This window comes from Saccopteryx leptura, chromosome 4 (assembly GCF_036850995.1).
Source record: "Saccopteryx leptura isolate mSacLep1 chromosome 4, mSacLep1_pri_phased_curated, whole genome shotgun sequence".
In the NCBI taxonomy this organism is placed as follows: domain Eukaryota; kingdom Metazoa; phylum Chordata; class Mammalia; order Chiroptera; family Emballonuridae; genus Saccopteryx; species Saccopteryx leptura.
The window spans coordinates 121,738,036-121,880,099 of NC_089506.1; the positions used below are offsets into that span (position 1 = coordinate 121,738,036).

Consider the following 142,064-nt stretch of genomic DNA (forward strand, 5'->3'; position numbering starts at 1 on the left):
CCCATTCAACAGAGGACAGGTGGCTTCAGAGCTTCCCAGAGGCCTGGGCAGAAACGGCAGGGCCAGGATTAGCAGTACAAAGGCCTCCGGTGGTAGTATACCTAAAGCCCTCCGCTACCCCCGTAAGGGTCAAACAATACTACATGAGTAAAGAGGCCCGAGAAGGCATTAGGCCTCACCTCAAGAGGCTACTAGGACAGGGGATCCTGAGGCCTTGTCAATCAGAATGGAACACCCCCCTGCTACCAGTGAAGAAACCAGGGACAGGGGACTATAGACCAGTCCAGGATTTGAGAGAGGTTAACAGTCGAGTAATGGACATACATCCAACGGTCCCAAACCCTTACAACCTCCTCAGTACCCTCAGTCCTGACAGGAAGTGGTATACAGTACTGGACCTGAAAGATGCCTTCTTCTGCTTGCGCCTGCATGAGGACTGCCAACCCCTGTTTGCTTTCGAATGGACGGACCCTGAGAATGGACTCAGTGGACAGCTCACCTGGACTCGGCTACCCCAGGGCTTCAAGAACTCTCCCACCATCTTTGACGAAGCGCTGCACCAGGATTTGAGTGCTTACCGAGCCTCCACCCCTGAGGTAACTCTGTTGCAGTATGTTGATGATCTATTACTTGCAGCCGCCACCAGAGAGCAGTGCAAACAAGGAACTGAAAAACTGCTTGCCGAACTGGCCAAACTGGGATACTGGGCATCCGCCAAAAAGGCCCAGATCTGCCAACCCGAAGTCACCTTCCTGGGCTACTCTCTCCGAGACGGTAAGAGATGGCTAACTGAGGCGAGGAAAAAGACTGTTACTCAAATCCCGCCTCCGAAAAATCGGAAGGGCCTCAGGGAATTCTTAGGCACAGCAGGTTTTTGCAGACTATGGATACCTGGCTTTGCCGCACAAGCTGCCCCTCTATACCCCTTGTTAAAGGATGGAACTGAATATACCTGGGGAGATGAACAGCAAAAGGCCTTTGACCAAATCAAGAGGGCACTGTTGTCAGCCCCGGCCTTGGCACTCCCCAACATAGAGAAGCCTTTCACTCTCTATGTAGACGAGAAGGAAGGGATAGCTAAAGGAGTATTGACTCAGTCTCTGGGACCCTGGAAACGGCCAGTAGCCTATCTTTCTAAGAGGTTAGATGCAGTCGCAAAAGGGTGGCCAGGGTGCCTACGGGTGATTGCCGCTGTGGCCCTCCTAGTTAAAGACGCTGACAAACTGACTCTGGGCCAGAAATTGACTGTTGTCGCCCCCCATGCCCTGGAAAGCATAATAAGACAACCTCCAGACCGCTGGTTAACTAATGCCCGCATTACTCATTACCAAAGCCTCCTGTTAGATAAAGACAGAATCACCTTTGGCTCTCCAACTGTTTTGAACCCAGCCACCCTGCTACCCAGGGAGGAGGGGGGAACTGTCCATCATCAGTGCAGGGATATCCTAGCCGAGGAGGCTGGGATCCGGAAAGACTTGCGGGACACACCATTGCCACAATCTGACTTAATTTGGTATACTGATGGGAGCAGTTTTCTGTATGAAGGAGAACGCCGAGCTGGGGCTGCAGTGGTAGACAAGGAAAAAGTAATCTGGTCAGAGAGACTTGCCCCAGGAACCTCAGCTCAAAAGGCAGAACTAATAGCTCTAACAAAGGCTTTGGAACTAGCTAGTGGTAAACGGGCCACCGTCTACACGGACAGCAGGTACGCATTTGCTACTGCACATGTGCATGGGGCAATTTACAAAGAAAGGGGCCTGCTTACATCAGCAGGCAAAGACATTAAACACAAACAAGAAATCCTAGCCCTCTTAGATGCTATCATGCTCCCACGGGAGCTAGCCATTGTCCATTGCCCTGGGCACCAGAAAGGGCAAGACCCAGTAGCAAAAGGCAACAGGAGGGCGGATGAAGAGGCTCGAGCGGTAGCCATGAGGGCTGCCTCCAACATCCTCACTATAGAAGCAGAGCCATCCCCCACCCTGACCCACTTAGAGGAACCTGAGGATGTTCGGAAGTTCCTCCAGATGGCCCACCATCTTACCCACCTTGGGACTGACAAACTGGTACAACTGCTTCAAGATGATAAAACATTGACTACCCCCGAGAAGAGGCAAATAGCAAAGGAAATAGTCAAAGCTTGTAAGGCCTGCCAAATGGTGAATGCCTACCCAACAAAAGGAACCAGTGGAACCCGTCTCCGAGGCACCAGACCAGGCCAATATTGGGAAGTAGACTTCACTGAGGTAAAACCTGCCAAATATGGACTAAGGTATCTCTTAGTTTTTGTAGACACCTTTTCAGGATGGGTAGAAGCCTTCCCTACCAAGCATGAGACGGCGGCGGTGGTAATTAAGAAGATTATGGAAGAAATCTTTCCTAGATTTGGCCTTCCAAAGGTAATAGGGTCTGATAACGGACCGGCGTTTGTGGCCCAGGTAAGCCAGGGGGTAGCCAAAATATTGGGGATTGATTGGAAACTACATTGTGCTTATAGACCCCAAAGTTCAGGACAGGTAGAGAGAATGAATAGAACAATTAAAGAGACCTTAACTAAATTAGTCATAGAGACTGGCCATAGAGATTGGGTAATGCTCCTACCATATGCTCTTTTCCGGGCTCGGAATACCCCTTCTGCTAAAACTAACCTAACCCCCTTTGAAATACTTTTTGGAACCCCTCCGCCTATTCGAGATTTATCCCCCTCTGACTTAAATATCCCAAATACCCCTTTGTCCATTAGGTTACAGGCCCTGACCAGAGTACAACATTGCCTATGGAAGCAGTTGTCTGACCTTTACCAGCCGGCAGGAGACGGGGCCCCACATCACTACCAAGTCGGGGACTTTGTCTACGTCCGGAGACACCAACACCGGACCCTCGAACCCCGCTGGAAAGGACCCTACCAAGTCCTCCTCATCACACCCACTGCTGTAAAGGTCGATGGCATCGCTGCTTGGATAAAACTCATGATTATGAGACAACATTATGAGAAATTAGAACAGAACTCAGATCTCTAGGATTAGAGATATGCAACAAAGAAAGGGGGGAATGTAACAGTGGATTCCGTCTGATCTTTTTCGTCTGATTTTTGCTTAACTCATCTTGGTTTGTAAAACAATAACTGGCCCACCCGGCCCCTAGATGTTTGCCCAGGCTCCTTGAAGAAGCCGCAGGCATCCGGTGTTTGATTAAGGGCTTATCGGAAAGGCAAGGCCGCAAGCATCTGAGGCAATCAATTGTTGCATTCGCCGGGTAAAATAGACACTAGAGACGTTTAGAGAGTTTAAACAAAGTTTTATAGAAAAGTGAGCTCAGGTGACGGTCACCAGTCACACCGAGCACCTACAATTTAGGGGTTTTTATAGCGTAGTCAGCAAGAAAAGAAAGTTTTACTAAGAGAATTGTATTTTGACTAAAGGCAATTGCTAGGCTTTCTCAATGAGATGTTCTCATGAGATTTAAAATGTAGGGAAATCCATGGAATGTCTTGTGTTGCTGCTGGGCTATCTTGCAAGTGCACTCTGCATATCTTTGGGTGAAAGCTATTCTTAATGTTATGTTAATTTCTATAGAGACAAGCCTTTTAGAACTAATACTCTAAAAGCTTTTACTGATGTTATCACTATTCAAGTTATTTTGTATTTTGAATAATTTGCTACCTGACTTGTGACTCATAGATGTAAATTAACTGTTATCCCGAAACATGAAAACATAGTGAAACAAAAGTAATAATTAACACCTTCCTTACCTCAAGGACCGGGAATAGATTATATCACATCAATTACCCTGAGAACTGTTACAATTCCTCTCCCTGAAAATAGGTATAAAACTTGCCTGCTGAAGTGGCTCAGGGCTCTTGGCCATTTCCTTGCCTTGGGCCCGCTCGCGAGTGTAATAAACTTTTCTTTGTTTTACTCTGAGTCTAGACTTCTGTTGGTGCGTCCTCAGTCAACACTTTTTACTACCATTACAACATCCTAAGAGATCTTGACAATTTCTGACACTGGACAGGGAAGGCATCAGAGATTCCTTACGTGCAGGTTTTCTTCTCCCTTCGTTCCTGTCCTTAATTTCTGTGCTGCTTGTTCTACATGCAGACCGTTTTTGGCGAAAGAAACCTCACCTAAAACGTTTGCTCCTAATCTTTCCTTCTCCGCGGACTCCCAACTCTCTCTCTCTCTCTCTCCTGCCTGACCACTGGGGGTACCCCTCTATTGGAACCCCTCTTTGGTCCCTCTGCAAATCTTTTCCACTCGAGTATCTCCCCTCCAGAAAGCCCCCTCCCTTTGCAGAAACCTGTTTTCTCATTCATCTGCAAATCCAGTCTCTCTCATCCCCTGCTGGCCAGGGGCCCCTCCCTTCTCCACTATGTTCTTAAACCCCTCCTCCCTCCTTACAGATGGTGGCTCTGTCTCTTTTTCATCCTTCCCCCTCCTCAGAGACTGACTGTGCCTTCCACTACCCCTCGACCCCTCCCCTCTCCTCAGAGCTCTAAATCCTTTTGACTCCTCTGACCATGTGGTGCCACACCAGTACTTTACCCTCCTCCTCCTCCTCCTCCTGCAGATTCTGACCCTCCTTCTTTTCCATCCAGCTGCTCACACTGTTCATCCCTCTGCTTTCTCTCTTCCTCCCCTCTATGCTGACAACTCCCTGCCATATTGAAAAACTTTAAAAAAAAAAACAGAATTGCATATTGAGCTATGTGAGTAAGTAATCTGTCTTGTCTTTTTGTTTGTCAGAATATATCTCTAGTATAATTTGAATTGAAACAAGTAAAGCATGCTCATTTAAATTCCTTAATTCATAATTCGTAAAATCTTTGTTTAATGTGTAACTGTGTCTGTTTCTAAGGCCTTAAACGGGGAGGCAGTCAGACAGACTCCCGCATGCACCCGACCGGGATCCACCAGGCACGCCCACCAGCGGCGATGCTCTGCCCATCTGGGGCATCGCTCTGTTGCAACCAGAGCCATTCTAGCACCTGAGGCAGAGGCCACAGAGCCATCTTCAGCACCCGGGCCAACTTTGCTCCAATGGAGGCTTGGCTGCGGGAGGGGAAGAGAGAGACAGAGAGGAAGGAGAGGGGGAGGGGTGGAGAAGCAGATGGGCGCTTCTCTTGTGTGCCCTGGCCGGGAATTGAACCCGGGACTCCTGCACACCAGGCTGATGCTCTACCACTGAGCCAACCGGCCAGGGCTAATTACCCACCTCTTAAACCAAGCTTACTCATCCCCATGGACTCTCCCTGCAATACCCCCATCTTTCCTGTTTGAAAACCTTCAGGGGCTATCACCTTGTACAAGACTTACACCTAATCAATGAGGCAATAGTTCCCCTCCGTCCAGTAGTCCCTAATCTCTACAAGTTACTGTCAAACATTCCCTCAAACACCACTCACTTTACGGTCCCAGACCTCAAGGATGCCTTCTTTACCATTCCTCTACACCCTGACTCTTACTTTCTGTTTGCATTCACCTGGATTGATCCGGATACTAATGCAGCCCAGCAACTTACATGGACTGTCTTACCCCAAGGGATCAAAAACAGCCCACACCTGTTTGGGCAGGCACTAGCTCAGAATTTAACAGCATGCACTCTCAAAACTAATACTGTCTTACAATATGTAGATAACCTACTCCTCTGCAACCCCTCCCTGCCTGCCTCAAGGAGACATACTGCCACCCTTTTTAACTTCTTCACTATGAAGTGGTATCATGTCTTCTCCGCTAAGGCTCAACTTCGCTCCTAGTCCACAGTCTATCTGGGCATCGCCTTACCCCCACCACCTGAGGTCTCACCCTAGATCAAACTCAGACCCTCCACAGTCTCCAACCACCTACCACTGCAGATCAAATCTTTTCTTTCCTCAGGCTTCTTTAAACACTGGATTCCTAATTTTGCTCTCTTAGTCAAGCCCCTCAGTGAGATCTTATGAGCATGGCTTTTAAGGTCTATAATGGTCAAGGAAGTAACAGAAAAGGTAAATAAGGCCCAAAAGAAGTCAGGAAATACCAGTTTTTGGCATATGCTCTTAAAGGCTCCAGCACCCTAAAGGGCTTCATAGAATTCCATCAGGGCCCTACTCCAGAGTAAAAGAAAAATTATTGCACTGAATGAAGCCTGCCAGGCTTCCCGGCCCCATCAAGGAACACATCATTGCTGTGAAAAAAGGGACACAAGAAGGTAAGCTGCCCCCTTGCTCCATGGAGGGAGGGTTCAGTCTCTTCTAGCCCTGCTCCAGCTACCTGTGACCTGACCTTGCCCAGCATGCTGGGAATTGCCACTGAAGGCCCAAGGACATTATTCACGAGCCTAAGGTACTTCTTCCAAGTAGCAGATAAACTAATCTCATTTCTTGTAAACACAAGGGCCATCTACTATGCCTTGTCTGAATATTTGAGTTTTATTTACCCCTCAAAGATCTCTACTGTGGGTATTGACAGTCTGATTTTGTTGCTTTATTTAATGTATAATATCTCCTTTATTTCTCTTATCTCAATGACTCATGCCTATTGTAGGCTGGGACCTGCTGCTAATTCCAGCTAGAAGCAGTGGTCACTAGGACTTAAACTCTAGCTGCAAAGTGTAGAAATGTTACCACCCTTTCCCTAAGTACTTGCAGGATTTATAGGTTACTCAGAAAACTGTTCAAAGACTGTCCAAGAGACGCTTCCAGCATTATATCACCCAAGGACTGACTTTCATGTGGACAGGTCCACACACCATGATCCTGACAACTCCCACTGCTGCTAAGGGCAACTTTTTCCTCCACCCTGACCATCTGGAGCTCAGAAACAGAGAAACAAAACTGACCCCTGTCCTTCTATTCTCTATTCACCTCTCAACCTGCCTCAACCAATCAGGTGCTCTCTACTCATATGGGACCAACACCTATATGTGTCTCCCTACTAATTAGACAGAAACCTGTACCCTAGTCTATCTCACCCCCAATATCAACCTAATCCCACCCCATAAACCTCTTCCAGTTCCTAATACACTACCCGTCAATCTAAGGACCAAACGAGCTGTACAGGTAATCCTTCTTCTTGTTGCTTTAGGAATCTCTACAAAAGTGGGTCTAGGGACAGGGGGACTGGCCACTTCCCTGTCTTATTCCTACTCTCTCTCTCTCTCTCTTTCTGAAGCCCAGCGAATTTGTAAACATGGAATCAGTGGTTTCACACAAACTAGATGTCTTGACTATTGCCTTTCATTGATCCACACACTCTCCTATTTATTTTTCTAACTTTTAGACCCTACATCTTATGTTTGTTCACTAGTTTCTTATAGAACTGCATGCAGACCTTCGCCAATCAGAAAATTGGAAAAATCTACCTAACCCTACATACTAACCCTAAAACCTGCCCTCACAAAACAAAAAATCTGGAACCCTATAAAAACACTCCTATTCCAACTGCCCCAGGGAGAGGTTCACAAAGGAGGCCCCAATAGGGATAACAGCAGGAAGTAGCTCCAGAAGATGGCTGATCTGAGACAAACCTCCTTCCTGAACCCCATACCTTTCTCTTCCCCTCACCTTTTTTTTCTTTTATCACACCACAGAGTTGAGAAATGATAGATACAAGAATTCACCAGAACTTCCAACTGCCCTTTTGCTGTTCCACTTGTCTATCTGACCCCACCCTTGCTTACTTACTATCGCCCCTGAAGCAGAAAAGTTCTAGGAAGCTGGTCAACCGCCCCAAGAAGTGTTCCAGGAAGCCGAAATCGTAGGACTGCAGAAGGGAGCACACCAGAATTGCTGACTCAACGCACACTTGCCCAAAGCTCTCCCCACCTTAATGAATGTTTGCCTCAGAGTCTGTTCTGGTGCTCTTTTCCCCCGGAGAAGTGCCCGGCAGGGTTCCTTTCTTCCTTTCACTCTGATCTTTCAGACTCCCATGGATTCCAACAATTAGATTCAGGCAGACAGTAAAGAAACAGTGGAGCCAAAGAATGGTGGGCCATTCCTTTATTAAAGTCTTGCACCAACCAACAAGCAAACACACAGGGAAACACTTTCCTTTCACTCTGGACTCACAAAGCCCTGACACATTCTCCAGTTCCACAACCAGGAGGATCTTTTCCAGTTCCTCCTAGAATCAAGGCCCCACCAGTCTCAGTGAAGCTCGCAAAAGCCCCTCACCTCTGGTTCCCCACCTGCACACCTTCTCCCTTCTCTGCCAACATGACTTCTTTTTTTTTTTTTTGTATTTTTCTGAAGCTGGAAAAGGGGAGACAGTCAGACAGACTCCCGCATGCGCCCAACCAGGATCCACCCAGCACGCCCACCAGGGGGCGATGCTCTGCCCCTCCGGGGCGTCACTCTGTCGCGACCAGAGCCACTCTAGCGCCTGGGGCAGAGGCCAAGGAGCCATCCCCAGCGCCCGGGCCATCTTTGCTCCAATGGAGCCTCGCTACGGGAGGGGAAGAGAGACAGAGAGGAAGGAGAGGGGGAGGGGTGGAGAAGCAGATGAGCGCTTCTCCTGTGTGCCCTGGCTGGGAATCAAACCCGGGACATCTGCACGCCAGGCCAACGCTCTACCACTGAGCCAACCGGCCAGGGCCCAACATGACTTCTTCCTCAGCACCCTGCAAACTCTGCTCTCACTCTGCAAACATGGCTTCTCTCTTTCCTTCTTCTGCTCTTTTCAAAACTTTCTGGCCAAAGACCCCTCCTCCAGCAAACATTAGCAAAACAATGGCCCCTCCCAAGCAGGAATGCAACTCACAATTTGCAATCAACTGCCCTGTTCTGAGGGCAAGCACACAAGGCTGCCTAGCACCATTTTCTAACAATAAAAGTGAACAAACTAAAAAAAAATACAAATTTTAAAAACTCATTTGCCTAACACTTCTAAATGGTTACAAGCAACTACAAAACTTGCTCTCAAAGCATTTTTTCTGTCTGTTGAGATTTTGTTTCCTGACGCATCCTCTGTTTGGCTTTAATAAACTCCAGTAAACTCTTATGAAAATTGTCTTCAGGTTTGGACAGCTGTTGGGCAAACAAATGTCTTAGGCTTGCTGCTTGTACTTTGCCTGATTGGTGCGTGAGCACGGGCAGCACCTTGTGTGTGCTGTATAGTCTATGTAGGCTGCAGGTGCTTGCCCTCAGGGCAGCAGATTATAGATTGCGGATTGCTGAGGAGTGCGGAGAGAGAGAAAGGGAATGTTGAGGGGTTTCGGAGCTCTGAGATTTGGGCTGGCCTATTTGCCTGGGGAGTGCTGGTTTGCTTGTGGGGGGCCTGTGAGTCTGGGAGAGACTGGAGAAAGGGAAGTGGTCTTCCCTGCTTGTTTGCTCATCTGCCATTATAAGACTTTAATAGCCTGACCAGGCGGTGGCGCAGTAAATAGAGCATCGGACTGGGATGTGGAGGCCCCAGGTTTGAGACATCGAGGTCACCAGCTTAAGCACAGGCTCATCTGGCTTGAGCAAAAAGTTCACCAGCTTGGACCCAAGGTCGCTGGCTTGAGCAAGGGGTTACTCGGTCTGCCGAAGGCCCGCGGTCAAGGCACATATGAGAAAGTAATCAATGAACAACTAAGATGTCGCAATGGCAACTGTTGGGCAGATAAAATATATTATGCTCACTTTGTTAAAGACGGCGCTGCCCACGTGAGGCCATCGCCCAGGTGATATTAATGTGTGTTGAGAATCCTTGTAGCCTGGGGCTTGGTTTTGGGATTAAGCCTTCCCCACCCTTTTTTGATGTGGGGTGGTACAATCCAATCATGCCTCAGAGAAGTGACTTTGTATTAGAGACTTCCCTATTTTGTATATTGGATTAGAGGTTGTGAAGCTACAATATAAAATGGGGATGGAACGGGAGTTTGCGCTCTTGGTTCCTGGGATAATTAGCATGAGAGAGCAGAGGGAGCAGAGCAAAGAGCAGAAAGAGGCCATGTGGCCAGGAGAAGCAGCCAAGATGGTGGAGTGCTGAGTGAGATGCCAGTTTGTGCAGTTTATGCAGGGAGAAGGAAGGAGATGGGGAACTGAGGAGAATAAGGCTGGTGGGCTAGAAACCTTTGATTCTAGGAAACTCGGATAAGTCAGTGGCTTTGTGAGCACTGAATGTGAGTGGGTTTTGGAGCCCAGTGTATATTTTTACTTGCCCACCGGGTGCAAGCTAGAATGAAAGAAAATGGCCTATCAGTTTTTGGCTCCGTTGTTTCTTTACCGACTGTCCGAATCCAATGCGAACCTGCACGGGCCAGGCGGCTGCTTTGATAGTGGCCCTGGCCGTGGCTTCTGGCTTTACATATGCTCACTTTGTTAAAGATGGTGCTGCCCACGTGAGGCCGTCGCCCAGGTGATATTAATGTGTGTTGGGGATCGTTGTAGCCTGGGGTTTAGTTTTAGGACTAAGCCTTTCCCACCCTTTTTGATGTGGGGTGGTACAATCCAATCATGTCTCTGATAAGTGACTTTGTATTAGAGACTTCCCTATTTTGTATATTGGATTAAAGGTTTTGAATCTACACTATAAAATGGGGGCAGAACGGGAGCTTGCTCTCTTGGTTCCTGGGATGATTAGCATGAGAGAGCAGAGGGAGCAGGGCAGAGAGCAGCGGAAAGAGGCCATGTGGCCAGGAGAAGCAGCCAAGATGGCGGAGTATTGAGTGAGAGGCCAGTTTGTGCAGTTTGACGCTGGAGAAGGAAGGAGATGGGGAACAGAGGTGAATAAGTCTGGTGAGCTAGAAATCTTTGATTCTAGGAAACTCGGATAAATCAGTAGCTTTGTGAGCACTGAATGTGAGTGGGTTTTGGAGCCCAGTGTGTGTTTTTACTTGCCCGCCGGGTGCAAGCTAGAATTAAAGATGATGGCCCACCAGTTTTTGGCTCCGTTGTTTCTTTACCGACTGTCCGAATCCAATGGGAACCTGCATGGGCCAGGCTGCTGTGTTGGCGGCCCTGGCTACTGGCTTTACAGCAACGAAAAATTGATGATTGATGTTTCTCATCTCTTCATTCCTGTCTGTCTGTCCCTATCTATCCCTCTCTCTGACTCTCTCGGTCTCTGTAAAAAAAAAAAAAAAAGACTTTAATAAATGGAGTGGCCCACCATTTTCTGGCTCAACAGTTTCTTTACCATCTGCTCGAATCCCATGAGAACTTGCATGGCCATGGCGGTGGCCACTGGCCTTACACCAGGCATCTGTTTAGAACCTAGACAATTAACAGTTGTGCTCCAGCTGTGTTATAGGTGGCTGTAACAGCAGAATGCCAGGATTGTCACAGCTGAGGCAATATGGAGCCCACTTGTTCTCCCATTACTACGGGGAATGTGGTAGGCAGAATAAGGACCCCTCAAATATGTTCATATCCTAAGCACTGGAACCTGTGAATATATTACATGGTAAAGGAGCATTAAGGTTGCTGATGGAATTAAGGTTGCTAGTCAGCTGACCTTGAGCTGAAGGATTATCCTTGGTTATTTTGTTGGGCCCAATATAATCACAAGCATCCTCATAAGTGAAAGAAAGAGGCAGGGGTCAGGGTCAGGATGAGGGTGATGCAATGGGAGAAAGATTCAATCTGCTGAATAGCATAGAATTACTGTAATAAAAATGACAGACAGTCTGACCAGGCAGTGGTGTAGTGAATAGAGCGTTGGCCTGGGACACAGAGGACCCAGTTTTAAAATCCTGAGGTCGCAGGCTTGAGCCCAGAGGTTGCTGGCTTGAAGCCCAAGGTCACTGGCTTGAGCAAGCAGTCACTGGCTCAGCTGCAGCCCACTGGTCAAGGCACATATAAGAAAACAATCAAACAACTAAGGTGCTGCAATGAAGAATTGATGCTTCTCATCTCTTTCCCTTCCTGTCTGTCTGTCCCTCTCTCACTGTCTCTGTCTCTCTCGCTAAAAAAAAAAGCAACAGACAATAACAAGTATTGAAGAAGAAACTAGAGCCCTCATATATCCCTGTCAGGATTATAAAATGGTACATCCACTTTGGAAAATGGTTTGTCAATCTCCAAAAATGTTAAATGTACATTTACCATATGACCCAGAAATTCTGCTAGAAATTCACTCACACAAAGACATACTAGAATGTTCATAGCAGCATTATTTATAATAGTCAAGAGCTGGAAATAATGAATGTGTAACCAGCAGGTGAACAGATAAACAAACGTGGTCTATATGTATAATGGAATACTACTCAGCCATCAAAAGGGGTCCTTGCTATAGCATGGATGGGCCTTAAAATGGAAAGGAAACAAAACAAAACACAAAAGACTACATAGTTCATGATCCCATTGATGTAAAATGTCATGGAAAGGCAAATTTACAGAGACAGAAAGCAAAATAACGATTGTCTGGGGGTGAGACAAGTGATCAGGGTACAAGGAACATTTTTAGGTGATTAAAATGCTCTAAAAATGGATTCTGGTGAGGGTGTACAGAAAAAAAATTTGCTAAGAAGTCAATGAATTGCACACTTACAACGAGTAACAACTGCCTCTGACAGATTGTTCTAAACAAGTATTGTTCTGGGTTTTGTTGTTAGAATACTTACAGCAAATGGAATTCAGGGCACCTAGAGAAGATGGCTTCCCCACAGTGGGGAGTAAATAAACACTGAATCTGTTGATAGAATTCATGCTGGGCCATTGAGTATTAATCTATATACATGCAGAGATGACTTGTCTTCCCTGTCTCTCCAGCCTCTGGGGAGCTTCACGCTTGTTTTCCTTCTGTTGGCAGGTTAAACCCAGGCCTGTGAACATGCATCCACTCCTGAGACAAACCAAGAATAACTTGAGGAAGACTGGGCGTCAACTCTGACTCATTATGCGAGGATATTGGTAATGAAGGGAGAGGCAGGCTCACACCCATAAGAGGAGGTGATCAGGACTCGGGTTTGGAGGGTAGGATGTGAGGACCTACCTACTCACATTGGCACATGGCTTTAATGTTTGCTAATCACCCGTGCCTCAACCCAACTGCAAGGAGTGGATCTGATTCGTATTATCACGAATAAGGCACAGACACCCAAGTTAGCAACACTGCAGTTACATCTCTGGCAAGTTCAGGTTTGGGCAGACTCCTCTCCCTGAATTCTTGTGGGTCAAGCCACCAGGCTTTTTCTGTTGCCTCTTCTTTGGAGTGAAAAGTATTCTCCTCCCACTGCCTTACGTGTAGAACAAGACCAGAGTTCTGTAACCTGACTTTGCAGAGCTCTTCCAAGCACATTTTTACTCAAGTCTCCCAAGAACTTGGCACATAAGTTAGGAGAGAGGGATGAGCACCCCCTACACCCTACCCCATGTATGGCTTAGAACTGAGTGCAGAGAAATGGAGACTTGGCTGGGAGGGCAGGAAGTGGCTCAGTCAGCTGGGAACAGGCTTGTCTCCACTGCACTGGGGCTGGTTGCCTCTTGCCATGGCCTTGGCCTCGGTGTTCACTGAATTGTTGGATTAGCTAGAATTTTAGAAGTTGAATTCAGAGCACACAGCATCTTTTTTCTTTGATCTAGTCCAGGAGAATTTGGTTCCTGTGCACGTTGGAGAAGCTTGTGGAGACGTTGCCGTGTCAACTCCTGATAGCTCTATCCCCATGGTGAGGTTTCACTGAAGGTCCAGTAGAGATCTTGGGATATTAATTACCAAACGAGGAGCGTGGGGTCAGGCAGTTCCAGGAGCTCACAGGAAGAAGTCAGCTGCTCACAGTCTCCGAGTGCTCCTGGCACGAAAGCTCCTCCTGGCCAGAGTACAGGTCAGGGCAAGTCACCCTTGGGGCCAGCATCTGTTGACTCAGTCTTGTTTGTCTGTCTCTTCAAAATCACGCTCATCGTTGCTGGTTTTCCTTTCTTGCTCGTCTCTCTGCATTATTGGAAACTGCAAGGTGTCCACAGTAAAGCCAATTTAAACCCAGTCAAGCCTGTACATATTATTAACACTCAGGCTTGGAAATGGGAAACATGGCAGATCCTGCTGATGAAAGTTCTCACAGCACTCTTTACCAGTGTTGCTGGAGGCGAGGGGATGAAAAACAACCTCGGGAGAGCTGCAGAGTGAACTTCATTTTATGCAAAGAAAAATGAGATTAAAAGCATTTCAAGGTGGTGAAGTAGCGGCAGGTGCCTGTGCAGGGCAAACAAAGCAGCAGTCACATGCTGGGGAAACAGTAGGGAGGAGCAGGGTCCATGCAATGTGGGGGACATAGGTGTCCGGGTCATTTGTGATGGGAGGTCACACGGAGGTTCAGTGTCTTCTGGGTGAGGAGCTGCCTCTTGGCGTTGCTGGGAGCCACCTGTCCGTGCTATGTCACTGCGGTTTTTAGTCTACTGGGTGACCTCGCAGCACACCTCATTCATACTGCTGAGGACACCAGGACTGCGCCTGCCCTCTTCTGTGGCCCTTCACCATAGGAATTGGCTGTGCAGAAACACTGATTTCATAAATTCATTAAGTTGCACTCAAATATTTTTTTAAGGAGAGCCCCTTTCTTTTTTAAAAAAAAAATATATTTATTGAGTTTTTAGAGACAGAGAGAGGGACAGCTAGGGACAGGCAGACAGGAAGGGAGAGAGATGAGAAGCATCATTTCTTCATTGCGGCTCCTTAGTTGCTCATTGATTGCTTTCTCACATATGCCTTGACTGGAGGGGCTACAGCAGAGCGAGTGACCCCTTGCTTAAGCCAGTGACCTTGGGCTTCAAGCCAGTGACCTTTGGGTTCAAGCCAGCCACCCATGGGGTCATGTCTATGATCCCATGCTCAAGCCAGTGACCCCGCACTCAATCTGGTGAGCCTGCGCTCAAGCTGGTGACCTCGGGGTTTCATACATGGGTCCTTCTGTGTCTCTGTTCAATGCTCTATCCATTGTGCCACCACCTGGTCAGGCTAATTGGTTAATTCTCGTATGTGCCCTGAACAGGGATTGAACTGGCAACCGTAGTGTATCAGACAATGCTCTAACCAACTGAGCTACCCGGCCAGGGCTGAAAAAAACTTTAAATAACACTTATTTATTGGGCCCTGGCTGGTTGGCTCAGCAGTAGAGCATTGGCCCAGTGTGTGAAAGTCCTGAGTTCCATTCCCGGTCAGGGTACACAGGAAGTGACCATCTGTTTCTCTACCCCTCCCCTTCCCCCCTTCTTTCTCTCTCTTCTCCTCCTACAGCCATGGCTCAATGGTTTGAGCAAATTGGGCCTGGGCACTGAGGATGGCTCCATGGCCTTGCCTCAGCCACTGAAATAGTTTAGTTGTGGAGCAACAGAGCAGCAGCCCCAGATGGTCAGAGCATCGCCTGGTAGAGGGCTTGCCGGGTGGACCCCAGTCGGGGCAAATGTGGGAGTTTTGTCTGTCTGCATCCTCACTTTTCACTTAATTAAAAAACAAACCAACAAAACATACTCATTTATTGGGATAAATTCAGCACGTACGTTAGGGAGCAGAAGCTGCCAAGCTCTGGCCTCCGGAACTTCCGGTCTAGCAGGGCGTCATTTAGGGAACTTGGCAGATATTGGATCCAAACGTGCTGTGCTCATCTAGAATTGGCCAAGACTTGCCCAGATAATACAACAGAATCTCTCCTGAGAGGATAGAGCTGGCTTGCAGGTCATACATTAAACAAGGCCCGATCAAGCTCTAGGATGCCAGGCCACTGGGCAGGTATTTTCCCCCAAGGTTTCTTCTTTCCTCCTGGGATTGCTGCTTGCTCTTATGGGTGATGAGGAAGAATGACAGAAGAGAAACCAGGTTCTGGTCCATGCTGGGCTCCTTAGGAGGTCACTGACCCTCTCATCTGAATTTCCTTTTCTGGAAATGAGGGTTTGGACACGATGACTTCTAGGATTTCTACTGGCCAGGAGAGATTCTGATTCTTACCCCAGGTAAAGGCCCTGCCGGACCAGACTCCCTTCTCTCTGTTTCCACATCCCTGCTCCACCAAACACCCCAACACTTGGCTGGTAGCTTCAGATTAATTCTAAATGCCTGTGGGAGAAGTTCCAGCTATGTCTCTCTAGCCCTCCAAGCCTGTATTGCTCTCAAGCATAACAAATTCAAAGTTCCTTTCCAGCCACAGGGAGTTTAAGAATTACCCTGCTGGTTTTGGCATCTTGCGTGAAAGAATCCTAGGAATGCAGAAACCGGGCTTCTGTCCCTCAGCGCCCTGCAGAGGGCGTCCTGCTCTTGCAGTTGGTTTGTGGGTACCTGGAGGCAGTTCTTCCTCTTTGCGTAGAACCAAGCGGGAGTGGAACAGGAAGAGAGAGAGCCAAGCGGGAGTGGAACAGGAAGAAGAGGGACACAGTGAATTAAAATGCAACTTAAACTTCAACTCTGCCCTTCCATGGTGTGGAGGTATCCACCACTGTTGGTGGCCTGTGGCCTAAATTCTGATGCTCCTATCAAAACTCCCGAGTTCATAAATTGTCCTTATCTTTCTTGAGAGACAATGAGAACTCAATCTGCAGAAAAATAAAAACCTTTCCAGATCACATTCTTTAAAAGTAGTTTTTGCCTAAAAGCATAACGTGCAACTTGTGGCGCCCTTAACCCAAGAATACCACACCGGCAGGAAAGCTGGTCAATGGCAGCTGAAACCAGCATATCAATTCATACTTAACCAAGAGTCTATTTTTCCCCCAGCATTAGAATTCCTAGCAAGTACGGTAGACTAGGAACGCATGTATTTTTGTCTCAGAACCATTTAATGCCGCTGTGGCCAAAGGGTTGAACATGGGGCACAAAGCAGGGGCCCCAATCTGTTGTCACTGGGCCAACTTGACCACTGCGCAGTTACAGCTGAAGGAGGAGCTTGGTGAGGTTTCCCTTGGTCCTCTGTGCTCTTGGGGGCATTTGTCCTTCCCGGCATCCAGGGAGGGTCCTCCTGCCTTGACCCCTGGGAGAGCATCCCTCACCACTTGCCATCAGAAAGAAACATCTGCCATCCAACTTGCGCTACCCTTACTGGGACTTAAATTTTTTTTGTTTTCAGAGTAAGTCGGTTATCCTTCTGCGATGAGTTGAATAATGTCCTGCAAAAGATATATCTGTGTCCTAATCCCTGGGCCTTGTGAATGTGACCTTATTTGGAAACAGGATCTTTGCAGATGTGGTTGAGATGAGGTTTTCAGAATGAGATCACCCGAGATTTAGCGTGGGCCTTGAATATGATGGCTGGTGTCTTTGCAAGAAGGAGAGAGAGATTGGAGACACAGACACAGGGGAGAAAGCCACTAGAGACAGAGCAGTGACTGGAGTGATGCATTGACCTGCCACGGGTCACCAAGGATGGCCGCAGCCACCAGAAGCGGAAAAGCAACCTGAGCTGGATCCTCCCTTGGAGCCTCGCGAAGGAACCAGCCCTGCCCACACCTTGGCTTCAGACTTCAGACCTAAACTAGGAGAGAATCAACTCCCGTTGTTTTAAGTCATGCTGTTTGTGGTCCTTTGTAACAATGGCCCCAGGAAATAAAATCACCTTCTCCCCAAGTCTTTAAAATGTTGACAAGGGCATGTGACAGCTGTCTCTTGTTCTTGGTTCAGTTAAACAAGCCCATGTTTTTTTTTTTTTAATTTATTTTATTTTATTTATTTATTCATTTTTAGAGAGGAGAGAGAGAGACAGAGAGGGAGAGAGAGGAGAGAGAGACAGAGAGAGAGAAGGGGGGAGGAGCTGGAAGCATCAACTCCCATATGTGCCTTGACCAGGCAAGCCCAGGGTTTCGAACCGGCGACCTCAGCATTTCCAGGTCGACGCTTTATCCACTGCACCACCACAGGTCAGGCCAAGCCCATGTTTTTGAGCAGGTTATTCTCTCCCAGAGATCCACAATCAAGGTGTCAGCAGAGCTGTGCTCTCTGAAGTCTCTCCAGGAGAACCCTGCCAGCTCCTTCCAGCCTCTGGTGGGTAACTCCAGCTGTTCCTTGGCTCGTGGTGCCATCCCTCCAATGTCTGCCTCTGCCTTCACATGACCTCCTCCTCCCTCCCAAATCTCCCTTTGCCTTTCTCTTATAAGGACACTTGACATTGGATTGAAACCCAACCAGATAGTCCAGGATGATATCTTGAGATCATTAATGACATTTGTAGAGAATTTTTCTCAAACCCTTACTTGGACTGTGCGTTGAGGTGTGACCGCAGAGCTGTGTTCCTGAGCTGTCACCCCCTCCCAGGACTCTCTGAAAAGTGGCCTGTCCTACTGCCCAAGATCTTCGCTCTTGCATCTGCAGGCTCCTCACCTGCTCACCTACCCTGCCTCACTGCCCCCGTAGCACCTTTTCCTTATCTTATAAGCCCCTCCCGAACTTGAACACAAAGACCATTTTTCTCAAGATCACTCCCCCTTGAACTTCATTCACCCCATTTTCCTCAGCTCCCAGATGGCCCAGACAAACAGTTCATATTCCTGGTCTCCCCGTCTTCCTGGGCCTCCTGCTGGACCCTGTGCCACCTTAGCCTGCTTCCACTACTGTGGCTACCGGACAGAGCCTCTCCTTACCCTCCCTCTCTTTACCATGTTTCCTGGGCTGAGGCCTTCCCCACTTCTGCCTTGTAACAGCTCCCCACTGGAAACATGGGGGCCAACAGGGTGAACAGACTTGAGTGGTCTTAGCTCTCCCTTACCAGCCTAATGGTGCTAAGGAAGGTGTCTTCTCCAGGCCCTGGAGGGCTTAGCTGCACCTCTGTCACAGACATAGGAGTCGAACGGGACAGAATATGGGCAGGTGCTGTGACTCTTCCATGGGTGGGTGACCCCTCCAGGTGAAGGTGAACAGGACTTTCCTTGTCTCCCTCCTCTGCTTGGAGGGTGAGACAATGGGGTGGGAAGCAAGACCCAGCGTTTTTGAAGCCCCAGGACCCCTTGCTCAGCCTCATCCTTGCAGGGAGGTTGAAGGTTTTTTCCTGCGACATCTTCACACTAAGTATCCAGGTTCCATTTGCACCCCCTATTTCCTGGCAGGGTAAGTCTGTCAATAATTTTTTTTTTTTTTTAGAGAGAAAGAGGGACATACAGACAGGAAGGGAGAGAGATGAGAAGCATCAACTCATAGTTGCAGCACCTTAGTTGTTCATTGATTGCTTTCTCATATGTGCCTTGACCAGAAGGCTCTAGGCAAGCCAGTCACCCCTTGCTAAAGTCAGCAACCTTGGGCTCAAGCCAGTGACCTTTGGGCTCAAGCCTAAAACCATGGGGTCATGTCTGTGACCCCATGCTCAAGTTAGTGAGCCCGTGTTCAAGCTGGTGACCTTGGGGTTTCGAACCTGGGTCCTCAGCATCCCAGATTGACGCTCTATACACTGCCACTGCCTGGTCAGGCTGCCAGTGAAATTCTATATGGATTAATTAAGAGGGGGGAATATTTCTCCTGAGTTATTTACAGTTTTCAGGTGAGCAAGCAATCATTGTGATAGCTTGTTATGGACGCACCAGAGCCTCTTTTTTGGGGGGGCATGCTCTAAGCCTGGTGGCTGGGGGGCAGAAGGAGAAGCCTACTCCCTTTGATGGCTTTGAGTGGCTCCATTTCAGGGAGCCTCAAGGATGCTAATTTGTGTCACAGAGGTAGGGAGTGAATGCTTCAAGCCAGAAGGGAAATGCCCTTCATGGGGATGGGCGGTCAGCAGGGGACTCGTTAGAGAGTCCCTCCCATGGAGAAGAGGAACCTCTATTCCTTTCTTTTTCTCCCAGAGACAAAGGCCCCTCTTTACAGGGCAGTTTCCCCTAGAGAGAGCCAGAAAGGAGCAGACAAGACAAGCCACAGATATTTTTGTCACCTAATCATGGAAGTGACAGCTTATCACTTCTGTGTATTCTGTTTGCTGGAAGCGAACTACAGGTCTAGCCCACACTCCAGCAAAGGAGATTCCCCACAGGATCCACAGTGAGGATTGTGGGGGCATCTTGGAGGCTGTATACAGCAATGTCCGTGTGCTGGGATGTAATTTTGGTTTTGCAGGAGCTATTCACATCTGCAGATTTATAGATCTGGAATGTTCTTTTTCTGGCTATCTGGAAGGGATAGGCCTGCTTGGTGGTACATTAATGTATTTTATTTGACTTTATCAAATTGTTCACTTTGCAAACAACTTGCTTCTGCCTGCGATAGCAGATCCAGTTAAAATTACAGATGTGTGTAACAGTGGGTAGCAGCACAGATATGAAAATGCCAGATATAGACTGTCAGCATGAAAAGATGTTTGTCAACGGTTCCAATTTGCAGCCAGGGGCTCTGCTGACAGGGGCAGGGTGAGCCGTCAGCATCCAGGATAGCAAGGCCAGGTCGGTTGGTGCATACACGCCTCTTACCCTGGAGAAATCAAGGGTTTTTTTTTGTTTTGTTTTTGTTTGTTTGTTTTTTTTTAAACAGAGGCAGAGATAGACAGGGACAGACAGACAGGAATGGAGAGAGATGAGAAGCATCAATCATCAGTTTCTCGTTGCGTGTTGTGACTTCTTAGTTGTTCATTGATTGCTTTCTCACATGTGCCTTGACCGCGGGCCTTCAGCAGACCGAGCAACCCCTCGCTGGAGCCAGCAACCTTGGGTCCAAGCTGGTGAGCTCTTTGCTTAAGCCAGATGAGCCCGTGCTCAAGCCGGCGACCTCAGGGTCTCGAACCTGGGTCCTTCTGCATCCCAGTCCGACGCTCTGTCCACTGCGCCACCACCTGGTCAGGCTCAAGGTCCTTAGATGAAGAGTTCTCTCCATTTCCACTGCAAGCCTCAGGTTAGGACAGACACTTTGAGATCCTGGCCTCATGGCCTCTGAGCTGTGAGACCTCGGTTTCCCCATCTGTGAAATGAGGATGATAATACCTCCAAACAGAGAGCCTTCCAAGCTGCCTCTCTGGAAGCTTCTGTCTTGCCCGGTGTCAGCTGCTATTCTGTGTAGTTACAGGCTGTCCCTTTCTGTTGGACGTGGGGACCCAGAGCCCTTGGATGAACAAGAAGCACCCATCTTAGGAAGAGGGGTCATAGTGCCTGACATTTGGTGGTCTCTCATGATTGAGAGGAAGGCACAGGGTCAATTTTGAGCCAGGACAAGGTGACATGTCTTTGGGCAGTCACTGGATTGTGTTCTTCTAATGGCCAGCTGCAAGTTTGGTTCTTGCAGAGTTCCTGAGGGCCTCTTGGAGGCTCAGTCAGGAGGATAGACACCCATCTCTGCCCCAAGAAGGGTGCTCCGCAACCTGGGGGTGAACCTTGCCACTGCTCCCTGTGGCTTTGGCAAGAGCCACCAGAGAGTGGTCTCTCTGTCCAGTTGGTTGCCTTTAGGCACATCCATACCACGGAGCAGAGTTGGGACCCTCTCTCCCAGCCCAGCCCTGTCATTGCAGGGCCTTGAGGGATTCAGGGGGACATTGGTCCCCACCCCAGAGCTGCATAAGTTTTGCACCCCCCTAAAAGTTGGCCCCTTAATTGCTAAACTGACTTTTGTCTTATGTGCACTGAATGATGCCTATTTTCATCCATTGCTTGTCTCTGACCCGGAGTGGAGAAGGGAACATAAATGGGAAACTGATTTGCTCTCATTGTGTTTAGAAAACACACGTTTTCTTTGTGCAATTGAAATATCTGGAGTCTGGGTTTTGCAAGCTTGTCTTAAAAAAACCTCAGTGTCTGATATGAATCCTGGCTTGGTACTTTGCACTTGGCTTATCACAAATTTGAAATGGGTGGGGTTCTGGGAAGGGCACTTGCCTAACTGATGGATTTTTTTCTAGCAAATCAAAGTTTGCTCTTTTGGGTCGAATCTGTCTACTCTCATTACTACCTTCCAACCTGTTGCTTCCAATCTTGTCACTTCCCATTGTGTCTGGGACCTTGTACAAGCCATCCCTGTGCTGCCGAATTAGCAACAAGGCCAGCATAATCTCAACAGTGTCCCTGGAGGACCCAACCCAGGGGCACTGTCCAGCCCTGTCCATGGGGCAAAGATGCACATTTACTGAGAGCCTGTTTGTGCTGGAGACAGTGCCTGGGACTTCCTGTAAGTTAGCAGTGCTCCAAGTAGGGTCCTGTGAGGCTCCAGGGGCTTCTCTTTATACACTTCAGTGAAAACTGACCAACTACAGAAACAGACATGAGACTCTAGCTCAGGGGTCTCAAAATTGCGGCCCGCCGAACAATTTTGTGCGGCCCGCAGACTAATCCACGAAGTTCAAAATATTTTGGATAAAATTAAGTAAGCCTAGGGGCCTACTTGTATTTCTCATTTCTCTAGCATCCTAGCTAGATATTAGCTTAGTTAACAGCAGTTGTGATGCGAACTACAGTTTCTGGTTGTTTTGTGACACTGAGTAAACTGCATGTATGATTGTGCTTGTTGTACTGATTTTTTTTTGTTTTCAACTGCAGTGAGAAAAGTGTTGCGTAACAGTTGCCTTTTGTAGACCTAGTGTGGCCTGCCGAACGGCTGTGATCTTGCTCTGCGGCCCACATGCTGAGTTGAGTTTGAGACCCGTGCTCTAGCTGGTGTCACGTCAGCTAGACAGTAAAGAGACATGCACGGGTATAAAACAGTATCTTCCTTCTCATGGACACTGAGTCTGTCTGTGTAGGAGGCTCTTTTCATCTCTACTGTTGGTTCTGCTCTCATTGCCCCCAACACGCCCCTTTTCTTCTCCTGGCTCCCATCTTTTGGGTGAAGGGTCAGAGAAAGGTGGAAACCAGAATTCCTGAGCAAGAGAAACTGGCATCCCATCCTGGGGTGCCAAGCTGCAGTCGGGATTGGGTGCTCATGCTGAGGCAGAGGGTCTCCTCTGTGCTCCCTGACCTGGCCTGGCCCCACCCCCACCAGAGGCATCCTCAGTAATATTTCCTGTAGGACCCAGTGGGTCCAGGGTACCTGGATGGTCCTTGGTGCCTTTGGGTTCCAAACACCTGCTCTTGGAGCTTAGGGAGCAACTTAGGCTGTTCCTAAGGAGAGGGACCGACTGCACTCACCAGGTTGGGGGCTGGCGGCCCATGCTCCATGGTTACAGGGTGGAGGGGGGACTTGGGGCTGTGCTTTGACAGAGGGCCATCAGGGGCTTCAGAATAGTCCCACCTTGACCCAGGTGTGTCCTGAGCCAGATGTGAGGACGTTGGCTGGAGTCTGCTGACTTCCTCTGTCCCTTCTCCTTATCATTGAACAGCAGCAGCAGCAAAGCCAAGCTTCCCCGCGGGCAGAGTGCAGCCCACCCTAATCACCAGGCAAGAGAGCGCTGCTTGCTCCCGTAGCTCTGGCTTTAATTTCTCTAATTATAGCTGAGGCTCCAAGCAGTCCTTCTTTAATTTGCTTAGTGTAGACACACACTACCCCCCCCCCCCCACACACACACATACCCTGCCTGCTACATTAACTCCATTGCTGCTGGAGGGGGGGGGGTGTCAATTTTCTGAGTGGTCACCTGTTATGGGGTGAATTGTGACCTCTCCCCACATTCACACATTGAAGCCTTAACCCCAGGACCTCAGGATGTGATTATTTGGAGATAGGTCTTTAAAGAGGTAATGAAGTTAAAATGAGGTCATCAGGGTGGTCTCTGATCAAATAGCACTAGTGTCCTTATAAGAAGAAGGAATTAGGACACAGGCAGACACAGAGAGATGACAATGGGAAGGTCCCACAAGCCACAGGGCTAGGGGTCAGAAGAAATCAACCCAGTTCACACCTTGATCTCAGACTTCTAGCCTCCAGAACTGTGAGAAAACAGATTTCTGTTGTTTAAGCCACCCAGGTGACAATACTTTGCTATGGCAGCCCTGGGAGACTGACCCAGCACCCTTGGAATGGCACAGCCTTGCACCATTGCCTGACAAGCAGAATGAGCAACCCAGCCATCCCAGGAAGCCCACTGGGAGGAGGGGAGGGCGGGCTCCAGAGCCCACCTGTGGCCAATCAGTCAAGTGCAGCTGGGCCTTCTCTGGCCTCAAAATATGGAAACATTAGGTGACATCCTGGGGGCTGGTCTGGCACGCAGGCATGTGCCATTAGTGTGTGTAGGCGTGTGTAAAGCCAGAAGCCAGGGCCACCATCACAGCTGCCCGGCCCATGCAGGTTCGCATTGGATTCGGACAGTTGGTAAAGAAACAACGGAGCCAAGAACTGGTGAGCCATTAGCTTTAATCCTAGCTTGCACCCGGCGGGCAAGTAAAAACACACACTGGGCTCCAAAACCCACTCACATTCAGCGTTCACAAAGCTACTGACTTGTCCGAGTTTTCTAGAATCAAAGGTTTCTAGCTCACCAGACTTATTCACCTCTGTTCCCCATCTCCTTTCTTCTCCCTGCACAAACTGCACAAACTAGCTTCTCACTCACTACTCTGCCATCTTGGCTGCTTCTCCTGGCCACATGGCCTCTTTCTGCTCTCCTCTCTGCTCTCTCCTCTAATGATAATCTCAGGAACCAAGAGAGCAAGCTCCCGTTCTGCCCCTATTTTATAGTGTAGAAATCCAAACCTTTAATCCAATATACAAAATAGGGAAGTCTCTACTACAAAGTCACCTTCTGAGGCATGATAGGATTGTACCACTCCACATCAAAAAGCGTGGGAAAGGCTTAATTAATCCCAAAACCAAGCCCCAGGCTACAAGGATTCTGCCTGCCCACAGCCCGCCCCCAACACACATTAATATCACCTGGGTGACTGCCTCCATGTGGGCAGTGTCATCTTTAACAAAGTGAGCATAATATATTTTATCCGCCCAACAGTGTGTCACGTTAATGTATGTCAGACTGATCAGGCTTAGCATTGAGGCTGAATTCTCCTCCACCCCATGGAGCATGCAGCATGCCCTTCCTTTCCTTAAAAACATCAACTTTATTGACGTATAGCTTTCAGAATTAAATGTACATGTTTTACGTGTGTCAACCAATATGTTCACACTGTCACTAACATCATAGTAAATATGTAAAGTATTCTTTTCTAGCCCTATTGAGGTATAATTGACAATTAAATTGTAATTAAATTTTTAAAAAATGTATTGATTTGAGAGAAAGAGAAACATCAATTTGTTGTTTCACTCATTCATGCTGTCATTGGTTGATTCTTGCATTTGCCTTGACCAGGGATTGAACCCACATCGTTGGTGTTTCAGGGTGATGCTTTAACCAACTGAGCAACCCAACCAGGATCTAAAATTGTAATATTTTTAAAGTGTACATGTTGCTCAAATAAGTTTGTAAATATGATATATATGTTTGCTCGCTTATAATTTGCATTGGGTGTGGGAGACAGGCTGTAAGCCAGCAAAATCATTATAGTCTAAGGCTTAGTTTTTTGTTTTTGTTTTTTGTATTTTTCTGAAGCTGGAAACGGGGAGGGAAGTCAGACAGACTCCCGCATGCGCCCGACCGGGATCCACCCGGCACGCCCACCAGGGGCAACGCTCTGCCCACCAGGGGGCGATGCTCTGCCCCTCCGGGGCGTCGCTCTGCCGGGACCAGAGCCACTCTAGCACCTGGGGCAGAGGCCAAGGAGCCATCCCCAGTGCCCGGGCCATCTTTGCTCCAATGGAGCCTTGGCTGCGGGAGGGGAAGAGAGAGACAGGGAGGAAGGAGGGGGGGTGGAGAAGCAAATGGGTGCTTCTCCTATGTGCCCTGGCCGGGAATCGAACCCAGGTCCCCCACACGCCAGGCCGACGCTCTACCGCTGAGCCAACCGGCCAGGGCCTAAGGCTTAGTTTTAAGACTAAGCCTTTCGCCTGACCAGGAGGTGGCACAGTAGATAGAGCGTCAGACTGGGATGCGGAAGACCCAGGTTCGAGACCCCGAGGTCACCAGCTTGAGCGTGGGCTCATTTGGTTTGAACAAAAATTCACCAGCTTGGACCCAAGGTCACTGGCTCAAGCAAGGGGTTACTCGGTCTGCTGAAGGCCCACGGTCAAGGCACATATGAGAAAGCAATCAATGAACAACTAAGGTGTCGCAATGCACAACGAAAAACTAATGATTGATGCTTCTCATCTCTCTCTGTTCCTGTCTGTCTGTCCCTGTCTTTCCCTCACTTTGACTCTCTCTCTGTCTCTATAAAAAAAAAAAAAAAAGACTAAGCCTTTCTCACTCTTTTAATACTAAGATCTTTTCAAAACTAAGCTTTTCCCCACACCCTTGACTGTTGCATGATGTGCGTTGGTGCACTCTTATGAGGAATCCCATTTATGCCTCAGATAAATGACTTTGTATCAGATACTTCCTTGTTTGTATATTGGTTTAAAGGTTTTGACTTCTACACTATAAAATGAGACAGACCAAGGGCTTTCTCTCTTGGTTCCTGAAATTAGCATTGCAGAGGAGAAGTAGTCAAGATGGTGGAGTGCTGAAGAAGAAGCCAGTTTGTGCAGAGTTTGTGCAGAGAGGAGGAAGGAAATGGGGAACAGAAGTGAATAAGGCTGGTGAGGTAGAAACTTTGATTCTAGGAAACTCGGATAAGTCAGTGGCTTTGGGAGCCCTGAATGGAAAGGGCAGTGTTTTCCCACTGTGTGCATTTCTTGCCCACCAGGTGCAAGCTAGGATTAAAGCTAATGGCCCATCAGTTCTTGGCTCCGTTGTTTCATTACCGTCTGTCCGAATCAAATGCGAACCTGCATGGGCCAGGTGCCTGTGATGGTGCCCAGGACTACTGGCTTTACAGTATATCATGGTGATTTGATATATGAACACATTGTGAAAGGCCTCCCATCATTGTAAGTGACATATCTATTACCTCACAGTTGCCTTTGTTTTGTGAGAACACTGAACTCCTACTCTCAGGAAGTTTCAACCATGCAATGTAGTTACCAACCGTAGTCACCATGAATGACCTTATTTATTGTATAACTGGAAGTTTGTACCCTTTTATCAACTTCTCCCTATTTTCCCCACCCACCTGATGCCTGACAATCACATTTCTACTCTCTGCTTCTGAGAGTTTGACTCTTTTTTAGATTGTGCACAAAAGCAATATCATGTAGTATCTGTCTTTTTCTGTCTGGCTTATTTCACTTGGCGTAATGTCTTCCAGTTTCATCCATGTTGTTGTAAATGGCAGGGTTTTCTTCATTTTAAAGGCTGAATGATATTTCACAGTGGATATATATATATATGTATATGTATATATATATGTGTGTGTGTGTGTGTGTGTGTGTGTGTGTGTTTCTTTTCTTTATCCATTCATTCATTGGCAGATACCTAGATTGTTTCCATACATTGGCTATTGTGATTTATGTTGGAATGAACATGGCAGTGCAGCTATCTCTTTGAGATAGTTGTAAGGTATTTTCCCTGCTGAGGAAGAAAGAACAGCATAGCCACGAAGTGTGGAATAGCAAAAGCTTTATTTAGTAGAGCGCATCCTGGACGAGGTTCTCTGCTCCGCAAGATGGGGGCCAGAGAAATTGGACAAATTCTTCCGGGGTGGGGGTAATTTATAGCATTGGTAGGGTGGTCGGGTTGATATGACGTGGCAAAATTTCATTGGCTGACAGACAGTCGTTCTCTTTCAAAGGGTTCCTGGGAAGTTTCTTTTGGCAGGCATGGGTGTGGGCAGTTCCTGCCAAAGTTCCCAGGCCTAGTTCTGCTCGTGACCCTCCCCCATTGCCAACCGACCTCACATTCTGACCTTTTATGTTAGATAGGGGTGCCGCTATTTGTCTGGCTACTTCCTGCTGGTTAGGGGTATCATGGGGAGGGGAGGTCGGAAGGTGGTGGCTCTGAGGGGAGTCGCATATATGGGTGTATGAGCACCTGTTTGTGATTCAAGAAACTTTGCGGATGCAGTTCTGTAAGGATTTTTTAAAGAGAGGAGCCAATATGAGTAATATGCTGATAATTAGAAGAGGACCTAGGATAGGGGCAGCCCAGGTGAGGATGGGTGGCTGCCACCAGGAGTTAAGTGGGTTGTAGGAAGAAAGGTCCTTATGCTGTTTCTCTTGCAGACATTGGAGGTCCCCGTCTTCCATTGGGCCAGTCTCATTGAACAGCATTGCTTCTTACTTTAACTCACTCTGGTGGCAGGTTCCTAGTGGGAGGGACAGGAGCAACAGGAGGATCTTCAGGGCCCAACCTTTTGGTGAGCTAAAAACGGGTGGACCTAGTGGTTCCGACTGCCAGCAGTCCTGCATGGGGCAAGCTTGAGGCGAGAGACATGATACCAAGGTGTTTGCCCTAGGAGCTTGGCTGCAGTAGGAGTAGTCAACAGTACCGTATTGGGTCCCATCCACCTGGGCTGTAGGGAGCTGAGCTGGAGCTCCCTCAGAAGAACCCTGTCTCCTGGCTGGAGAGGGACCGTTAAGTGTGCTTCATCTGGACCCCCTGTGGGAGGAAGGGTCCGGTCTGCGTGTTCCCTGAGAAGATGGCAGAGTAAAGACAGAAAGGGGAGGTAGGTGGCAAGAGGAGGTTTAGCTAAGAGAGAAAATTGGGAATGCAGTGTCGAAAGAAGCCTATTAGATCAAGGAAAGAAAGAATCTGAAGGAGTGCGAGAAGGGGATTCTGTCCAAACTGCATGTCAGGAGTGGTGTGCGAAGGGGAAAAGAAGGGGTCCCATCCACTCCCATAACCAAGACCTGTGAGGGAACTAGAGGTCCAGAGTGTGATGGAAAACAGAGAAGATAGTCCCCGTGTCCACAAGAAATGAGATGGACTTACCTACTACCTGTAGCATTACCCTGGGCTTGGCAAGGGTGATGGGGGTCTCTGAGTCTGGGCTGCGTCAGTCGTCCATGAGGCCAAGGAGTTCAAGCAGTGGGCCCACCTGGCTGGCTTGGCCTCCCATTTGGGTGGCTTATCCTCCGTGTGGAGGTGCTGAGGAAGAGCCTGTTGCCCAAAAGGGGCAATCGCTCCGCCAGTGACCAGGCTACTTGTAGTCAGGGCAGGGCTTAGTGGGTGACCTCGGGCAGGGGCACTGCCGGGTCCAGTGACCCTCCCTGCAGTCCGGGCTTGTGTCAGGCACCTCCTATGCCTTGCCCCTGTTGCTCTGCTGGCCTCAGAGCTACCACAAGAGCCTGGGTTTGGAGCTTTACCTTCTGCTGCATACAGGTCTGGTGAGCAGCCTCGGCCTTTTTCCACTAGCCGCGACCATTAAAATTTTAAATGCCATGTTCACAGGTCTCAGATAAGGGTTTGGGGGTTGAGAATAAGAGGAGGGGGCTCCTGGGGAGCCCGGCACCCAGATCCAACCGGAAATGCCAGAGCCAGAGGCGGGACAGGGTCAGGCCTTCCTGCAAGAAGACCGAGGTTGAGCTGTGGGGTCAGGAGCCCTGCAAACCCGAGTGAGGGCCAATGGCCCACGGAGGAGGGCCTGACAGGGGAGGGGCTTAAGAACACAGCGGAGAAGGGAGGGGCTCCTGGCCGGCAGGGGAGGGGTCTTCCTGGAGGGAAGAGACCCAAGTGGAAGAGGGACCAGAGAGGGGTCTTGAGAGAGGGGCAACCCCTGGGGGTCAGGCAGGAGGGGGTGAGAGTTGGGATTCGGAAAGGAGGAAAAATCAGGAGTGGAGGGTTTAGCTGAGGTTTCTCTGGCCAAAAAGGGCCTGAGCCATAGAACAAGTGGCACAGAGATTAGGATGGGAGCAAAAATACTAGAAGCCCTAGATGTAAGGGATCTCCAACCCTTGTCCAGTTTTTTTGGCGATAGTTAAATTGGTGAGGATGTTAAAATAGAAAGTCCCTTCAGGAGGCCACCTGGTTCAATTATCCAGTGGGTTCTGTGGCCCGGTCACATTGGAGAAGATCGGTTTCTTCTTCTTTAGGGAGAGAGAGATTTCAGATAAGGTACGCCAGGAGTGTTTTTGAGTCAGGTTTAGATTCCTGTGCCTCCCATGGCCGCCCTCAGTCCTTGGGGTGATCAGAGATGAGAATTGGCATCCCGCAACTTAAGCTCTGGCCCCTGGATGGTCAGGTAGAGTGGATGTGTCCGGGATGTCTTCACGGGCACAGACGCACTTGGAACGGATAAGAGGTCCCTGACACAGCTGCTATTATGGACAGGGAGTCTCAGCGGAAAGAACTAAGGGGAAGATGGCAGCAGGGGACTTACCGCATCACGTGCCGAAGTAGGCGGGAGGTTGGAGGTCCTGTTGGTCCTGTTCTTCCTCAGAAGGGAAGGGGAGAGGAGCGGCCCCAGTGGGCTTCAAGCTCCTTCCAGGTTTTGGCACCAAATGTAAGGTATTTTCCCCGCCAAGGAAGAAGAAAGGGCATAGCCACGACCTGTGGAATAACAAAAGCTTTATTTAGTAGAGTGCTTCCCGGACGAGGTTCTCTCGTTCCCGAGACAGGGGCCAGAGAAGTCGCATGGGTTTTCCCACCTGGGGGGTAATTTATAGCGTCGGTAGGGTAGTCGGGTTGATATGACGTGGCAAAATTTCATTGGCTAAAAAAAAAAAATTTCATTGGCTGACAGACAGTTGTTCTCTTTCAAAGGGCTCCTGGGAAGTTTCTTTTGGCGTGCATGGGTGTGGGAGGTTCCAGCCAAAGTTCCCAGGCCTGGTTCCTCACGTGACCCTCCCCCATTGACAACCGACCTCACAATAGTGATTTTGTTTCTTTCGGATGTGTGCCCAGAAATGGGATTGCTACATCCCATGAACTTCTATTTTTATTTTTCTGAGAAGTCTTCACACTATGTTAACCATAGTGATTATAGCAATTTGCATTCCCAGCAAGAGTGAATCAGAGAGTTTCCTTTTCTCCACATCCTCATCAACACACTTACCTCTTATCTCTCTGTTGCAATTTATTTATTGATTTGAGAGAGAGAGGAAGGGGGCAGAGAGAAAGAGAGAGAGAGACATCAACATCAATCTCTTTCTGTATGTGCCCTGACTAGGGATCGAACTGGCAATCTTTGTGCATTGGGATGATGCTCCAACCAACCAAACTATCAAGCCAGGGCTTTTATCTTTTATCTTTTTTTTTTTTTTTTTTTTTTTTTTTTTACAGAGACAGAGAGTCAGAGAGAGGCATAGATAGGGACAGAGAGACAGGAACGGAGAGAGATGAGAAGCATCAATCATCAGTTTTTTGTTGTGACACCTTAGTTGTTCATTGATTGCTCTCTCATATGTGCCTTGACCGTGGGCCTTCAGCAGACCAAGCAACCCCTTGCTCGAGCCAGCGACCTTGGGTCCAAGCTGGTGAGCTTTGCTCAAACCAGATGAGCCCGCGCTCAAGTTGGCAACCTCGGGGTCTCGAACTTGGGTCCTCCGCATCCCAGTTCGACGCTCTATCCACTGTGCCACCGCCTGCTCAGGTGGCTCTTATCTTTTTGATAATAGACAACCTAAGATGTAAGGTGACATCTTATTGTGGTTTTGATTTGCATTTCCCTGGTAATTAGTGATGCTGAATACCTTTTACACACCTGTTAGCCATTTGCATGTCTTCTCAGGAAAATTATCTATTCAGGTCTTTTGCCCAATTTTTATTTTTTTATTTTTAAAAAATTTTTTATTTATTCATTTTAGAGAGGAGAGAGAAAGGGAGAGAGAGAGACAGAGAGGGAGAGAGAGAGGAGAGAGAGACAGAGAGAAAAGGTGGGGAGGAGCTGGAAGCATCAACTCCCATATGTGCCTTGACCAGGCAAGCCCAGGGTTTCAAACCGGTGACCTCAGCATTTCCAGGTCGACGCTTTATCCACTGTGCCACCACAGGTCCTTTTAGCCCAATTTTTAATTGGGTTATTTGTGTGGGTTGTGTTGTTATCGAGTTGTATGAATTCCTTTTTTATTTTGGAAGTTAATTCCTTCTCTGATACGCGGTTTGCAAATGCTTTCTCCCATCTATTGGCTGCCTTTTCACTTTGTTGACAGTACTCTTTGCCATGCAGAAGCTTTCAGAGCACCATGGTCCCCTTGTTTACTCCTGCCTCCATTGCCTTTGCTCTCACAGTGTGCCATTCCTGTGAAGATGTCAGAAAATCAATTGGCATCTGGTCAGGGCAGGAGCCCCTGAGCTCAGCTTGTGTTCCCTTGAGTGTTACTGTCCCAGGTAATTCATCTTGTGATGAAAGAAACAGGGGCAGAGCCTGTATGGAGCTGAGGATGACTCCCAGCACCCAGCAGGCCACCATGCTCTCTGGGACTCTGAGTCACTCTGTTGCCACCATGCCCTGTGGTCACCATTGTGCCTGCTGGGTGCTTTCATTGTTGGAGACCTTTTGAGGGTCACTGCCACAGTGTGATGCCCTGAATGTATTGTGGGTCAAGGTGAGCCTTCCCCTGGACAAGAGGAAGCACGGGAGAAAGACTGTATTCTGTGGAGGAGAGGAGGGGTAGGATGCGGAGACAAAGGACCGACTGACTGGGAGACCTCCCTGGGGCCAGCCTAGGAACTACTGACCTGGAACACAGTGGGGATGTGAGCAGGAAAGGCCTGCCGAGGGGAGTATGGTCAGCCCACGCGGCCTGGAGCTGCCCGCAGTTACTGTGGGTTAGTGCGGAGTTCTGCCCTGCGATGCTCTTTTCCTAACAGTGGAAAACCGCCGGTGGCCCACTCCCAGCAGACCGTATACCCCATGCCTGACTCATAACTGGGGTGCTGGGCAGTTCTGTGAGGCTTGACTCCCTACAATAGTTCCCTGGGACCCCACCGTGCCTTCTGACATTGCAGACCTTCCCACGTTCCAAACCCTTGCCCATCTCCATGCCCACTCTGCAAGGGGAATCCAAGTTTTCAGACTGTTGTAACCAAGGAAACCCATAAATACAGATAGGCTGATTCTGTTTTGGATGGAGACAGTTTTTATTAGGTTTCCACTTGGCATCATATTTCTCCTGGGTCCCCCTCTTTCTCTTTGGTTCCCCTGGGCTTCAGGGTCCCTGAGACTGCCCTCACATTTGGTGAGTCTCACTAGAGAGACTCACAGGACTCAGCATGTAATTGTTCCTGTTGCTAAGATTTACTCCAGTGAAAGGACACAAAATAGTATCAACAAGAAGAAGACACAGCAGAGTCTGGAAATCCATGCACAGGCTTCTGCCGCTGCCTTGATCCTGAGAAGGATGAAAAATGCAGGACACCTGTGTGATGTGCCTGCCCAGGGCTGCCCATCAGAGACCAGCTTCCAAGGTTTTCCCTGCGGGCTGGTCATGTACCTGAGCAACTCTCCCAATTCCAGACTCCTTTAAGCAAAGCAGGTGTTCGTTGCCAACTGCACTGTACAGACAGTGCAGGCACAGTGAAGGGGAGGGAGAGGATGTGCCACATGCCCAGACACCTACACCGGGTCCCAGCCAGGCTTTCTCAGAGAGCTGGTCTCTCCTGTCCTAACCTTGTTTCTCCTAAACCACAAAATCACGATGGGGTCTTAAACTTCAGAGGCTTGGAGTTGTCCTTGTGGAGGCTTACAGTCTGTGAGGGATCTAAAGGCTCAGACAACTCAGGCCGAGCAGTTTGGGGCCAGCGCCCATGTGTCCAAGTGGTCCCTCCCTCTGTAGACTGCACTCTTTCATCAAGAGCAACCTCGAAGGACAAACTCAGAAAATTCCACCACCAAGTTCATTGAGCTCCCTTTATGGTCAAGGCTAAGGTTGGTCTGGCCACAGTCGTGAGACAGCAGTCATGGGTGGGGCTGAACTCAGCCCAGGAGCAGGGCTGGGATTCTGAGACTTCCCAACATGGTCCTGGAAAGTTACACAAAATGCTTCCTACTCCATTAAGTGGGGGAAGAGGAGGGGGTGCAGTTCTGGAGCCCCCCCAGGAGGTGGGAGAGAAACAGGCAGAGGGTGGAGTCAGGGGGACAGGTGGGTGCCGGGCCTCACAGGGGAAGGATGGGTACCCTGGGGTCCTGGAAGAGAGTTTATGCAAAGGTGACAAGGTCCCTGTCAGTTTCTCCTTTTCCTCAATGTCACCTCGCCGAGCTGCCTCTTATGCTGACATTCCTGAACAAGACCCAATTCATTATCATCCTAAAAATTGATTAAAAAAAAAAAAAAAGAGCCTCAGCTCAAGAACTGCTGAGATCTGGGGTGACAGACAGCTTTATTAGCATGCTTCCAATTTTATATTTATCAAATTAAAACAGCAGCCAAAGGGCACTTAATTAAGATTCTTTCTTGTCAGTCGGAGGAGAGAAGATAGGGAGAGAAGGGCTGGTGACCGGGTTCCAAGGGGAAAGTTTTAAATGCTTGAAATAATGTGCCAGAGGCCCTCTTGGGGGCTTGGTGGATTCCAGGCTGGAACAAGGCTTGTCTCATGCTAAAAATCCTGGGACCTGGTCCACATCTTGTGCTCCTTAGGCATTTGCCAGTCAGAAAAGCAACATTTATTCAGTGCCTGGCCCCCAGGGCATCCTTGGTGCTATATGTGCAAAGATGTAAGAGCACAGAGCAACCAAGGAGGCCAAGCTTGGAGACAGAATCTGGGTTCAAATCCTGGCTCTTCTCTTTACTGATTGGGTACTTGTAAGCATGTTTCTTCATTTCTGAGATATAATTCACATTTAATTTCCCCTTTTAGAGTGTACAGTTCAGTGGTTTTTTAGTCTGTTCATAAGAATGTGCACATATCACCATTCTCCAGTCTAGACATTTTCACCAACCCAGAAAGAAACCCCCTACCCATTAGCAGCCACTCCCCATTCCACTCTCCAGCCCCTGGCAACCATAATTCACTCCTGTCTGTGTGGAATTGCATTTCTGAACATTCCTTATAAATGGGATTACACCATGTGTGGTCTTTGTGACTGGTGACATTCACTGAGAATAACATCTTTGAGGTCCATCCATGTTGTGGTGTATAGTGGCATTCCATTTCTTCTTTAAAATGTTTAATTATGGTAAAGTGCACATAATATAAACTTTACCATCATCGCCATTTCTTGAGTGGACAGCTCAGGAGTGTTAAGGACATTTGGATTGTTGTGCAGCCATTGCCATCATCCACTGTCAGAAATCTTTTCATCTGGCAAAATGGAAACTCTCTACCCAATAAACAACTCCGCCTTCCCCTTTCCCTCCTCCAGCCCCTGACAACCTCCCTTTTACCTTCTGTCTCTGAATTTCACTCCTAGGAACCTTGTATAAGTAGAATCATACAGTCTTTGTCCTTTTGTGTGTCTCATGGATTTCATAATATCCATGTCAAGGTTCATTCATGTTATACACATGCTAGGCTTTTCTTCCTTTTTAAAAATTTTTTTCCATTGACTTGAGAGAAAGAGAGAAAGAGAGAAAGAGAGGAAGAAGAGTGAGAGAGAGAGAAGCATCAACTAGTCGTTCACTGAGATGTCTCATTCAGTTGTACGCTCATTGGTTGCATTGAGCTGCACAGTGTCTGACAGTGGTAGCTCTAGAAAGATGATATGTGAGTTTTCTGTTGCTGCTGTGACAAACAGCCACACATTTAGTGGCTTAAAACAGCAGAAATGTATCATTTTATGGTTCTGGAGATCAGAAGTCTAAAAGGTGTCTTACAGGGCTAACATCAAGGTGGCAGGAAGGCTGTGTTCCTTCTGGAGGTTCCATGGGTCGGGGGAGAACCTGTCTTCTTGCCTCTAAGAGTCCACCTGCATTCCTTGGCTTGTGGCCTCTTCCCCCACTTTCAAAGTCGGCAATGGCTGGCTGACTTCTCCTCACACAGCATCATCCTGACGCTCACTTTTCTCCTGCCTCCCTGTCTGTGTCTAAGGACCCTGTGATTACGTTAGGCCCACCCAGATTATCTAGGATGATCCCCCTTTTTAAAGGTCAGCTAGTTAACCACTTAATTTTATCTGCAACCTTAATCTCATTTGCCATGTAATGCAACATGTTCTCAGATTCCGGGGCTCGGGGTGCAGTGATCTCCGGGAGTCCAGGTGTCTACTCCCACTTCCCTGCAGTGTGGCCTGTGATGCAACCAGGGGAACTGTCCAGCAAGGAAGGGGTCACGTTTTTCAAAGTTGCCCCGCTAAAGCAAACTTAAATAAAATAGCAATGTAAACATGGTAACATATTCAGAGTCCCTGGGTCACTCCCTGGCACGTAGGAGATGCTCCATAAACAGAATCTCACGACCTCGTTAAAGGATGAGCTTGCTTGTGCCCCCAGTGCTGGGATGGAATGAAGTCCACTTGGGAGGACCCCCTGTCTGTCCTGTCCCTGGCTTCCCTGCTCATCTCATGAACACACACATGCACACTCACGCAGGAACACAGACCAGAAGCTCACTTCCCTACAGCTCAGAGGAAGTACAGTGGCTGTGCTCCCCGTGCTCGCAAGCTGTGCGGCAGTACAGCCTTCTGGTGTAAATAAAAATAAACCCCAGATGTGGCTTTTCAATCGAGGAATTAGCCTAGATGTTGTAAAACAGAAAAGCATGATATATGCATTGGAGAAACAGCTCTCCCCACCTCCCGGCCTCCCTGCCTGGCTCCAGTGGCTGGCGGCTGCGTGGGGCTGCTTGTTCCTGCCCCACCAGGCTGTTGACGATTTGTGCACAGTGTCAGTAAATGCTGTTATGACATTATTAATGCGCGCACTCCAGCAAAGGACAATGGCCTATTGCCTCTTAATGTGCTGTCTGCTGCTGAAGTTGCAGCACATTAAATGGGGATTTCAAACAACACTGTGAATTGCTTGTTTCTTTCTTGCCTCTTCCTTCCCTCCCCTGCCCCCAGGCCCAGTCTATGAGCTCCAGAAGCAACCTAGATGGCTTGAGAAGGTGGGGGCGTGAGAGGGCAGCCAAGGTTCCCATTCCACTGGGAGGCTAGGGGAGAGGGACAGCAAGGGGCAGGGAGGCCCCCGGGAAGGGACTTCCCCCTGTGGGCAGGGAGGTGTTGTTGCAGTGCAAGGATGAGGGGGGTAGACTTCAGGAAGACTGGATTTGCTGGGTGGGGCTGGCGGGCTCCCTGCTCTGCCCTCTGGGAACCCAGATGGTGGACTTGCCAATGGATTTTATTATCTTGCACAATGTTTTAAGAAAGAAAAAAACATTGAGTCTGTATTTTAAAATTACGTGACTTCACATGAGAAGCCCATTTCTGACTCTTGAAATAACTGGGCTCACATTCACTCAAAACATGTGGACCTCCAGTTCTCGCCCTTCTCTAACTACTCTGGCCCCTTTCCACTGGGCCCCTAGGTTGAACAATGCCCCCGCCACCCCCAAACTCACGTCTACCTGGAGCCTCAGAATGTGATCTTATTTGGAAATAGGGTCTTTGCAGATATAATTAATTAAGATAAAGTCATTCTAGATTTGGGTGGGGCTCATCTAATGACTGGTGTCCTTAGAAAAAAAGGGGACACAGAGAGGTGCACACAGGAGAGAAGCCGTGTGTCACAAGCCAGATCATGCTGAAGCTTACTAGCCCTTACCAGAAACTGGGAGAAGAGACATTGAATGGGTTCTCTTTCAGAGCCTCCAGATGGAACCAACTCTGCTGACACTTTGATTTTGGATTTCTGGCCTCCAGACCTGGGAGAAAATAAATTTCTGTTGTCTGGAGCCCCTTGGTCTCTTGTAATTTCTTCTTCTTTTTTATTTTTAAAATTTATTGATTTTAGAGAAAAAGGGAAAGAAACAATTTGTTGTTCCACTTATTTATGCATTCATCAGTTGATTCTTTTTTTTTTTTTTTTTTAAATTTCTGAAGCTGGAAACGGGGAGAGACAGTCAGACAGACTCCCGCATGCGCCCGACCGAGATCCACCCGGCACGCCCACCAGGGGGCGACGCTCTGCCCACCAGGGGGCGATGCTCTGCCCCTCTGGGGCGTCGCTCTGTTGCGACCAGAGCCACTCCAGCGCCTGGGGCAGAGGCCAAGGAGCTTTCCCCAGCGCCCGGGCCATCTTTGCTCCAATGGAGCCTCGCTGCGGGAGGGGAAGAGAGAGACAGAGAGGAAGGAGGGGGGGAGGGGTGGAGAAGCAGATGGGCGCTTTTCCTATGTGCCCTGGCCGGGAATCGAACCTGGGACTTCTGCACGCCAGGCCGACGCTCTACCACTGAGCCAACCGGCCAGGGCCCATCAGTTGATTCTTATATGCACCCTGACCAGGGATGGAACCTGTGACCTTTGTGTATCGGGCTGATGCACTAACTGAGCTAACCAGCCAGGTACCATCTGTTGTAATTTCTTTCAGCAGCCCCAAGACATGACTTTAGCCCCCTTCCCTTCTTTGGCTGGTCTACCCTCTCGGCATTTTGAGTGTGACACCCCTGGATAGTTGTATGTTATCTACTTCCTCCAAAACCCTTCTCTGGGAGCCTGCCTCTCCCCTCCTCTTTGGACAGAGGGCCTATACTGCCCAGCCAGGGCTTCCTGCTGGCTCTGGGCTTCTCCTGACCCCTTCGGCTGGGCCAGCAGGTCCATCCAAAGGGCAGAGGAGACAGCCAGCAAATGCCACATCCAGATGGCCCTGGGCTGCTGCAGTCTGAATTCCGAATCCCCCACTCTATGAAGCCTGTGATTCTGTTTATAGCCTCAAAAGAGAAAAGAAAGGAATAGGAGAGGGTTTGAAATATTGGATGACCTGACTCGTCAATCCTCGAATGTGTTCTCCAGCAGAAGTGACCCCCATGACTCCTGCTCCCCGTTTTCCTCTCCCTTGTTTAGGGTCACTCTGCTTCCTTGTCAGAAAGCAATGGATGTTCATCTAGGACAGTGGGTGGGTCTCCACTCTGGCCGTTTATGTTGACATAAACTGTGACAGTAAAAAGCAAATGTGCCCAGGCCTCTCCTTAGTTACCAAGTGAAGGTAAAGACTCTGCTTTGTTACATTCTGCAGGTGGTTCGTGTGAGCCTGGGCTGAGGACCACTAGCCTGGAGGGTAGGGTGCTGGCTTGGGTTCACCAGAACTAGATTCTGAGACAATGATTTGGGCGCAGTAGTTTATTTGGGAGGTGACCCCAGGCACATGGCCAGAGGAGGGGAATGAGTCAGGGAAGGGAAGGAAGCCAGCCAGCCGGCGGTGTGCCACAGAGCTAGCATGGTACACATCTGAGTATCCTACCTGAGGAGGATGGGTATTTATTCATTCCTTGAGGGCTGCTTCTAGGCCTTTAACTCCTTGGCCCTTCTGTCTTGCCCCTGCGTGTTTGAGCACATTCCTGCAGCCAGGAACACAAGCCTCAGGCATTGTTCCATGTGTGCTCAGTCATTAGCCTTGGGCATGTAGAGATGAATGCCCAGGGAGCAGGGCAGGCACCCACAGCGTCTGCTGCAGGTAGACAAAAGACAAACCACCACCACCATGCTGCAAGGGCTCAGGTGCAGGCAATAGACAATTGACCTGCATTGCTAGGCTCAGCTCTCCTAATGGCTCTGTGAGGCGGGCTAGAACTAGCCTGATTTACAGCCATGGAAACAGAATCTTAGAGAGATTCTGTACCCACATGGTTGCATGACACAGGATGCACAAATTTTCTCCTAATACCTACAGCACAGTGGAGAGTGAGCAGGTGTGCTGAGCTCTGCCGCAGACAGAGGCTGACTAAAGGAAGTGGACCAGAGAGCAAGAAGCTCAGAAAGTGGCTTCACTGCCCTAGACCTCCCCCGCACAGCCTGAGCCTGTGCTCCCCGTGCTCACCTCAAATCCCATACCCAAGGCTGCAAGCCCAGAGGGAATGGGGAGGCCCCTCTCTCTCTGAATCCTGGATCTGGCAAAGGGAAGGCTGCCTCCCGAGGAAGCCACACTGGACATGGCCATGCCTTCGGGGAGACCCGTTTTCTCCTCTCCTCTTTGGTCTAAAATGCCAACCATACAGTGTAAATGTGACCCCCTGAGCTTGCATGAGAGACACACACATTTGGAAGGGCCATCTCATCCCTTAGGGTAGATGTGGCTTTTGCCTTGACATCCAGAGACTAAATTACAGCATGGCAGATGCAGGCACCCAAGCATGGGGTATGATTTAGAGCCCGGCAGACACCCCTGTCCTCTGATAGCTCCTTGGCCAGCCTGCTGCGATGCTCAATTTTCCCGCTACCACACATCAGTCTTCTGCACAAAGGCATGGTCAGCGTGTCCTTGTTCAATGCAAATTTGTTACCTCACTAGAGTAACACATTAGTCTACCAGCACCAATTCATCCTTGGTTTTCGCACTTGCAGAGAGCAAGGTGATGAGATCATGGAACATGGGACAGGTAAATTTTGATGAAGAATGAGCAGGAAAAGCAGGAGCATGAGTCACTACTAGTGAGAAATGGTTCAGAAGAGGGCTTGGGAGGTGGGCTAGACCTGCAGCAAAGGGGGTGGGGGTGGGGGTGGGGGTGGGGACAGGGCAAAAGCCAGGTAGACAAGAACAAAAAGGCTTTCTCCTCTCCTAAGCCAGGCTGTAGAATCATTGTCTGGGATGGAAAGGCCCTCAGGGTTATCCATGTCATGTTGCACAGGGCCTGAGGCCCCCTGTGCATGGGTGGGTACATAAATGTTTTATAGAGTTGAAGGGGCCTCGGAGAACTTCTGGTCACTCTCATTTCATAGTGGAGAAACCGAGGTGGAGGAGTCACCAGTCATCCACTGGTTATTGGAGGAGCTGAGTCTAGAACTCAGGCCCACACAGAGTGCCCCCGTTTCTGGGCTCAGTCAAGAACCAGCGGGGCACAGGCCAAGTCTGAGCGTAGATCATTAAGCAAAGGGGAACCGCGGCAGCCTCTGACCAGAGAGAGTCGGAGGATAGGTGAAGGTTGCAAAGCGAAATCAGAGAGGGTGTGCAGGGGCTGGTGCAGGGCACAGGGGAACCAGAGGCAGAGGCCAGAGGCTGGAGGGAGGGCCCTGGCACCGAGCAAAAGCGGGGGTCTCTTCTCAGCGTTGACCTCCTCGGTGCTCTACAGGAGCCCAAGCAGATCCTGGCTCTCAGCGCTGGTAGCGCCCACGATGCTTCTGAAGACGGGGCCCGGTGAAGTTGCACAGCTGGAGGGAGGCACAGTGAACCCCGCCCGCCAGGCCCCAGAGCCCCACCCCGGGCACAGAGGGTGCGCTTCTGGGCCTCTGCCACGAGGTGGCACCGACGGGCCGAGAAATCGCGGCCGCGGCTCCTGAGCCGCCCCAGCCGCGGCTCGCCGCCTCCTCTGAGGAAACAATGCGGCGCCTCCCCGCGTAGCGCGACGCGGCGCGGGCCGGACGCTGGACACCCGTGCGATCGCGCGGCAGGGCGGGCGCAGGGCGCCCTCGCCGAGAGCCATGGGCGCTGCGCGGCGCGGGGTCCGGGAGCGACGCGGGCCGGAGGCGCTGGCGGCCGGGCCGCGGGCCCGGGCCGCCTCTAGTCGGCACTGAGGGCGCGGGCCTGGGGATGAGGGCGCCCGCGGTGGGGAGCCCGTTTGCACGCAGCGGCGCCGTCCCGCCCAGCGAGCGAGCCGGAGCAGGCAGACCCGCGGCCGGCGGTCTGGGGGCGCGCCGCCTTCCGGCCCCCAAAATGTGAGGCGGGGAGGGCGGAAACGCAGAGACGGCCCGGCCGGGAGCCCTCGCCGCCCGCCGACAGCCGCGTCGCTCCCCTTCCTCAGTCCGCCGAAGCCGGAATAGCTAAGCCGCCGACCCCCGCTCCCCTCGCTGAGCTTGGACCTAGTTTCCGATAGTAGCGGGTTCGCGGCCCCGACGCGGCGGGACAGGGCCCGGCCTCGCCTGAGGCTCCTCGCCCAGGCAAGTTTGAACAATGATCACGGTCAACCCCGATGGGAAGATAATGGTCAGAAGATGCCTGGTCACCCTGAGACCTTTTCGGTAAAGTTCTCTCCCGGTTGGCGCGGGGAGGTCTTTTTCCTCGAGGGGGCGCGGGTTAGGGGTGCGCGAGGTAGGTCCCTGCGAGGGTGCATGCCCAGTGGCCGAGGGGACGGCCGGTGAGGCTCGGGAAACATGGAACCAGGGGTTCGCGTTCGTGTGGGGCGGGGTCTGTAGTTCCGGAACGTGTCCCGAGTTGGTCCAGTTTGGAGAGGACTCCGGGTGCAAAGGTGGGAATGGGGGCAGGAAGCACCCATGTTATGGCCCTGGGCTCGGGAAGCTGCCCAGCCAGGGCGCCCCTTATCAGCGCTTCTAGGTCCTGCCCCTCTTCGCGGACGGCTCCACCTGTTAGCGGCGTCGCACCTCGAGGGCCGGTCTAGCCCTGGGTCGGCCCGCCCACCCTCTCCTGTGCCACCCCTTCCCTACTCCTTTTCTTTGAACACTCCTCTTCTCGCAGCGGGATGCGGGCTGTCTCCAACGGGAGTGTCCCGAGATTGAGGAAAGGACCCCCTCTGCTGGGGATTCACCCCTGATGGCGGGCGGGGGCGTTGCGGGGTGGAAGGGTGGCGGAAGCCGGGAACGTGCCAAGCGCATGGAGGCAGGATGCAAGCGAAGACCGATCCCCCACCCCAATCTCAGGCAGCCAAGACCGGGGAGAGCTGGGGCCGTGCGGGGGCCCTCGGGCTTTGCTGGTTCACCCGAGAGGCCTCCAGATCCGGGCAGGGTTGGGCAGCTCCCTCCTTTCCCAAGAGCCCGTGGAGTCCGGCCTGCGGTTGGAGGAGGTGCCAGGCGAAGGGAGCCCCGCGGGGTCCGAGCGCCTCCTCACCCGGGAAGTGGGGGACAGAGGGTGCAGAGGGAGTGTTGGAGGATAGGGTGGGGGCTGCACTCCGGATGCGGCCACAGGTGAGGGTCCAGTAGCTTTTAGGAGCCCACGAGGGCATGAACTGGACTGGCGGGGCTTGGACTGTGGGAGGGGCCGACTTTGAGCCCCTCCCCTCGAGGCCCCTGACCGGATCTCCCCTTCGCCCTGCCCAGCTGGTGTCCCTCCCTTCTCCTGACTTGGAGAACACGGCGCACCAGGCCTGTTGTGCGGGCCTGGGGAGACAGCCTCTCTGACAGCAGGAGTCATGCTGTACCACACCGTCTGGAGGATGCGGGAGGACCTTAGGGCTGGGGACTCGGAGGGCAGGACCCTGAGCTGGTGAATGGGAGGGATTCAAGAGCCCTGACATAAGGTTCCCAGGGGAAGCGAGCATCTTTGGAAGGGGTCTTGTTCCTCCAGGAAATCCTCTATCTCTAGCTGACCAGTAGGTTGGGAGGGTCCTTACCCTGTCTCATCCGCCCTATGTCCCACCTGCCCCTATGTCCCACCTGCCGTCCAGGCTGCAGGAAGCCCAGCCGCTTACATTTCCGAGTGCAATTTGACTGTAGGGGTGGGGTAGGAGTGGCGGGGACTCCAGCACCATGGACAGCGCCTCTTGTTCTTTCCCCCCCCCCCCCACCCCCATCCCTCTGGGGTCCTGCCCTGGGTCTTTCAGGCTCTGGGGTTGCATAGGTTCCCCTCCCCCAGCCCCCTGCGTTATGTATCTTCACCTCAGGGTCTCCCTAGACCAGAGACTCACAGCCTGAAAGTGGAGTCTTTGTGTCCCATTCAGACCAGGGGGACAGCCCTCCAACCATATCATCCTTTCTTGTAATTCTCAAGGGCAAGCTGGAATGGCCCCTTGTGGGCGTCTGGTAAAGAGAGTGCAAACAAGGTATGTTGGAAACTTCAGCTCCTGGGCTAAAGGCTTAGATACACTTTCACAGCAGGTCTTTGGACCCCACAGCGGAGTGGAGGTTCCCATCTCTAAGTACAACCCCATAGCTGGGGAAGGGAGTGGGGGAAGGGAAGGATGAGAAGGTTGAGGGGTCCATCCTTGTCCTCAGGCTGGGAGGACGAGCAGCTGATTTCCCCAGGACCCTCCTGGGTGTACAACCACCTCCTCTCACAACAGTCCTGAGACCAGCCTGACTGCATCTTGGGGATCCCAGGGCCTGAGCCCCACTCTGGGCTTGGTGGGATTCTGTGAGAGGTCCGTGGGGGGTGTGTGAGGGAGCAGTGTCTCTGTGCCATCCTGCCTGCCTTCCTTGTCATCTCCTGGAGGAAGCTTTCAGTCCTCTCTCTGTTTTGGGCTCTATCCCAGCCCTCCCTTCAATCTCTAACAGCTTCCTTTAAATATGGGTTGGGAATTTTGTTGCGCTTTTATTTTCTTCCGCAATTATGTAGTGGTCCCCAACCTTTTTTGGGCCACGGACCAGTTTAATGTCAGAAAATATTTTCACGGACCGGCTTTTAGGGTGGGACGGATAAATGTATCACGTGACCGAGACAAGTGTCAAGAGTGAGTCTTAGACGGATGGAACAGAGGGAATCTGGTCATTTTTAAAAAATAAAACATTGTTCAGACTTAAATATAAATAAAACGGAAATAATGTAAGTTATTTATTCTTTCTCTGCGGACCGGTACCAAATGGCCCACAGACCGGTACTGGTCTGCGGCCCAGGGGTTGGGGACCACTGCTTTAATGGACCAAATCTTAATTAAATACTGCTCTGCCAGTTTCAAATAATGAAGATTAAAATGCATAAAGCACGTCTTTTCTGGAGAGACAGACACATGTGGGGTTTGTGGATGGGGTGGGGTGAGAGGTCTGGAGGTCCCTGGTGTGACTTGGGCTCCCCGTGGTAAGCCTGGCTCCATGCAAGATGGAGCCCCTCACTCTGACTTGTGAGGGGGGAGGGATCCCCTTTCATCACGGTAGCTCATCAAGTTCTCCGATTGATTTAAAGTCCCAGAACAGCTGCTACCTCTGCCCACCCCAGGGCTATGCCAGGGAGCTCGGTTCTCCTGTTTGGGGCCCAGGATCTAGTAATAGAAGCAGCAGGAATCTGTGGCTGGGGACTTGAGGGTGGGTTCCCTATTGTCCGCCTGGGACTACTTTAGTACCTGGCACCTGGTAAATAAGCAGTGCCTCTGTGTTGAAGCAATGAACAGCAGTCATATTTTGGCCAGCTCTCCAGAGCACCGTGACAGCACACACCCGTAAAACCCCCACAAACAGGTGTTGACTCTGACCAGTCCATGGCACTGGTGGACAATCTTCCGTATGCCTGCCTGGTGAAGATATGGGTTGGGGAGAGTTTGGGCACTGAAGGCGGCCACAGGGCCCTACACTTCTAGATCTTACTGTCTGGTAGTGAACCCCTTGAACATGATAAGGAGGTGTCCAAGCACACCCATGACTGCTGCAGCAAGGCCTGTGTGCACAGGTGCTGGGCAGACCCGGATGACTGATGGGATCCACGTGGGTGTCGTTTTACTCTCTGGCTGGAATCGAGTCATGCTGATTCTGTACTAACTGGTTCTCAAATTCTGGCATGTGCCAGGATCACCTGGAGAGCCCGTGAAAACAGTGCTTGTCCCTGCCCCAAAGTGTCTGATTCAGTAACCTGTGTGGAGTCAAGAATTTACGCTTCCAGCATTTCCGAAGTGATGCTGCTGCTGCTGGTCTGGGGATTAGGAGAGCTCTGCCAGTGAGGCTGGAACCTCACGCCCACGTGTGCAGCCTTGTCCCTTGTGATCTTGTCGCAGTTTGTGGCCAGTTTCTTGTCATGGAGCGGTCTGTCTTCTGTGCTGATGGAAGACCTGGCTTAGTCCCTGATCCTTCATTCTCCTGTCCATGCTCCCACCCACCCCTTGTTCACTCAGTTGTGTCCCAGCCCTCACTGGGTAGGCATGTGTGTCACTGACTGCCCCTGACCCACCCTGTCGCTCTTTGCAGGCTTTTTGTCCTGGGCATCGGTTTCTTCTCACTCTGCTTCCTGATGACATCTCTGGGAGGCCAGTTCTCGTCCCGGCGTCCAGGGGACTCCCCTTTCACCATCCGCACAGAAGGTATCTCTCTGGAGAAAGGGGAGTTAGAAGTGGTGCAGGCAGGTGTCTTTGGGCAGGGGAGGGAGGGCTTTGATCCGGGCACCGCAGACAGCTTTCTGGGGCCTTGTTCCAGGCACCGGCCCCCTCATCAGTGGATGTGTGAGTGGAGAGGGGCCTTGGCGTGGGCTGCATGACCTTGCCTGCGGCTTTGACTTTGGTCCTGGTCATGATCATCAGGATCCCTCCCTCTAGGCTGGGGAAGGGTCTTTGAGCCATCAGAAAATGCTGCCTGAGTTGCTTCTTTAGTGGAGGGGGGGGGGTCCTGAATATGAAACTGGTCTCTTAAATTCATGCACTCTCTGTCTTTGGTCCAGGCTGTGGCCACAGCAGGGTGCAGAGGGCAGCCCTATCTGTGGGCTGATGTGCCTTATCTCTGGGCTCTTGGGACACAGCCTGGATCTTTGCAGTTTTTTATGTACATGGTACTTGCAAGGGCATGGAATGGAGGTTCAGAGCATGGGCTTTGGGAACCAGATGGCCCTGGTTTGTACCCTGGCTCACCATGTACCAGCTGTGTACTGTTGGCCAAGTCACCTACAGGGAAGGAAGTAATAATCATCTTCAGGGGTTGGGTTGGATGAGCTCACATGGCATGGGGGTGTGATGGGGTGATGACCTGGGCACCCTCCTCCTTTATCCAGCTCAGTGTGTCACAGAGGGGAACATAGGGCAGTGGGGAAACTGAGGCAAATGGGGTTTCTGGAACTGTCCAGGAGCTGGCTCTGTGGGCTTTCCCTGCCCTTCTGGGAAGTCTCTTTTTGAAGTCCACCCTCTTGAACCCTGTGGGTTCCACTGACTGGCTCCCTGCTCCAGATGATGACAACTACACCCTCTAGTTATAGTAGAATGGTTGTCATCCAGCGGGGTGCTCCGAGGGATACTTACTATGCCATCTGTGTCTCATTATTAGAGTCATTCCTGTGTTTCACATACACTTCTTTAAACTTGCAAGGGCTCCCAGAAGGAGCTTCACATTTATTAGTCATTCAAGCCTGAGTGTAAGTTAATTTATTCCCTGTCTGTCTTGCAGAGACCGTGTGGGCTCTGAGCCTCTGTTTTCTCATCTGATAAATGGGGATGATTGTGTCTGCGTCATGGGGAGGTATTCAGAGAACATGTACACAGGGCCCAGCATCTGGCAACTAGGATAAGCACATTCATATTTACTGGAGGTGTCAAGTGTGAGATAGGGATGTTGCAAGAAAGGGAAAGGGAAAGGGGCCAAGGTGGTGCCGGAATTTCTACATAGGAGAAACCTGAGGATGGAGGTTGGAGGAGCAGTTGGGCCTGTTGTGAAGGTGCTGTGGAGGGAAGCTTGGTGGGGGAACTGGAGGTCATGTGGGTAGGGGGTGTAGGGAGTGATGCTCTAGCTCCCTGGGTAACATCCCTGGGGAGGGGTGTGTCTGTCTGGGTGGGCTGCTATAAGGAGCTTGAGGAAACTGGGCCTCCAGAAGGGTCAGGGATCCAAGAGATGGAAGTCCGAGAACCAGAGAGAAGGGTGTCAGGTTTCTCTTCAGCTCTCAGAGGGGTGAGGAGTGGCCCCTTGGCAGGGGTGGGCCCAGTGGCCCAGAGTACCAGGGCCATGTGGGAGCCCTGCTGAGCACTGCACTCTGCACTTCTGCCTGCTAGATGGGGTAGGAGCCCAACTCCAACCTAGATGTGTGTCTTAGGGGTGGACAGAACCGTAGAGGGGAGAGGACTTGGCCAACATCATGCGGTTAGAGCAGAGGCATTTGTGTGTGTGAACTTTCCACTAGAGTATAACATGCACAGACAAAACACGTCCATGCAACCAGTGACCCAGATCAAGAAACAAAATGTGATCAGCCCCCAAAACTGCCCTCGTGCCTCCTCCCTCTCTCCAGTTCCCTAAGAGCACCGGGATCCTGACTCTAGCAGGATCAAGCGCAGAGGAGTTTTGCCTATCTTTGGGCGTTATGAGGACGGAACTATTCAGCATGTGTCCTTTGTGGGTGTCACGTCTGTGAGCCTTGTTGTCTCAGGTGTGTGGTTGGCATGGTTTTCACCGCCGTGTGGCATTCCATGCTAAGAACACACCACGGGGTAGTTACCCTTTCTACTGTTGGGGGGCTTTCGGTGGTTTCCAGGTTGGAGCTTTTGTGAATAGTGCTGTTCTGAGCATTCTAGTACAGTGTCTGGTGGACACGTGGGCGTTTCTGATGGGACGCCTAGGAGTGGAGTTGATGGGTCTCCTGTTTAAAGCTAAATGCCTAGAATATGGAACTAAAAGTCCCAAAGGAGGTTGTGGACAAGGAGAAGGGCCTCTGAGAACCCAGGAGAATTGACCCTGATTTGCTTCATATCCCATTTCTTACTGACTTCCAATTTCTTTCATGCCCTTGAATTAATCTGATTTTTTTGGAGAGACCCAAAGCGGAGACTTGGAAGAGCCCCAAGTTTATCTTGGGGGTTTAAAATCCTGATCCTTCAAGTGCCACCCCACACCCTGTCTGAGCAGCTCACAAACCTAAGAGGTGCCAGTGATTCTGCCTAGGGGCTGTTCCAAGGGCCTGGGGAGGAATTCCGAGGTCATGGGTAGGATTGGGTTTGTTCTCTGCAGTCCCAGGGAAGAATCAGGAGCTGGGAACCCACATTTCAGGGGAAAAAATCCTTGCACTGGTCAACAAAACCATCTGAGCACAGATGGAGAAACACTCCTGCCCTTCCTGTCAAGCCCGAGGGAAGTGTGGTCCCACAAAGACATGGCTGGGGAAGGAAAGGCTTTCTCTGAAAGGAGAGTAGACCCTCCCACAGCTGGTATGGACTATGGCCTCCCCAGGTTCCCCTCCGGGCTGGTATACTTTGTGTTCAAGTTCTCTAGTCTGGGGATAAAATGTGACAGGCACCTCATTGCATATTCTGCTCACTCATCTTAAGATTCAGGGAGAAGGAGGCCGAAGGGAGAAGTATAACTCGGAGGAGGTCTAACCTAATTCTCTCTTGCTGCAGCTGGGCCTGGCTTGGGCCCAGGGGGAGGATTTTTTGTGTGTGCTCCCTTCCCACCCCAGTCCCTCCTCTCTGCCTCCTGCCTCCACTGCCCTCTCTTGTCCTGAGGAGGTCCTTGCTCCCCCCAATGACAGGGGTTGTGACAGTGTGTCTGAGGCTTCCTTTCCAGAGCATGAGTGGCTGTTCCTGGCTCCCTGTTTTGTCTTGAAGTAGAGGTCCAAGGCTGTCTCTGGCGGGTGAGAGGGTGGACGGGGACGGGTCTGCATGCTGGAGGTCCTTGCTTTACCTGCATGTGTCTGCCCCAGGTTTCTGCATGGCCTGACCTTGTCAGACTGCCTGGGCTCTGGCCAGGACTTAAACCTGGGCAATACTTGCTCTGTAGCTGTCTCTGGCCCTGGATCTCGGTACCACAGGGTCTGGGCACTTCCTCTTAGTCAGTTCTTCTGTCCTCCGCTGCCCAGACCCTGGAGCTCCTGTGGCCTCAGCTGGTTTCTGAGGTGGCCACATACAGGGACGGGTGTGCTCACATCTCCAGCTGTACGATGTCAAGAGCAGGGAGGTCTGTCTTATCTGCTCAGGTGGGGGCTCCTTCCATTTCCAGATGCAGTGGGAAAGGATGGGGGTGGGGACAAGAAAGGAGGACAAGGGAGGATGGGAGAGATCGAGAAACAGAGCGCATGTCTGAGGAGGGGACGAAGCCTCGGCAGGCAATAAAACACCCGTCTGTAAATGTGAGGAGCCATTTGTATCTTTTGTCCCAGCTCTCTTTATTTATATGGAAATATGGAGGGAACATGTGTGAGTTCTAGATGTGTCACTGGGGCCTCACATTAAATATGTTTCAATTTAGCTGATGCCAAGAGTGGGGAGGTGACTCCTGTCAAGCCAGGAGCTGGCTCTGCTGACAGTCCCAGGGCAAGTGGTGGTACCCTGGGAGCACATCACGTGGGGAGGGTAGCCAGACTGGGTGTGTAAGCCAGCTTCCCTCCCAGGGACCCAAACCCTGCCCTGTGCAGGTCTCAGAAGCTTCTGGAGTCTGCAGTCTGCAGACAATGGGCATGGCCTCTGGACTCCCGCAGCTAGGGAGGTGTCTGTGGCCTTGGTCCAGTCTGATGAGGCTGCCTTGCAGATCTATCTGCAAACAGGAGCTCTGTTTCCTTAGGTCACCCATAAGCCCTCAGTCTTCTGGAGTCACTCATTCTGTTGACAGTTTAAAGAACTGACTTAATTCCTCCTATGAAGGGCAATGCAGAATCCCAAATGTCTCCAAGGACTCTCAGGGGCTTGTTTCCCTGGTCACCTCTTTCTCAAATCTCCTGCTTCTGTTGAATTATCCTGCCTCCCCTGCCCCCCACTCTGACCTGGTGGGGAGGGCACCCTGTTCAGCCTTAGTGCCCCCTCTCCCATGCAGAGGTGGAGGTAATGGGATGGGGGCTTGGCTCCTTGCTCAGCACAGCAAAAGGATGATGATTCCCCCTTGTGCCCTTGCCTTTCAGAGCCCTCCCTACTCTGTCATCGTGCAGAAGAAGCCACCCCTCCTGTTAGCCCCTCTGGCCGTCCTGCCACCTGTCCCTGTGCCTTGTTCTCTCTGCTTGTCTCTCAGGCTGAGCCAGGAACTCCAGTCTTCCCGCTTGTATGCGCAGTCATTTAGCTTTCTCTTTGTCTCACTGCTCTGGGCAGCTAGACTCTGCTGTGGCCCACCCAGGGCTTCAGCAAAACAAAGCAGAGCTCTCTCCTTACGAGGATCCTGCCAGTTTCTCCAGGAATAATACTGACCTTTCCCATCACCCTCATCTCTACAGGCAAGTAGGGGAAAACACCGGCCTGCAGAGACTCAGGGCTTAGTTAATCCACCACCCCCTTTTTACAGGAGGGGAAACTGAGGCCCAGAGAAGGAAAGTGACGTGCCCATCCATTTAATGGCCGTTTTCTCCAACACCAACCTTACCCTGTGTCGGTCTGTGTGTGTGTATGAGTGTGTGTGAGTGAGTGTGGGCCTCTTTCTCTTCCTGTTCCTCTGCTGTCCTGCCTGCCCTTGGCCCCTCCTTTCCTCTCTCCCTCCCCATTCACTCCCATTATTTCTTTGGAGCTGGAACCCTGGCTCTTTAAGGAGACTGCAGCTCCTCCCTGCTCCAGATTTGGTGCCCAGCTGGCACTGCCATGACATGTGAGTGAGCCTCCCTGGCTCCCAGTGGCCTCCCTTCTGACCGCAGGTGGGTTCAGCTGACAGGGGAACCCAGCCAGAAGGTGACTTGGTGTGAGAAGTGGTGACATCCACTGGGCTGGGCCCAGACCTAGGGGATATGGGAGACAAGCAAAGCAGAAATGTCATAAGCAGCCCTTCTCAGCTCAATCCCAGCCTTGAAGCAGAGAAGACCAGTCCTCTCATGCTCTCACAGCTCCTTGTTTCTGCCTCTTGTTCCCAGTGGCCTGCCATGCTCTCTCTTGCCCCCTCCTAGCACTGTAACATTGAGTTGCAGTTGGATCTAGTATTGTTGCCTTTTTGGGGATGCTGAGCTGGAGAGTGTTACAATGACCTTTAACACCCCGTGGCCATATGGGTGTGTATGTGTGGCAGAAGCAGGTGAGGGCCCAAGTGTCCCACCCAGCCCCTCTGAGCCTACTGGGCCCGGACTCTTTCATGAGCAGAGACTTGGTACTCACACCTCTTGGCCCTTAGGATTCCCATGTCTGGGGGCTGCCCTGTGGTTCTTTGTCTGGGGGCTTTCCTGCTTCCGCAGAAAAGTACCAGAGCAGGTACTGGAGCAGCCCTGGAGCAGTGGCGGGTGAGAGATGGTGTGTACATACCCCTGCTCCCTTGCCTGCGGGGTCAAGTCTACGTCGGGTCCTACACCTGCTCGTTTAACTAGTGTCGCGATACCCTTTCTGGGTGTCTCCCCAGCCCTGTGTCACTTCCTTACTCCCCAGCCAGGGCTTCCTTCATCACTCAAATAAATGAACTTTGTTTTGGGATCTGCTTCCAAGGAACCCGACCAAAGCAACCCTGCCCCTCCCCGGAACCCCAGAAGCATTGGGTGTCCTCTGACTCAGCTCACGTGTTTTGAGTGACTCAGAGCCTGTCCCTTGGAGTCCAGAGAGAACCAAGTTGGGAGTAGTGCCCGGAACTGAGCACCTATGGACTGTTTGGATGGGCTGTTTAAAACAAGATTTTATGAAAGAGGCGTGTGTAGTTATAATGACAGGGAATGAATAGAAAGGAAATGGCTGAGAATCTCTGGCTGGTTAACGGGATCTTAGCTGAAGCACCTTGTTTTCATTTCATTTTATTCTTCACAAGGTCTCCGGCCTTTGGGAACCCAATATTAGTTTGAGAATCAGGACAAATTCACAATGGTTTTCTCCAGTGAGGCCTAGGGAAGAGGGTGGGGGAGGGATGTGGTCCAGCCTGAGACTTAGCAGAGCAGGATCCTAAACCCCTCGAACAGGGGCTCACAACCTCTCCTGTGCATCTGAGCCATGTGGGACACAAGCAAAGGGCAGGGTCCTGGGCCCCTTGTCTTAGAGATTCGAATTGACAGATATAGACCAGGGCCCGAGAATCCCGATTTTAAGTCTGGCCGGAGGTTCAGGTGTGGGGTGAATGGTTGACAATTTAGAAACCCTGATCCAGAAGTTCTGTCTGGAGCTTGGTAGAGGGGGCTCTGAGGTACCTGTCCCACTACTGGGCCTTCTCTGTCATCTCACAGACCTGAGGTTATGTCTAAAGCTTGATTTTGTAAGCAACCAAACGGAGGCCCAGAGAGGTTGAAAAATTATACCAGTGCCACACAGCTGGTAGGGAGTGGGGTTGGCTCACTGCTCTCTGGATTCCTGTCCTGCAGGTGAGGGATAGGACAGGCTCCCTTTCCTGACCCCGACTCTTCCTGGGAAGATGGGAGTGGGGCTGGGGTCTGAGCCACTCTGGCCTGGAGACTGGCCTCAGGTAGCCTCTAGGCTGCTCGTGCCTTGCCTGACTGTGACCGCGCTCTGCCCACAGTGATGGGTGGGCTGGAGTCCCGAGGTGTCCTCCGCAAGATGAGTGACCTGTTGGAGCTGATGGTGAAACGCATGGACACGCTGGCCAGACTGGAGAACAGCAGCGCGCTGCACCGGGCTGCTGGTCGTGGGCACTTTGCCCTGGACAGGTGAGGGGGACACGGAGTAGAGGAGGGCTGGTACCCCAGGTGTGCAGCTTCAACATCACTCCTAGCACTCAGCAGGCGGTGCATTGGTCATCCTCTTTTTTGTTATCCTGGAGAAAACTTGAAGGATACAGGGAGCCACACAGCATACAAACCAGAGCACCTGTTTACCTCTCCAGATTCAATAGCAATTAACCTGTGTCACTCTGGTGGCCTGTCTTTCTTTTTTTCATTTTAAATAAAACATCACAGAGGAAAGCTTAAGGGTCCTTTAAGTGCCTCCCCCAGAGACAAGTGCTTTCCTGAATTTGGCGTAAATTCATTCTGAGTACTTTTACACCTGCATGTTCTACACCGACACGTCCGTTCTGAATGCACGGTGTGTGGTCCTTACAGATCTTCTGTAGGTGGCACCCCACCCACTTCTTTTCACTCCATGTGGTGATTTGGAGCTTTGTCTGTTTTGAGGGGCATGTCCACATGGACTGTGACAGCCCTCTGTCCCCCACCAATGGACCTGTGCTCTCTTTACCCAAAGGGATTGTTGGGTTTATTCATTTTGATTGTTCCCTTGCTGAGGCTGGAATGTGCACTGACTCCTGAGAGTTTGTGGTACTGTACTACGTACCTCAGCAGTGTCCCGATGACCCAGGTAGTATACATCCACATTGTCTGTTGTCAGTATGTGCATGGGCTCCAGACTCCAGGGAAGGAAGTCAGGGTGTCTAATTGGGAGTCCTGGCCCTTCCCACCCTGATGCAGCTTTTGGGGCTTGGGCCCCACTATCCCAGCAACATGAGCTGCACCTGACTTTTTAGATCCTGGAATCTTTTTTTATCTTTTTGTATTTTTCTGAAGTGAGAAGCTGGGAGGCAGAGAGATAGACTCCGCATGCACCTGACCAGGATCCACCCAGCATGCCCAATAGGGTGCGATGCTCGGCCCATCTGGGATGTTGCTCTGTTGCAACTGGAACCATTCTAGGGCCATGGAGCCATCCTTAGCACTCAGGCTACTTTGCTCCAATGGAGCCTTGGCTGCAGGAGAGGAAGAGAGAGAGAGAAAGGAGAGGAGGAGGGTGGAGAAGCACCTTTCCTGTGTGTCCTGACTGGGAATTGAATCCAGGACATCCACATGCTGGACTGATGCTCTACCATTGAGCCAACTGACCAGGGCTAGGTCCTGTCATCTTTTAAGAGGTAGAGTTGCTTGGTGTGTTCTAACTGTGGAAGAATTAGTTGGAAATCCACACTTTGACACAGTTTGGAAAAAGCTGTACCTCAGCCAGTGTGATTTGCTAAAAGTGTTCTGTGAAAAAATATGTTTGAAATCCACACTATGAGGCAATTTACAGAAAAGCTGTATCTCAGCCAGTGTGTGTGGTATACAAGCCAAAGCTCCAGGCCTTTCCGAAGAAAGAGGCGGGCACTCCACATTGGAAGGTGGCAGGGTTAGGAGACAAAGGAACCTATGAGGCTTGTCTTGGGTGGCCAGACAAGTGGGTCTTAGAAGTCTATGGAGAGGCCTCAAGTGGCCACAATCTTAGAAGTCTATGGAGAGGCCTTAACTGGTATAAGTCATGTGACACTGTCCAGATGGTCTCAACAACGGATGGCTCTCAAGGCTGCATCCTGGAAACAGCTCCCACTGTGGGAATAGTGGGATGAACATATATTCCAAGGGCAGGGGAGGGGAGAGGAGCCCAGGCCCAGCTCTCAGGTCAACAGTGGTTATGCCCTCTTGATGACCTCCAACAAGGAGGAAACGGAGGCACAGAGGAGTTCAGGGCCTTGCTCAAGGTTGCACAGCTGTGAAGGATCTCAGCCTGGGTCTGGGTCCAGGCTGTCTGTCTCCAGAGCCCATTTTTCTGACCACGGTGCCCCTGATGGCCGTTCACTAACCGTGCAGCTCATGTAGGTTAGTTATTAATCCTTTAGCAAGACTTTTCATATCAATCAATTCACAACTCTGGAAGAAAACCCATTGTTAGACCTTTGCTCTGATTTTTTTGGTTTGGAAAATGTAGACACTAAAATTACAGTCCTGGAGTCTGGATTAAACATGTTATGGGAATTGAAAGTGCAGCACAGTGCTTGGCTCCTGGAGGGAGCTCTTTGCCCACAGGAAGTCAGACGTCTGGGTGGGCTTTCTAGCCATGTGCTGGGTTCCCATTAGATACTGTCTCACCATCCAGGGTCTGGGAATCTGATCAAATAAACTAAAGAGATCCACTCATGAGATATGTATTGGACCTACTAAGTGCTGCTACAGGTGCTGGGGACTCAGTGATGTCAGTTGTCCTCATTCCTGTGGGGGAGCCTGGCAGCAACTGAGGAAAAGAAATAAATGAGATAATGTCATATGTCGATTCATGCTCTGAAGGATTGGGGGTAGGTGACAGGGAAAGGGCTATTCAGACAGGGTGGTCTGGGAAAGCCCTTTTGAATTGGTGATATTTGAGCTCAATTCTGAAGGATGGTAAGGAACCAGTCACAAGAGGAGCTGGGAGTAGAAAATTTGAGGTAGGGAGAGCAGGAAGAACAAAGGCCCTGGGGTAGGTACAAGGTTGATATGTTGGAGGTAAAGGACAGAAGCAAACTGGTGAGGGATGGGAGAGTCAACAAGGCAGGTGGTGTAGGGCTTTGGCAGCTATGGTAAAGATCATTGGGACACTATTCTGAGAGCTGTGGGAGGTTGTTGGAGGGCTTTAAATCAGGGAGTGATGGGATATGGCTTCTTTTTTTTTAAAGGTTACTGACTATTGTGTGAAGAATGGATTGAGGGAGGCAAGAAGGGAAGCAGAAGGGCCAGTGGCAGAGAGTCAGGGAGATGGCGGCATGGGCATTGGGCTCCCCTGGAGTTCCCTCTTAGGCATGAGACCGTTTTCCTCTCCATGAACAGAGGTTAATCTTCTCTGATGCTGTCTTTGTCCCTTGTGATCTAGCCTCTTGCCCCCTCTTTCATTCTTTCCAGTTTCCTCTCTGCCCCCAGCTGTGTGGCTGCCATTCTGGGCTGCTGATCCAGCCTTTGTCCACAGATCTCTTCATTGGGGCAAGGGCAGAGGACCCAGCTGGCTCTCTGCTGAGTGTCCTGCTGTGGGTCAGGTGTACCTGGGCTCCAGGTGCTATTGCCAGCGCATTCACTGTGTCTCTTGATTTCTTCTATTTCTGCCCTGCCCTGCCTTCCCCTCCCCTGCCCTGCCCTCATCCCCTCAGGGGGGAGCTCACACCACCTCCCAGCTCCATCCCAAGAAATAGCAACAATCCATCATGGCCAACAGAGCCTATCGAGCCCCAAAGGGAGAGCCAGACATGCCAGAAACAGTGCTGCTTCTGGTTCGAGAGACAGAAGCTGTGGGTATGTCCTGGGCTGGCAGGAGGCTCTTGCTCACCCTCCCCAGGTTGTTGCTGTGCTGCCTTAGGGGCCCTGAGCATCTCAATCCCAGGGTGCTGGCTGCTGTTGGTGCAGAGTCGTGAACACGGTCACACCCTTGACCAGAGGTGGCTATAACGGCAGGCGCACTGGGCTCGTGCCCTGAGCCCTGACTTCTGAAGGGCCCCACAAAATCCCAACTTTACACTTTTTTCTAATGACACCAAGTTTGGTTTCATATGTACAATTTTAACATAAATAGTACATAATATATTTTATTTATTTAAAAATATGGTTAACATGTATTTTTATTTTCTCCCTATTTTTTTAAGGGGCCCAATATTTTCTTCTGTGCCCGGGCCTCAACCTACCTTAATCCGCCTCTGCCCTTGTCCTGGTCATTTCGTCCTGGGGGTCTGTCCTAGGGAAAGAGTCTTAGCTTTGGAAATAGTTCTTTGGCACTGTGGTCCTTGTGTCCTTTTTTATAGTGTTAGAAAGATGGAATGACAATTTCAGTTCCCGCTAGTGAGGGATCCGTTAGACAGGGCACCTCTGCCAGTGGGCTTGGGTCGCTACGGAGAGTACATTGACGAGGAAATGCGGTCATCGTGATGGAAAGGGAAAATGTGAAAAGAGAAGTTATGTAATTATAAATAGAGTTGAATTACACAGCATGTAAAACTCAGTAACAATAAAATACTGCGGAGAAGAGCGGAAAGGAGATACATCAAAATTCTTGTCTATAGGTAATGAGAGGAGGGTTTTTTCCTCCTAAGAAATTTGTTTTAAAAAAGAACTTTATTTAAAACTGAAAAATGCTTCTAGATGTCCCCAGCTGTCTCTGTGCTGTCAGAGTCGCCTGGCCTGAAGGGTAGCTTCCCTGGGGGGGGGGGGGCGGGCTGTCTGCCTGTGAGTGTATATGTGTGTAGGTGGCAGGGCAGGGGGACACTTTGCCTGTTAAGACAACTTTGGGCTCAATTTTAAAAGACACGCCTCATTTCTCTCAGAGCCTGTACTGGTCCCAGCTCCGGGATTTGCTCCTCACAGGACAGCCTTGTGGTGAAGGGAGTGTGCCTGGCTCCAGCGCTAGAGGGAGACCAGGCTGACGGGGAGGGATGGTGGCTAGGCGAGGTCAGTCCTCCAGGGTGGAAACCTATCAAACGTAACAATAAATGTGAATGGGTTAAACTTTCCTAACAAAGATACACGGAGTCTCAATATTCAGTTATATGCCATGTGTAAGACAGGCCTAAAACCAAATGACACAGAAACTGCCCATAAAAGGAAAGGAAAATGTGTCTGGAAAACACCAATGCAAAGGAGGTTAGGGTGGCAGTGTTTATATCACAGAACGCAGAATTTGAGGCAAAAGAACACTGAACACAATGAAGAATATGGGGAAAATTTCAACATCACTAATTATAAACATTCCACTTTTAAGAAACAAACTTATCAAGTTGGCAAATATGTTTTAATTCTAAGACTTTTATCATTGAAGGTACAACCTAATAGACACATCTGCTTCTACATTACTATTAAGAAGACAACAGGAAGAGGGTCAATATAGTACAGATACCCATGATAGGATGAAATGTAACCATCAACATCATAGTTAAAAAACTATTTAGCCTGACCAGGCGGTGGCGCAGTGGATAGAGCATCGGACTGGGATGCAGAGGACCCAGGTTCGAGACCCCAAGGTCGCCAGCTTGAGCGTGGGCTCATCTGGTTTGAGTAAAGCTCACCAGCTTGGACCCAAGGTCACTGGCTCCAGCAAGGGGTTACTCGGTCTGCTGAAGGCCCACGGTCAAGGCACATATGAGAAAGCAATCAATGAACAACTAAGGTGTCGCAACAAAAAACTGATGATTGATGCTTCTCATCTCTTTCCGTTCCTGTCTGTCTGTCCCTATCTATCCCTCTCTCTGACTCTCTCTCTCTATATATATATATATATAAAAAAATTTAATGAATGGCAGTGTGCTTAGCATATGATCTAAGTACAAGAGGCACAATACAAAGCATATGCAGTAAGATCTCAACATGTCTTAAATAAATACACAATGGGATGTTAAAAACATCCTCCAGGAGAAAGCTGGGCCCTGGCATGGGGTTGGGAATGGGTGTTCTGTTACCCCCAGCCTGTTTTCAACACCTGGTTTTGCCCCATTAATGGCACTGATCCCTTTTCCAAGTGATGAAATCGCACACAACCCAACTTTAGCTCTGTTCCTATCAATATTGGGACAACATTTATCATCTACCTACCTACCTAGCTATCATAAATATGTGTGTCTGTATGTGTGTATGTGTACTTCTTGGTGTAGGAGAGAGATGTCGCTTCTGCTTTTGCTTGGGGAGGAGCTGGTAGATCCCCTGTCCTCTGTTTGGAGCCCCCCACACACATTGGGGGCTCTGGATGGGTGTGAAGAGGGGCTGAGAGAGGAGCAATAAAACCACAGGGAAGGCTGGACCCTCGGGTGGTGGTGGTTCCCGTGTCCTGTGTGGAGTGTGTGAGAGGGAGGCAGACACAGAGGACACATGTCCCACCTGTGAGGATTCGTTTATGGCTGTATTGCTGTGTCTCTCGATACATGTGTCTGCAGGCACCTGTGTGCAGGTGTCTCTGTTTTTAAAGGAAAGTGCTCAGTTTCATAATAAAATAACAACTCCCAGCAAGTATGCTGGCCAGCTGTGTCGAAATTGATACCCGGTTAATCGAATGCAACCCTCATAAATCATGGGAGGACCTTGAAATTAAACCTCCTTCCCCAGGTGTTCTAGAGAGCTCTTCCGGGGGCCAGAAGAACGCAGACTGGAATTGGTGATTGCCTCGAGGGGCTGGAAGGATGGGCTGGAGCCTTAGAGGACCTCTTGTAGCCACTGTTGGGAGAGAAGTGGCCATTGGCCACTGGCAGGAGCCCAAGTTCCCTGCTCAGTCCTGGCCCATGGCTCTTGGCCCTGGGTTGGGAGCAGAGTACTCTGTGGCTAGAGTTCAGCCTGTGGTGTTGGCTGCCTCTTTGGGGGGGCCCTGGGGCAGCGCCAAGATGCTGGCTACACCAGGTCAGCTTTGGGGGCCAACTGGCTGTCCAGGAGGCTGCTTGTGCCTGAGCAGAGGGGCTGGTGGTATGGGCGTGAAGTGAGGGATGCTCGGGCAGGAGAACTTCAAATACCATGGATACTTAGAACACCCCAGGGTGGCCCCCGGGGTTGGGAGTGGCTGACCAGGACCTGGCTTGTCCTTCTTCTTTTACTTTGCCAGTAAGAAGTGATGGTTATGGTGGAATTTCTGGCACTTAGTAAGTGTGAAGAAACACTCAGGCCCAGGTCTCGCATGCTGAGGACATTTACTACTTTGAGATGGCGTGGGACAGAGTAAGGGCTGGCACAGTGGGAGGTTGGTTTTACCTGCGCCTGGCCATTTCCCCTCCTAAAAGTAAGGGGCGGGGCCAGGACCTCTAGCTCAGAGGTCCTGGGAGTTGGGAGTGCTCTCCCCTGACCCTGAACAGGTTCTCCAGGCTACAGTGCCCCCAGGAGGGCAGTATGAAGGGTTTGGGCACACTGAGGGGTTGGCTCCACCAGGCAGGGCAGGTGAGAGCTCCCCAGGGAGCACCTGTTAGCCCTTGTCCCGTGGGCCAGGGCCACGGTGGCCCCCTTAGGAGGTGACAGCAGATCCCAGGCCGTTGCTTTCCCCCTCACACCCTGCCCAGCACTGTTGGCAGACCCTTGTGTCTCAGTCTGATTTGAGCTGCTGTGGGCACCTTTATGGAAGAGAGGGGATCCTGTCCAGGTCTGTAATTCCCGGATGAAGGAACTTTGCTCAGGCAGGGAGAGGACTAGCCTAGGTCATGGAGCCAGAGGGGACCAAGCCCGGCCGTACTGAGAGTTGGAGCAACCTCATGACTGTGAGGGGTGGGGGGTAGAAAGGTCCCATGATTTCTCGTGGGTCCCTGACTAGCTGGGAGGGATGGTGGGACCCAGGCTGGGTCCCTGACTAGCTGGGAGGGATGGTGGGACCCCAGGCTGGCGTCAACCCTGCTGACCCTACGAACTTCCTGCTAATGCAGCTGGCTCGACTGTTCTGCCCCGGCCCGGCACATATAGCTTACAGGCTGGGCCAGAGACCCTCAGTGACCTTTAGCTGGTGGGGCCTGTAGGAACCCCCTGCTTGGCTCAGGAATAATTTCCTGCTACAGGGTTAAGTGCAAAGGCCTGGGCCAGACTTGCTTCAGCTAGGAACCAGGCCCACACAGTCCTGGGCCTGCAGGAGGACGTCATGGGACTGGTCTCTTGGTCAACCTCCCAGCAGTGGCCAAAATCCTCTCCTTAGCCTCAGACCCATCTAAACCTGCGGGTCAGCAGTTTTGGGCGACTCACCACTTTCAGATGTGGTCCATTTCGTGTGGGGCATATCTAATTGGGGGCTTCATCCTATCCACAATGGGTGAGACCTAACTTGGAGTGCCTACTGCAAGTGATAGCAATAACAGGTACCATACACGTGCTGAGCTCTGCAGGTGAGGCTAAGTGCTTTAGACCAGTGGTCCCCAACCTTTTTTGGGGCCACGGACCAGTTTAATGTCAGAAAATATTTTCACAGATTGGCCTTTAGAGTGGGACGGATAAATGTATCACGTGACCGAGACAAGCGTCAAGAGTGAGTTTTAGACGGATGTAACAGAGGGAATCTGGTCATTTTAAAAAAATAAAACATCGTTAAGACTTAAATATAAATAAAACGGAAATAATGTAAGTTATTTATTCTTTCTCTGCAGACCGGTACCAAGTGGCCCACAGACCGGTACCGGTACCGGTCTGTGGCCCGGGGGTTGCGGTCCACTGGGTTAGATCATTGATCCCTCAAAGCAGCTGTGTGGGCCTGCCTGTGACTCTCCTGCATGTCTTGGTGCCCAGAGCAGAGCCTGGCGCCAAGCAGGCACGTATCAGTGGGACTTCTGGGGCATCTTTTCTGAGACCCTCGCCTGCCCCTTCCCCCACTCCCGGGGTCTTCATTCACGCTGCCCTCCCAGAAGCCCACCAGTTCAGGCTCATCTGTGTTAACCACCTTCTGCTTTTCAAACACACGTTCCAGAGATAAAAAGGGAAAGAAATGAAGGAAGGCCGCAAGTAGGAAGAGTGAAGGGCTCTCAGTCATTTGTGCTAGTGGAAGGGAGACGAGGGAGCATGGCGGTGGGGCAAGGTAGAGGGCATCGTCCCCATCGTCCCAGGTCTGGGCAGACAGAATTCCAGGTTTGTACCCTGGTAACAAGCTCTACAGGGTTAGGGTGGATGTTGCCAGGGAAACTTGTGTCAGAACTTTTTCTGCCTTTATTACCTGCCAGGAGGGTGTTGGCTGTTATCCCAGGAGAAACAGTAGTGAGGGTCCACCCTCATGTTGTCACTTTGTAGACTGGGGAGGGCCTGTGGTCTTTTTTTTTTTTTGACAGAGACAGAGAAAGAGTCAGAGAGAGGGACAGATAAGGACAGACAGACAGGAAGGGAGAAATGAGAAGCATCAACTCTTTGTTGCGACACCTTAGTTTTTTATTGATTGCTTTCTCATGTGTGCCTTGATGGATTGAAGGTTACAACAGAGCGAGTGACCCCTTGCTCAAGCCAGCGACCTTGCGCTTCAAGCCAATGACTTTTGGGCTCAAGCTAGTGACTATTGGATCATGTCTATGATACCACGCTCAAGCCAGTGACCCTGTGCTCAAGCTGGTAAGCCCGTGCTCAAGCTGGCAACCTCAGGGTTTCTTTTTTTTTTTTTTAACTTTTTTTTTTAACTTTTTTTTAAATTATTTTATTTATTCATTTTTAGAGAGGAGAGAGAGACAGAGAGGAGAGAGAGACAGAGAGAGAAAGGGGGAGGAGCTGGAAGCATCAACTCCCATATGTGCCTTGACCAGGCAAGCCCAGGGTTTTGAACCGGCGACCTCAGCATTTCCAGGTCGACGCTTTATCCACTGTGCCACCACAGGTCAGGCCAAAAATTTTTATTTTTTTATTTATTCATTTTAGAGAGGACAGAGAGAGAGAGAGAGAGACAGGGGGGAGGAGCTGGAAGCATCAACTCCCATATGTGCCTTGACCAGGCAAGCCCAGGGTTTCAAACCGGCGACCTCAGCATTTCCAAGTCGACGCTTTATCCACTGCGCCACCACGGTCAGGCTAAATTTTAAATTTTTATTTTATTTATTCATTTTAGAAAGGAGAGAAGGGGGGAGAGAGAGGAGAAAGACAGAGAGAGAAGGGGGGAGGAGCAGGAAGCATCAACTTCCATATGTGCCTTGACCAAGCAAGCCCAGGGTTTTGAACCGGCGACCTCAGCATTTCCAGGTCGACGCTTTATCCACTGTGCCACCACAGGTCAGGCAAATAACTTCTTTTTTTTTAATTTTTTATTTATTTATTTATTCATTTTAGAAAGGAGAGAGAGGGAGAGAGAGAGAGAGGAGAGAGACAGAGAGAGAAGGGGGGGAGGAGCAGGAAGCATCAACTCCCATATGTGCCTTGACCAGGCAAGCCCAGGGTTTTGAACCGGCAACCTCAGCATTTCCAGGTCGACGCTTTACCCACTGCACCACCACAGGTCAGGCGGCAACCTCAGGGTTTCAAACCTGGGTCCTGGCCCTGGCCGGTTGGCTCAGTGGTAGAGCATCAGCCTGGCATGCAGGAGTCCCAGGTTCGATTCCCAGCCAGGGCACACAGGAGAAGCACCCATCTGCTTCTCTACCCCTCCCCCTCTCCTTCCTCTCTGTCTCTCTCTTCCCCTCCTGCAGCCAAGCCTCCATTGGAGCAAAGTTGGCCCGGGCGCTGAGGATGGCTCTGTGGCCTCTGCCTCAGGTGCTAGAATGGCTCTGGTTGCAACAGAGCGATGCCCCAGATGGGCAGAGCATTGCCCCCTGGTGGGCGTGCCGGGTGGATCCTGGTCAGGTGCATGCGGGAGTCTGACTACCTCTCCGTTTCCAACTTCGGAAAAATACACACACACACACACACACACACACACACACACACACACACACACACACACACACACAAACCCCTGGGTCCTCTGCGTCCCAGTCTAACGCTCTATCCACTGCGCCACTGCCTGGTTAGGCTGTGGTCTTTTGCTCATCATGGCCTTGGTCCTGATGTCCTGTCCCTTGCCCAGCTGTAGGCATAGTCCCCTTCCAGTTGCACTGCCTCACAACCTGCTTATGGGCACCACCTGCTCAGGATGGAGGGGATAGGCACTGGGTTTTCCTGATGCAGTCCAGCTATGTCCCAGGAGAGCCTTTTCTGATTGGTTGAGCCCAGTGTTCCATCTGGGGCTCCAAGCTGCATCTCATTCCAAAGACACAGGACTGGGTCTTTGTATGGGCTGTAAACTCTGCATGCGTGTCTAGAGGGGTCTGTCTGGGAGGCAGGAGGACAGGGATTCCGCCTGTTGCTTGGCCTTCCCCAGGAGCAGCTTCTGACATCCACCCTTCTGCGCTGCAGCAGCCGTTTCAGCAGGAGCCAGGCTGCCTGGCTGGACGTGTGACCCTGAGCAAGTAACTCAGCCTGGCTGTGCCTTGGTCTCCTCCTCTGTACAATGGAGCCATTAAAAGGAATCATGATGTCAGGAGAATAAAAAGATGGTGCATATAAAGAGCTTGGCAAGGAAGTGCCCCCCCATGTGGCTGTTTTATTATCATTATCATTCGCAGAATGTCTTTTCCCTGCTTTCCTCTCAAGTCTGGGAAAGCCCTGCCTCCCCAGCTGCACCAGGACTTCAGGGGCCCTCCCTCTAGAAAATTTTTTAAACTGTATTTGTTTTGTGCCTGACCAGGCGGGGCGGTGGCGCAGTGGATAGAGTGTCGGACTGGGATGCGGGGGACCCAGGTTCGAGACCCCGAGGTCACCAGCTTGAGCACGGGCTCATCTGGTTTGAGCAAAGCTCACCAGCTTGGACCCAACGAGCAAGGGGTCACTCACTCTGCTGTAGCCCCACAGTCAAGGCACGTATGAGAAAGCAATCAATGAACAACTAAGGTGTTGCAACAAAAAACTAATGATTGATGCTTCTCATCTCTCTCCATTCCTGTCTATCTGTCCCTATCTATCCCTCTCTCTGACTCTCTCTCTGTCCCTGAAAAAAACAAAACAAAACTGTATTCGTTTCCTCAGCCGCTCTTACAAAGCACCCCACTCTAAGGAGTTGAAACAACAGGGACATACCGTTCCATAGTCTAGAGACCAGAAGTTTGAGGTAGGGTGTCGAGAGGGTGGTGGCAGGACCATGCTCCCTTTGAAGGCTTTTGGGAAAGATCTGTTCCAGGCCCTTCTGGCTGCTGGTAGTTGCTTGGCTCATGACAGCATAACTCCAGTCTTCCCTGGCCTTCTCTCTGTGTGATTGTTCGGATCCAGATCCCCCCATTTATAAGAACACCAGTCATATTGGAAACGGGGCTCATCCTACTTCAGTGTGACCTCACTGTAACTTCGCTATTTCTGAAATGGCCCTGTTTTCAAATAAGGTCACATATGAAGGTACTGGGGGTTAGGACTGAAACGTACAAATTGGTGGGAGGCAGGGGCGGTACAATTTAACCAGCAGCAAAATTATATCATTTTATGACTGTGTTGGTAGAAAGACAAATAGATCAATATTACATTTATTTTATCTATTTATATTTTGGTCAAAACTGGCTTTTCCTAGATGAATCAAATCCTTTTTTTTTCTTTTTTAAAAAAAATATTTTATTGATTTTGGAGAGAGGAAGGGAAAGTGAGAGAGAGACAGGAACATCAATCTGTTCCTGTATGTGCCCTGACTGGGGATCGAACCAGCAGTCTCTGTGCTTTGGGATAGTGTTCTAACCAACCGAGCTATCTGACCAGGGCACATCTTTGTTTTTTCCCAAGCAACAGTGATATGTTCAATGGTTTACATAAGTATTTATTTTTATGTCTCTGACTAAATTCTTACAGAAACTCTGTCAAAAGCTTGCTGCCTGGCAGCCACATGAGGATGCCTGAGCGTCCCAGCCTTTGCTTTGGTCTGAAAGGGCTGGGCCCTGTCCTCAGTGTATTTGCTGAGGGCCATACCCCTCCCCCCTGCACTGCTTCTCACCACTGGGATGGCTCCAGCAACTTTGTCCTGGTTCCTTTGAAAAGTGGCTTCCAACTGCTTCTGCCAATAGAGGGCAGTGCTGGGAGACTGGAGGGCAGACAGAGGGACGGAGCCAAGTGTTCTGCCTCCCTTGGGGCTCCATGCTGCCTCCCTGGCAGGGCCGGTCTGCCCTGTGCCTCCGTGCCCACCGTGTCCCAACTGTGCCCATGGGAGCTCACTCCCTCGGCAGTCTGGGCTCTCGGACTCGGCTGACACCACCTCCTCCCTTTTGGTCACTGCTCCAGTGTGCTCAGTCCGCTCTCCAGCACTTTGACGTTAGGCCCCATTTTCATTTCCTCTGGACCTTACTTATATGAGGAAAGAAAGCTCCATCAGGGGCCTTGGTAAGGTCTGGGGCTCCGGTGGACATGCTGTCCTCTCCATGGAGAGCCAGCGTGGGCCTTTCTGAGTGCAAGCAGGCACCCCCGTCCCCTGGCTCATAGCAAGTGTGCCAGTGAAACCCAGCGTTCCGAGATTCAGATACAGCAGAAGAATGATCTCATCTTGAGCAATGCTGTCTCCTCACCCTCTGGCTAATAGGTCATGTAAAACAGTTCTTTGACCTACGATATTCCCCTGACTTTTTAAAGGAATTAAGACATTTTCATGGCTCCCCAAAAGCCCATGGGCCCTGGCACAGCACCTCCTAGGCCTGATGCAGAAGTCAGCCCTACCGCCACCTTGACCCCATGGCGACAGCCCCTCAGCTCTGGGGTCTCTGGGGCCCCACCAGCTGGAGGCAGCTGCAGGCCATCTCCCAAGCCCATCATGCCCTTTGCCTTTGTTTCCCCTATGGCGCTTCCTCTGGGCCAGGATGTACTGTGGTTTGAGGTCTCACAGCATCTACTTTAATTGTCATGTTAAAAAAGTAAAAGAAAAAGAAGCTTTTTGGAGACGTCTAATCATGCTTTATTTGAAAATAGAAAATGTGTACAAATGCTAAGGCTAGTATAATCCTAGTGACACCAAGAACTCTGTTTTGAACAAGTTGAATTTGTTACATTGGACAGATGCCGTCTGCACTATTTAAAGCCTGAGCCAGCAATATGTTTTATTCAGAAACGTGTGTTGTATGGAAATTGCCGAGTGCCTTCCCCCCAAAAGTGAATTGCTTGGCTCTGTAGTTAGATTCATGACACTTTCTCTTGCGGACAGGGTAACTGCTATATAGGTAGGGAGTGAGAGCAGCTTAAGTGATCCCACTCGCTATGGATCATCTTGCATTCAGCCTCATGTCTAACCCTGCCAACCACTCTGTGAGTCAGCTGAGATTGTTCAGCTTTGATGGGAGCCAACCCTTGAGTTCAGAGAGGTCCAGGCACTTGCCCAAGGTCACACAGGTGTTGAGTGGAGTCAAGATTTGAATCCAGGGCCTCTGACTCTGAGGCCCTCAGTCTTCCCAGTAAACTTAAGAATAATGTAGAGAGTCACTGCCCCAGGGCTTGAGAGGTCAAGGGTGCCCCCATCTATTCTTCGCCTCCAGTGAAGCCTAGGCTTCAGCCAGAGGAGCACAGGTTGGGAGAAGTGGGGGGGGCAGGGGACAAAGGGAGAAGCTGAACTCACTTTTTGTGATGGATGAAAGCCATTTTTTCCCAATTCTGCAGATGGTGGGTGTTGACATTCAGGGGGAAGAGTGACTGGGGGAAAGATGTCTGAGGGCTCCGTGGGGGGCAGTGATGACAGAAGGATGAGAACCCTGGTCAGTGCGCGTTCCTTCCCTGCAGCCCCAACCGCACCACAGCCGCGGTGGTGCTGGGCTGAGACACACGGGGCTGACTTTACCTCGGTGCTGCTGCTTGGTGCCGTTCTCTTCTCCATCTTCAAAGAGAAAGACACTGAGGTACAGAGATGGTAAGTGACTTGCCCAGGGTCACACAGCTCATGCGAGGCAGCCCCCAGCTCATCTCCTCATGTATCACTATGCATTGAAGGCAAGCTGGCTGTTCTCTTCCTGCCAGCATCTGAAGACTGAGGAGAAGTAATCTTACTTCTTCCTGCCTTGAGACCAAAAGCAAAAGAAGCATTTGTCCTTTACATCTTTTCTCATTCTTATTTGTTATCTCATGGAAGACTATTGTGGGTCAAACTGGGTCTTCCAGAAAGATATGTTGAGGTCCGAACCTACAGTACATATGAGCGTGCTCTTATTTGGAAACAGGATCTTTGCAGGTGTCATCAGGTTAAGGTGAGGTCGTACTGGCTCGAGGTGGACCCTAAGCCAATGACTGGTGTTCTTATAAGAAGAAGAAATATGGATACAAGAAGCCAAGTGAAGACAGAGACAGAGAGATTGGAGTGACACAGCCAGAGTGACCTCCCTGGACTGCTGTCCCCTACCTCCCCAGAAGCCCGGACAGATTCCTGGGACAGATTCTCCCTTGGAGCCTCCTTAAGGATCCAACCCTGCCCATGCCTTGATCTCGGACTTCCAGTGTTCCCTGGCGGGGCAGCTCTCCAGCCCAGAAGAGGTGGGAAGGGGGTTTTCCAGAGGAGCCCAGGTTGGGGGGAAATCCTCTTTCATCTAATTCCAATTATGCATGGCGATCAAGGCCCAGTTCTTGTAAAGGATAAACAGAGCTTAAAGTGGGCCTGCAAAGCCAGGGGACAAAGTGAGAATCAAAGGAAATAGAATTAATGTGTTCAGAACAGCAAGCAACATCCTGGAGAGAGGCCCTGGAGTCCTCCCTGCATGGAGACCCGCACACCAGCCAAGTGAGATGGATCTCGGTAGGAGTGTTTGCCGTGAGATAAACAGTGCATACAGTGTCTGGTAAACTTCTCAGAGTTCAGTAGTAATCAACACAAGGAAATAAATTCTCCCCCAAATAAAGACCATGCGAGCATTGATGGGAGAGTGGAGGGCCATGGTGTTTGTGGCAGCAAATACATTTAAGATCCTGGGAAGAATTCATTCTCAGAACTCAACAATACTTTACTAAAGGTTTAATGGTTGGCAGGTCCCCAAGGCTGCTATGGGTAGAATTTATTTTGGCATGATATGGTCCTTCTGGGAGGAAAGAGAGAAACAGACTTGGGGCTGCTGGTTGTGCCTGGGAATAGGGCCTGTGACCTGGAGGTCCCTGGACTGGACCTGTTCTGGTTCAGCCTCAGGCGCTGCCCTCTGACACACATGCAGACATGCTGGCTCATGCCTGCGGGGCTTTGCATGCGGTGTAACGTCTGTGCACCGGGCAGGTAGCCCCTCCAGCCCGGGCTTGGGGCAGGCAGGCGGCTTCATTTCTTGGATGGGCTTTATCTGTCACGGTTTTGCTGTCCATTGCAGGGTGGCGGTGGTGGGTGCTGGGGAACTTTGCAGTCTTCCTGCTTTGCTTGCTGGCTCAGGTCCCTGGGAAGGCCACCAGGGCAGGCTCCCCGCTCAGCACTGATTTCTCGCACTCAGGTTGCCCCCTGGGGCCAGCCTCTTGGAGCGGATCCAGGCTATCGCACAGAACGTCTCAGACATTGCTGTGAAGGTGGACCAGATCCTGCACCACAGCCTGCTCCTGCACAGCCATGGTGGGGGCCAGGGCACCCCTCGATCCCAGGGTCCATTGCACTGGGTGGGACATCTGGGGTGGGGCCCTCGACTTCTCCCACAGTAGCTCCCTAGGTCTCAGCAGGGTGACTCGGGGTCTACCCTCGCCTGGCACAGGGCGGGGGGGGGGCTGAGGACAGCGGGGCTCTCTGGAGACTCAGGCGCCCTCCTCTGTTCCCCTTGGTGTGGGAGCAACAGTCTGCCTTATGAAAAAGGTGGGGGCACATTTGGATGGGTGCATGAGGTCTGCTCTTCCAAGCTGCCGGTCCATAGCTCTTCAAGCCAACTCCTCAGTGAGTGTGAACCAACCTCCTATGGAGGGCAGTAGTGGTGGCAGACAGGCAGCCCTGGCCTGGGGACCCCTGGCAGGTGACCTTTCAGGTAAGAAAACTCAGGCTGACAGCAAGCTCCAGCCCTCTGCCTCCCATTTCAGACTAACTACTCCTCACATCTCTCTCTGCTGGGCTATGTCCTGGACCAGGTCCTCAGCGAGATGACCTTCTCTCCCTAGTGTCTGAAGGCCGGCGGGACCAGTGTGAGGCTCCCAGTGACCCCAAGTTCCCTGACTGCTCAGGGAAGGTGGAGGTGAGGCCTGGGGCTGAGGGTGCCCAAGAAGGGCGGGCTCCATGGGGACTGTGCCCCAGACAAGCTCTGGGCTTTCGCTGCTGACAGGGCCACCTGCTAGCTAAGGCCTCACTGCCCAGGCCCCTGAGCTGGACCCTGGCACTAGCTGGTGGAGGCCAACCTCAGGGAAACTGCTTTTCTGCCTGGGCCGTCTGCCTGGCCCACCAACCCATAATCCCCCCGACGGGCCATGTTTCAGTACTTTTTTATAGCAAACAAGCTGCTAAACAGATGCGTGCTACCGCCAGCAGCCTGACTTCCATTGAATTCAGACAAGTAGTGGACTCAGTCTCTCCCTTCATTCCTTGTGGTCCAACCAGCTGGACTGAGAGCCCCTTGGGCCCCACCTCCTGGGACCTATGGCTACATGAAGTCTATCCATTGGGGGCCAGTGTGTGGCCATAAGAGCCAGCTCTTCCCTGGTTCTGAGCTCCCTAAGAGGGTGGGGCAACAGCATGGCAGACCCCTCCCTCTGACTGTGTGGGATCACTGTGGGTGGGCTCTGCCCTGGCCCAAGCCCTTACCTCCTTGGAGGTCACTCCTGACCTTGACTTCAGTCAAACCCAGCCAGGCTTTGAGCTGCTGTCCCTCCCACTGTGTCCTGACATGGCTTTATTTTCCTTGGGTCTGTCTCCTTCTGGGCCTGGAAGATGGTGGTCCAGCCTGGCCTTTCCCGAGGTTCTCAGCAGCCAGGACAGGGTCCTGTGTTTCTGGTTCAGTCTCTTCTCCCTGCTTCTGTTCCTTGCTGCATCTTTAGGGTGGGCCCCAGAGGCCCCATCCTGGGGGACCTCGGGGTCCCCAGGGTCATGCATGCGGGGACTACCGAGGGTGTGGGTGGGCTGGCGGGGGCTCCCTGGCCCAGGCTGGCCTCTTTGCAGTGGATGCGCGCTCGCTGGACCTCGGACCCCTGCTACGCGTTCTTCGGGGTAGATGGCACCGAGTGTTCCTTCCTCATCTACCTCAGTGAGGTTGAGTGGTTCTGTCCCCCGCTGCCCTGGAGGAACCAGACGGCCACCCAGATGATCCCCAAGCCCCTCCCCAAAGTCCAGGTAGGCCCGAGAGGTGGGTGGGCCAGTGAGGGGTTGGTGGATGGGTCATCTGGCCTCTGCAGGCTGGACATCCCTTCACCCCTGGTAAAATGAGGCCAGACAGCTCTGCTGGGACCTGCCTACCCTGCTGGGGCTGGGGAAGCCAGCCTGACAGTATCGGTCCTACTTTCTGGGGATGCTGCAAAGCTGGGCCTCCATAAGGGGCGGCTGGGACCCTGAAGACACCCCCTCAACAGACTAGAATAATAGCAATAATAGCTGTCACTCTTGAGGGCTTCCTCAAGATACTTTGTTTGTACTTGAGCCTCCCAGCAGCCCTTATGTGATCATGTTTAACCAACGATGGATCAGAAGTCTAAAGAGTTGAGCTAGCTCAAGACATATTTACTCTGGCTCCACTGGAATGCAGCCTGGCCTCTCTGGCATTTGAGCCCCTGTCCTGACCACTACCTTCCCTGGCCCTCAGACCCCTGGTTGCACCAGATGTCCCTGAGAACTGTCACAGCTGAGCTCCTCTGGAGGCTCAGCATAGGCCAGCTTGGCTGAGGAGGTAGAGCAGGGAGCCCCACTGTGGGAGCCAGTGGGCTTCTTAGAAAGGGTGAGAGAAGCTAGAGCTGGCCCCTGCCTCACGGGGAGTGCCAGCCCTGTCCTCAGGGCTGCAGGTGGTGGTGATGGGATAGCTGCGTATCTGAGAGAGAATCAAGGGCTTTCCTCCAGGCGGTTTTCCGGAGCAACCTGTCTCACCTCCTGGAGCTGATGGGCAGCGGGAAGGAGTCTCTAATCTTCATGAAGAAACGGACCAGGCGGCTCATGGCCCAGTGGGCACTGGCCACCCAGCGCCTGGCACGGAAGCTGGGGGGCATCCAGAGGGACCAGAAGCAGGTACCTGACCCTCACTGTGAGCACTTAGGAAATGAGCACAGGGTCCCAGGTTTCCAAGTGAATACTAGGTCTGCCCTTGAAAGAGTTTGATATTTTATTTGCATTTGAGTCAGAAGGGTGAGGGGAGGCAAAGTCAGATTAGAGGCATGTGGTGGCCCTTGGCATTTTCAGGTTTGGGAAAGGACAAGCTTCTACCCCCACCCCGTAAAGGTCCTCCATTCTATAGACATCTTGTTCTTGTTGGGCAGAAATGTCAGGGCATTTGTCTGGAAGGCATTTTCTACATTATCATTAAAATAATAAGAACCTTCCCTGTTTGGGGAGGGTTCATTGCTCCATCCATCCATCCATCCATCCATCCCTCCGTCCCTTGTCCAATTAACTTACCTGACTCTGACATCACCCTGTCTATTTCTTTCAGAATCCTTATCATACCATGAAATTGTCTCTTGTCTGTGTTCACTGTTGTCCCCTCTTCCATCTGGAATGTAAGCACTACAAGGGCAGGATGTGACCCTCTTGTTCGCCTGTGTCCCCAGTACGTGAGGTGGTCACTCTGCCTCTGGGTTCCCCTGCTGTGCCCAAACATGCCTGCCCAGGGTCAGCTTGGAGACAGTGTCTGCTGCTGGCCGGGTCTCTGGGGTGGCAGGGCCGAGTACTGTTGCTTTTTCGTGCTGACCCTCTGTGTCCACCCCCAGATCCTTGTCCATATTGGCTTCCTGACGGAGGAGACTGGAGACGTGTTCAGCCCGAGGGTGCTGAAGGGCGGGCCCCTGGGGGAGATGGTACAGTGGGCAGACATCCTGGCTGCTCTCTACGTCCTGGGCCATGGCCTGCGGATCACGGTGTCCCTAAAGGAGCTGCAGAGGTGAGTGCTGGAGGAAGGGAGCCCATCCTCCAGGAGCTCCTGCCCCATGTGCTCAGTCAGCCACCCACCCCCTCCATTCCCATGGGGACACCTGTTCCCATTAGGGATTCACCAAGGAAGTATATTTTCATGGTGCTCATCACACCGTTGAGTTCTCCAGTCGAATTCTCCATCTCTGTGCTGGCGAGTGCCTAGAGTTTGTGCTGAGGGCTGACAAATACTGGCCCATGAAACTGAGTCATGTCGTACAGATGGGGTCCCTTCCGCCTGCCATCCTGGTGTCTGGGAGTTTCTTTTCCAGCGCTGGGCTCCTTCCTGGGCCTTTCAGGGGCCCAAGGCCAGTGAGACCTGGGAGGGATGAGCGGGCTGGTGGTGCCTGCCCTGCCCAGAGTCCCTCTGATGCTGCCGGGGATGGGAGATGGTGACCAGGGGACGGGGGCTGCGCGTGCGTGAGTTGGCATGAATATGTTTATTTCTAAATACACTGGATCTGTGGGATTTTTCTTCTTTATTTATTAATATTTATTATTTGATACACACACAAATATATGTGACACATGAGGCACAGGCATGGGAACAGAGTGACACCCCACGATTCCACTATCCGACTTGAGGATGAGGGTGTTACCAGGACTCTTGTTCATCTAGGGGCTCCTCGTACCCATCCCTCTGCTGCCCCTGGAGGAAAGCTGTGGTTTGGATTTTGTGTTTGTCATTCCTTTACTTTTTTGGAAAAAAAATTATTTTTAACATACTCATATATCCATGCACAATGTATGGTTTAGTTGTATTTTGATTTGGTTTTGAGCTTTGTAATAATGGCATCTACTGTATGTCATCTCTGAGACTTGCTGTCTTCACCGTTAATTTTTTTTTAAGATTTTTGTGTGTGTGTTTGTGACAGAGAGAGAGACAGAGAGAGAAACAGATAGGGAAGACAGACAGGAAGGGAGAGAGATGAGAAGCATCAATTCTTTGTGCGGCACCTTAGTTGTTCATTGATTGCTTTCTCATATGTGCCTCGACCAGGGGGCTAAATTAGACTGAGTGACCCCTTGCTCAAGCCAGCAACCTTGGACTCAGATAAGCCTGGGCTCAAGCCGGCAACCTCAGGGTTTCGAACCTGGGTCCTCCGCATCCCAGTCTGATGCTCTATCCACTGTGCCACCGCCTGCCTGGACAGGCTAAGATTTTTCATTTATTGATGAGAGAGAGAGAGAGAGAGAGAGAGAGAGAGAGATGTGTGGGGAGAGGAAAAGGAAGCAAACTCATAGTAGTTGCTTCTAGTATGTACCTTGACTGGGCAAGCCTGGGGCTTCGAACCGGCGACCCCGGTATTCCAGGTTGTTGCTCTATTCACTGCACCACCACAGGTCAGGTGTGTCTTCAACTGTTATTATGTTTCCAAGAGTCATCATGTTGTTGTGTGGCTCCCTTTCATTCATTTTCATTATGTGACATTCCATTGTGCAGATATGCCATAATTATTGATCATTGTTTCCTGTCTGGCTGTTTTGTCCTGGTTTTACAAGTTACTCCGGGTGATGCTGTGGTGGACGTTCTTGTACAGGTGCCCTTTTGTGGCTGAGTCAGAGTTTCTCTTGGGTATAAACTGAGGTGACCATCTGTTGAGAGGTAGGATATGTGAAAATTCAGCTTTATGAGATAATGCCAGTGGTTTCCTGAGTGATTGCACTGATTCACTGTGTGTAGGCTTCCAGGGCCATGTTCTCACCCCCACGTGGTGTTAGGAGGCTCCCTGGTTGAGCACCCTGGCAACTCACGAGGCCCAACATCCTGTCATATGTCTGTCTGTCTTCTTTCCTCTTGAAGAAATGCCTTTGTATATGTTATTTGCCCACATTTCTGCTGGGTTGTTTATCATTTCTTTATGGAGTTGGACTTCTTTTTATATATATATTATGGATATATTCTATGTGAGTTATGTGTGTTGAATCTTATCATTTGTGGATTATTTTGGTAATTTCTTTGTGGTCCACACCCCCAAGGAACAGAAGGCCTTAATTGTAATGGGTAGGAATTTTGTGCTTGGTGGATTTCCATTTCATTGGAGGAGAGTGCTCTAACTTTGCCCCCGGCATAACTAAGGAACACTCTAGTTGTTGGCCTGCAAATTGACTTTTGTCATCAGCCCATTACATTCCTCCCTGGTGGTTTTTAAGCTAAAATGCAATTCCTCTCCAGACCCCGCCCACTATCTTTACAGTCTGTAGGTCTGGGTGCCTCTCTCTTTCTGATCAGCGTTTCATCCTGCCACGAAGCTGATGCTCTGTAGCACAGGAGTGTTGGAGAGAGGAGGCTGCCAACGGGGACAGAGCCATCAGCAATCTTAGGTCAGCTGTCTGCCAGTCACTTATGACCACAGTCAGCAGAAGGTACCAAGACCAGCCATATCGAGCTGGGGCAGGAAGAGGCTGATACTGGGTCTTGTTGTGAGATCACCACATGACTTGGTGATTTGAAGGTTTTTATTCCTGTGGCTTGAAATCCACACCACGAGAGTCATTCGCTTAGGCTGATGCACTTGTTTCGGTAGGTGTTCCACACGTTAGTGAGGATGGTGACAGGGACTGGGGAGGGCTGCGCAGTTGTGGCAGCATCTGTCAGGAAGCACAATCCAGGCTTAGAGGGATGAAGTACCACCTTGGACTAGCACCTCCGCCCCTTCGGGCTTCAGGTCACCTGCGCTGGAAGGAGCTGGGCTGTCCCCAGAGCTGGTGCTGAAGCTTCAGACTAGCTATCCAGTGCTGAAAGAGGGAACCGACGCGTCACTCACTCTGTCTCTCAGCCCGGTGGCATTTTGTTGTCAGGCCAAGCTGTTCACACTGAGCAGGCCACTTCCCAGCCAGGTGTGCCCACTTGCCGCCCGCCAGCGCACCGTGCTGCTCACTCTGCTGTGCCCACGCCCAGCTCCCTCTGAACAGTGGCAGCAATGTCTGTGGAGCAGAATGTTGCAGGGGCAGCTAACGTTTGCAAATCATGAAAAGAGGCATCTTTCCCTGGCCTCAGAGATTCCTACAGGAACATCAGATGCAGTGAGCGAGAGGAGGAGGAAGGGGAAAAGGGACCCAGTGTGTGGGCAGCCAAAGAAGTCTTGGATGACTTGTGGATGGCACAGCCAGTGGCTGTGGGCAGCTGTGGGCCAGACCTGCCTCAGGCAGGGTGGCAATCAAGGATCTGGGTCCCTTGTACCCTGGGTCACCCGAGACCCCAAGGTGCAGTGGGAAGAATCCTGAGGTGGGGAATGTCCAGAGCCCTCATCCCACGCTCTGCCACACACAAGGTCCCTTGGTGGGTATAGAGCGGCCCTGGTCAGCATCACCAACACCTCGCTTCCCCTCAAGGCTAGATGAACTCACATTTATCAAGCAGCATTCAGCTTGATCCCTCCCTTCTGACCATGCATCGTCTGGGGCCAGAGAGCTGAAAGCTTCCTTCCTTTATCCCTTCCTCAGGGCGTGGGAAGGCTTGTCCCGGGCTTGTGACAGTTCAGCATCATGCTTAGAGAACCACCTTTCGTGAGAGCAGGTAGATTTGATAAGTCTCCTTTAGAGGCAGGAGTTTAACTCAGGTGTTCTGCTTCTCAGCCCATGCTGAGGTGTCTCCTCTTTCAGTCTTCACCCCAAATCCTCACCTGCCAGAGTGCTTTCTCCCCCTCTGGCCACTCCCGAGGCCTGGTGCCAAGCTGTGGTCAGTGAGACTGGCATTGACCATCACAGGGCCAGACAGTGAGGGGGAGATCACTGTACTTGGGAGCCCCTGAAATCGAGGCTCCGGTATAAAGTACCAAGATCTGAACTACTCCCTTGCCTCGTTTCTCCTGCGACACATGTGCACCCACATGTATGCACATGTGTACCTGCATGCACACCACTGTGCTGAACCACAGATTCCCACCCATGTATGTGTTCACACATGTGTGTGGCTATACGTCTGTGCATGCACCATGCATGTATGTACACACACATTCCTACACACTTGTATACACCTCCACACACATGCAAACACACATGCACTCCCCACAGAGAATCATGTCTTCCCACCAACGCATCACTTCCTGCCAGGCTTGTGTGGATTGGAAAGTCCTTGAAGCAGGGGCTCCAGGGAGAGGCCACCTCATCTCCACCCGATCTCCAGTCTGCAGTTTGTTGAGTGGGCAGGCCCAGGACCGTGCCCAGACGGCTCTGCCTAGGGTCCTCTGTGGGATCAGCCAGGGCAGAGTTGTGTACCCTCAGGGAGCAGTTTCAGGAAGGCACTTTCAAAATTTGTTCTCAGATGTACTTTTAAAACAATTAAAATCATAAAAATAAAGAAAGGAAAACCACCTTACATAGAGGACACTGTACAGTTTTGTCTAAAAAATCAATAGCCTCACCTGTGGTTGGAGTATGCCACCTTAGAAAAACACCAGCATTTGGGTCTCACTCTGGGCGTCTCTGATTTAATGGGTCTGGGGTGGGACCCAAGGGTCAAGTTTTCAAAGCTCCCTAGGTGGTCTAATGAGCAGTGAGGGTTGAAATGTGGAAAAACAAGGCTCTGGCTTCTTAAGCACCCCTCCCCCCACACACCTCGCCTGGTGGGGGCAGCTGTGGGGCCCGGACACTGTGGAACGTGTGAATGAGCCTGCACGGCTTATTCTGAAGAGCTGTCCTCTGGGTCCCCAGTGCTGATCCTGAAGGACAGGACGAAGGCCTGGAGTGGGGGTTCAGGTTCCTAGAAGGTTTGTAACAAGAGTGTGCATTTTCCTCCCAAGCCCACATCTGCATACCCCCAAAACAGTCATGACGTTCTTGGTTGCAGGGGTGGGGCCGGGCCGAGGGGGCTGGCCAGGAGGGGACCCTCAAGCTCCTCTCAGGGCGTTGGGTGGGAACCTGCCAACATGGCACGTACTTTGTACCACGCCCTTGCTTGGGTGTACTTTTTTCCTCTGACGGGCGTGGACCAGGGCAGTGAGCTCCTCCAGCTCATTCTGTGCCAGGACTACCCTCACAATGCATGGAGTCAACCTTTCCTTCCAGTGGAGATTCCAGTACAGATGTTACTGGTTTGCTAGAGTTGCCATAACAGAGGACCACAGGCCGGTATGATAAATGGATATTTATCATCTCTCAGTTCTGGAGGTGACGTCCAAGATCAAGGTGTCAGCAGGGCTGGTTTCTTCTGAGGCTGAGGATGCATCTGTCTCAGGCCTCTCACCCAGCTTCTGGCGGTGGTCTTTGGCATGTGGTCTTTGGCAATGGTCTTTGGTGTTCACTGGCTGGTAGGAGCATCACCCAGATCTCTGCCTTCATCTTCACATGGTGTCCTCCTGGCATGTGTGTCTGTATCCAGATTTCCTCTTCTTATAAGGATGCCCGTCATGTTGGATTAGGGCCCACCATATAGCCTCATGTCAACTTGGTTACCTCTGTAAAGGTAAACTCCAAATAAGATCACATTCTGGAGGACTGAGGGTTAGGACTCAACATACGAATTTGGGGAAGGGCATAGTGCAACCCACAGCAAGATGGTGACTGAGCCAGAAGGGGGATGTGAGTAGAGATACCACGGAATACACACATGGCATTGCCATGGGTTCTGCAGGAGGAGGCAGCGTCGCCTCCCAGCTTCAGAGAGCCATTCCATACAAGCTGCATCAGGTTAATTTGAAAATAGGTCAACAGGATGTGAAAGTAATCTGAAGTCTGAGAGTTGCAGCCTGGCTCCTGCGACAGAAACGTCCCCCGGGGGCAGTGAAATGACCTGTGCGGGGAAGGCTGTGGGATGAAGATGCTGCTTGTACATTTGTTGCAGTTTATTCACAGATGATCGCGGCAGATGTCCTGACCACTGATGGAGCCGCAGGGCTGGACGGATGAGCCGCTTGTCTCTGTTCCTCGCATTTCAATGTTTTAATTAACTGGCTCACTGGCGTGGTGATGGGGACAATGCCCAGAACCCACATCTGGCTTTGCTGCTGCACGAGGTTTCCAGGGTGAGAGAGGTGATTAGACTGCAGGTAATGTCAGACAGCCTCCTGCCCGTGAGCCATCCATCTGCACATGGTGGGAAGGAGAGGCGAAGCCTGGACCCCTATCAGCCGTACCTCGAGTCATCCTAGTGAATTGATGGCTGTGCTCATCAATTTTATTTGCATAATTTCAAGCATCATTAATAGTACATGGCATGAGGAAAAATTACTGAGCTCTTCCTCCATCCATGAGTGAAATTGGGTTTAGTGGAAAATTAGTTGACTTAACTGGCAAATGATGAAAGCTGGAGGAGATAACGAGCAAGTAAGGGGGATGAGGAGTGGAGCTCTTGGCTGTCAGCACGCGGCTCCAGTGGCAATCGGTGTCCTGGCCTTTGTACTCATTCTGTTGTTGTTCAAGGGAAATACTGGTGGGGGTCTCCAGAGAATGACAGAGGCAGGGACCAAGCTGTCTCCAGCCCATTGAGGCAGCCCTCAGGCCTGGAACCCGTTCAGGTCTGGCTGCGATGGGCTCCAGCAGGCCCGCACCAGGCTGAACTAGCAAGCTCAAAGCGGCCACCAGCTGCGTGATGGTGCGGCCATTCTCTGAGGCGGAAGGAGAGAAAAGCGTTGGGTTTGGGGGGCTTCCAGGAAGGCCTTGAATTTGGGCTTAGACAACCTTGAATTAGAGGTCTCAGAATGGAAACAGCACCTAGGCAGTTGTCGGTAACTGAACTCACGTGTCAGTGAAAATTGCCAAGGGACAGGGAAAATGGTCTGAGAACAAATTCTAAAGAACTGCCACATTTCAAGGCCTCGTTAGTGAGCCTGCCTCCCCTTCTAAAGCAGCTCGTTAGATGCCCAGTTAACTCCCTGGCTGCCTTCTTTATGTGTCCTCACGCTGCTGGGGAGAGGCAGTGGCCCGCTCCCATAACGGGCCGTGGGAGAGGCCGGGCTGCTGCTGTGCTCGGGGAGCTGTGAGGGTTGCAGGGCAGCTGCGTGCCACTGTAATGAGAGGCATCTTTGAGCATTTTGCAAGAATACTTTTTAATTAGGTCCTTCCCACACAGAAGAGAGAGAGAGGGAGAAAATCGTTTGTTCCAGAATTTGAGCACTACCTGGAAGGTTATTTCCCACCACAGACCAAAAGCACAAGGAAAAATAAAACCAAAGGATGTTTAGCCTAGAAAGGACCATGGAAATCTGCCCGCGTGTCACATGTAGGAGTGGAGGCGGACACCAGGATGATTCTATGTCTCTGCAAGACTACCAGCAAGTTCGGGCTCGAGCTCATGCCTGGAAAGGCTTGTTATCATGCCAGAACTCACACCCTGCCTGAGTTTGCTCCCAGCATGGATCCCTGAAGGGCTCCCTGGGTGGGGCTCTCTTCAGTGCCTTCCAGCAAGGCATCTGGACCATGAAAACAGGGGAGGTGGGAATGAGGGGAGGTAGGTGGGCAACTGCTGTGGTACCCCCAGAAGAAGGAGAGCCTGGGGCCCTTGTACCCTGGGTCACCAGAGACCCCAAGGTGCAATGGGGTGAATCCTGAGGTGGGGAATGTCCAGAGCCCTCATCCCACGTTCTGCCACACACAAAGTACCCCAATCAGGCTTGGGGGCTCAGTATATGAATGAACGATCTAAAACAATGGTTTTCAACCTTTTTACACTTGGAGACCATGAAAATCAGAGGGTTATTTCAGGGACCACTAAGGCAGAAATCACCCTCAGAGTAGGCAAATTCGACTAAGATCATTGGGTCTATAATATTAAAACAACATCAGACAGGTTAACTCTTCTGTGGACCGACATGAAATTTCTGGTGTACTGATCCATGGACTAGTCCTGATCTAAAAGCCTGATCATTCCCTGCTGGGGGTGGGGGTGTTGGCAGGCTGAGCAGAAGCTCCTGCATGGTGAGCAGGGGTGGGGGTCCTAGACAAAGGAGTTTCACAGGGTGGCCATGTCCTTCAGGCTCCAGTGAGATGACCCAAAGGCTCTGACACCAGAGGCAGCTCTGGCCCAAATGAAAATGTTCATGTGATGATCTGGCAGCCAGGGTGCCCTATGGGGGCAGGGCCAGACATCTGCGTGGGCCAGGTCCCTGTCAGCAGAGCAGATTACATTTCTAAGGCAGATGGGGTGTGGATGCTTCAGCTCCAGACATTGCAATTGTGGAGAAGACCATAGTGGGTACTTATGGCTCCTTGGGAACGTTGAAGATGCCCCCTCTAGGCTGACACCATCCTGCAGGGGAAATGTTTGTGGGAATTTGCAAAAGGGGCTTCTTCCTCCTGGTAGGTGGCCCGGGCCAGGTGCCTGGTGTGGAAGGTGAGCTGGGCTGGATCTCAGTCTTACCGGCCCCTCGTTGGGGTCTGTTGTGTGGTGAAGAACTTCTACCACTGTATTGTACATGGTATACACAGCCACCCTGCTCACTTCCTTCCCACGAGTCGGCCAGTACCCATGTGCCACCCTCACGTCCTACAGTGCCCCCATGTTTATCCTGGGCTGTAGGAACTGGGGTAGGTCCCAGGGCCTCCAGACAGGGGGCCGGTTGGGAAAGTAGGTTCTGCACACTGTGGGTCTTTGGGGGTTCAGACTCTGACAGGCTTTTCTCTCAGTAACTTAGGGGTGCCGCCAGGCCGGGGCAACTGCCCACTTACGGAGCCCCTACCCTTCGACCTCATCTACACTGACTACCATGGCCTGCAGCAGATGAAGCAGCACATGGGACTGTCCTTCAAGAAGTACCGGTGAGAGGGCTGCCGGAGGGTAGTGACACCCACAGCAGCGCCCCCACACGCCCTGCCCCTCGTCTGGCTGCCAGCTGGTTCCCAGCCTGGGAGAATTGCCTGGACCCAGGTTCAGCGTGGAGGAAAGGTCTCCCTGTCTTCTGTCCCCCACCCCCACATTCCTTTTCCAAGGAGCTCTGTCTCTGGGCTAACTCATGTGACAGTGAACCGTGGTGAGTGGTCCCAGTGCCCCTCCACCGCGTGGCAGGCTGAGGGGTTGGGAGGGGGGCCAGAGAGGAATTGCAGGGAGGGGTGGAAAAGGGAACAGTAGGCTGTGCAGGTGACCTCTGCTGTGGGGAGACTCAGCACTGTCCCCGGGAGGAAGGCCAGAGCCACTGCTCTGGTCTCTGCAGCCAGGGGACACGGATTAACTTAGCACAGAGCCCTGCTATTTATTACATTTGCTCCAGCCATTGATGATTGCACATGATTTTATTAGGGAAAAAAGTGACAGGCAACATTATTGCTTTTATTATTAATGCTCTTCTCCGTGCTCTCGGTGCCTTCTCCTCCCCCATGCCCCCAACACCTTCTCTGGGGGAACAGTGCTGACCTCAGCAGTCTGTGGATGAGTCTGGGTCCCCAGGAAGGAGACAGCGAGAGGAGCTCCTTGTGGGAGTGTCTGAGTCTCCACTGCCCACTCCAGGGGGTGGGATGGATGGATGGAGGGGCTGTGGCCATTGAGAACAGCCTCAGGCTGGGACAGAGCCTGTGCTTACCTGGAGGTCCCCTTGAAGTGACCAGACCCACATAGGGGACTTGTGGCACTGCCTGCCAAAATACATCCCCGTGGCGGTGGCTGGTCCTCCCAGGGTCCTGCCCTTTCAGCTGGGATAGACCAGGCACATCATGGGGGTAGCAGGCTCCTGGGCAGAGGGGCTGTGGACACGAGTGACTGCTGCTCCCTGGGAAATGTAAATGATACAGGTGATCCCTGGGGCCGTGTGGAGGGACCCCACCCACGGCAGTGCCTCTTCTCCTAGGCTCCATTGGGGCAGCCATAATCAACCATTCCTCAGTTACTGGTCCATGGTTCAGGTGTATCTCAGGTCCTGAGACAGTTGGGCTGTTGTTATCCCGTCTGACAGATGGGGAAGCTGACCCAGAGAGGTTAACGTGCCTGCCTGTGGTCACACAACTAGGTGGTGTCTGAGCTTAAGCTCTGACCGCACACTGTACTACCCTGACTAGCCACTGGCCGGTTACAGCGCCCACAGCCTGGAGCAGCCCCAGCCCAGGGAGGTACTGGGGGTTTCTGACTCTGGTTCCTGGTCCCTTGGGGCAGGTGCCGAATCAGGGTCATCGACACCTTTGGGACAGAACCAGCGTACAACCACGAGGAGTACGCCACACTACATGGCTACCGGACCAACTGGGGCTACTGGAACCTCAACCCCAAGCAGTTCATGACCATGTTCCGTGAGTGTCCTAGCCTCGGTGCGGGCGGAGTGGGGCAAGTGGGCCTCTCGTGGTTCCCAGAGGTGGCTTCGGAGGAGGCTGGCTCTCATTCCTCCTTCTCTCCCTCCCGCTGCGGGAGGTGGGATGTGCCAGGCACAGGCCGCCTCCAGGAGAGCCTCGCTCCCCTCTTAGCAAGTGTGAGCTCGAAAGGACTAGCCTTTCGAGCGGGGAGCATGGAGGGAGCAGCCTAGTGGGGCTCCAAGCCTGGCTCTGGAGAAGCCTGGTTACCTTCCAATACCAGCAGGAGCTGGCCTTTGCTCTCTATGACCAAGAGGCTTCTGTGGCCTTCCAGAGAGGCCCATAATGGACTGGGTTGGGAAGGGGCAGGGCAGGCATGCTTTCCTAAGCAGAGGGAACAGATGTAGTGAAGTGGATGTGGGCAGAACTGGAAGGTTCTAGAAATGCAGGTGCTCCAACATTGGGGATGATGGGCAGTGAGGCTGTGGGTGGAGGCTAGGGCCTCTGTGTGTGGAACCCTCGGACGCTGGACTTCAGGCCACCAATGTCATCAGAGCTGAGTTTAGCCATTTTTAACGAGGCTCTAAATACATACACATGCTGACTTGCCCTCTTAAATGCAGCATGCTGGAAATAATTTAACCTTTTCTTGACAACTCAGGGTCAATTCTGTATCTCCCTGGCACAGGGGCCTGCCCTCTGGGGAATAGCTGAGGTGTGCAGAGCTGTGTTCCCTACTCCTGTCATTGTTTGAAGTGGCGCTTTTTCTCCCTGTTGGGAGGCTGTCGGCTGTCACTTTTAATTGTCAGTGCATCAGTCTCCAGCAGCACTTTGCATGTCTAATCTGCAGCTCTTTGAAGGCTCTGGGTCAGAAAGCCAGCTAAGCACCCTCACCAGCACTATGTCTAAATTAAGAGCAAACTAGGTTCTGAGCAGGGTACCGAGGAACCTGCTGCACTCAAAGCAGGTGATCTTTATTTAGCCTGTCAAATGAATGCATCTCTTTTGGGTTCTCAGGTTCTTTTTTTTTACTTACTCTACATGTTTAGGCTGGGCTTAGAGGCAGATGCGGTTTCTGGGAACATAAGTAGTGGCTTGCTTGGATCCCAGGAGGCTGGGAAGGCAGGCATGTAACTTGGAACAGAGATGAGGAAACTGAGGCCCAGAGAGGCAGAGTGTCCTGAGTTCACATGGCTCTGTGGGGTCAGACCTCTTCCCCAGGGACCACTGCAAGGTTGTAGGAGGCTTCTCTAAAAGAAGAGTGGCTGTCCCAACAGGTTGTCTGGTAATGTGCCCCTGGGAGAGTGACTGGAGTCAGGTGGGTCCCCAGGAGCAGATTGCTGGAGGGAAAGAGGAGGGAGGAGATGGTGATGCTCCAGCGGTAGGAACGGCGTCTGAGACAGCAGGGAGGAGCAGCTACGGAGTTGAGAGCGTTGGGTAGTAGTCGCCTCACTCCGAAGGGAAGCAGTGAGCTACAAAGCTGGTCAGAAAGGACACGGAGACCCCGGGAACAGAGGGGTGGGGTCTGAGTGCACACTGGATATTGTAATTCAAGGTTCACTGTAGGTTCTTGAGCTAGAAAATGCCATGGAGAAAAGGTTTTTTGAGGCACATTATTCTGATCATGTTCCAATGACCAAGGGGGCATTGGTAGAGGAGGTAAAACCAGGAGAGACATTAAGAGGCTTCTGTGATAATCCACACTGAGAAAATAGGACCTGTCCTGGGGTGGAGCCCTCTGGATGTGGAGGGCCAAACCTGGCAAACTCCTGCTCATTCTACACAATCCCAACTCAAATATTTCCTCTTTGCCATTATATTCACTGATCCCCTCATCTCCTATTCCAGGCAGAATGTCTTTTTATAACTCTTAAATATACCTAATTCTCTTAAAGCATATATTAAATTATATGAGTTATTTGCTAATACATTTATTTCCACTGATAGATTATGAATCACTCAAAAAGGGACCAGGGACTGATTTATCTTTTATTTCCCTAGAGTCCGGCAAAGTTCTCAGAAAATGCTAATTGGTTGAATAAATTAAAGAAAGAAAAAAAAAAAAAAGAGAGAGGCTTGCCGGTTTTAATGATATACCAAGTGCAGGCAAGAATTCACAAGCAGACCTCTCCCTGTCTAGCCCATCAGTTTCCCCGATGAGCTGAATGGGGGTCTGGCTGCCTCTCCCAGCTTTACCCTAGCCCTGGCCCCAGAAACTCTGTGCTTAATGGTCCCTGTGATTTTAATTGGTTGCAGAACTTCCTGTTCCACGTCCACTAGCTTAGCTAGTTGTGTCCTAAACCTGTCCCTTCTGATGCAGTTGGTGGCATGAGGGATTCTTCAGCTCTGAGAATAGGGAGGAAGTGGCAATCACTGAGAGAGGACTGGGTGACAGCCCCAGCTGGAGGGCAGCAGGGGGCGGGGGTGGATGTGGGCTGGGCAGGCAAATGAAGTCAGGGAGGGGCTGGCCCACCCTCCTGGGGCCTCTCCTGGCCTAGGCACAGTCTCCTGGAACAAAGGAGCTGCCAGTGCCCTGACCATCACAGAAATAACTCCAGGCCTCAGGAGCCCCTCCTCATGCCTCTGAAAGTCTAGAAAAGGAGTTTTTGTCCTGTCACCAGCAAACACCCCACCATACAGTGGTCAGATTTTCAGTCCCAAGAATCTGTGGGCTTTCTGGGCAGTTTGACAGAAAACCATCAACAAATATTGATTACAACTTTTGTGGGTGTCGGGAGTGGGATCAGAAATACTACATTCAATCGACACATTTGATTAGAGTCTACAACCCAGTTTCAGAAAGACCCAAATGTGGAAACCGTGCATCTGACATGAAGAAATTGGGCGTTTGGGATCAGGGCTGTCTGGGAAGGTAAGGAGGTTGCTACCAACCACTTCACCACAACCTTTCCCACCCAGAAGGTAGAATAGATTTAATGGGCTCCAATAAATATTCTATTCAAGGTCTTCTACGTGTGAGGGAGGGACCTTGTGTTTTGCAAACGATGGCCTACGTGGCCAGCGCCGCCACTGCAGACAGTAGTCGTGGATGGCACTCCAGCATGGCGGAGCGGTTGGAACACAAGCTGAAACATGTCTCCCACCCCTGGTGCACTGGGTTCTGGAGGTGGGGTGATGGCCAGTATGAAAGGGAAGATGCATCCACGTTCATGACCCGGGGGCTTGGTCTTCCCAGATGCCCGGAACACAGATGTGAACAAAACAGAGCTCCCTTCCTCATGGGGCTTATATTCTGACAATAATGCATGAACACATCAACATATAATACAATGTCTGGTCAGCGAGCACCATGACGCAAAACAGGGTAAGGGCACAGAGTAACCGGGCCAGTCAAGGCCTCTCAGCAGGGCCATGTGAGAGGGAGAGCATGGTAGAATCTGGGGGAAGGGGTATGAGCTGCTGTCGAAGGCACTGGGGGCAGATCCTGTAGATGGCGTGGGACTTCAGCTTATGGGGCACTGTGGGGTTTTGTGCAGAGGAGGGACCAGATCACATCTAAATTTGAAAGGTTCGCTCAGAAGAAAAGGCAATGCCAAGAGAACCACAGAATGGGGGCAGTGGCACGGCCCCAGTGGTCCTGGCCAGGGGGCAGTGATGAAGGAGAGGGGAGGAACCCCACCTTGGGTACTGGGCTCTGAGTGAGAGGAAAGGGTGGAGCCTAAGCTTCAGGCCTGAGCAAACTGGGGAAGGCAGACTGGGATGAGAGCAGGGTCCTAGCTGGGTCATGTGGGCCCTTGGCTGTGCCTGCCCTGTGCCTCAGTTCCCTCATCTGAAAACAAGCTAGGGGGACTAGGCAACCCTCAGGTTTCCTTCTGCCCCAAGGCTTTGTGACCATCTCTGGGAGAGGGAGACGCCAAGGCGCAGATGGATAATCTATACCCTGCCCCATCCCTGCCAACTGGGGGCCCCTCCCATGGGGCCAGTTCCCGAAGACCCGGGTGTGTCCTCGGCCATCTGGGGCCTCCCCCCTGACCTGTGGTCTGGCTGCAGCTCACACCCCGGACAACTCCTTCATGGGCTTCGTGTCCGAGGAGCTCAACGAAACGGAGAAGCAGCTCGTCAGAGGTGGCAAGGCCAGCAACGTGGCCGTGGTGTATGGCAAGGAGGCGAGTATATGGAAGGTGAGCAGGTGCTGTTCACGCGGGCCCCAAGCCCCAGCCGGCCCCGCCGGCCCCAGAAACTGCCACCTCCAGGAGATTCGGCCCTCATCTCCCACCCCCAGTACTGTATGGTGGGAACATCCCCCACTAATGGGTCAGAAAAGAGGTCCCCAGCTGCCACAGGAGATACCGGCCTTAGGGGCTGATCACTTGTCCTTTTTCCTGCCTCCACTCTGCCAGAAACTCAGATGTCCTTTACAAGGGATTGTGACTTATTTCCACCCTCCCTAGAGTGGGTCAGCAAAGACTGTAAGCCTGGCAATGGGGGTTTAGGCTGGACTTGGGGACTCTGTGGGATGAGAGGCCCTGGAGAAGGCAGGAGAGGGCCAGGGATTGGGACCCCATTTTCAGGATGGGGTCCTGGGGAAGTGAGGAAGGGAGGTTGCCAGCTCACCCAGTCACTGACCTGTTCTTTCTCCTCTTTTCTCTGCCCCCCTGGCCACGAGGCAGCTCCAGGTATGGTGATTGCTTTTCGCCTGCTCTCTCTTCCTCCTGCCCCCCCATATGGTCTCCCCAGGGGTGCTTCTGAGGGGGCTTGCTAGGGTTCAAGGCTCCTGTGGATGGACCAAGGTGGGGAGGAGGGTGATAGGGTCTGGATTGTGTGGTGTGGGGCAGCTCCTAGGACAGGTTACTGACCTAAGGCAGGAGCGTGAAGTGAAGGTTAGTACGAAAGGAAGATGCCGACTATGGGAAACAGATTGAACAGCACCTGTGCCCTGTGTCATGCTGTTTGTCACGTGGTCATCTTATTGAATGGTTTTCACACTGTGTTGGTTGGGATGAGGTTCAGTGAACAGGGACTGAGACAAGATGGACGTCTGTTTTCCTCCCTACTCACACGTTCTAGAGGTGTCAGGCCAAGGCTGGTGTGGACCTCCTTGGGTCCTCTTGCCTTGTTGACCTGCCAGTCTTGCCTTGTGGTTCAAGATGCCCACGGACATTGAAGCCATTTCATGTGCATGCCAGCTAGTGAGGAGGAGGAAGGGAACAAGAAAGGCTACATTTAGGGATGTCTCCCAGATGTTACATGCCTCTCGTCCCCTTACTGCCCCCGACTGGATCCTAGCCCCATGGTCCTGCCTGGTTTCAGGGGACGCCGGAGGTGGCTGTGCCCAGGTTGCCACGTGCCCAGCTCAGTTCTGATGTTCTATGACTGAGGAAGGAGGAAGGGAGATTACGGGCACACCTCATGGTCTGTGCCACCGGAATCCCTGCTAGCTAATAGTGGTAGTAAGTTTTGTTCACCCTGGAGCTCATTAGGTGCTCACTTACCTGCCGCACACACTATTGTGACCATTTGCAAATGAGGGAATCAGCATAGGAAGTTAGAGTGACAAGCTGCTCACAGCTGGAGCTGGGATTTGAACCCACTTCTAATTCCAGAGCCAGAACACTTAACTCTGACTCTACGTCACCTCCCCAGGTATGAAGCCCTGGAGACTTGGGATAAATGGTCCCAGACCTGGGCTGGGACATCAGTGTCCCCCCCCCCCCCCCGTGGGATGTGGGAGAGGGATCAGATGTCATTCTTTAGGATGGCTGATGAGCTGGCTGCCACAGAAGCCCAGGTTGCTGGGGAAGGAGTGAGCACAGATTGTGTCTGCTTTTACCAGAAAATGCTATTAAGAAACTTCCCCAAGAGAATGAGAGGTTATGAAGTCCAGGAAAAGAAGGTTTTATCTCCAGCCCAGGAGCCTCTGTGATTACTGGGAGCAACATGGTTGAGCAGAACCTCAAAGCAGCTGCTTCTAAAAAGGACAGCTTTGTCCTGGTCTTCATGACCCAATGAGTTCAGAGGTGGCTAGATGAGAGAAGAATGAGAGCAGCATCCTGGGGCCAAAGCCGCCCAGAGTACAAGGTCTAGGCGGCTGAGGAGTGGAGGAGGGAGGGTGGAGGATCTCACCAGGCCATCACATTCTGTGGGAGTGGCAGCGAAAATCAGGGCGAGAGTTTTGGTGGTGGTGGTGGTGCTAGGAGGCTCATCTTATCCTGGGTCCTTGGGAAGCAGAGCTTGAGGCTCAGGCTTGGATGCTGCTATGTTATTAAAGTGTAAAGTCCCAAGGAGCAGGAGTGAGGGATGGGAGAGAGGCAGCTGGTCCTATGCAGGGCAAACCCCCCTTTCTGCTGGAGGAATCATGAAGACCTCAGGGAGCCATCCACTGGAGCAGGAGGGTTTTCACACTGCAGGCTGCAACCCATGGATAGGTCATGAAATCTACTTGAAGCTCTGGGTTTGTGCTCTTCAGCTTTATTGATGTATTTATATAATTGACAAAGAAAAAATAGTATACACCTAAGGTGTGCAACATGATGGCTTGATATACATATATATTGTGAAATGAGGGCCATAATCAAGCTAATCAACATACCTATCACCCCATGTGGTCCCCTCAACCCCCGTTTTGGTGTGGTGAGAACACTTCAGAGTCTCTCTCTTAGCAAATTTCAAGTATACACTACAGTGGAATCACCCAGACTTAATCATCTTGAAGCTGAAAATTTGTGCCTGTTGACCAATGTCTCTGCATCTTCTCCACCCTGGGCCACCACCATTGTACTCTGTTTCTATGAGGTCAGCTTTTTTAGATTCCAGGAATAAGCGAGATGATCCAGTATTTGCCTCCCTTTCTCAACTCAGAGAGTCTTAACTAGCCTTTTGAAATGAACTCAAATAACAGAGAAATCATAGAATTAAAGAATCTTAGAGGACCTTAAATGTATTGAGTAAATACAGTTTTGTGAAACTTGAAGTTTACAAGTGTGTGTATGTGAGAGATTAGGTAAGAAAAGGTTGCTGAACAGTATGTGCAACATGAGCCCTTTTGTGCATGAGTGTACATTCTAAAGGACGCGTACATACACTGATAATACATAAAGGGTCTGGGGAAGGTGCCCGGAAACTGCTAAAAACAGCTGTCGCTGGTAATGGGGTTAGAACGTTGAACAGGAGGATGCCGTGACATTTTCTTCATTCTTTGTTCTTGATTTGATTTTTTTTTCTATGAGAGTAATTCAGTTTTAAAATAAATAGTCCTTTTATATTTAGTGTGATTGCTGAGGAATTTAGCTTTGACTGTACCATCTTCCTGGCTGATTTTTTATTTTTCTCTGGACTGTTCTATGTTCTTTTCCCTCTTATTTCTTATCTTCTTTTACATTGACATATAAATATATATATTTAAATCCGGTTCGCATTAGCTGACTAATTATACTCTTAAATTTTCTTAGCGGCTACCCTAAAGATTATAATATGCTTTCTTGATTTATCAAAATCTAACATCAATCAACTTTTACCTTTTGTGAGGCAATAAAAAGAACCTTAGAATACTTTCATTGTCTCCCTCTATGTCAGTGATTTTATACTGGCATGCCACAAGAAGTTTTAAGACATGCAATACCTGGCTCTTTAGACAGGAGCACTGACCTCTTTCCCCTTAGATTGTTAAATAAAGAATGACAACAGCCAACTCAGCAATAGCCATCTGGTGTGAATGAATCAAAATTATACCTGTTTGATTTTTGTTTTGTTTTTTGTCAGATCAACAAAACATATATTTTTTGGTGTGCTGCAGAATTTTAGTAATGAGTTTATGTGTGCCAAGAGATGAGAAAGGTTAACAGTAGCTGCTCTAGCTTATATGCCTTTATTGTATGTTCATTTTCTAAAATTTTTCTAAAAATGTCCTTATTCCACCTCAATTTGGGAAGGATATGTTTGCAGTGCACAGAATTGGAGTTTATTTTCTTTCAGCATATTAAAATATTCTGTTGTATTCAGACTTCTGTCATTTCTGTTGGGGAGTCAATGTGCATCTTTAAAGGTAATTTTGTCTTTTGTCTCTACCTCTTTTCTGACTTCTTGTTGGGTGTTCAGAAGTTTCACTGTGATATGCCTCAGTGTGGGTTTCTTTTGATGTATCCCACATGGAGTGTGTAGATATTTTTGAGCTTGTGGTTTGATCTTTGGCTAGTTTTAGAAAATTCTAAGCTGTTCTCTTTAAATAGTGCCCCTGGCCCAGTCTCTCTCTCTTTTGCTTCTTAGAATCCATTCACACGTCCCTTCGAGTTAGGGTCTTGTCTGTAATCTCCACCTCTAATTTCTCTGTACTTCATTCTGGGTGTATTCTTTTGTTCTTCCACCAAATGAATTGTTCGTCAGCTGTGTTTAATCTGCTGTTAAATCCGTCCATTTAGTTCTTAATTTTAGTCACTGTAGTTTTAATTCCCAGTATTTCCATTTGGTTTCAAGCCCTTAGCCTCTCTTTCCTTGGCTATATTCAGTGTATTGATCTTCAAGTCCTTATCTGGTAACTAACTCCAGCTTCTAGATCGCCCACAGATCTGTTTTGATTGTCTCACTTGTTTTTTGTTTTTGTTTTTAATATTTTCTTTATTTTTTTATTCAGCTTTTTTTAGAGAGGAAAGAGAGAGAGAGAGGGAGGGAGAGAGAGAAAGGGGGGAGGATCAGAAAGCATCAGCTTGCCTTGACCAGACAAGTGCAGGGTTTTGAACCAGCAACTTCAGCATTCCAGGTTGACTTCACTTGGTCTTTGGTCATACAGTCTTGCCTCCTCAGGTACTTGATTTTTTAAAATCAAGGTATTTAAATTTTTTTTAATTAAAAGATCTAGTTTCTTAGATTTATTGGGGTATAATTGATAAGCAGTATACTAAACATGTTTAAAATGTGCAATTTTAATTCTGACCTGATAGCTCAGTTGATTAGAGCATTGTCCCGAAGCACAGAGGTTGCTGGTTCAATCCCCAGTCAGGGCATATACAGGAAGAGATCAATGTTCCTGTCTCTTTCTTTCTCTTTCATTAAAATCAATAAATAAACAGTTTTTTAAATGTGTAATTTTATGTTTTAACACACACCTGTGAAACCGTCACCACAATCGTGATAGTGCTTGATCCACTTCCGCCCCAGTTTCTCTTCTTCCCTTTGTCACTCCTGTTTCTCCTCATTTCCTCGTCTCCTATCAACCAGTGATTTCCTTTCTGTCACTGGCAGGTTAGTTTTTATTTTCTACAATTTTATATAGATGAAATCATATGGTATATACTCATTTTGGGGTGTATTTTCTCACTGAGGGTAATTATTTTGAGATTCATCCATGTTGCATGTATCAATAGTTTACTCCTTTTCATTGCTGAATAATATTCCATCATATGGATACAGCACACTTTGTCTATCCGTTCTCCTAATGGACATTGGGTTGTTTCCAGTACAGCTAGTGCTCGACCTACGACCACGATTGGTTCTGACAGACCGGTCGTAACACGATTTGGTCATAAGTTGAGTAGGCTATATGTACAGTACTGTGAAATGATGTTATAAAAATCTTTAAGTCATATTTTGTCATGGTTTTCTTTCATTATTGCTATATATCATAATTTTCTTTGTTCATTTTATGCCATTTGTATTATCTCTACACCATTTTGTTTCTTATTTTTACATTCATCAGGTTTAAGTAAAACACTGCATTACCAGTACAACTGGTTTAATATTTGCAAAGACAAATTGCACCTTTTGGTAGACATCTTGGGAGGGGTTTGATGAAAAATATCCAAGACACAAAACACAAATTGCTGTACCGAGTTTGGGATAACAGTTGAAATGGTGCATGTGGAGATGGTAGTGCTGCCGGAAGCTGGTCCGCACTGTCGTAGGCCCAGCTGGGCAATGCTTGCGCTGCCAGACGTGGAGCAGTCATGGCTAGCGATTGTGGTCATAAAGTCGAATGATCGTAAGTTGCACAGGTCGTAAGTCGATCAATATTTGTATTTGGCTCTTGCCAATAAAGCTGCTATAAACATTCATGTACAAGTCTTTGCATGGAGATGTGATCTCATTCCTCTTGGTGAAATACCTAGGAGTAAGATGGCTGGGTTATATTGTAGAACTATTTAACTGCTTAACTTTTTAAGAAAAGTGGTCGTACCATTTTACAATCCTACCAGCGATGATGAGAGTTCTAGCTCCTTCACAAGTTTATCAGTACTTGGTGTGATCAAGTCTTTTTCATTTTAGCCGTTCTAACTATCCAGTGGTATTTTCTTGTGGTTTTAATTTGTAATTCCCTGATGGCAAATGGCATTGAAGATATTTTTGTATGCTTATTTTCTCTTTCATATATCTTTTTTGGTGAAGTATCTTTTCAAAGCTTTTACCCATTTAAAAAAAATGGGGTTGTTTGTTTTCTTATTATTGAGTTGTTAGAGTTCTGTACAGATTCTGGGTATGTCCTTTATCAAATACGTGTTTGGCAAGTATCTCCTCCGAGTCTGTGGCTCGTGTTTCTCTTCACAGCATCTTTCAAAGAGCAAAAGGTCTTTATTTTAATGAAGTCCAATGTTTTCTTTTATGGATTGTGCTTTTGGTGTTGTAGTTAAGAAATCTTTGTCTAACCCGTGGTCGGCAAACCACAGCTTGCAAGCCACATGTGACCTAATAGCATGTGATGTTTTTAGCAAAGGCCAGCTTAGGAGTACCCTAATTAAGTTAATAACAATGTAGCTACCTATATAGTTTAATTTTTAAAAATTTGGCTTTCAAAATAAATTTCAATTGTTGTACCGTTGATATTTGGCTCTGTTGACTAATGAGTTTGCCGACCACTGGTAACCCAAAGTCAAAAAGATTTTTCTCCTATGTTTTCGTCTATAAGTTTTATAGTTTTAGGTTTTATAATTAAAGCTATGATCTATTTTGAGTTAACTTTATATATGATATGAAGGATGGGTTGAAGTTCTGTTTTTTCTTTTTTGCATATGGATATCCAGTGTTTTATGCCCTTTTTTTGAAAAGACTGTTCTTTTTCACTAATATGTTTTTGCACCTTTGACGAAAATGAATTGATCATACACATTTGGGTCTGTTGCTGGGCTCTTTATTCTGTTCCATTGATCTGTCTGTCTTGATGCCCATATCACACCATCTTGATTACTGTAGCTTTATAATAAGTCTTGAAATCAAGTAATATGCCTGCTTACACACTTGTTTTCTTCTTTTTCTTTTTTAATTTTTTTCCTTTTTTTGTGACAGAGACAGAGAGAGGGGCAGGCAAGGACAGACAGACAGGAAGAGAGAGAGAGATGAGAAGCATCAGTTCTTTGTTGTAACATCTTAGTTGTTCATTGATTGCTTTCTCATATGTGCCTTGACTGGGGGGCCATAGCAGACTGAGTGACCCCTTGCTCAAGCCAGCAACCTTGGGCTCAAGCCAGTGACTTTGGGCTTTAAGCCAGTGACCTTTTGGCTCAAGCCAGTAACCATGGGGTCATGTCTATGATTCCACACTCAAGTCAGTGACCCCATGCTCAAGTTAGCGACCCCGCACTCAAGCTCAAGCCAGATGAGCCTGTGCGCAAGTTGGCAACCTTGGTGTTTCAAACCTGAGCTCTCAGTGTCCCAGTCTAACACTCTATCCACTGCCCCACTGCCTGGTCAGGCAAATTATTATTATTATTATTTTAAATGAGAGGAGGGGAGATTGTGAGACAGAGTCCCACATGCGCACTGACTGGGATTCACCTAGCAACTTCTATCTGGGGCTTATGCTCCAATCAACCAAGCTATTTTTAGCACCTGAGGCTGACACTCAGACCAATGAACCATCCTCAGTGCTGGAGCTGATGCTTGAACAAATTGAGCCACTGACTACAGGAGGGGAAGAGGGAGAGAAGGGGGAGAGAAGCAGATGATTGCTTCTCCTGGTTGCTTCTCCTATGTGCCCTGACCAGGAATTGAACCCTGGACGTCCATATGCCAGGCCAACACTCTATCCACTGAGCCAGCTGGCTAGGGCCTCTTGTTCTTTTTCAAAATTGTTTAGTATGTTCTAGGCCCTGTCCATTTAGAAGTGAATTTCAGAATCAGCTTGTCATTTCTATGAAAAAACCTGCTGGGGTTGTGATTGGGATTTCACTGATTACTTTTTATATTTATTTTTTGGAGTTCTGGAAAATGAATATGAAAATTCTTGAAATCATTTGAGGTCAAGATGATGCTCTTTTCTTCCAGAGAGGATTTGCTCTTCGCGTGTACATAGGACCCTTGCAACTCCGAATCACCTTAGTCTAGGATACTGATTGAAATTATTCAAAATAGAGTCAGCCCCTGAAAGGACCACTCTGGTCTTCCTAGTCCACTCCTTCTGCCAGGTGTCATTCCTCAGAGTTCAGCCAATGTGTGGGGTTCCCTCTCTTTGTCAGGCCATGCATTCTTCCTTTTGCCCCCAGCTCCGCAAGGTCACCAGGAGCTCTGCTCCCTTCCCGGGTACGCCCAGGGGCAAGCCAACCCCCACGCTGGCCTCAGCAGGCTCCCTTCTTCCTCTTAGAGCTTGGCCTAATAATTCGTCACTGTTGGTTAGATTTTTAGGGCCTTCACATATGTCATCACATGTCCCCTTCTTTCCTGGTTGTTCTCAGGGGCAGAGCTGATCTGTGTTGCCTCATGAACTATTCCTACAAGTGGGAGGCCTCCTTATGAAAAATCTATAGTTTAGTTTCACAATGTGAATTGTTAATTATGTTGATGTCCATTGATAACATTCTTCAAGAGCTGTGGTTTGTGGACTAAACCTGGGCTGACGCTCCTGCTGTCTGACCTCATGGTCAGCAGGCCGTGGGAAAACCATGGGCTCTTATTCTCTGAGCGCCGTCTCCTGCCCCTCCCTTCTCCATGATCTGAAGGTCCTCTCAGCTTCTGTCTTCCTCTGTTCTTCAAGCCACCACCTGCCCAGGAGTAAAACCCAGCAGCAGATCTGTGGTTCTCCCTGTAGGGGTCCTACATCCTACACTGACTGCAGCCCCAAACTCAGAGCCCTAGGTGTAAGGTCAGATAGGTGTTCAGATGCTGAGGTGCTATCTATTCAGCTACGCTCTGCCTCCCTTTCTTTCCTTCCCCTATAGGCTGGGTCTCTTTCCAGCCCCCTTGGGCTGGAGGGGTGGCGGAGCCTGGATTTGAGACTTTCAGGTCTAGAGCGACAGGAGCCTTCGCTAGTTGGCAGGGTTTTCACTCCCGGGTGTCCTCCATGAGGACAAGTATTCTGTCTTGTCCCTGCTGGGCTCCCAGCACTGAGCTCAATGCCAGTGCAGTGCAGGTGCTCAATAAATATGTGCTGCATGGGTGTATGGATGTATGGATGGGGGATGGATGGGGGATGGAAGGATGGATAGAGGGATGGATGGGTAGAGGGAAGGATGAAGGAATGGAGAGAGGATAGATTAACAGGGTGGGTGGAGGAAAGCAGGGATGAATAGCTGGAGGTGGATAGATAGATACGAGTGGATAGAAGGAAGGATGAAGGGATAGGTGGATGAGGGATGGGTAGATGGATGTTCTGGTCTCCCACCCCTCCTTGGAGGTCCTTGGAGGTCGTCAAGGGTTCAGCAGAGGCCAAGCAGCTCCATCTGGAGGCATTAAAAGTTTGGTCCCCATAGTGTTCCTCTGGAAAGAAAATAGTTTATGGCTAAAAAGAGTCTTGAAGCCCCTGGTCTAGTCCAACCTCCACAACTCACAGATAAAGAAATTGAGAGTCAGTGAGAGGAGGGGATTTTCCCAGGGTCACAGAGCTGGTTAACGGCCGACCTGAGACTGGCTGCGCATCTCCCAGCTTCTGGACCAGGGCTGTCTCTCTGCTGGCTTTGCCCTCCTTGGTGAGGCACGGCTCCCATCTCGTCGCCCTCTTCCAGGGGAAGGAGAAGTTCCTGGGCACCCTGCACAAATACATGGAGGTCCACGGCACCGTGTACTACGAGAGCCAGCGGCCGCCGGAGGTCCCGGCCTTTGTGAAGAACCATGGCCTCCTGCCACAGCCCGAGTTCCAGCAGCTGCTGCGCAAGGCGAAAGTGAGCCTGCCCCTCTCTCCCTCCCCTGCTCGGCCCTGGACACCGTGGGGGCCACCCGTCCCTGCGTGCCTGCCGTGCCCCTGCCGTGCCTGCCATCATCACCCTTCCTCGTGTGGACCCTCCTTGCTCAGCTGTCCTGAGCTTCATGCCCAGGCTCTCTGGGGGTGGGAGGGGGTGCCCACCAGGCAGGAGAGGCTCCACAGTGAAAGGCTCAGTGATGGGAAGAGTTTCTGGGCTGCCCACCTGCCGCCTACCAGCACCAGTCCAGCCCGGGGGAGGATGGAAAGGCAGGCTGGGGATGGGGGCTCCTGGCTGGAGTCCATCAGGCCGTCAGTTCTTTCGGACTGCTCTGGGGGTCCCTGAGCTGTATCCATGGGGCAGCAGCTGGCCCAGTGCGCTACACTGCCTTTGGGCCCTGTAGTGTCAGCTGGGTCTGCAGAGTCCCCAGCCAGTGTCCAGGCTCTCTGCCCACCTCACCGTAGCCCCTCTCCTTAGGCTTCTTGAGTGCTCACATGTATGTGTGTGTGTGTGTTGGGGTGGGGAAAGGGTACCTCTGTGTGGAGCATCCTGAACGACCTCCCGCAACCCTGGGTGGATTCAGAATCACTTAGTAAGCACCTTCTGGATGCAAGTTAGGTGCTGAGTTAATGATTTTAGGATGAAGGAGTAAAGGTCCTTTGAGGTGAGCTGTAGGTGTGGGTTTGAAGCCTTCTAAACTTGAGACCCTCGCCTGATCCGTGGTGGCGCAGTGGATAAAGTGTTGACCTGGAATGCTGAGGTTGCCGGTCGAAACCCCGGGCTTGCCTGGTCAAGGCACGTATGGGAGTTGATGCTTCCAGCTCCTCCCCCTTCTCTCTCTCTCTCTCTCTCTCTCTCTCTCTCTCTCTCTCTCCACACCTCTCTCTATCCCCTCTCTATTTCTCTAATAAAAATGAATAAATAAATCAAATTCTAAAATAAAAAATCTTAAACTTGAGACCCTCACTCTTTCCCTCCCCTCCAGAATCACAGCCTGTTAGGGCAGGAAGCAGCCGTTGATATTACCTGACTGGACCTCCTCATTTCATAAGTGGGGAGACTGAGGATTAGACAGAGGAAGTGCCTGCCAGGATACCCTGCTGGTCTGGACTGTCTTTCCTGTCCCACCCCTGCTCTCTCCTGTGAATAAATATCCCAACCCCGACCTTGCCCCTGGCTTCCTGGGGCCACTGTGTGGTGCCTCGCCTTCCCTGACCCAAGCGCCATCTTGCCTCCTCAGCTCTTCATAGGGTTTGGCTTCCCTTATGAGGGTCCCGCGCCCCTGGAGGCCATCGCCAACGGCTGTGTCTTCCTGCAGGCCCGCCTCAGCCCGCCCCACAGCTCCCTTAACCATGAGTTCTTCCGAGGCAAGCCCACCTCCAGAGAGGTGAGTGAGAGGACCCTGGTCCTGACTGGGAGGGTCTGAAATGGGGACCCTGACGTTCCTAGAAGAGGGAGACTGAGGCGTGGAGTGAGGGGACAGATGGGACAGGTGAGTGGAGGCACCTCCCCCCTTAGCCCAGCCCGCAATGGCGGGCCTGGGAGAAGTCACCTGTATCTCCGCCCGGCAGCTGTTCTCCCAGCACCCCTATGCAGAGAAATTCATCGGCAAGCCCCACGTGTGGACTGTCGACTACAACAACTCGGAGGAGTTTGAAGCTGCCATCAAGGCCATCCTGAGAACCCAGGTGAGACTCAGGTCCAGTCAGGACTGCCACTGGCCATCCTGTGGATCTTCACTATAATTAGAAAAAGACGCTCTAACTGACTGGGCTATCCGGCCAGGGCCTGAATTTTTTTTTTTTTAAGATTTTATTTATTGATTTTACAGAGAGAGAGAGAGAGGTGGGGTAAGCAAGAAGAATCAACTCCTAGTTGCTTCACTTTAGTTGTTCGTTGATTGCTTGTCGTATGTGCCTTGATCAGGCAACCCCAGGATTTTGAACCAGTGACCTAAGCATTCCGTATCGACACTTTATCTACTGCACCACTACAGACAGAGCCAGAACTTTTAAAATTTTTATTTATTGACTGATTTTTAGAGAGAGAGAGAGAAACAATGATTGTTCCACCTATTTGTACATTCATTAGTTGCTTCTTTTATGTGCCCTGACTGGGATCAAACCCATAGCCTTGGCATCTGGGTACAACACTCTAACCCACTGAGCTACCTGGACAGGGCCAGGATAGATTGTTAAATTAAACTAAATGAATAGGACCCTCAGCCCTGTGGAGGGCATGGTCCCATCTGCAGAACAAATCAGTGGGAGAAGGTGCAGGGGGTGGGTAGTGACTGCTGGCCTACCACACTTTATTTCTGGTTGGACACACACGACATTGATAACAGTGGCTTCCCCCAGGGACGGTGCTGGGTGTCTGGGTTGGAAGGAAAAATTCCTTTTCATTTGTTTTCCTTTTGATTTTTTTTTTTTTACATGAACATCTGTTTAATTTGGTTTATTAGTTGATTTTTAAAATTACAATAACAAAGGGGTCAAATAACCAAGGTGCTGGGAATCCACCAAGCTGCCCCTTGTAGCTTGGCCCCAAACCAGCCCTGCCCTCTGCCTTAATCCCGCCCTTCATGGGCCCACCTCCCCTCTTACCCAAGGTGGGGGGATGGGGGTGGGAACAGGGCAGGCTTTGCCCAGCCCTAGGGCTCAGGTCTTGCCTGACCTCCAGGATAGATGGTTTGCCTGGGGAGATGTTTGCAATGCAGATTGCTGGGCTCACCCTGGAGGTGGCCATGGAATGTGCATTTTAAACACATTGGGTAATTCTGATAATCCTATTTTAGAAACCTGATTTAAGGAAGGCTGACAGCAGCTGAGAGAGCGAATGAGGCCCACCCTCAGCTTGTTCTGCAAGTCAAGGGGCTTCTCTTCTCACAGGGAAGGGGGGCGGCCAGGAGGGGCTGACAGGTGAGAGTGAGAGAGACCCAAGGCACCCAGCTGTCCTGCTGCTCCAGGGTAGAGGCTCTTTCCATTTGCCTGTTGGCACCTGCCTGTCCTGGGCGTGGCCATTCAAGGTGAGAGGAGAGGAGGCCATGCAGGCACCTGCGGCTGCCTCCCCCTCTCATTATCACAGCCTGCACTTCCCGGGGGGGGGGGGGACCAGCAGCTGCCTTCTGTCAGGACCGATTGCTGTGCACACCTGTAATTAGACCTAGTGTGGGTAATTTCCAGGCAGGTTTGCCTCCTTTGGCGGGAGATTCATGGCAGGCGGGACGTGGCTGGCTGAGGGTGCTGCCCTCAAATGGGGGCCTTTGAATTTCCGTGTGACATAGGTTTTCTGTGGAGCAGGCAGAGTAACATTTGGAGAGAATCTTCTCTGGGGGTTTTATTTATAACCAGGGCTTGAACCTTTGTACCCAAGAGATTGTCCCCCGACATCCTGGAACTGTGGGCAGGTTGGAAGCTGGCTGTGCTGAGCTTAGGGCTGGAGGCTGTCCCCATTGATGGACTATGACATGGTGGCTGGATTCAGGACCCTCTGGGGATCCTCTGAGAATGTGAAACTGGCCCTGCTCCTCATGCAGGTGAAGTCAGACTGAGGACAGGGCCAGGCGTCTAGGGTCTTGTCCCTTGAGTCAGCTCTGGTGGCAGGACCAACTTCAATGACAGCGGCAGCTGCTGCTCCCGTGGGAGCACCAGCCCTTCCAGGTGGAGTCTATAGGAAGCAGCACCCACCCAGTGCACCTGAGTAGCCATCTGACACCACCCACCTGTGATGAGGAGGAAGGAGAGGCGTACAGATGTGGGCAGAACTCAGACTGAACCACCAGGGCTAAACCTACAGGATTTCCAGAGCTGTTGAAGGACCATGGCCAAATCGAGATGGGCCGGGCCAGTGTGGCACCAACACACACATGTTGGGGGGTGGGGAGGTTGAAGGCTAAAATACACCCTCCCTTTAGTTCAGGGTGGGCCACCCCATGTCATTGTCTGCTGACGGTTTCCTCCAAAGTGGCTGGCTGGCTGCTGGGCCTGTGAGAAGTGGGGGGGGGGGGGCACTTGCTCATTGGAGGTGGACAACCCCTTTATCAACTCTCCCTGTCTCCCCTTGCTCCACTGGCCCCAGCTACTCATGACACCTGCTCCCGTCAGCCCCAGCATGGGCTGCTTTCAAACTCATATTTAGACCGATGGTGTGTGGCCTCCATCTGGGGTGTGCACCTTAAGTAGCTCCAGGTGTCAGGTCCGGGCAGGAAACTTTACAGAAGTCATCCCACTCCATCCACCTGGGAGATGCTCCCAGGTTCCTTTGTGTGAATATTCCGTGTTGTGGGCAGGACACAGGCAGAGCTAGGGATGCTATTGCCTGACCTCCTACTGTGTTCCAGACACTGTGCGAGACACAAGAATTCATTGAACACCATGGGCCCAGCTGTCAATGTGCTCACAACCTGAGAGACACAGAGAAATGATAACAGGCGCTGGGGGATGGCTAGGGTGTCAGAAAGGAATGTGGGCCTGTCACAGTGCGGGCCCTCTTTCTGGAGGAAGTGCGGCCTAAGAGGGGAGGATGAACCCATCTGGGTTGGCTGTGGGAAGAGAGGCATCATGGCCCAGGGCCAGATGGAGTGCTTCATTTATGGAAAGGGGAGAAGCCCAGTGAGGCTGGGACCAGCCCCAAAGGTTCTGAGCCCTAAGAGGCCCTGGGGGTGCCTTTGGAGACAGGAAATCTGAGCAGAGGGGCCAGGTGGGTGGGTGGTTCGCTCCCTTAGCTCAGGGTATGAAAGCCCCCCAGATCGCTGCCCCCAATACTGAGCATGGCCAGGGCCCCAGCTGCCACATCCCCTCCTGCCCCATGTGTCTGCCTGTCCCTTCCACAGGTAGACCCCTACCTGCCCTATGAGTACACCTGTGAGGGAATGCTGGAGCGAATCCATGCCTACATCCAGCACCAGGTAGGAGGACCCTCTTCTCTCTGCCCCAGGGATGGGGTCCCACCCCAAACCCCATCAGACCAGAGGAGGAGGCTAAGCCAGCGCTATTGTCTGAGGAGACAGCCCCTTTCCAGGGTGTGGCATCCATTAAACTCCTGTTCCTTCTCTGGTCTGTCTATTTCCTTCCTTTCCCACCACAGCGGGTAGGGTTGGGGGGGCTGAGTGGGGGTGGTCACAATGTGTTGCTTTGTCCAAAGCCAGGCCTGAGGGGCCCCTGCCCTGGGTCCCCAGCTTTTAGAGCCCCAACCCCATATCACAACACAGAAACTTTTCATGTTATAAAGAAGTTGTTTAAATGTTTTGTAACCAATTAAGTGAATGTTAAGTATGGAAGACCCGCTCACCCACCCCTGCCCCAAGGATGAGTTGGTGAGACTGGCGTGGGGGATTAAGACCTCTGCCCTGAAAACCCCGGGAAGGGCCTCAAAAGCAGAAGTCCTGCTCCCTATCCCCCACAGGGGATTGGAGCCTCCACGAGGGCGCACAGGTGGCCAAGGCGGAGAACCTTTCTTTCAGGCTTCGGGTCTCTAGGGTGATGCCCAGAAGCCAGCTGCAGACAGATAGATAGTGTGAGTGCCTCTGTTTGCACTTTGACCCCAATGCACAAACATCAGGGGCTGAGAGTGATTCTAGCCCATTGCTTGACAGACAAATACTGAGACCCCCAAAGGGAGGACTTGTTGGGTCTGGGCCAGGGCCAGAACCTGGGACTCAGCTCCCAGCCACCCAAGGGATGTCATCATGAAGCTCACAGAAAAGCATCTGCTTGGCTTTGCCAGCCTCTGGTCTGACCCCTGCAGGGAGAGCCCCAAGACAGCCCCGGTCCCCTTCCCACCATGGGCACCTGGAGGAAACCCTGATTCTAACTCACGTGTGACCAGCCACCAGGCAGCGCACGTTGGACAGCACAGAGACAGACCTGTGTCCCTGTCCTGAGGCCCTGGGGTGGTCCCTGACCACCCCCTCTGTCTGTTTCTCCCCATAAAATAGCCAGAGATGTATCAATACCCACCTGGTGGAGCTGCTGCAGGAGTAAGTGTGATGTTGCCTGAAAGGCCACCTGGCTCTCACTAAGAACCCAAGCGTGATCGGTTCCCATTGGAATTGCCAGGACCCCATGTGGCATTTGTCCTTCTGTGTCCCATTTGTCCTTCTCATGCTCACACTGCCTTCCTCCTGGCAGGACTTCTGTACAGCCCCCAGGACTGCCCCACCAGGGTCCCGAGCTCCACAGAGCCCCTTGGTCTTGGCACCCAATGCCACCCACCTTGAGTGGGCCCGAAACTCCAGCTTGTTCCCTGGAGCCTGGCCCCCAGCGCACTCCCTTCGGGCCTGGCTGGCCGCCACTGGGAGGGCCTGCACAGATGCCTGCCTGGACCATGGGCTGGTCTGCGAGCCCTCCTTCTTTCCCTTCCTCAACAGCCAGGATGCCTTCCAGAAGTGAGTGATCCCCACCCGGCCCCCTTCCTCTGTTGTCCAGTGGGGCTCACCTGTCGCTCCTCATTCCCACAACCACCCGGACCCCAGCCCTGCCAGCAGGGGGGAGAAAGGGAGGACCAGAAACGACCTTCCAGAGGGATATCCATATTAGAGCTGTCACACTCTTGGAAACCATGGAGGGAAACCACATCTCTGCCCTCCTCCATCCCTCCCTATCTTCCCAAGGTTCTTCCTGATGGGTCAGCCTGGGGTGGCGGTGTGTGTGTGGGGACCACATCATCCTCCTGGCTACTCTCCTCCCCACCTCTCACAGGTGGGAGAAGGAGCTGCAGGCCAGGTTTGTCCTGGTGCCGCCTAGAAACATCTTCTGTGGTTTGGGATGGTATAGGCCAGGGTGGGGGCGGGGGGAGTGGGCAGCCTGCACCCTGCCACTGAGTGACTGCTACCCGTGATCTCACCCAGGCTGCAGGTGCCCTGTGACAGCACTGAGTCGGAGATGAACCACCTGTACCCGGCCTTCGCCCAGCCAAGCCAGGAGTGCCTCCTGCAGAAGGAGCCCCTGCTCTTTAGTTGTGCCGGCTCCAGCACCAAGTACCGCCGGCTCTGTCCCTGCCGAGACTTCCGCAAGGGCCAGGTGGCCTTGTGCCAGGACTGTCTGTGAGGGCACCCAGCGGCTGGCCCTCCTGCCACAGGAGAAAATACCAGCAGATTCTGAGCTCCAACAACCTGTCCTCCCCTGGACACCCAGGCTGGAGCTTCCTTCCTTGCCAGGAAGTGGGCGGAGCAGCACAGGCACAGGCTGAGGGGAGGGAGCGCATCCCAGTGCCAGGTGCCCACCCTAGGTAGGCTTCCCCTCCTCCTCCCAAGGGCTCATGGCAGAGGCATGGCCAAGCAGCTATGGGGTTGTCGGAAGGTCCCACTGGCCCAGGAGCAGATGGCAGAGGCCCCTTGCTTTGTGCAAGGCCAAATCTGGACCAGATGGAGAGAGGGTCTTGGTCCTCCTTGGGCCCAGGATGAGGCCTCTTGCTGTACAAGATAGGCAGTAGGGGTGAGCCTGCCCAATGGCCCACTGAATGGTCCAGGCGTGAGGGACCAGCCTTGTCTCTCTGGAGTTGTTTGGGGGGTGGCCAGAGAGGGCAGGGGACCGTGGGAAGGCCAGGCTGAGGTACCATGTTCAGGCCTGCTCTTAGCTGTACCCCTCCCACGTCCCCACACTTCCCTCCCTGCTGCACGGGGTCCATAGTTGGAGGCATAGGGACCACCTAGACCCGGGGCTGAGTTGTTTTCCTCGCCTGCTTGCTCCAACTTTCTTCACTTTGGACTTCTCCTGAAACCCATCCTGGCATGACTGTGATTCCAGACCATGGATTTGTTTCCAAAGCCTCAGTTTCCCTCCTCCCTACTCCCACCTCTCTGGCCTCCGAGAAGAGGCACTCAGTTCCCTTCCCAGCATCTGTTTTAGGCAAAGGCTTGGGGTGGAGGCCTGGAGAGGAGCTTCTGGCCCATTGCACCCCTGCCACGGTTTCTGGATGCCCGAGCCTGCTAGCCCCCAGTGTAACTCCCACCCCGTCAATGCTGCATCCGTGTCCATCCAGCTTCAAACCACCTCTCGATCCAGCTGTCCATTCTGTGCAGCATGCCTGGTTCGGCCCCAGGACGCCCCTTCCCCCAACTCCGCGCCCAGAGCCCTGCCTGATTGAGCAGGTCAGGCCTTCAGAAACACTGCCACCCATCCTGTTTTATAATTCCATGCCCTCCCTGGGCAGCTCTAGCCCACCCTCCCAGGCTGCCCCCACCCTTCCAAGAAGGCAGCCCCTAGGCCCTGAAAGCCTGGGGGTGGGGCAGCCCCACTCTGGGCTAAGGGCAGGGTCCTCCCACCTGAGAGCCCTCTCAGCCAGGCTGCCCCTGCGGCCCCAGAAACTAAATAGTTACAAAGGACCTGACCTTCGAGAGGAAAGCAATAGAGACTTTTTTCTTTCTCTTTTTTAAAGATTTATTTCTTGAAATAATAAATATTTTATTGGGATGTGGGGTGCAGAGGAGGAGCTGTGCTGTTTCTCATCTTTTCCTGGGACACCCAGGGCTGGAGGAGCGAGAGGTGTGGGTGTCTGGTGGAGCGGTGGGGCAGGCATCTGGGGCCGCAGGCCCCTGCTCCACTTCGTTACTCAGAGCACAGTCTGCAAGGCTGGTGCTCTCTGTGTCAGGCTGCTCTGTGGGTGCCAGAAACCCGTGGGCCCCTGCTCCTGCCCCTGAGCTGTAACTCCAGGGACCCGCTTGGCCGGCTGGGCTGTACCAGGTTCTGCCCACCTCAGGCTGGCCTCCCTGGCTGTGACAGTATGAGGTTAGAAACACAAGTGCATCATGAGGCGAGTCTGCACCAGTGGTGCTAAGAAGTCTAGCTAACATTTACTGGGCATTGACTATGCTTCAGGCACTGGGCTAGGAATTTGTCATTTTATGTGCTCAGCCGTCCTATTCGGTAGGTACTACTAAACTGAGGCACAGAGAGTTTTAATAACGTTCCCAAGGTCACACAGCTGTTAAGCAGTGAGGTGGGACTTGCTATGAATTGGGTGTCGTTTCCAAGTTGCTGTGTGGATCAAATGGCCCAAGAGAGTGAGAGAGAACCCAGCACAGCGCTCTGAAATGGTGGGAGGTGCTCACCACTTCACGGGACCGGTGTGTGAGACGCTCCACAATCAGGGTCTTCCTTCAGCCAGGGGTTCCCAACTGGGGGCAGGTAGCACTTTCTGGAGGTAGCTGTGATTTCAATAACTAGAGGGTGAGAAAGTAGCTGCTGTCATCTTGTGGGAAGAGGCCAGGGATGCTGGTCAACACCCAACAGTGCATAGGACGGTCCCCACCAATGTGAATGAGCCAGCCCAGTGTCAGCAGTGGGGAGGTGGAGAGCCCCCCCCGCCCCCTGCCGCTTTCTCAGAGCTTGGCAGTTACCTTCACCTGGTGCTGGGCTTGTTAAGCACAGATTGCTGGACTGCTGGACCCCCCCCCCCCCCCGTTCTAATTCAGCAGGTCTGGGTGAGGCCTGGGAATTTTGGTCTTTAATAAAGATGCTGCTTCTTCTGGCCCAGGGCCCACACAAGCCACACAGGAACTGGTAGTTAGGAAAACTTTTTAATTGATTCTTAGTTTGTAATTTCCTGAAATTACATGTGGAACATCCCATGTGCTTATGTGCTATCTGTCTTCTTTCTCAGGTGGTGTCTGTTCAGGTATTTGCCCATTTTTCAATTGGCTTGTTCATTTCTTATTTTTGAGTTTTCAGAGATCTTTGTAAAGGAACCTACTTTTGAATCCTGTCTTAAACTGTTAAGGTGGAGGGGATGGTGGAGTGGAGGGGGTGGGAAGGCAGGCTAGTAGCAGGAGAAAGAGAAGTCTGACCTGCAGCCCAGCTGTAAGGCTAGATGTGGTGGGCGGGGCTCTCCAGCCCTTCCTCCCTAAACTGAAGCTGGCCACTCCACTTCCGCCCCCCCCCCCCATACTGAGGACACACCTCACAGGTACAGGCGCTTTCACCACTGTCCTGAAAGGTGACTTCCTCTTCCTACTGATAGGTGAGGAAACAGGTCTGATGAAGCCCCCGCCAGCCTTTGGAAACACCTGGGTAGCCATAGCCATCCACACCCAGGCTGCCCCCAGACCAATTCAAGCAACCTTTCTTTTATTTTTTATTTTTTATTTTTACATTTTTATTTATTCATTTTTTTTAGAGAGAGGAGACACAGAGAAAGAGACAGAGAGAGGAAAGAGATAGAACAGAGGGAGGAGCAGGAAGCATCAACTCCCATATGTGCTTTGACCAGGCAAGCCTGGGGTTTCGAACCGGCAACCTCAGCATTCCAGGTCGACGCTTTTACCCACTGCGCCACCATAGGTCAGGCCATGGACATCAGACATTTTAAAAAGCACTTCTAGTGTGAATCTAACCTGAACCACTGGGCTCAGGGCAGTACCTGGCAGCTCCTATCTGCCCCCCAGCTCTGCTCTCAGAGAGGTGGGGCCAGGCTGAGGACCAGCTGCAGGGGGCCTCTTTGAAGCCTTGTCCCTCTCACTCCCAACAGCAGGCCCAGGCCAGAAGCTCCTGACAGCCCAAGGCCAAGAGGCTGCAGGTGCTAATGAGCCCAGGAATGAAGAGGGAAGAAGCTGGCTCCAGCCTGGGCCTGGGCAAAGAGCAGACACACAGCTCTGCTGGGGTTGGAGGGCAGGAGAGCGGCAGGCTGCTGACAAGCACCCGCAGAGGTGGGGGGTGGCAGGAGGGCGGCAGAGGGCCTGGGGGACAAGCCTGGCTGTGGTTTCACCTTATTTCTGCACCTTTGTTTCTCCTATGTAACATAAAGGAGGTGATTCCAGGGCCGAGGGGTTGAGTGCGAATGCGAATGCGGTCAGGCAGCTAACACGCGGGTGCGAGGTGTAAGATGATGTGAGTGTTGAGTAAACTGGAACTGGGCCGTGGACCTCAGGACTGCCTGCCTCCAGTGAGGCTCCAGGGAGAGTGGCTCCCAGCCTGCTGCTGCCCAGACCAGACACCAGACATTCTGACCCCAAAACTGGAAGGCCTTCTCTGAGCCGTGGCTGTTGGTGGAAGGGTCATCCTTGGGTAGAACAGCACGCAAGGTGTTATGGGTTGAATTGTGTCCCTAAAAAGATATGTTGAATTCCTAACCCCTGTGCCTGTGAATGTGACCTTGTATGGAGAAAGAGTCTTTGCAGATGTAATTAGTTAAGAAGAGGTCCAGCTAGATGGGGGTGGGCCCTAAATCCAGTGGCTGGTGTCCTTATGAGAAGAAAGGAATTTGGACACAGACACACAGGGGTGATGGTCATGTGGAGACGGAGCAGAGACTGGAGTAATGCATCTACAACCCAAGGAAGGCCAAGGACACTGGCAGCACCAGGAGCTGGAAGAGGTAGGAAAGACCCCCCCTGGCCCCCCACCAAGGAGCACGGCCCTGCCCATACCTCAATCTGAGCCTATGAGAGAATCAGTTTCTATCATTTTTAGCCACCCAATTTGTGAGAATTTGTTACAGGAGGTCTGCTGCCTTTACAGATAATAACCCAGAGGGCTGAGCTGAGTGTCCTCAGAGTCATGAGTCCAGTGGCCCCCTGGCCAGGCCACTGACCCCAGCACATAGCTCAGTTCATTTTTTCTCGGGAAAACAAGAAGCTTGCTCAACAAAACCCCTAAAGGAGAAAGACTGCTGATCCCCAGGGATTCAGACTATGATTTATATCAGTACCCTCCCCCCAAATAAACAACCCAATGCAGGCCCTCAGGGCACCTGGGAGCAGCAGTCAGGGCTCACAGCAGCAGAGGGGACTGCCCCCCAGTCAGACTCTACATCTCCTGCTGCCTCCTGCCTTAGAGCACCTCCTTCTGCTAAAAATAGCCTGGCCAACTTCTGCAGTTATTTGAATACTGGGCTCAAGAGACTGATTCTGGAGAAACCTGCAGCTGCCTTCCACATGCTGGGTGTGAAGCAAACAGGACTGCGGACATTTGCTGTCCCCAGGGAATGCCCAGACACCCCAGCTGGCCCTGGTTGCCCCACCTGAACATTGGCCACCTCTTTCTTCAAGAGCTTTTGGGGGAGTCTTCTCTAGTGGAGGGCCTCACCCTAGACTCACCTTAGTCCCTTAGAACCCCTTCCCTGTGCCTGTTCCATTCTGGGGACCTCAGAAGGTGGGATGGCGGGGTGAGTAGAGATGGCAAATCCCCAACCTCGTCTAAAGCTGGAGTGAGGCGCCCTCATTTCCCACCACGTTGCCCCTTCCCATCATTCACTCATTCATTCAACACTCAGTGCAGTAGTTGGCCCAGAGTTACAGCCTCTACCTCATGCTCATGTCCCTGGCACCAGCATCCAGGACCTGGACCTGCTGGGACTCCCTGGGCTTCTTGAGTTCAATGGCAATCACTGTTCATCAGTTCTGGGAACCACCCAGCCTGAGTTACCTTGGACTTCTCCTCCACACAAGCAGACCAAGCTCCTTGGCTCCAGTGTTTCCTACTCCACTCTGTCCCCAAGGCTGTGGGCCCCCAAGACCTGGCCTAATGCAGGGGTCTGGGTTCCCCACCCTGGTCCCAAGACCATGGTGCTAAAATTTCCAGTTTTTACAAACCAGGTGTTAAATTGTGGGTATCTTGAAACTGGTAATGATGGGAGTGTTTGTGCCTCAGAAGCTGGCACGTGCAACCAATCAGGGCTTTTCACGTCTATTAGCATTTTGTTTTCCAGAAACCGGGTTTATCCCACATGCCAGGAGCCCCAGCCACTGCTCAGTAAATGGTGACTCCCTTCTTTTTCCCCCTTTGCTGAAGACAAAAGTCCTTGACACCTGATGGAAGGGCTCTCTGCAAGTGACATCTCACCCATGTGGAGGGTTACTTTTTTTACAGTGTGGCCCTCACCCCACCCCTCTTCCCTCTTTCTGCCCTCTCTCCCACCAGGCCCTCAGAGACCCCATCACTCAAGGTTTGACAGCAGACATTTGCCTGTGGGCTGCCACGGCTCAAGGAAATAACTAATAATCATTAATTATTGTGTTTATTGAGAGCCATTTACCACAAAAAGCCTCAGGTCACATTGCACTCAAACATAATTAGAAGTGGCATCTTTTAACTTTGAAGCAGAAAGCCATTGCCCAATACTGGTGATCCCACACCTCCCTCTGATCCCAGCTTTGTGGGTGGAGCCCGAGAAAGTGGAAACGGGTCCTCATCATGAGGGTTAAGGTGCAGACAGAAGTGTGGATAGGACCCTGGAGAATGAGTACTGATGAGGGTGGGCCTTCAAGTCTGAGAGAGCTGCTGCAGCTATGGCCACCAGCAGAGAGGGAACCTGATGGCACAGAAGCAGGTAACCCTCCTCCATGAAGGGGTAGGACAAAGGCCCTGGTGTCAAGCTCAGACCACTTGGCCCCTGTGTGCCAGTCGAGTCCAAAGGGAAGTTTTTCTCTGCTTAGACCCTATACCCTGTGCTCCTTCCCTAGACGGCAACATTCATTCATTCATTCATTCATTCAGCAAGTGTTTATTGAGAAACTACTATGTGCCGAGTACAGCTGGATATAGCTATGCACAAAAGAAGGTGCCTACTTTTTTTTTGGTAAAATTATTTTCTTTTATTGATTTTAGTGAGAGAGAAAGGGGTGGGAGGAAGACAGGAATGTCATCTGTTCCTGTATGTGCCCAAACTGGGGATTGACCCAACAACCTCTGTATTTCAGGATGATGCTCTAACCAACTGAGGCATCCAGCCAGGGCTCACTTCTTTATACTTTTTTAAAATTTTTATTTAAGTTTATTGTGTTTACATAGATTCTAGTGTCCCCCTGAATGCATCCCCCCTGTGTTCCCCTCAACATCCCCCATGACCCCCTCTCCACAATGCCCTCCCCCTTTCCCTCCAGGATTTTCGTTTCTGCTCTCTATAATGCTGTGTTGTGTGTGTATAATTTCACCAATCTCTTTCCCTTCTCTGATCCCATCCTATCTTCCCCTTTCCCTCTGTCTTCTTTCCCTCTGGTCCCTTTGATCCCACTTCTGTCTCTATTCCATTCCTCAGTTCACATTGTTCATTGGATTCCTCAAATGAGTGAAGTCATATAATATTTTTCTTTCTCTGCCCGGCTTATTTCACTTAACATAATAGTTTCCAGTTTCATCCATGTTGTCGCAAAAGGTAAGATTTCCTTCTTTTTCATGGCCACATAGTATTCCACTGTGTATATGTATCATAGCTTTTTAATCCACATGTCCACTGACGGACACTTGGGCTGTTTCCAGATCTTGGCTATTTTGAGCAATGCTGCCATAAACATGGGGGTGCATTTCTTCTTTTGAATCATTGATGTGTTGTTCTTGGGATATATTCCTAAAAGTGGGATGGCTGGGTCAAAAGGCAGATCCATTTTTAATTTTTTGAGGAATCTCCATACTGTTTTCCACAGTGGCTGCACCAGTCTGCATTCCCACCAGCAGTGCAGGAGGGTTCCCTTTTCTCCACATCCTTACCAGCACTTATTATGTGTTGTTTTGTTAATGAGCACCATTCTGACTGGTGTGAGGTGGTATCTCTATGTGGTTTTAATTTGCATTTCTCTAATGATTAGTGATGTTGAACATTTTTTCATATGCCTATTGACCATCAGTATGTCTTCCTTACAGATCTGTATAGTCAATTCTTCTGCCCATTTTTTTGATTGGATTGTGTACCTTCTTGGTATTGAGTTTTACAAGTTCTTTATAAATTTTGGTTATTAACCCCTTATCAGATGTATTGGTGAATATGTTCTCCCATTGTGTAGTTTGTCTTTTTATTTTGTTCATAGTGTCTTTAGCTGTGCAAAAGCTTTTTAGTTTGATATAGTCCCATTTGTTTATCCTGTCCTTTATTTTACTTGCCCGTGGAGATAAATCGGCAAATATATTGCTGTGAGAGATGTCAGAGAGCTTACTGCCTATGTTTTCTTTCAAGATGCTTATGGTTTTATGACTTACATTTAAGTCTTTTATCCATTTTGAGTTTATTTTTGTGAATGGTGTAAGGTGGTGGTCTACTTTCATTTTTTTGCAGGTAGCTGTCCAATTTTCCCAACACCATTTGTTAAAGAGATTATCCATTGTATGCTGTCACTACCCTTGTCAAATATCAATTGTCTATAAAGGTGTGGGTTTATTTCTGGGTTCTTTGTTCTGTTCCATTGATCTATATGCCTGTTCTTATGCCAGTACCAAGCTGTTTTGAGTACAGTGGCGTTGTAGTATAACTTTATATCAGGAAGTGTGATACCACCCACTTTATTCTTCTTTTTCAAGATTGCTGAGGCTATTCGTGTTCTTTTTTAGTTCCATATGAATTTTTGAAATATTTATTCTATATCTTTGAAGTATGTCATTAATATTTTAATAGGTATTGCATTGAATGTATAAATTGCTTTGGGTAATATAGACATTTTAATGATGTTTATTCTTCCTATCCATAAACATGGTATATGCTTCCACTTGTTTGTATCTTCCTGGATTTATTTTATCATAGTTTTATATTGATAATTTTCTGAGTACAAGTCTTTAACCTCCTTGGTTAAGTTTACTTCTAGGTACTTAATTTTTTTGTTGTTGCAATAGCAAAGGGGATTGTTTTCTTAATTTCTCTTTCAGACAGTTCGTTGTTGGTGTCTAAAAATGCCTTTGATTTCTGAATATTAATTTTATATCCTGCCACCTTGCTGAATTCATTTATCAGGTTCAGTAGTTTTTTGTCTGAGACTTTAGGGTTTTCTATGTACAGTATCATATCATCAGCAAATAATGATAGTTTTACTTCTTCTTTTCCAATTTGGATGCCTTTTATTTCTTTTTCTTGTCTGATTGCTGTGGCTAGGACTTCCAGAACTATGTTTCATAAGTGTGGTAAAAGGGGACACCCCTGACTTGATCCTGATCTTAAGGGGATTGCTTTTAACTTTTGCCCATTGAGGATGATGTTGGCTGTGGGTTTGTCATAGATGGCCTTTATCATGTTGAGGTATGTTCCCTGTATTCCTATTTTGCTGAGAGTTTTGATCATAAATGGGTGCCTGGATTTTATCAAATGCTTTTTCTGCACCTATTGATATTATCATGTGGTTTTCCCCCTTCCTTTTGTTTATATGATGAATCACATTGATTGATTTGCGAATATTGTACCAGCCTTGCTTCCCCAGAATACATCCCACTTGATCATGATGTAGGATTTTTTTCATGTATTGCTGGATCCAGTTTGCTAATACATATTTTGTTGAGAATTTTAGCATCTAAATTTGTCAGGGATATTGCCTATAGTTTTTCTTTCTTTGTATTGTCTTTGCCTGGTTTTGGAATCAGAATTATGCTCGCCTCATAGAAGGAGCCTGGAAGTCTTCCCTTCTCTTGAATTTTTTGAAATAGCTTGAGAAGGATAGGAATTAGTTCTTCTTTGGATATTTGGTAGAATTCACCTGTGAAGCCATCTGGCCCAGGGCTTTTGTTTGTTGGCAGTTTTTTTGACAACTGTTTCAATCTCATTTGTTGTAATTGGTCTGTTTAGGTTTTTTGATTCTTCCAGATTGATTTTTGAAAGATTAGATGTTTTAAGGAATTTATCCATTTCACCTAGGTTGTCTAACTTTTTGGCATACAGTTCTTCATAGTGTTTTCTTACAATCCTTTGTATTTCTGCTGTGTCAGTTGTTAGTTCTCCACTCTCGTTTCTAATTTTATTTGTCTGAGTCCTCTCTTTTTCTTGGTGAGTCTGGTTAAAGATTCATCAATTTTGTTTACCTTTTCAAAAACCAGCTCTTGGTTTCATTGATCCTCTGTATTGCTTTTTTAGCCTCTATGTCATTTATTTCTACTGTGATTTTTTATTAATTCCTTCCTTCTACTTCTTCTGGGCTTTACTTGCTGTTCTTTTTCTAGTTCTTTTAGTTGCAGGGTTAAATTGTTTATTTGAACTTTTTCTAGCTTCTTAAGATATGTCTGTAATGCTATGAACTTCCCTTTCAGGACTGCTTTTGCTGTGTCCCATAAATTTTGAGTTGTTGTATGCTCATTTTCATTTGTTTCAAGGAAATTTTTTATTTCTTCCTTGATCTCATTGTTGATCCATTCGTTATTTAATAACATGCTGTTTAGTTTCCAGGTGTTTGAGTGTTTTTCATTTTTTTTATTGTAGTTGATTTCTAGTTTCAGGCCATTGTGATTAGAGAAGATGATAATCTTCTGGCCTCAAGTGTTTCTGTTCAAAAGTCAGATGTCATCCTTATGGGGCCTTCTTTGTAGGTGATTGACTGCTTTCATCTTGCAGTTTTTAGTATTCTTTCTTTATCTCTTAGCTTTGGTATTTTGATTATGATGTGTCTTGGTGTAGGTCTCTTTGGTTTTTTTTTTAGTGGGATCTCTGTGCTTCTTGAATTTGTGTGACTCTTTCCTGCATCAATTTAGGAAAATTTTCAGCTATGATTTCTTCAATCAGATTCTCTATCCCTTTTTCTTTCTCTTCTCCTTCAGGAACCTCTGTTATGTGGATATTGTTTCTCTTCATGTTGTCACAGAGCTCTCTTAGAGTTTCCTCAGGCTTTTTGATCCTTTTTACTTTTTGTTGTTCTGCTTCTGTGCTTTCACTTATCTCAGGGGTCGGGAACCTATGGCTCACGAGCCAGATGTGGCTGTTTTGATGGCTGCATCTGGCTTGCAGACAAATCTTTAATAAAAAAAATAATGTTAAAAATATAAAACATTCTCATGTATTACAATCCATTCATTTCCTACCGCTCATATTCATGGTTGCAGGTGGCTGGAGCCAATCACAGCTGTCCTTTGGGACAACACCAAATTTTTATTGGATAATGCATAATGTACACGGGTCATTGTATGGCTCTCATGGAATTACATTTTAAAATATGTGGCGTTCATAGCTCTCTCAGCCAAAAAGGTTCCAAACCCCTGACTTATCTTGTCCTCTAAATCTCTGATTCAGTCCTCTGCTTCATCCAGCCTGCTTTTAATTCCTTCTAGTGTAGTCTTCATTTCTGATATTGTGTTTGTCATTTCTGTCTTGTTATTTTTTATGATTTCAATGGCCTTTTTGATGCTTACAATTTTTTTATTTAGGTGCTCATTAAGTCCATCCATTGTAGCTTTGAGATCCTTAAGCATCCTAACAATCATTATTTTAAACTCTGCATCCAGTAATTTGATTACTTCCATTTCATCCAGTTCTTTTTCTGGAGATTTTTCTTGTTGATTCATATGGCTTACTTTCCTCTGTCTTCTCATTGTTTCTGTGTGTGCAGGCTTATTAGAGTTGTGGGTCTGAGGTTGGTTTATTTAATTTGGCTTCTCCTCCAGTCCTTTATTCCTCTGCCTCTGCTGCTTACTTGGATTTAATTCTTCTTAACTAGTAGAGCCACTTTAAAGTCTTGATTTGCCTACTGTCTGTTTGCTTAACCCAGCAGGGAGCTTATGTTTGCTGATCTCAGCAGGGAGCTTAGTTGAAATTGTATCCAAGAATGCGGTGGGTGTGACCTCTGAGAATCTGAAGGTGTATTCTGCCAGTTAACCTCTGAGAGCTGGTACGTTCTCAGTATGAAGGGGGAGGTGTAGCTCAGGTCTCCCTGGAAACCTGAGTCACTGCCCCTCCCCCTTACTTCCTCTATTACAAAGTGTCTTTTGTGCTGATTGGAGCTGGAGAGCTTTTTGGAGGTGGGACACCTGGTTACACTTTAAGCTTGTGCTGGGATGAGGGATCAACCCCTCCCCCAGCTATGGCTACCTCCGCACTGGAGAATGAGTTAGCTCAGGTCAGCCTAGGCACTCCTCTACCCATCACTGTTTATCTTGCTCTCCCCACTTTCCTCATGCAAGACCAGTCAGTCCTCTCAGCCCTCATCACCCCTGGAGCCCCAGGCAAGTGGCTGTGAGCGATATTTTCTAATTTGTCCCTTTAAAGCTCACCAGCTGCTTCCCACAGACAAAGCTTTCACTCTTCTTTCCACTCAATGCTGTTCAGCTGTCTCCTCTAGTCTCTGGGTTTCTAGGCTGAGTCTCCAGATCTGAGACTGAGGGCCCTTGCCTCTCAGGGTCTCTCTCCTTGTAATGAGAGCCCTTCTGGACCCTCAACCTCAGCCTCCCCTCACTCCTGGGAGCAGGGGAGCCCCCACCGCACCCCTGCACTCCCTACCAGGATTGGTGTGGATTCTTCTGTGCTCCTTGGTTTTTGAGTCCTGTTCTTTTAGTCCAAAGTTGGTTTTTCACGATGATTGTTCCTAAATTAATTTGTAATTCAGTTTGGTGGTGGGAGGTGGCAGTCTGTGCATCTGCCTACTCCACTGCCATCTTGGAATCCAGAAGGTGCCTACTCTTGTAAAGCTTATATTGCAGGAGATGAAAGACAAACAATAAACACATATTTAATACCTGCTATGGAGAAAATTAGAGCAGGGAGGAGAGGGAGTGTGAGTGGTGGAATGGTGGTTAGTGGTTTACAGAAAGACTCTCACTGAGATGACATTTGGGAAGGAAGCTGGAGGAAGTCAGCCAAAAGGAAGAGCAACTCAGGCAAAGGGAACAGCCTGTGCAAAGGCCCTGAGGCAGGTGCAGCATGGAGGAAAGAGGCTAGTGTGGGTGGAGCAAAGATAGGGAGGGGAGAGTAGTGATCAGACTCTATTCTCTACAGAAAGTCCTAAACTCCAACACAGCACCTGGCCTTGGGCTAGACTATAACAGTGGCTGACCCCAAATGTAGATGCATTCAGACAGCAGGGAGAAATGTAGCAATAGAACCCTGACCTGTCAGGGCTTCTGATGGTCACCTAGGTGGGGGACTATACCCTAAGGGGTGTAGGCATTTCAGACTGAACAAGACAGGTGGAGCCTGGAGAACCCTTCCTTCTGTCTCTCCTACTGCTCCAGCCTCCCCACCAAGGCAGCTTTCCTAGGACTTTGCCTTCCACTTGACCTTCCATCTCTCTCCCTCTGTGTCTTCTCCTTGCTTCCCTGGCTGAATCAACCTCAATCTTTTCCTGTTGAGACCCCATTGGAAAACCTTCCCCATGAGTCACTGCTGACTCTGCATGGTGACTATATCCTTCCTTCTGCAGGGGACAGGGTGTAATTAACAGGACACATCAGGGTGCTGGCCCTCTCTTAGGGATCAGCTGTGAGGACATGGACCATCTGTAGTTGCCCTGCTTGCTTGCTCTTTATGTCCCTCTAAAATCAGGAGACATTTATTCTTCTGTATCCCAAATAAGGCTAAAGAAAGCTGCATTGGGATAACACTGAGGACCCTAGTTCCTTCCAGGAGCAGGAGAAGTAGTAAAAGGGAGTTGAAGGTATCCATACCTGCTAGAGTGATCCTCAGGGAGGTCACACTGAGGGCTGAGGGCCAAACCTCTGCCTCTGCTTCATTCATAAGCGTAAGCATGCTCCAGTGCCCCGGGAGGGGCTGGTGCTTTAAAAATCCTGCCTTTGGGGGAAGCCTAGAAGCAGGGCAGGCAACATGGAGATAGGAGGTAGTCTGGCATTGGGTAGGAAATACAGGAAAAGCAAACCTTTGGGCCAGGTTCTTGGTCTCTTAGTGTTCTGCAATTTCCATTCCATTTTGATAAAAGAAACAAAGTTTGTTCTAGTCTAGAAAGCAATAGGAGTCATCCTCAATTTTGGAAGCTTCCAGAAAGCTTTGTTAGATCTTTAGGGTCCTTGTTTCTGTCTAACCACCAACCCATCACCTACCCATCTATCACCCACTCATCTAGCCACCTATCTACCACAGACCCATCCACCCCTACTCATCCATCCACCCCCACTCATCCATCCATCATCTGTCTATCTATCTATCTATCTATCTATTTATCTATCTATCTATCTATCTATCATCTATCTTTCTATCCATCCATTAGTTAAAAAACAAGACAGAATGCACAGCCTGAGCCAAGCACTGTGTTTTAAGCACTCAAAATATAGCTTTGTCCCTTCTGTCTCTGGAGAATGGCTCACTTGAATATTTAATGCTCCAGTGGAATTACAATTATGAAAAGTGCACACATTGCAATTTGGGTTTAGGTTGAACGTATTAATTTCCTGGTTTTAATTATTCAATAGAAATTAATGAAAATGTGAAAGAAACCTCACAGGAGCCTCTCTAAGCATTAGGAGTGAGGTGGGCAGAGGGAAGGTCGCATACAGATAGTGAAATCTAGGAAAGTAGTGTGAACAGAAAGGCCCAGGGCCTCTGCTGCTGCCCCCAAACCAGCAAGACTATGAGCTTTCCAAGGAAAGGAAGCCTCCTGCATCAAACCAAGACTGGGTGTTTTCTTGTTCATTCAGGGGTGGGGATGAGGGATGTATTTCACCCCGTCTGTCCAGGTGCAATGCCAGATGTTAAGGAGATGCATAAGACCCAAGCCTGGCCTCAGAGAACTCATGACCCACGGAGGAGACAGACCAGTGACTCTCCCACCCCACCACTGCAGAACAAGAGCTGAGGGCTGTGCCCTGATATTCTGGCAACAATGCAGGGCGGCTCAGCCCAGAGTAAGCAGAGAATGACCTGAGCGCAGGAGAGGGAGAGCACATTGCAGGCTGGGCTGGGCAGGGCAGGTGACATTTAGCAATGTCTCCGATTCCGGAAGGTGGGCAATGTCACAGAGGAAGAACATGAAGCACAGAGAGGGTAAGTAGTTTGCTGAAGTCACACAGCTAGTGGGGCCAGGGTTTGGACATGGAAATCTGGCTCTAGAATCTGTGTCTCTAACAGTACTTGAGCTCTATTATCTATTATCTAATTGCACAAAATAGGGACAATATTTATGGATCAGAGCAGGCAGGCACAGAGAGGTTAAGTAACTCATCCCAGCTCCCAGGTTGGTAAGCAGCTGATTCTACCAGACAGCTGTCCAAGGCAGACAGTGGACTCTGATGTTGGCGCTGGGGGAGGTGCTGATAGAATTTCAATGCAGAGTGTGGCTAACACTTGGGGAGTGCTTCCTGGGTGCCATTAGATCCGGTCATCTCCTTCACTCCTCACCAAGGCCCTACAGACAGGAACACTGGGAGGCATCCACAGGAACTTTCTTCATCTCTGGCTTATTTGGGGTTGAGCTCTATGAGCTCCACTGGGCTCTTCCTAAAGATCTGTGTGTCCCCTGGGCTCCCCAGCCCTGCCTCCAACTTCCCAGGTTTCCCACCTCCACCGCCAAGGCTGACTTGAGATGCAGGTGCCAGGCACAGCCTGACCTACTCAGCTGATCTCTCCACCTGGGATAGGTTTTGGGGTCTTGAAAATCTACTAATTATCCTTGGGGGTGGGCGTCCCAGTGCCCCGGCCTCTGCGGACAGGAGGTGCCCAGTGCTGGCCTCCTCTGTTTTCCAGGGACTCACCAAGCTAATTGAAATGTACCAAACAGCGGCCCAGGGCTGGGTGAGCTGAGGAGCAGCGGCTCGGTTCCACTGCTGCATTGATGAGGTATGGGAGAGGAAAGAACAGGAGCCCAGGCTTCATTTGCAAGGGAAATGACTTGATGGGGCCCTTCATTTGCCCTCTCTGGGCCAGAGATGTTGATTAGTTGCGGAGGAAAATATCCCTCCTGTTTTATGCATGAGGCCTGTGCCAGGGGTTGCCAGGGGACACCAGGGTGTCCCCTCTCAGCGGCCAGCAGGCCTCCTTCCACCTTTCTCTTCTTCCCAGGCAAGGGTTCCCAGAGGGCAGGGTCAGTGCCAGGCTTACACCACCTGTTGGTGGTGAGTATGGAAATTTTCTGAAGCGAGACTGTCCTAGTCTGTCCAGTGGAGTCTGCAGGACCTCGTCCTGGGGCTGGGGGGAAATTTAATGAGCTCAGAGGCAGGCGCTGGCAACAAGCCCAGCAGGGAGCAGGAGCTCCTTTCTGGGTCCATCACCACGCCTAGGGATTCTGTGCTAGCCTCTCCCTACCCAGAACCCTGCTGCACCCCGCCTCCTTCCTGAAGCCCCGCCCCTTCCTGAAGCCACACAGTGTCTACTTTGACACGGGACCTCCAGTTTTGGACTCTGTGGCTCACATCCTTGCTGGTAAAGTGAGGGCATTGGGGCACATTGAGCTAGATGCTCCTCAAAAGTTCTCTCTACCAATTTTGGGGACAATTCCCCTTTAAATGCTAGAAACTGCTTCCTGTTCCTTGCCTTCCCTCCTTCCTTGGGTTTTTCCACCTCCTGTTCTGCAAATGTGATTAAATGCTTCATTAAGCCCAGCTCCCTGCAAGGGCTGGAGGCACACTCCTAGCCCAGGGCAGCAGTTTGGGGTCAGGTCCGCAGAACCAGGCAGGTGATGGACGACAGATCCAGGATCTTGATCGACAACAAGTTGGCTGTTTCTCTCTGAAAGTGGGTTAGGGGGTGGGGGTGCCCAGAGTTCACCCTTCAAAATTCCTGAGATTCATAACCCAGGGGCCTCGAGACGCCCAGGCTGGGGGCCTTGAGCTCAGGCTTTGGGCCTTGACTGCCCCTCAGGGCCATGCCCGGTTTTGGTGGAGGTGGGAATCCTGTCAGTGTACATAGGACACTGCTGTGAGCACCTTCCAGACCCCAGTTAAAGTCTAGCTCTGCCACTGACCAGCTGGTGGTCTTGGACAAGTTTCTTAACTCCTGAACTTCAGCTTCTTCATAAGAATGAGGATGAGCATCTCTACCCGACAGGTCATTGAAGAACTAGAGAGATGTGCATACTGCACGTGACGCGTAGGTTCTAATACACAGTAGCTATTGCTCTGAAACTCATCAGGTGGCATTACCTGCAGACCAGATGGAGAATGATGGGAAGCAGCTTTGCCTCATGTTCAGGTTTCCTTGCCCCACCAGGCACCCACCCACAGGGAGATCTCATCTTCCTCCTCCAGCTGCCTCAGAGCTGGAGGTATACCAGGTGAAGCTGTAATTGAGGTCTGGCAATAACATGGAAGGGAGGAAGAAACTACCCAAGGTTGGTCAGATGGCTCCAGGGAGCCCCTCAGGGGGCAGTGTGACCCCTGGAGGAAGCCTGGTGTTCACAATTATCCTGAAACACAAACGTGGGTGGGGATTGAGAATGCAGAGGCCCAGGTGTGTGGGCACAGCTCTACTGCTTGGCATGGGCCTCACTGATTTCTGAAGGCTGGGGCTGTGTTGCTCTGTGAATGATGGTTCCTACGGAGCCATGAGGAGGCTGTAGGGCCATTGAGAGCTGTACCTTCTAGTCAAACAGGTTGGAGTTCTGCTCCACCATTCCTAGGCACATGAATTAAGGCAAGTTACTTAGTTTTGTCTCAGTTTTAAACTATGAAGGTAACAAGAACTAAATGAGATAATGTATTCAAGCACTCTGCCTGGCATATTACAAGCATCTATAAATGTCCAACTTCATTCATACCATGAGTGCTTCTATTTCCTGCCAAGTCCCTATTCAATCTTGGGGTGAATCTTTTGTTTTGAGATTCAAGGAGTAAGGTTTCCTGGGGGGTAGAGTGCTGGTAGAATTTATAGTATGATTGAGATATGATTAAAGTCAAACTATGGAAAAAGCAGACAAGACTTGGTTGTAGTTCAGAGACAGATTATGGATGTTAAGAACTTTGACAATGTCTACCTGAATCATTACCAGCTAGAAGCAGCGGTCATTGGGACTTGGACGTGAGCTGCAAAGTATAGAATTGTGACAACAATTCCAGTGCCATGCTGACTTTTCCTGGATGTGGACTTTTCCTGGACTACTGCTCCTTGTGACAGCTCCTAACAGACTGAACTGGGGTTGGGTTGCATTTTTTCAGGGATTTGGCATGGTGTTGGGGCCAACTTGGACTTGGTGAACATGTTAAGGACACTACTCTTTTATGGATTCTTGCTGTATTGGCCAAGAGTTTGCTTAAAGGCTTTAATCACTGTAAAAAAAAATTAGAAGATAAGATAAAGAAGATGTGGCACATATATACACCATGGTATACTATTCAGCCATAAGAAATGATGACATCGGATCACTTACAACAAAATGGTGGGATCTTGATAACATTATACGGAGTGAAATAAGTAAATAGAAAAAAACAAGAACTGCAGGATTCCATACATTGGTGGGACATAAAAACAAGACTAAGAGACATGGACAAGAGTGTGGTGGTTACGGGGGGCGGGGGGAGGGAAGGAGGGAGAGGGGGAGGGGTACAAAGAAAACTAGATAAAAGGTGACGGAGGACAATCTCTCTTTGGGTGATGGGTATGCAACAGAACTGAATGACAAGATAACCTGGACATGTTTTCTTTGAATATATGTACCCTGATTTATTGATGTCACCCCATTAAAATAAAAATTTATTTATAAAAAAAAAAGAACTTTGACAATGTAAATTAAAATAGGGTGGTCAGAGGAGTGGGAAAGAGACAGGTGAGCATAAGTCCTCATTAGAAAGTAGAAGTCAAACACTACTGTCAAAAGCTGATTATGAGGACCCAGCTGTAAGCTAGAGCCCCGAGCGCCTGCACAGTAGCTATGCCAGAGGACATGACCCTGAAGAGGGAGCGCATGCGCAGTTGCTCCCACAGTTGTATAACCTGACTTAGCTATAGTTTACTTCAGCAGAAGGCGGGGCGCACATGCGCGAGTTCCTCTGCACTGTATAAAACTGGCCTTGGAAAAGAAAGTGTGTAACAGCTTCTGTAACCTCTCCCCCCATGTGGGTGCGGGTGCATTCTTTAACCTTGGCACCTCACCTCCCAAGGGGCCCCAGGACTCAGACACTGATGCAACATGAAGCAGACTTGACTGTGTTAGAGCTAGAAGGTAATTCAGTAGAAACAAAATGACAAGAACAACTTCCAAACTTAGAGGCAGAGGGGGAAAGAGAAGGGCGTGAGCTAAATCCTCATGCTCATTAAAAAATCATGATATAGACTTGGAGAAGATATTTGTGAAGCAATTACCTGAAATAGGACTTGTATCCAGAATATGTATAAAAAAACTGTCGTAATTCAAAAAGAAAATAAACAATTGGCCAATAAAAGATTGGGAAAAAAATCGAACAGACACTTAACCAAAGAAAGGAGAGTGCTGGCCAATAAGCACGTGGAAGGGCACTCAACATCTGAAGCCATCATAGAAACTCACATTACATTAAAACCACTGGGAGATACCATGACACACCTATAGAATGGCAAACGTTAAAAAACAAAACAAGGCCCTGGCCGGTTGGCTCAGTGGTAGAGCATCGGCCTGGCGTGTGGAAGTCCCGGGTTCAATTCCCGGCCAGGGCACACAGGAGGAACGCCCATCTGCTTCTCCACCGTTCCCCCTCTCCTTCCTCTCTGTCTCTCTCTTCCCCTCCTGCAGCCGAGGCTCCATTGGAGCAAAGATGGCCGGGGCGCTGAGGATGGCTCTTTGGCCTCTGCCTCAGGCGCTAGAATGGCTCTGGTGGCAACAGAGCGTCGCCCCGGATGGGCAGAGCATCACCCCCTGGTGGGCGTGCCGGGTGGATCCCGGTCGGGCACATGCGGGAGTCTGTTGACTGTCTCCCCGTTTCCAGCTTCAGAAAAATACAAAAAAAACAAACAAACAACAACAAAAAAACAAACAAAAAAAAACAAACAAAAAACCCCAAAACAGAACTGACGATACCAAGTCCCAGACAGAACTGACGATACCAAGGACACAGAGCAATAGGAACTTCCTATGGCTGGTGCACAGTGGTGCAGCTGCTCTGCGAAACAATCTGGCTGGTTATTACAAAATTAAGCACACATTTAGCATCTCATTCCTAGGTATTTATCTGGGAAAAATGAAAACCTATGTCTGCATGGAGACTTGTATGAGAAGGTTTGTAGCAGCTTTGTCTATAATCACCAAGAACCGGAAACAGCTCAAATGAATTCCCATCAATTGGGGAAGGGCTGAGCAAATGCTGCTGCACTCGTGCAGTGGAATGCAGGTCAACACTAAAAAAGAATGAACTCTTGTTACATGTGATAACATGGACAACCCCCAAAGCCTATGCTCCCTATGTTGGTTGTGGTAGTAGCTACATAACTGCACACACTTGTCAAAACATATGCAACAGTACACGTAAAAAGCATGAATTTAACTGTATTTAATTTATGCTTCAAACACCCTAAGGAAAAAAAAAAGGCCATTAGAGACTTAGTTCAACATTTAGAGAAATCCAAGTCTCAGGGGCAGGGGACTCAAGCCCCAGACACTGTTCTATTGTGCTCTGTTGTGGGCACCCTTTCCCCCTAATTGTCTAATTAAATTTTTACTGATTTGTTTGTTGGAATAAGACATGCGAATGATACAAAATTCAAAGGTACAAAAGTTATGCAGTAAAAGGTGTTCCTTTCTGCTACCCCTGCCCAGTGACTCCTCCTTCTCTTCAGAGGTAAGTACTGTGATACTGTTACCAGTGTCTTATGTAGACTTCCAGAGATACACTTAGAATGTGCGAGCGTGTGTGTAGAGATAGAGCTATCTATTTGTAGAGAGGAGGGTTTTCACTTATTACTCAAATGATCCATATAATACTCGTCCTGCACCTTGCTACTTCCACAGTTGCCTCAGCCTTTGTAACAGCTGCACAATACGCCCTGGTGTCTAAGCACCATAATTAATTCAACCAGTTCCTCACCAACTGACACTAGTTTCCAATATTTTTTCTCTTGTAAGCAATGATGTGTAAAGGCTTTTGTATATATATATATATATATATATATATATATATATATATATATATATATGAGCTAGGTGCCAAAGTTTAATTCTCAAGAAGTGAAAAGCGTGATCCTTATACCAATATAATGTGTTTAGGCATCCAAGACTTAGTGAACTCCTTAATTAAGGAACCAGCAGGATGGGGAAGTTGGTTCAGAGAGAATTCTAGAAACTGGATGCATGTCCGCACTGTGAGGAAGCTGGGATGAAACAGCTGTGTGAGACACAAAACTGGTTAATGGCTAAACTCCAGGGTAATAAAACTGTAACCTTCGGGATTAGCTTTTCTGTCGGAGAGAAACCATTTGCATCTCTCCCAGACAAAATTCAATTTAATTGTTATTAGACAAGAATCATTTGCATAGCTGACAGTTCTCTACAAATTGACATCTGCCCTTCAGAGTTGTAAAATACCCTGATCCATAGTAAAAAGTAGGTCAAACTGAGGTGCACATGTCTGTATAATTAGAGGACCCTAGTGTGGGCTTGTTAGACAATTTCCCAGCCATACTGAAAGGGCCAGCAGCCCCCACCTTCCTTATTTCCCAGTATTAGGTTCTTCTCCTTAGGTAGGACAGCTGTGCGGTACACCCACCCCCACGTGGGTGTGCTGGGTCCTAGGAGCCGTACACTTGTGATTTCCATAGATATGACCACAGAGCCCCTGTGGAGCTCAAGCCCAAATGGCTGCAGCCTCTGGGATGTTGCTGCTTTTAAGATAATTTCACCTGTGGAGAGTGGGAGATCAGGAGGGGAGCGCTGGGTCCTTTCCCTGCATTGCTGTCAGTGAGGGCAGTTGGGAAAGGTGCGTCCTGCCATTTGCCCTGGCTTACAATAGAATTCCCACTGCACCTCCCTGGAGTGCTGGTGCCTTCTCACCAGCACATTTTTACTGGTGTGTCCTCCAGGCCCTTCCATGATGCATGCTCTCTGGTGGTTTTCTGTCCTCAAACACACCCCCTTCCTTGGCTATTGACCCCTCCTTCTCTCATCTGTCACAGATGCTGGCATTTCTACCTCACCTGGTTCAGGCCATTGCCTGGGTGCCATCCTAACGTGTATCCCATCATCTCCTTGCCACTCGATTGAGCACCTTCAGCCCAGTTCCATGTGTGCTTGTCTGGCTCCGCAGGGACAGGCTAGCTGCCCAGCCCCTTTGGGGTGCGATCCTTTTCCTCTGATCAGGCCCAGCGCGTCCTTAGCTGAGCTATGTCACAACTTGACCCCACTTATTGGTGGCAAGGAGGGGTAGGGGCAGTTTCTGAAAGGTATGCGTATTCTACAGGGGAGAGGCCTCCACATGGTCCTCAGGGCCATGACCTTGGCATGGCAGATCTTTCTGGATTAGAAGTTTAACCTTCCATGGAGTTCTGCTGTTCATAGGGTTGAGTCTCGGGCCTTGACCTGCTTGTTGAGGTCTCATTGCAAAAGACATGAGCCTCCTTTTGCTTTACCAAGAAGGTACCCCATCTTTCACATCTAGTTTTAATTGCCAACTAATCACTCTCGGCTTTTCACAATTTGCCCCCCAAGCATCGCTGTCCTTACTGGTTAAGTGTTTCCTTCATGTTTACCAAATGCAGGTATAGCACACCCCTAGGCCAGCTCAGCACGGGTAGAAGCCAAACAGCTTTCGCCACCTGTGCCAGGATCTGTCTATGTTTCAGCCACCAGCACTGCTGGACTGCGCATTGCCAACCAGGTGGTGGGTGAACCAGCTTCAAAATCCAACCCCGGGCCCTGGCTGGTTGGCTCAGCGGTAGAGCGTCGGCCTGGCGTGCGGAGGACCTGGGTTCAATTCCCGGCCAGGGCACACAGGAGAAGCGCCCATTTGCTTCTCCACCCCTCTGCCGCGCTTTCCTCTCTGTCTCTCTCTTCCCCTCCTGCAGCCGAGGCTCCATTGGAGCAAAGATGGCCCGGGCGCTGGGGATGGCTCTGTGGCCTCTGCCTCAGGCGCTAGAGTGGCTCTGGTCGCAACATGGCGACGCCCAGGAGGGGCAGAGCATCGCCCCCTGGTGGGTGGAGCATCGCCCCTGGTGGGCGTGCCGGGTGGATCCCGGTCGGGCGCATGCGGGAGTCTGTCTGACTGTCTCTCCCTGTTTCCAGCTTCAGAAAAATGAAAAAAAAAAAAAAAAAAAATCCAACCCCGTGTGGGCACTTTTGAATCACTTTGGGTACGCACTGTCACAGGTTGGGTCCCCCAGGAAGCAGGTGCTGAGTCAGGGATTAGTATCACAGATTGTTTTGGGATCTCGCCCATGTGATGCTATTGGAGATTAGGCCTCTGAGAGGTGGTCAGGTCTCGAGGGTAGAGCCCACATATGTGGGATTATCACTGTTTCAAGAAGAGGCCAAAGAGCTCACATGAGGGAACCAGAAAGTGGCCATTTACAAGTGGAAGAGGGCCCTAATCAGAACCCAGCCCTGCTGGCAGCATGACCCCCAATCCCCAGCCTCTGGAGCTGTGAGCAATCACGTCTGTTGCTGATACGCCTTCTGGGTTTTGATAATTTCTTATAGCAGCCGGAACGAGCTAACGGCAGGGTCAGCCCAGAAGAACAAGTGTGGGCTGTCTCAGGGCAGAGGAGACAGAAGGAGACAGCTCCAGAGGAGAGTTCAGACTTCCTCCTTTACAGAGTCCCAGCTGACAGCACACACAGGCCCCCCCCCCCCTCCCCAGCACATGCAGCAGGCGGGACTCCCACACGTCTCAGCTCTAGGATGCTAGTCACACAGAGTGTGTGCTCTAGTCACAGCAGGGCCGCATGTGGGCTGGGGAAGCCTGCGGGTGGTGTTCCTGCACACCGTCTGAGTGGGTCGCGTGCATAAGTAGGAAACAAAGCCTGACCCGGCTTCACTCGGGACCCCAGCCCCCAGCCTGAGCCTGGAGCGGAGTGGCTGTGCTGCCTCCAGCAACTCCAGCCTGGGTGACCCGACCTCCTTCTAGAGAGTTTTTCAGTTTGGTTTTTTTGGGGGGATGCCCCTTGCATAGGCTAAACTTTGACATTTGCTCACAACCAAGTGGTCAGAAAGATTTTTTCTTGAACATGCTTCATGTTAAAGAAGCATCAAGCCGGCTTTTGCAAACAGCCAAGAGTTTCCTGAGGAGGCAGGAAAGAGGCCCACTGCCAGCCTTGCTGGTGGGTAGCAGCGGGCCCTGTAGTCACCAGGACACTAAGGGAGAGTCAGAGCTCCCAGGGGCAACAGCGACTATAAAGAGAAGTCAAGCCAAGTCTATCGGGAGGAAGGCAGGAAACAGGCAGAAAAAATAAACCAAAAACCTCCCTTTACTTTCTGAACCAAAAATTATGGCCCTGGTCTCCCCCCTTCTCCAACTTGAGAATATATTTAAATAAAATTGATGACAACAGCTATGTCTGGACCACATGAGCAGCTAGTTCCAGCTCTCACCAGCCTGGGGAGGGGGTGGTGGGTAGCTATACCAGGTGCATCCCAGTTCATTCCTTGTAATAATCACCCCCACTCCACAATACCCGGTAACCACAGTGCACCACTGGAGTGCCACCAAAACAGCTATAAATGTTAAGTCACATTCTGTTGTGTATTTAACGACTTTCTTTTATTGAAAAGAATAAAATGTCATGAGCAGAAATAGAAAATCCTGCAAAAAAAAATACATATCCATTAACATAACAGTTGAAATAGCAAGGGTTTTAAAAAAAACAAACCCTGGGAAGAATATCTGTCATCCTGGGCACCCTGCCCAGGGGCCTGCCCGATGGATGAGGCACTGACATCTTCCACTTCCACCTCCACTCCTCCCAGGTCACCTGTGGGGTCCAGGTTGATGTCAGAGCAGTAGGGGGCCTGATTTTTTTAGTTGAATCTATTTCAGATATCTCAAGAGCGTTTGTTATTTAAAAAGAAAATTTAGGCATGGTAAAAAGAAATGATTATAATATAATTCAGCCCTCTCCATTCTGTCCTTTTTCTTTTTGGAAATCAGATTTTCCACTCCTCTCTGTGCTCAGGGTGGGAAGAGTGTAGTCATATGGACTGAGGAAAAGCGCTGGACTGCTCCAGGGAGCTTGTTGGTGGGTGATGAATGGTCCAACTGGATGGTCTGGGCAGCAGTCTGCTCATAGGTGAAGCAGGTGATGCAGGTCACACAGGTGAAGCAGGTCATGCAGGTGATGCAGGTCACACAGGTGAAGCAGGTCATGCAGGTGATACAGGTCACACAGATGAAGCAGGTCATGCAGGTGAAGCAGACCATACAGGTCATGCAGGTGAAGCAGACCATACAGGTCATGCAGGTGATGGCCCTATTTTTACTACTTCAGGGAAGGAGCCACAAGGGCTTTGAGATCCTCGGGTCAAGGGAACTAGCTGGCTACTCTGTGGATGTGACCTTTGCCCCCTGACCCAGGTTGCCCCATCTGATGGTTTAGTGGGGTCTCACATCCCCTTAGCATCCTCATCTCCTCACTGTTCTTGTTCAGTCCCTTATCTGCCAGCTGGACCAGTTGCTCCCTACCAGTGCTATCTGTGCACTGTCCCAGAGTGAGTTACCCCAAGTAAGCCATCTCTTAAAACTCAGATCTGCCCATAGACACAGGCCAGAGGAACCCCTGCCTTGGGCCCCATACTTGAGAAGGCCCCACTCTGGCCCTCCTCCGGGGAATCCCTCCCAAGGCAGGGGTCTACCTACAGTTGAGCCATACTTCACAGGCTTGGGTCCCATCCATGTCTGTGAAGGCAGCTGCCACACCAGGAATACCTCTGAGGTCTCCCCACCGCCTCACCCCAGCCCTGCTCTAGAGAGCTCTTTCCTTCCAATTTGTCCTCTGGGGTTGGTGGATGTTTCTTTGTTTAAATGCACAGATTGCACATGTGTGCACCTCCCAGGAGAGCTGGGAACAGACTGCATCATGTGAATATATTTGGAAAGAACTGGGAGCCAAGAACATCACCAAACCAGGGCCCCCCAGTGGCCATGGGCAGTTTTCTCATCCTGCACAGGCCCCTATCACACTGGTGCAGTTCTGCCTCTCCCGGAGCTGATGGGAGGACAATGTGAGACACTGCGGTCATGCCAACTCCTGCCGAGGGTCAGCGACAGCCCCCACTCTTTCTCTACAAATTAATAGAGTGGTCCACCCCTGGTCGCTATAGCAACTGCTCCCTAGTGCTTTTGTGATCGAGAAATGGAATTCATCACGAGTGCCATTCAGTGAACTCTTTTCCAGACAAATAGATGGAAGAAAGAAATTACCGGAAGCACAGCACCTACAAAAGGAAGTTTGTTTCTGGAACAGATCAATTGATGAGAGATCCAGATACCACTGCACAAAAGGACGGCTATTAACTAAGGAGCATTCCAGAAGTTGCCTGACTAGGACAGAGGAGTATCCAGATGGTTCAAAGACAATGAGGTTTTATTTTTCTCTCCTACTACATTGAGCTCGATGTCACTATTCCCGACCTCAAATTGCCTTCACTGATTCCCATCTCTCTGAGGGATGTGAATGGGGGATGGGGAGGATTCCCTCTTCCCCTCTTAGTTCTTCTAGCTGGGTCCAAAGATTAAAATTACATAAAGCAGATTAACAGAAGAAAGCCAAGTTTTAATGCATAATGCAAGCGGAATTCACAGAAGCATGAAAATTCCAAAAATAGTAAGGTGAAATGAGGTCTGTGTGTGTCCTTCTGGTATAAGGAGGAGGGAGGGACCCAGGATCTCAAGGGGAGCAGTAAGGTGATTCCCAGAGAGGTGAAAGAGTCAGTGTTATTATTATGTTTTTTTAGTATATATATATTTTTAAATGTTCACTTTACTGATTTTAGAGAGGAAGAGAAAGAGCAAGAGAGAGACAGAAACATTGATCCATTCCTGCATGTGCCCCGACCAGGGATCGAACCGGCAACCTCCGCACTTCCAGACAACTCTCCAACCAATTGTGCTATCCAGCCAGGGCAAAAGAGTCAGTGTTTAGCCTGACCAGGCGGTGGTGCAGTGGATAGAGCGTTGGACTGGGATGTGGAAGGACCCAGGTTTGAGACCCCGAGGTCGCCAGCTTGAGCGCGGGCTCATCTGGCTTGAGCAAAAAGTTCACCAGCTTGGACCCAGGGTCTCTGGCTCCAGCAAGGGGTTACTCAGTCTGCTGAAGGCCCGCAGTCAAGGCATATATGAGAAAGCAATCAATGAACAACTAAGAAGTCGAAATGCGCAACAAAAAACTAATGATTGATGCTTCTCATCTCTCTGTTCCTGTCTATCCCTCTCTCTGACTCTCTCTGTCTCTCTCTGTCTCTGAAAAAAAAAAAAAAGAGTCAGTGTTTAATGAACAAACGTCTCCTGGGTCATCTGGAGACAGTGGGTCACAGAGGGGACTTAGATTGAAAGGGCCTTGTTGGTCTCCTCCCCTGGCCACACCACACCAACTTGAAGTTCCGGTATGGTTAGCTACACTACAATGATAATTCTAACAGGCTTTCCACCTTCACTTCTTTTCCAAAGTTCTGGGAAGGTCATGGATTCTTCCTGAGTCTTCTGCTTCTTTCAAGTAGAATCATCTTCGTGCCAGAGTGACACCTTATGGGTGGCAGATTTTGCTCCCCACCAGATGCCACACGAAGGAGAGCAAATGCAGCTCCAAAGCAGAAAATCCAGGGGCCCCAAAGCACTGGCCACCTTGACTTTGATGGGGGTCAAGCAGGCAGGCTGGTAAACAGGCTTTACCTGATCATCATCACAAAGCTCCAGACCTGGTCACAAAGAAATGCTCCCTGTTCTGCATGTGTTCCTTGACCTGCTGCTGTATCACTCCGACCTCTGCCTTTGTCACATGGGGCAGGGTTGTCACTGACCACTATAGACACTCAGCATGAGCAAAAAGCAAAGCTTGTTCACAGCCAGCCACCAAGAGCTGGGGGCGTGAGCAGCAGTGCACAGGCAGCCTTGCTGGATGATGCTAAATGTTATGTGACACCAGAAAGAGGCAGCTGCGTGCCTCGAGGCATGTGAGGCCGGGCGTGGCCAGTGACCAGGTGACTTGAACAGTGACAGGGGACCAAGCACACCACTGAGGAGTGCTGTGGCCATAGGAAGCTTTGCTTTTAATATTCCAAAGGGATCTGATTTTCTCCTACTGTGTTCTTTTATTTTTTCAAGTGTGTTAATTATGGTTTTAAGACTCAAGATGTAAGCTGTCGGTTGGGCTCTGTGGGACAGAAGCAGAGACCAGTTCAGTGTTGCTTTGGGAAGCAATCTGGAGCACCCCCTCAAAATAAACCAAGGGCTCACCCTCCCAGTCCCTGCTCCGAACTGCACCTCTTCACTTAGCTTGGGGCCTGGCTGGTCACCAGCATGATGCCCCAGCAAGACTGCACATCTATCTGAATTCACATGGGGATCCCCCAGCTTCTTCCCAACCAGGGAAGTTTGCTCCTGGCTTGCCGATTACCTGGAGGTCAGGCCGATTGGGCAGGTTTTTGCAGAGCAGCCTTCTGGGTTTCAGGGGTGGCGCAGGGTGGGAATTTAATGATGAAAGTTTATGATCTTGGCAGGGGGTAGGGGGATGTGCTGGTCAGATTTATGGAATGAGGATTCCATTTGGAACTCATTGTCACAGACTGTTCCTTCTAAGGGGCAGGATAGAAAACAAACTTCCAGTTTCTTCCTGTCCATGTTCCGGAATCCTCACCTGGAAGACAAGCACCCCCCACCTCCTCAGATGTCTTGCTCCCTCTTCCCCCCTCTGGCTAATTTGACCTCTCTCTTCTGAGGCTGGGCTGGCCTGCTTAATGACCCTCACTGATTTGCCTGTTTAATAATTATATTTCTTCCTTCTGACACAGGCTCGATATCTTGCTCATGAAATATTGCATGACGAGTCTCCGTCCCAAACTGGAAGTGCTGAGCAATCACTCAGCAGTGGTTCTGGCCCAGGGGCAGCTTGGTGAGAGCTGCTTCCTCTGCCTCCTCGGTGTGACGGGATTGGAAGCATCAGGCTTTTCTGTTTTACGAGAGATGGATGCTTTCTCGGTTCTCTGAGAAGTTCTCCCTCCAGTAGCCTCTTTCTATCCTGAATTCTAGAGCCGTAGGTCTCAGTGTGGTCCTTGGGGGCCAGGATAGGCTGCAGCCTGGACCTCCATCAGAGGGAGGTGGCTCACCTGGCTGGACAGTGGTGCTGACATATGGCAACCACAGCGTTGATTCCCAGGAGGTCACGCTCCAGTTAAAAAGAGATAGTGGGAGGACCCAGGTTCGATTCCCGGCCAGGGCACACAGGAGAAGCGCCCATTTGCTTCTCCACCCCTCCGCCGCGCTTTCCTCTCTGTCTCTCTCTTCCCCTCCCGCAGCCAAGGCTCCATTGGAGCAAAGATGGCCCGGGCGCTGGGGATGGCTCTGTGGCCTCTGCCCCAGGCGCTAGAGTGGCTCTGGTCACAACATGGCGACGCCCAGGATGGGCAGAGCATCGCCCCCTGGTGGGCAGAGCGTCGCCCCATGGTGGGCGTGCCGGGTGGATCCCGGTCGGGCGCATGCGGGAGTCTGTCTGACTGTCTCTCCCTGTTTCCAGCTTCAGAAAAACGTAAAAAAAAAAAAAAAAAAAAAAAAAAAGAGATAGTTGATTCAGACATAGGTCATGTAGTCTTTGCAGAGATCTCTCTAGTCAGCCCTCCAGGGTTGCTTACTTAAATAGGCCCTTCTCTGACTTCAAACCAGGGCTCCCCAAACCCATTCCTTTAGAGAGTGCCCTGTGGTCACCCAGGCCATGTGTCTTTCCACCATTATTCACTCTCCTCTCCCTTGCTGGTCTTTGACTTCCCCCACCTCCTCTAGCTAAAGGACCTTTGAAACATGCCTATGTCAATGTTTAAACCAGGTGAAGGGCAGGTGGATGGAAGGAGAGAAAATTTCCCAGCACATGGAATTTCCCATACCAGTGAACGGACAAGGATAAGCAAGAGAGAATACAATACAACTACTCTAAGAGTGAGTATTCCCACTTAAAAGAGAGAGAGGGAAAATCTCCAGCTAGGAAACAGAGAGCTACCTGCTGGGGAGGAAAGCAGAGGCTGACCTTGACATTCCTAGGCTTGGGGGTGGGGACTAAGGTTCTAACATGGGGACAGCAGGTGACACTTGGAGCTCACTGGAGGTGATATAGCTGAAATGGAACCTCAGCCTAAAACCTTGCATCTTCAAGGGCTGCCCACTGGTGCCCAGAGGATGGTGCAAAAGGGGGCTGGAGCCCTGGCCTGTTGGCTCAGCGGTAGAGTGTCGGCCTGGCGTGCAGGGACCCGGGTTCGATTCCCGGCCAGGGCACATAAGAGAAGCGCCCATTTGCTTCTCCACCCCCCCTCCTTCCTCTCTGTCTCTCTCTTCCCCTCCTGCAGCCAAGGCTCCATTGGAGCAAAGATGGCCCCGGCGCTGGGGATGGCTCCTTGGCCTCTGCCTCAGGCGCTAGAGTGGCTCTGGTCGCGGCAGAGCGACCCCCCGGAGGGGCAGAGCATCGCCCCCTGGTGGGCAGAGCGTCGCCCCTGGTGGGCGTGCCGGGTGGATCCCGGTCGGGCGCATGCGGGAGTCTGTCTGACTGTCTCTCCCCGTTTCCAGCTTCAGAAAAATACAAAAAAAAAAAGGGGGGGGGGCTGGAAAAGCCAGTGATGCTGAAGAAGACAAATGCACAGAGAATTCTTTACATCAATAAAAAGAGCAGCAGAACCAACTTTCTATCTAAACATTTTAAAAGTTTTAATAGATGACATAGACCAGGGGTCGGGAAACTTTTTGGCTGAGAGAGCCATGAACGCCACATATTTTAAAATGTAACTCTATGAGAGCCATACAACGACCCGTGTACTTTACACACTACCCAATAAAAATTTGGTGTTGTCCCGGAGGACAGCTGTGATTGGCTCCAGCCACCTGCAACCATGAACATGAGTGGTAGGAAATGAATGGATTGTGATACATGAGAATGTTTTATTTTTTTTTATTTTTTTTATTTTTTTTGTATTTTTCTGAAGCTGGAAACGGGGAGAGACAGTCAGATTCCCACGTGCGCCCTACCGGGATCCACCCGGCACGCCCACCAGGGGGCTACGCTCTGCCCACCAGGGGGCGATGCTCTGCCCCTCCGAGGGTCGCTCTGCCGCGACCAGAGCCACTCTAGCGCCTGGGGCAGAGGCCAAGGAGCCATCCCCAGCGCCCGGGCCATCTTTGCTCCAATGGAGCCTCAGCTGTGGGAGGGGAAGAGAGAGACAGAGAGGAAGGAGAGGGGGAGGGGTGGAGAAGCAGATGGGCGCCTCTCCTGTGTGCCCTGGCCGGGAATCGAACCCGGGACTTCCGCACGCCAGGCCGACGCTCTACCACTGAGCCAACCGGCCAGGGCCGAGAATGTTTTATATTTTTAACATTATTTTTTTAATTAAAGATTTGTGTGCGAGCCAGATGCAGCCATCAAAAGAGCCACATCTGGCTCATAAGCCATAGGTTCCTGACCCCTGATATAGACAAATGCATAGAAAAAAAAAATAGCAATGATCAAACGATCTCAAATAAGGATAGAAATCCTGGGAGCATTAAGGATATTACACCACAAATCTACCTACAAGAAATGCACCAAATTAGACAGTGTGACACTTTTTACTAAAACCTTCAAGGAGAATATAGCCCCTTTCAGACACAAACTTTTCTGTAGGGATTTTCTGGGACAGCAGCAGGAGGAGGGGCTCCCAACTCCTTTTATGAGGATGCAGAACTTTGCTATCCAAAATCAGGTGAGAACTACCTACAAGGAAAATATGAACACAGATGCACAAATTCAATATCAGAATTAGCAAACCAAATCCATTAATCTATATATAAATACTTTATCCTGAGCATGGAGTCTTCCACTCGAGGACATGAAGAGTTAAACACTAAAGTATCTGCTAAAGTAATTCACCATATTAAAAGATTAAAGGAGAGAGTCCATATATGTGATCGTCTTATCAGATGCAGGGAAGGCGTTCAATAAAATGTAATTTCCACTCATAATTTTTAAAAGAATTCTCAGCAAACAGAATAGATGGGAATTTCTTTAAACTGATAAGAAACATTTACTCAAAAGACCTTCACACTTAATGGTAAAACATTAGAATTATTTTCCTTAAAGCCAAGACAATAAGGACACCTGCTCTATCATTTTGGTTCAATATTTTAACAGGCTCTTCAGCTCACATCATGAATAAGAAAAAAATATTGCTCAAGATAAATATTTAGCTGTCTTTAATTGAGGTCAATGCAAGTTGATTGCGACTTCCACAAAATGGGTGTTTTCTTTTCACATGAGTATCTGGAGGTGGTCCAGGGCTCATGCTGTGGTTCATGAGGTAGCCCAGGGACCATGATGCCATCTGTCTTGTTGATCTACCATTCCTCTTGTGCTGCCCTCGTCCGTGGCCCACGATGCCTGCCACCATGTCAGTACAGAAAAGTCCCAAGAATTGCTAAGACAGTTTTGAAGATGATGGATGAAAGACTTGCCCCTCCAGATGTTAGTGCTTACTATACAGGACTATGTAGTAATAAAATGTGTAGTTTAGATCAGATACAAACAAACCAACAGGGCAGGATAAGAAAATCAGAAACAGACCATCAGTTTGTGGAAACTTGGCAAATGACAGAGGTTTCAGCTCAAACCAGTAGCAGGAAAGAGAGTACTGTACAGTTGTGGTACCTGGTTATCCAGGTAGGAAAACACAAAATTAGCATTTACCTCTATCATATATGAAATTGAGCTCCAGAAAAATTAAAGTCCTACACAGGAAAAAGCAAAACTTCACATCTTTTAGAAGAAAATATAGGTGAAATTCTTAATGATGTTAAGATAGAAAAGGACTTCTTAAGATCCAAAAAGCACAAATTATACAGAATAAGTATACTTGACAACAGTAAAATGTAAGACTCCTAAACTAAAAAGATAATGTAACAGAGTAAAAGAGATAGGCTTTGCTGTGGGAGATGTTTTAAAATCACCGTATTGCTCAATACATATTTGCTGGATAAAGGGAGGGAGGGAGAAAGGGAGAGATAGATTGATGGCTAGATGGATGGAGGGAGTGAGGGAGGGAGGAAAAGAAAGAGGATTGGGTGGATGAAGGGACAATGAAGGGATGAATGGATGAAAAGAGAGGCATTTGCATTTGTTTAATCCTGCCTATCCTGGCAATGGCTTGGTGTCTGTTGCTGTTTTAAAATATAGTGTATTAATAGAAAATTTGAGGTGTGATAAGGACAGCGGGCCAGGAGATGACTGCCATTGGAAAGATAGTTAATTATTCACAGCTCCCAAGACAGGGCCTACCACCTGCCATGCCAAGGGGACTGCGTGGGGAGGCGCCAGGGTGGGTCACGGGCCAGAAGGAGCAGAGAGAACAGCGGGCAAGTGCCTTTATTATGGTTTTCGAAGAAAAGGGTGGGCAGGCGAGGGTAAGTTGGCTTGAATTGGCTGCTTTGAATCATTTCAGTGGCTCTGGGGCTTGGGGGCTTCCCCAGTCCTCTGACCCCTGGCCCTGGAGTGTGAGAGCCTGGTTAGATGTGTGGTTGGGGAGTGGGCTCTGATTGATTGGTTTGTATTTGAACAGCAGGCCCATGGGAGGAGGACTCCCCTCTGAGTGGGGGTGAGGAGGATAGATGGCGGTGGGAGCGGGGAAGGGCAAGAGGCCAAGGCAGGTGACGCAGGCATGCATGGTTGTCCAGGGCCAGGTGTCCCGCATGCATGTGTCAGGCAGATGTGAAGACATCGAGTTTACAGAAACTAGAAGTGTGGTGACATAGTCACACCCTGGGGACTGTTCCCACCCCCCAGTCTTTTGTTACCCTGCTCTGAATTTCCTGTAAAGGGCTGCTTGGTCTGGAGCCTTAGGGGGACAGGATGAGATTAAACTGCCAAAACCAGGAATTTATTTTTGGCACCTTATCCTCGCAGAGCAGGCCGGAGCTCTGGTTCGTTACCTCAACCAGCTTTGTCTGATGGGAAGACAAGAGCCCTCCCAGTCGTCTGCCAGAAGAGGGGATACAGTATCCTGCTGGGACAGTCAGGATACTGTATCCTGATCTGTTTGGATCACCTTAGCTCTCGTCCACACTCCTCATCACACATACAACCCAGTTTGCTCCCAGAACATCTTCCTGCCAAGCTCTCTCCATGAGCAAAGTAACAATCATGTGCATGTGTGAAAATCTACCGTAGCCTAATGTCATAGCAGCAGTTTTAGGATATGTAAATGCCAACCCTGTTAAGCCCTCCCCCAGGAGTGGTGTGCAGGACCAGACACTCACTCTGGCCTTCAGTGACCAGCTGATAGGTTGCGCCAACCTCCCAGCAGAGGCGTTGACCCAAAGCCTGAAGGCAGAGCGAACTTTGAGCCCACCTGGCCAGTCTCTGCTGCTCGGACACCTCGCCCATCAGCCACACAGCCGCAGGTACAGGTCTCTGTGAGAGCAGGCACTTCCCGGAAACCCACGCATCAGCTGAGCAGAGGCGCAGAGCTGTGTGTCTCTGGTCCGGAGAGAGAGATGAGAAAGCAGGAAATTCCTACGGAAGCAGCAGGACCAGCTACATTTTGTGGCCCCTGGTGCCACATGGAAATGTGGGGCTCCATGTTCAACAATGGTTAGGGTCAAATTGGTGACAGCAGAGCCTCACAGCACACTCAGGCCCTCCAGGCAGTGGGCCCTGGAAGAGGCCAGGCTGGGCGCTGATGGCCGGCTGGGCTGAGGGCAGCACTGCCCACAGGGAGGCTGAGCCACTTGTGCTGGGGCAATATGCTCAGTGGAAGGAAGGGAATTCCGAGCTAACCCTGGTCTCAGCATGTGTTCTATTAAGATGTCCCTGTCATTTGATTCACCAGCCCTAGGTCTTCTCTGGGTTTAAAGTTGTGCAGAGACGTGGACATGGCCTGTTGGCTCAGTGGTAGAGCGTTGGCCTGACGTGTGGATGTCCCAGGTTAAATTCCCGGTCAGGGAACACAGGAGAAGTGCCCATCTGCTTCTCCTCCCCTTGCTTCCCCCCTTCTCTCTCTCTCCCCTCTCTGTTCTCCTCCCACAGCCATGGATCAGTTGGTTCAAGCATATCGGCCCCAGACACTGAGGATAGCTCCACACAGTCTCCACCTCAGGCACTAAAAAGCTCAGTTGTGAGCATGGCCCCAGATGGGCAGAGTATTGGCCCCAGACGGGGGCAGGGGGTGTTGCCGGGTGGATCCTAGTCAGGGCGCATGTGTGAGTCTATCTCCTCTCCTCTCACTTGGAAAAGAAGAAAAAAAAAAACGGCTGCACAGCTATACAGCTATGCCCAAAAGACCTTCCCCTACCTCCAGGTGGTTCCCTCTGCCCCCCCCCCCTTGCTTGCCTACCCTACCAGCATTTAGGTGCTTTCCTGGGATCTGTCTCTGTCCTACCTAGTGGCCTTTACCCTTTGATGGGTGCTCTGACAGCAGAGGCTCCAGGCCAGCTGCTCAGTCCCCCATTAACCAATTCCTGCCCACCACTGACTGATGCCAGGTGACAGGCTGGGCCAGGCTGAGTCAGAAAACTGAAGCTCCAGTCTGTGTAGAAGTAATTGTGGAAAGTGTGTGTTAATTAATTCAGAGTAGTCTGTCTTTTGAAGCTATTGTATACCAATGTTTGTCTGGAAATCTGGTTTACCATTTTTTATTGGAACCTCTTTCTGGGCCCTAACTGGTTAACATAGTCACAGGCCAGCCTTTGCCTGAGGCCTGCCTGTCCTGTCACTATATATATTCTTTCAGAACTAATGTTTCAAGTGATGCCCTCAGAAAGGTCTATGGACCTGTGGTGGCGCAGTGGATAAAGTGTCGACCTGGGAACACTGAGGTCGCCGGTTCTAAACCCTAGACTTGCCTGGTCAAGGCGCATATGAGAGTTGATGCTTCCTGCTCCTCCCCCCTTCTCTCTCTCTCTCTCTGTCCCTCTCTCTCTCCTTTCTAAAATGAATAAATAAATTAAAAATTAAAAAAAAAAAAGAAAGGTCTATGGAAAAGAATGTACTAGCTCACACTTGAGCTCAGCTAAGCAAATGCAGGAATCTTAGCATGTTGGAAGGAAACACAGAGATCAAACACCCAAACCCACAGACCGTGCGCACACACAGGAATATTTAGATGAAATAACGAACACTCTACCTTTATCTACATGCTGGCATTATGCATCTTCTAATCTCATTTATTTCTAATGTGCACAAATGCACATCAATCAAAATTGCCAGAATCTAGGTCACCTCACTGTCCCCTTTAGATTCCCAACTATTCTACTATCCGTGTATCTGTAACTCTCAGCAAATGACAGCTGTTCCCACCTTGAGGGGAGGGGGCCCACTGCTGGAGGACCCACTGTAGGAGCAGCAGTTCCAGGATCTCATCCCCTGCAGGGTCCTCAGGTGTCGGAGTCACCAAGAAAGACATGACTCACACAGGACTGGATGGAACAGGCTGTACTTGTATAGACAAGACACAGGGCAAGACCAGCTTCAAGAGTGACCGTGGGTCCCCCATGGCCACATGTCTGACAGCTGGCATGGAGACGGTCTGTGTGCAGCCCTCTGATGAAGCACCCCCACGCCTCTCCACATGCTTAAGCAGAATAAAGAACAACAAGCAAGCAAGAACAAGGAAGATTCCCAAACAGGGATGACCAGCAGAGGGCATTCATCTCTCTGCTGTGATGTGTTCAGGCCCAAGGCCCATTCCCATGACAGCATGGGGCAAGTCTCAGCATGCTGACCGCCTTTCTCAGCATTCCCTGCATTTGATTCCCTCCAAGTTAAAAACCTGGAGTGCTTTCTGTCCTCCTGCTTGGGCCCTCATTCAAATAATATAATAAACAACAGAAAAAGGTCAGGCCCTGTCCAGTTTGCTCAGTGGTAGAGTGTCAGCTCGGCCTGTGATGTCTCAGGTTTGATTCCTGGTCAGGGCACACAGGAGAAGCACCCATCTGCTTCTCCACCCCTCCGCTTTCTCGCTTCCTCTCCTGCAGCCATGACTCGGTTGGCTCAAGCGAGTTGGTCTTGGGCGCTGAGGATGGCTCCATGGCCTCTGCCTCAGGTGCTAGAAAATGGCTCTGTGATAAGGTTGCGGCTGTTCTGCCCGGCCGGTCGCACCATGGCGGAGGAGGAGCTGGAGGCTCTGCGGAAGCAGAGGCTGGCGGAGCTGCAGGCGAAGCACGGGGATCCTGGTGACGCAGCACAACAGGAAGCAAAGCACAGAGAAGCAGAAATGAGAAACAGTATCTTAGCCCAAGTTCTGGATCAGTCAGCCCGAGCCCGGTTAAGTAATTTAGCACTTGTAAAGCCGGAGAAAACTAAAGCAGTAGAGAATTACCTTATACAGATGGCAAGATATGGACAACTAAGTGGGAAGGTAACAGAACAAGGTTTAATAGAAATCCTTGAAAAAGTAAGCCAACAAACAGAAAAGAAAACCACAGTTAAATTTAACAGAAGGAAAGTAATGGACTCTGATGAAGATGATGATTATTGACTTTAAGATGCTTCGACACTGGAACTGAATGGAACAATTCCAGGACAGATAGTACTTGGCAGAGGTTAAGATCTGATTGAATGTTTACTTTGTTTATTGTTTATATACCTTTAGAAAAGTAAACTTGTTATGTAAAATCAATTTGGGCAAAGTTATTTTAGTACTGTAGTTAAATGAAACAGAAGATCTGCATTTTGCATTTTTCCTTTCCTATTAAAAACCATTAAACATGCAGCAGCATGAATATATATAAAAAATAATAATAATAAAAAAAAAATGGCTCTGTTTGCAATGGAGCAAGGGCCCCAGATGGGCAGAGCATCACCCCCTCATGGGCTTGCTGAGTGGGTCCCAGTGGGGGTGCATGCAGAAGTCTGTCTCTGCCTCCCCTCCTATCACTAAAATAAAAAAAATAAAAAAAGAAAGAAAAAGAAAAAGGTCATGGAAGTGAAAAAACGATGAGTATTGGGTGCAGCCGAAGCTCAGACCTTGAATATTCTCTACACATTTTCACAAAGGGGTCATCCTTTTATACCTTTTACTTCTACACCTGAGACTTTCCTCATCCGCTCTCCACCGGGCCGTCTCCCCCAGGCCGCCAGGTCTTCCAGAGCTGAGCTCTCTTTATTTTCTCCAGAGACTTTCCTCATCTGCTCTCCACCGGGCCGTCTCCCCCAGGCCGCCAGGTCTTCCAGAGCTGAGCTCTCTTTATTTTCTCCAGAGGCTTCCCAGCTACTGCGGCCCGTTCCTGCATCACGAGGGCGAGGCCGATGGTGGTGGGGGCACTCCCCTGAGGCATGGCTTTGCTGTGGCCCACCACGTGCCCAGAGGCCAGCCCTATTCGGCCACAGTGAGAACCATAGGCATGTGGAAAATATCAAAATGGCCTATGCACCATTAAAACAGCAGTCTGATAAAACTGTGTGTGCATGTCTTAGAGTGAGGCCCCAGAGGCAGGTGTGTGGCTGTACCCCCACCCTACCCTCTTACCCCCACCCCTGCCCCACGCATGATCCCAGCCCCCCCCCCCCCCAGCCTGTGTGGCAGGTGTTCAGTCATCCAGGAAACTGAGGCAGACAGTCCACTTTCAGGGCGTGAGTGATGGTCCTTTGCCCACTTGTTTTTTTTTTGTTTGTTTCTTTTTAGAGTCTGACAGCTTCTTCTTGTATCAACAAGAACATTGCTGGGTGACCATATTTTTCAAAACTCAAATTGAGACAGATGGTCTGTCCAGCCATGTTTTTCTGACTGGGCCATTTACTTACACATAAAGCCTCACCTTAAGTGGATGCGCCAGTTTGCATTGGGTTGTCCATTTAATGAAGCGCCTTTTGAGCAGGATTAAGCCTGGGCTGCTGGGCATGCTCCTTGGCCTGGAGGGGGCAGTTGGAGGGCCAGGAAGAGAGGATGGGTGAGGGGCCTGAGAAGGGCAGTTCTGGGGTGCCGGCTCCCTCCAGATGCGCCCTCCACCCCTGGGGTGGGGAAGTTCGGGACTGTGTGTGCAGAGCTGCGTGTGAGCTGGCTGCCGAGAATCCATCACCCTGGGCTGCGAAGGTGACAACTACCGAAGACCCAGG

The 142,064-nt window shown here is 50.2% G+C and overlaps 2 protein-coding genes across 3 annotated transcripts; both read left to right on the plus strand.

Annotated features, from left to right (window-relative positions):
* Positions 1–40,973: 40,973 nt before the first annotated feature.
* MGAT5B (alpha-1,6-mannosylglycoprotein 6-beta-N-acetylglucosaminyltransferase B) lies at positions 40,974–104,780 on the plus strand. Of its 2 annotated transcripts, none has more exons than XM_066381311.1 (17): positions 40,974–41,560; positions 45,383–45,495; positions 52,499–52,646; positions 68,558–68,673; positions 69,174–69,277; positions 70,195–70,365; positions 71,083–71,247; positions 71,946–72,115; positions 80,710–80,841; positions 82,166–82,299; positions 86,308–86,438; positions 96,177–96,332; positions 97,591–97,737; positions 97,922–98,038; positions 101,185–101,259; positions 102,482–102,738; positions 103,201–104,780. In XM_066381311.1, the coding sequence occupies exons 1-17, from the start codon at positions 41,493–41,495 to the stop codon at positions 103,397–103,399; spliced, it is 2,403 nt and encodes an 800-aa protein (XP_066237408.1). In that variant the 5' UTR covers positions 40,974–41,492; the 3' UTR covers positions 103,400–104,780. The 2 variants fall into 2 exon arrangements, with proteins under 2 accessions (XP_066237408.1, XP_066237409.1); XM_066381312.1 differs by having other exon boundaries at positions 69,204–69,277.
* Positions 104,781–140,079: 35,299 nt separating this feature from the next.
* Positions 140,080–140,719, plus strand: LOC136404442 (programmed cell death protein 5). The gene has a single exon (XM_066383748.1). It carries the CDS (start codon positions 140,110–140,112, stop codon positions 140,485–140,487), a length of 378 nt encoding a protein of 125 aa, XP_066239845.1. The 5' UTR covers positions 140,080–140,109; the 3' UTR covers positions 140,488–140,719.
* The last annotated feature ends 1,345 nt before the right edge of the window (positions 140,720–142,064 follow it).

Coding starts and splice junctions, on each gene's coding strand:
- MGAT5B (XM_066381311.1), top strand. CDS start 41,493: ATGATCACGGTCAACCCCGATGGGAAGATAATGGTCAGAAGATGCCTG. Junction 52,647..68,557: donor GGGCACTTTGCCCTGGACAG/GTGAGGGGGACA, acceptor TCTCGCACTCAG/GTTGCCCCCTGGGGCCAGCC. Junction 96,333..97,590: donor AGCTGCTGCGCAAGGCGAAA/GTGAGCCTGCCC, acceptor TTGCCTCCTCAG/CTCTTCATAGGGTTTGGCTT.
- LOC136404442 (XM_066383748.1), top strand. CDS start 140,110: ATGGCGGAGGAGGAGCTGGAGGCTCTGCGGAAGCAGAGGCTGGCGGAG.